Source organism: Aedes albopictus, chromosome 3 (assembly GCF_035046485.1).
Source record: "Aedes albopictus strain Foshan chromosome 3, AalbF5, whole genome shotgun sequence".
In the NCBI taxonomy this organism is placed as follows: Eukaryota; Metazoa; Arthropoda; class Insecta; order Diptera; family Culicidae; genus Aedes; species Aedes albopictus.
The window spans coordinates 124,219,744-124,363,922 of NC_085138.1; the positions used below are offsets into that span (position 1 = coordinate 124,219,744).

General features: G+C 39.8%; 2 protein-coding genes across 4 annotated transcripts; one reads left to right on the forward strand and one right to left on the reverse strand.

Annotated features, from left to right (window-relative positions):
- Positions 1-12,688: 12,688 nt before the first annotated feature.
- LOC109413914 (uncharacterized) lies at positions 12,689-77,644 on the forward strand. The gene is made up of 3 exons (XM_062861302.1): positions 12,689-12,812; positions 68,500-68,801; positions 75,044-77,644. The coding sequence occupies exons 1-3, from the start codon at positions 12,743-12,745 to the stop codon at positions 76,559-76,561; spliced, it is 1,890 nt and encodes a 629-aa protein (XP_062717286.1). The 5' UTR covers positions 12,689-12,742; the 3' UTR covers positions 76,562-77,644.
- LOC134291476 (craniofacial development protein 2-like) lies at positions 49,474-51,275 on the reverse strand. 3 transcript variants are annotated; one of them, XM_062859242.1, is made up of 3 exons: positions 51,062-51,275; positions 50,916-50,986; positions 49,474-50,846 (listed from the first exon to the last, which is right to left on the reverse strand). In XM_062859242.1, the coding sequence occupies exon 3, from the start codon at positions 50,156-50,158 to the stop codon at positions 49,661-49,663; it is 498 nt and encodes a 165-aa protein (XP_062715226.1). In that variant the 5' UTR covers positions 50,159-50,846; positions 50,916-50,986; positions 51,062-51,275; the 3' UTR covers positions 49,474-49,660. The 3 variants fall into 3 exon arrangements, with proteins under 3 accessions (XP_062715226.1, XP_062715224.1, XP_062715225.1); XM_062859240.1 differs by having other exon boundaries at positions 49,474-50,986; XM_062859241.1 differs by having other exon boundaries at positions 50,916-51,275.
- Positions 77,645-144,179: the final 66,535 nt, after the last annotated feature.

The window sequence follows — 144,179 nt, forward strand, 5'->3', positions numbered from 1 at the left end:
ATGCAAATGCATTTGAAATGCTATGCAACATCTGTCATATTTTAAGTAGTAATTCAGTTGCTAATTTAAGTTTTCTATGAACTTAAACATATTAAAATATGGCTTAGCACTGACATGACATGCACCACCCGTTTAATCAAGGTGCATCGCGACAGCGAACCAAGCCCCGACGGCTTGATTTAGAGGAGTGCCCCAGAGAGTATGCACCCTACTGACTCCGCGTTCACTGCCCAACCAACCCATCCAAAGAACAACACGACCAGCAACAACTTTACAACGTAATCATTTTCCGGGAACTGTTGTTGCTGTCGTCGTGGTCTACATCGAGCTCGCAGCCTGGCACGCGATGACCAACTTTTACCCTGATCTTCCTGATCGCTACGGCAGCATTTTCAGGGAGCGCCACCGCCACTCCCAGAGTCCCAGCTGATTGCTGCTCGGATTATTGGACACAGATTGTTGGAAGGCACCAGCACCACACAGGTTCGGCCGGTTTCCGTCGAAAAAAGTAGATCAATTGAACTAGCTCAAATCGATTTATGTTGCTGCAGCAACATACCCGTCCGTCCGTCGTCGCGTCCCGTCCTTGTTCCAAGAGTATGCACACATCTCGCAGTCGCAAATCCAATGCGCGGGGATTGGAGGACCAGGCAGCCAGCCAACCAGCCAGCAGCAGAAATCGCATCGGCAGAATGCAGGTCAGAGCAGCACCAGGAATGTTAATGATGCGTTCGAACATGATGGTGGGTACCCTGCCTCCTGGCAGCAGCCAGCGCAGCAGCGCGCGGCTTGGTACTTTCGGGTAGATAGGGAGATGTTAGTTTCAAGACTCATTAACCGCAACTGCGGCCGATCTGGATCCGCCCTAATGGATTGTAGATGGGTTTCGCGAATTACCCGCCGCACTCTCGGATTTAATTTAGATAAAACAATAGTTTGGCAGCTAGTAGTAAAAAGTCATGAGCCTGAATGAGATGAATGTAGTACACACTCATGGTAGGAAATTAAATGGGCTTCGAAAACCGAGTGCTAATTAAAGCTTTATCGAAGCGCAAAAACGCACAGTTCGGGAGGTTAATTTGACCATACATACGAGAAGAGGTGGTTCCGTTATGCGGTGGGCATAAGTGAAACATGTGCGGCGCTGAACAAAACTAAATGCTGCCTTTGTGCACATGTTGGCAGATTTAAATCGCGGCTACCATTTCGGCACGAGTGAAGTAAAAAAAGTTAAAAGGTAGGTAATTCCCATCACCATTGGGAGCAGCATGGCATATGTGCCGAAGATAAAGTGCGAGTGGGGTATAGGTTATGATGGATTGTTTATCTTCGTTTCGGGGTTACGATCCAGTTTTGGTAGGTTAGTGGGATGGAAACAGGTCGATGCATTTCGGGTGATGATTGATGAATTATGAGTTTCCAGTTGTGTAGGTCAAAGTCATAAACACTATGAGCTGCCTTCGGCAATACTTTAGACAGTTCATGAGACTACGTTAAGAACATGTGGAAATTTTATCTAATTTCCGTCTATCTAAGCACCGACCAATAATGAGCGAATTTATTTTGCATCTCGCCTAACACCTCATGGACAATTTGGTATCAATTTCTAATTTATTAATTAGCTTCCATATCATGTAAAAAATGTAAATTATTATTTAAGATTGAATAATTGTCCTCGAATTCTGTTTCCGTCTTGTTCCCGCCTATTTTGGGCACAACCTGTATTCAATTGGGTTTTAAAATTAAGAAAAATGTATTGGTTTTTTTGATTTTATACGTAAGAGTACCTTTTGCTGAACCACCATGATTTTTTCAGATGTTTAGAACTTCATTTTGGTACCTAAAATCGATTTCGAAGAGATTTTTCAAAATCACCTTTTGACAGCTGGCCAACTGCTTGACAGCTCCGCCCAGTACAAAATGCGACGAGGGGTGATTCGACAAATCGCTCCCATACAAACTTCAAATTGATTTTTAAATAGGTTCCCGGGCACCAAAATTCATGAAAATTTGGATTTCGGCTCAGTTTTGCATGCAGATTCTGAATATGGAATTATCTCAACACCGCTAAAGAAGCCAATTCCCGGCACACCTTCTACGTGACATTCAGGTACATGCGGATGGCAAAAAATATGATTTGAACATGGAGTTTATTTGAAAAGCCGGTCAAATTTTTCGCTATCCATATTAAATTATGTGGTCAAAGAACGATTGAGCAGAAAGTTTTAAATTGAAATGGATGTATCTATAGAACAACGACCCAAATACTTCAATTAATATTTTTGCCCACCAAACCAGAAATCTTTCTCAGTATGGTTGTGAAATACGATGTTTCGTATACAGAAGTGAATTGAACAACAATGAAGAACAATTCAGCTGTTGCTGCTTTGGTGCGGTTGTCTTCGTCGTACGCAAAATGAGAACAATTTTCAACTCACAAGTAGGGTGAAATTGAAACGCGAAATTTCGCGTAATTATTCGATTTCCAGTACTATAGGGACTGGTTATTGACAGTCTATAATGTCCTGCTTCCATCTGATGCGTCATTGTCAAAGGTAAACCCGCTCAAAATGAACGATTGAAGTGTTGTTTTGTTTTGTTTTTTAGAGTGGTTTTTGACTGGTAGATTCTGATATTCGGAGTTTTTTTGTATTTTTTGTTAGAAGCGAGTACACATGCAGCATTAAATCTACATTCCACATGATTGCTGGTCTAGTATAGCAGTGCGACCGCTAAATTGTCCTAAATTAGAATTCCTACTCAAAATCTGACAGCTGTTGCGTAGCATTTCAAATCCACATTTTTATGGTTTTTGAGGGTCTTCTAGTAGAGAAATACTGTTCACCACATTCGAACTTGCCTAAATTACCTCTTTTTTGGAAAGAAGAGTGAGAAAAAGAGCAAAGGAGAGACACAAAAAAGGCAGCGCGGAAGAAGTGTGGAATTCTATGGAAATTACAGTTTCCATTTTCAATAGAGATGCATTAAATCAACTGTAACCTGAATTCAAGCAGCACTTAAGCCACATATTCGGTTGATTTTCATTGATCATTTAATAATCTGCTGTAACTGCTTATTGGTTACTGGAGAATAGTGTTTGCAAATTCCAGAATGGAACGTACCAGAGCACAGTACAGTGACTTCAAGCACAGTGGGTCTCTGAATCCTTGGCTCATCTTAAGAACAAAACCAAGTTGCTTGTTTGCTCTCGTCAATGTCGTTATAATGCACGTTGAATGTCAGCTCTTCGTCTAGCAGAACACCCAGATCACGGACACATTGCATTCGTTCTAGTGTGGCTCCGCACAGTGTATATGGGAAACGAATTGGATGTCGCTTCCTACTGAACGATATAACATGGCACTTCTCGACACTCAACGTCAAACAGTTTCTTGAGCACCACGATTCGAAGGTGTTTAGTAACACCTGCAGGCAATGACAATCGTCCAATCCACTAACAACGATGTATACTTTGGCTAGAAAGTCACAGAAAAAACGAAAAATTCGAAAAATGCCAAAGATATTCACGGTGAATATCATTTAGTTATGACGAAATGAATTTTTCAGCACTGATACTGATACGTGGGTTTTAATATACCGTACATTGTATGGTACATGTATAGCTTAAAATAATAAAATGTACTGTAAATATATTGTTTTAAATTGTAATTTCACTACTGGCTATACATTTAATCAAATGGTTTTGGAATGGTTCTCTTTTGTTATGGTGTATTATTTTACATTACATAATCCATATAATGTTATATTATGTTGTCATTTCCCTCTTGTTTATGGCATCTTAGGCTTTCTAGCCAAACTAACCTAAACTCGTCTAAGTCTGAGTAGCCTCTGATTGCATTAACAGTTGAAGCATAGGCTCCCATGTCCCACCAGCCAGATAACTGGGTTTTGCAAACTAAGCATTATTTTTGGCAACACTTTGAGCGGCATGATGGAACTATGCCGAGCGCGCTAAGTGTTATTAGACCACTAATGTAGTTGCATGAAGTGAGTGACGAGGTACATAAGTATCATTACAGCGTGCTTAACCGTTATTCCAATATTGAGACTCCAGTTTGACTAAAGTAAATACATAACAACTCATGAGAAAACTGTCTAGTTCGATTCAAATATAAGTTAGGTTAAAAATCCAACCCGCAGCCGAACTTATATCAGAAGTCGTTTCAGTGTCCAATCCAGTCCATATGTTAAAGATGGCTCTACGTCAAAGATAAATCGCGTTTGATTCGGTTGTGGTAGTAGGCAAGTTCACATGAGAGAAGTGGAGAATTAAAACTCCCTAAAATGCAAATACAGAAAGAATAGTGTTGAACTCATCCACTGATTTACGGTAATCTGACCTGCGTCTTTCCGGGTTGACCTACATTCATATTTCTCTCATCGCACTCTACATACCTAGCCCGTCATATCTCTTGGATCTGCAGTCCTGAGGACACCTGGTTTACCACCTATTTAAACAATTTATTGGCTTTAAATAGATGTTTCAACTGATTCACTTTTTTCTCTTTCCTTTTCTTTGGAACAAAAACGTCACGAACATCAACAAAAAAAAAAGGACGGAAAAATCTTAAAACCTTATAAATAATTAAAAATGCACGGAAAAATAATATTTCGGAATAGTGAATGGTTCAAACGTAAAAAAAAACAGTATAATATATTGTTACATAAAGATCGGATGTAAATGTATAGTAGCTACAATGTGCACAGCTTTTGGCGATCCATTTAATTACAATACACTTTATTGTAGCTGGTACACTGTATGGTACATGAATGGTTTTCACCGAATATCCTATGGTCAGTTTTTATCCGGGTGGAAATCCTTCCAGCAGTTGCTCCGTAATTACTTTCAGAAGCTGCTTCGAAAGTTTCTCTGGGAATTCTCAAAAAATGGTTTTCAAGGAATTTTTCCGGAAGTACCTTCGGAAATCTATCCGAAATTTGCTGCACCAGTTCTTCCAGAAGATTTTCAAAAGTTTCCTTTGGAAATTCTTCCCAAAGCTCCTCCGGGAATTCTTCTCGAAGTTTTCTCAATTATTCAAGAACTCTTCCGAAAGTTTTTCGGTAAATCTTCAGGGAATTCGCTCCAAAGTTCCTCCGGAAAATCTTCAGCAAAATCCCCTGACAAAGCTTCTGCAAGTTCCCATGAGAGTTTTGCTGGGGGTCTTCAGTTAGCCTAGTGATTAAGGCTATGGATCGCCAATCCGGAGACGACGGGTTCGATTCCCGTTCTGGGCGGAAAAATTTTCTCGACTCCCTGGGCATAGTGTATCATTGTGCTTGCCTCACAATATACAAATTCATGCAATGGCAGGCAAAGATAGCCCTTCAATTAATAACTGTGGGAGTGCTCAAAGAACACTAAGTTGAATCGAGGCAGGCCAAGTCTCAGTGGGGACGTAGAGCCACAATTAGAAGAAGGATATGAAGAAGAAGGAGAAGAAGAAGAAGAAGAAGAAGAAGAAGAGTTTTGCTTGAAGTTCCTAAAAGAACTCTTCAGGATGTTACTTTAGAAAATCTACCGAAAGTTTTCGTGGAATTTTAAGTTAAAGCTCTCTTCCTCGATTTTTCAGTAGATCCTTTAGAATTTCTGCTGAAACCTTTTCGTGAAATTCTTTTGCAACTTCTTTCGAAATTTCTTCCGAAAAATCTTGAGCAAAATCTTCTGGCAAACCTGCAGGACGTTAACAAAATTATGGAAGTTCCAGTAATTGATCTAGAAGATCTTCAAAAGTTTCTTTGGAAATGCTTCCAAGCCTTCCTCCGATAGTTTAACTGGAACTTTTCTTAACCTTTCAAAACGCGCGCCATCGAGCAGCTGAAACTGCACCGCGTTCGTTCTGTATACGACGAGCGAGGTTTTTTGATAGTGTTGTACTTTTTACAACGGCGCGCGTCCCGAAGGGTTAATTCTTCGAGAACTGTTCCAAAAGTGTTCCGGAAAACCTTTAGGAAATTCTTTAAGATCCTCCGGGAAACCTTTTCCAAAACCCACTGGAAAAGCTTTTGCAAGTTTCCAGAATAGTTGTTTCGGAAGATCCTCAAAAAAAAACTGCAGAAGTTCCTTCAGGAAATCTACCGAAAGTTATCCAAGAATTTTAAGTAAAGATTCATCTGATTTTTGTTTTTCAAGATAACTTCTGGAATTTCCAGTTGATCCTTGACTATTTATTCTGAAAGTTTTCTGTTATATTCTTCCGCGACTTCCTCCGAAATTTCCCCTGGAAATTCTTGAGAAAAATCTACTGCCAAATCTTCTGGAAGTTCCCCAAAAAAATTGTCTGGAAATTCCTCCGCAAATGCCTAAAATCTTAGGACAATATATTTGAAATTTGCGGGAGCATCTCTTCTAGGAGAACTTCAAAAGTTCCTTTTGAAATTCTACCTTGAGTTGCTACAGGATTTTCTCAGAACTTTTATGAATTCTACAAGAACTCTCAAAGAAGTTTCCCAGATAATTTTCCAGGAACTCTTTCGAAATTTCCTTCGAGAAATCTTCTGCGAAATTCACTGGCAAATCTTTCGGAAGTTTTCAGAAGAGTTCTACCAAAAGTTCCTCCGTAAATTCTTCAGAATGTTCCGTCCTTTAGATTTTTTTTTCTAATTGTTTCCGTGAATCCGCTACCGAAAGTTCGTCCGGGATATTTTGAGCAAAATCCGCTTGCAAATCTTCGTGAAGTTGATGGGATGACGACCTTTTTTGTGATAAGTGCGATTCCCGGCGTGTTTTCGGTCCTCAGTTTACTTATAAAACAACTGTTTCAATTATAGCCGATGTTTCGTGCATTTATTCAGTGATCTTCAGGGCAAACTACAATTTACATACAAACAGTTGTTTTATAAGAAACCCGGGGACTGAAAACGCACCAGCTATCGCTAAAAATATTTCCATACTAATGAAGCTTCCAGAATGTTTTTTCTGGAAGTTTCTCCGGGAAATCTATCGGAAATTTTCTGGAAATTTGATCTGGAAGCTCTTAAGGAGTTATTTTTTCAAAATTTCCTCGGGATTTTTCTGAAAAGTGGCTCCGAGATTTTTATGATCCTTCAGGATGTCTTTTGGACAGTTTTCGTGAAATTCTACAGCGAACTCCTCCTATGATTTCTATACATTTTTTTTTAGGAAGACTTCCTAGGAATTCTTCCCAGGAGTTTTTTTTTCGAAAGTCTCTTCAAGTAAATCGTTCAGCATTTAAACATAAAAATAATAAAAAAATCATGGGCACTCTACCTGATTTTTTTTAGAAGTTCTTTAAGGAATTCTTCTAGATGTCTATCGAGGAATTCTTCTAGAAGAGCCTCCAAAATTCTTGCAGAATTTTCGTCGAAGATTCTTTTGGAATCCCTTCCGAAAATCGTTCCACAAGTCCCACAGGAAATTCTGCCAGATATTTCTTTGGGAATAATACAAAAGCTCCTCCATGAACTTCCATCAAGGTTTCTGCCGAGAGGTCTTCCAGAAATTTTTCAATGAACTCTTCCTCAAGAGTTTTTACTTTTCTCCTGAGGTTCTTTAAGGAATGGTTTCTTGCAGTTTCTTCGAGAATATTTTAGGATTTCCTCCGGGTAGTTATAGGTAGTTTATGCCTGGAATTATTTTAGAAGTTGCTGAAATTTCACTTAAGATTCGTCCTGGTATCTTTCTAAGAAATCTGTCTGGGATTTCTTCCGAAATGACTCCTACACGCAAAAAAATCCGTTCCGATATACGTGAACTCCCAATCACGGCAACGGGAACAAACGGGAACTATGCATATAGCAACGATAACAACAATAAGAAATGTACACCGTGAACTAGATTTCACGTTTTCTAGAATGCCCATATTGACAGCTGGAACTAGTTCCAGTTCACGGTGTATATTTGCTTGTTCTCATATTTGCGTTTGTTTGTTCACGTTTATCAGAACGGTTTTCTGAGCGTGTACAATGTGGATAAATTTTACGAAATAATATATGAGGACCGTGGTAAAAGGAATTTTCCAATACATTCCATAAGATTTTTTTGGTTCTCATGTGAGCTTATAAAATAATTGAAAGACAAGATCTTTTGTTATTTACGCCAAAACTTTGAAAAGTGTTCCTCGGGAAGTGCTTTTAAGTTTTTTCCATGCTTGATCAGAATTATTCTTGAACAAGTTTTGAACAAAGAAACATGGTGTATACCGGATGAATAATATTAAATTTTTTGGGAAAATTCTTCAGGATTTCCCTACATATTTTTCAAAGAATTACTATGCATTTTTGTGAAGGCCGGAACAAATTACCGGAGGAACATTGGAAGTAATTTCCAGAGGAACACAAGAAAGGGTTTAAAGAAGAAACTTCTGAAATATTTTCCAAAGAAAATTTTCAAGCATTTTTTCGCAAACTCTTGAAAAAAAAACGCTTGACGAATTCCCGAATGAAATCTTTAAAAAATGTATACAAAAACATTACTTTCGCAATGAAATAGCCAAAGAAATTCTTGAAAGAACTTTCTAGAGAACTTGTACGAAATTAACTCTCAGAGAAATCGTCGAATGAAGATTTGCCGAACTCACAGATATGTCACAAATATTTCTCGTGGAATTGCTCATGAATTTCTCATAGGAACTGCTGCATCAATTTTCAAAAGATACACCGGAGGGATTTTTTGAAATTATTCCGAAATTATTTCTCGCAGATATTCCCAAAGAAGTTGCCGAAAGTCCTATCTAATTGATTGACAATGGAATTTCCAAAATATTTTTTGAAGAAATTCCCAAAGCAGTTTCCAGCACAATCATTTCTTAAAGGAATTACCGAAGCAATTTCCAGGAAAAATAGCCGAAGGAAGTTCCATGGGAATTGCCGATGGAATTCCCAAAGAAATTACAGAAGAAATTCTAAAACAAAAAGCCAAAGCAAATTCTGTCGCAAGAATTTTTTTCAGAAATTTTTGGAAGAGTTCACATTTGAGTTGGCATTTGTATCCAACAGACCCATAGGACCCATATAGCCGAGGCGGTAAACGCACGGGTATTCAGCATGACCATGCTGAGGGTGACGGGTTCGATTCCCGGTCGGTCCAGGATCTTTTTGTAAGGGAAATTTTCTTGACTTCCTTGGGCATAGAGTATCTTCGTGCCTGCTTATAGAACACTAAGCTGAGAAGCAGGCTTTGTCCACATGAGGACGTTACGCCAAGAATAGAGAGAGAGAGATCCAACAGAATTTCCAAAAGAATCATGAAATTACAAAAAAAATCAGGAGAGGACAAAAATACTGAAGGAATTCCGGACGAAATTCCTGAAATAATTGCATAAGGAAATTTTTAAAGAAATTACTGAAGTAATTTCATAAGAAGAGCCGATGAAATATCCTAAGGAATTTCGAATGTGCTTAAGGGATTGCTAAAATATAAAAGACAATTCACACCGTCTTCAGCCAGAAGCTGCACAGACTGAACACATTACTTACACTAGACAACGGACAACATAAGGACTGTTCAATTTATAAAACGGACAACTTTATAAGGCTATAAAAAGAAGACGCGTAGTTCAAATTTAACCACGCTTGCTTCGTTTTTCAGAACATCATCTCTCATTATAGTAATCATTTTTGAATCGAATAAAAATAGTTTTATTTTATAGAAAATCGGCCAGATGTTAAATTAGGTGAATTTTTCGATTGCTGAAAATTGAAAATATATAAAAAAATACTGTTCACATATGGTATATCGTTTTTAATACCAGAAAAGTATGTGCCATTCTCCAGCAGCATGAGTAATAAACATTCTGGCAAAATTTAAACTCAATTGGAATATTTAGAGTTGAGATATTAAAGTTTCAAGTTAGATTCGATTTTTTGAATAAAATTTAATTGTGAAGCAAAAAGGTCATGAAAATATTAAATAATCAATATTTTTATGCATCCAGTCGAAAATGAGAATAATGTGGTTTCAAATGCAGAAAATTGCTTCTTAATAGCATTGCTGGTTTGGTTACTGTGCGCCATTACAGACACAGTAATCAAAACAGTTTCGTTCTTTGATGGTTCTTCCAAATAACAATGCCACCTAATGCAAATTTTGCATAACAATGATGTTGAAAATAAAAACTTTGCATCCGATTATTATTAAATAAGGTGTACAATAACATAGGGCCAACTTAGTTGGAAATATTTAATAACAAGATTTGCTAGAGTCGAAAATCTGCATCAATGGAGCAAAAAGCATGAATTTTTTTAATATGGCCATCTTTATGGAATAAATTTTTGATGAAAAATTCAATTAAAAGTAAATTTTTCTTCTGTACCTTTCAGAGAGCAATATTCTACTACTCTGGACAATTTTTTAGCCGAATCCGTGATGCTATTGTAACACAGGACTTAAATGAACATTTTTAAATAATTTCTATGAAAACAAGGCAACTCACTATATCAAGCTGGAGCCTGCTTGGGGCATTATTACTGATCAACTATTGAGCTTTACCTTTAGTAGAATAGTATAAGCTTCCAATTCATTTTAAACTTCATGAAAATGTGCATGTTAAGTATGTGGAAAGTTATGTCGAATTTTGAGAAATTTTGGTTTTTATTGATGTTTTACGAAAATCGCTTCAGTTACACAATAAAGGACATTTTGCTTAATGTTATATTTTTCCTACATTTCAGAATAGCTGTAGAAAGTTACGCAATAAATTGATAATGATTTTATTGAAAAATAAAAAAAGATATCGCACAAGCAAGTTGTCCGTTTTATAAATTGAACAGTCCTTATGTTTTTAATTAAATTGACGAAGGAGTTCTCAAAGCAATTAACGTTGGAACTTTTGCAAAATTACCAAAATAACTCCCGTGATGATTTACGATTACAAAGAAGTTTTCCCAGTTTCAATTCGATTTGTTTCAGGAATTTTGAAAGTAATTGTCCGCCAACTTCGGAATAAATCTCCGGATAAAATCTTCAAAGAATTAATGAAAAAACATTACTTTTGCATTGAAGCTCTAAAAGGAATTTTCTAAGAAATTTCCCAAATAATCAACAAATCAGTTTTCAGACAAACTCCCGAAGGAAGGAATGCCGGAGCAAAGACAATATATGCAGAATTACCCAAAGAAATGTAGACTGGAATCGATTATGTATATCTTAAATGAACTGCTGAAGCAATAATTTTCAAAAGAAACACCAAAAGAATTGCCAAAATTATTTTGAAAGCAGCTGCCAAAAAAAAAATCATAAAAAGAAAATTTTGTAATTTTCAATATATTTTTCGAAGAAGTTATTTAAGCAATTTCAAATCGAATAGCTGAGTTATTTTTCAAAGGAATTACCAAAGCTATTCCCAGAAGAAATGACCAGAGGAACTTCAACATGAATGGCCGAGAAAATTCTCAAAGAAATTACTGAAAGAATTCTCAAAGTAATTGTCGGAAAAAAAATCCTAATAAACTTTTGGAAGAGGTCGCAAAGCAAACGGAATTTCCAAACAAATTCTCAACTTAATTACAAAATAAATTAAAGAATGAAAAAAAAAATCTGGAGGAATTCAGGAAAAACCCTAAAGAATTTCAGAAGGAATAAAAAAATTTTCAAAAAAATTTCCGAAGAAAATTCTAAAAGAAACGCGAAAAATTAACGGAACTTTGGCATAAATTAACGAAATAATCTCGATGGGAATTTCCAAAGGATTTCTCTGAGTATTAATTCGATTTATATTGATTATACTGCATTAGATGCAACTTTGTACTTTCTACAATTGATGCTTTTTACAACAGTACAGCAAATTCATTTCTACGTATTTGATAGAGCTATTTTTCATCATTCATCTCAAAGAGTTCTCAAAAGAAATCATTTAGAAGTTTCTTGAGAAATATTCAAAGCAATGCCTTCGGAGGATTTGATTTGAATATTTTGAGACGTTTCACGTTATCTCAGTTAGACTAAGATGAAAAAATCCATGAATCTCGCTTGAAATATCCTTCAAATCTCGTATTGCTGATAAACTGCTGAATATCATGTTATTGGCTTTCGATGTTCCGTCAGGTTGATAACCCGACTTCCCGCTAATTTGATGGATTTGAAATTCGAAGCATGGGAAGTCGTAAACACTGTTCGATGCATCACTGCCCCGCCCCCAAACAACGGACGTTCGGGAAGCTTCATCAGCCCGTTAAGACCTGCCAGCCAGCACCAGCGGCAGCGGGACGGCAATGACAACGACGTACCAAGTTGCTCGCACGTTTCGAATTTCAACACCACATTCATACCTATATATCCCCCGCACCGTAGAAACCTGCACAGACAGTGCACACATGAAGATATAAATTGGGCGATATATTTTACACGCTAACTGTCATTGCACGTGGCTGCCGGTGCGGTGCGGCGGCGGCGGTCTCCCGTCCATTTCGAGGCGCATCGTGAACTGGATCTGATTGGGCTGTTTATCGTTTATGATTTGGCGTGCTCAAATAGCAGCGTTGGACGGTGTCGGTCAGCACCAGCAGCAACTCACGATTCGGGGTAGACTTTATGGCGTACAAAGCGAGCTACTGCTTGCCGTCGCCGTTCTTCAGGATGGCAGATGCATGCGGTGCAGTACCGCCTATGCCAGCGCTAGCCAGTAGTGTAATGCAATCGACCGATTAGTCTTGAATGCGTGATTTATTGCTATATTGTTTTGCGTTGCGTTTGCGATGACTATTTATTAATAGAGGCGTCATTTTCACTTTTTTTTTCTCTGTTTCTCTCTCTCGTTACAGGTAAATGACAACCGCACTTGGTTTGGCAAGTTGTAAGAAGTTGATGAGCAATTTGATATGGCCGGGAATGGGTGGTAAGTTTGGTGCAATTCACTATCGTTGCAAATTATGGTGGCGAAATCGAAAGTCGGAGCTTGCTGTTTGGCATTCCGGAATTTTATGGGGATCATTTATCAATTGTGGCATTGCAGCGAAAACAGAGCGGTACTATGATCCGATGGTTACATGTTTGGTTGATAGTGAAAGTAACTACCGTTTGTTTTAATTTTTGAATTCAATTTCCAAGTTTATTGCACGAAGTGACGAAGGACACGAATTAATCAGCAATTGGTTGTTTAGTTCAAAATCAACATTTTTCAAACCTAAAAAAATCATAAAATCATAACTTTTGAATCACCTTCTTTTTTTTTGTTTGAAAGCTGTTTATTGTAATTTATTTCAAAGAGTTTACTGAAACTATTCAACCTTATCCGAGCAGGAGAAAATAGCTGAAGAATACCAAACTCAGGTATGGAAAACCGAATACCTACAACCTGAATGAGGTATTAAGAAGCCCTGCAGAAGATTTTTTTTTTAGTTTTTATTAATGTGTATTTTAACTTAAATGCTAATTCTACACTCCTTGCGTAAGAGGTAAAATACCTATAATAATAACTGGTGTGTATTCTGTGCATAACACGTGAATAATGACATGAGGTATGGCAATACCTAAATAATAATTGCCGATTTTTCCATAGAAATGATGATTTTTCCATAACTGAATAAGAACTCAAGCAGTCCTCAACACCAAACCAATAACTCGTCGAGGTATTTCATAAATACCTACAGTAAGGTGGCCCACACTTATATGAAAAACAAAAATTTCGAAAAATGCAAAATCTTACCTTCTCAATCAGTTGTTTTGGACTCCAAGAAGCTACGTTCAAAATTTGAGCCAAATCGGTTGAGCCTAAGGGGGCGCTCAAAACGCTTGAAGTTTGTATGGGAAAACTTGACAAAATGTATGCAGAAATTTCAAGTTTTCGAATTTTGCCGCTAGGTGGCGCTGTAAGCGTTCAATAATCAAACCCTTTGGTATTATTGTAGGTGACTATATGCCAAACAACTTTGTCGAAGACCGCAAAGCGATCCAACGTCTGTGAAAAAAGTTATACCCTAGGGAAAGTGAGGATAAACTTTATTGTTATTTTTCCAATACCTGTAAAGGAATAATATCAATAATAAAATCTCAGTACTTTGCCTCACTTTGCCTTGGGTATAACTTTTTTCACAGCCGTCGGATCACTTCGCGGTCTTCGACAAAGTTCTCTTACATATAGTCACCTACAATTATACCAAAGGGTTTGATTATTGAACGCTTACAGCGCCACCTAGCGGCAACATTCGAAAACTTAAAATTTCTGCATACATTTGGCCAAGATTTCCCATACAAACTTCAAGCGTTTTGAGCGCCCCCTTGGGCTCAACCGATTTTGCTCAAATTTTGAACGTAGCTTCTGGGAGTCAAAAACAACTGATTCAGGAGGTAAGACTAGGTATTTTTCGAAATTTTTGTTTTTCATATAAGTGTGGGCCACCCTAACCTACAGGGTGCGTGCGGCATTTTTGCACTAACCTTTAAGGTGAAACATCAAGACATCTGACGAAAGAAGCATCAAGCTAAGCCGCACTTGTTAATCCTGGCTTTGCTCACTTGCAAAAAGAGGCAGCTTTTCCAAATCGAGCGCATTTGTTTACGAATTTTCAAGATTGGTGCTCTTGAAAACGCGAGTAGGGGACCAAGTCGGCCATTGTGGCAGCCATGTTTGTGTTCTTTGAAGTTTCTCCTTAAACAGGAATATTTCATCAAAGGGTTGCAATAAATATATATATCCCACATCATCAAATGCACCATATTTCTAGTGAATTGTGTAAAATATTAAACCATTAATAATCAAAAACGTGGTGGTATGAGAAAATATTTTCAGATCCTATGTTTTACACTAGCGTGCCCAATAACATTTCGGATTATACTACTTGTTGTGTAAATAAGACGAAATCAGTAGAATCTCTCTCTCTCTTCTTGGCGTAACGTCCTCACTGGGACAAAGCCTGCTTCTCAGCTTAGTGTTCTATGAGCACTTCCACAGTTATTAACTGAGAGCTTCCTCTGCCAATGACCATTTTGCATGTGTATATCGTGTGGCAGGCACGAAGATACTCTATGCCCAAGGAAGTCAAGGGAATTTCCTTTACGAAAAGAACCTGGACCGACCGGGAATCGAACCCGTCACCCTCAGCATGGTCATGCTGAATACCCGTGCGTTTACCGCCTCGACTATATGGGCCCTAAATCAGTAGAATGTAATGTGTAAAAGCCCGATAACACAGCGCAACATTTTTTTGTCTCAAGAGCAAACTTATGTGTCTCCGAAGGATTTTGGGCCGCTGAATCCGAATCTGGGCTCAGATTTGCTCTAACACGTCACAATTTTGAGCTATACCTCAATTTATAGGGCAAAATATGCGATTTTGGGCTTTTTTGACTGCAAGCCATTATGCTTGGAAATATTTTTCTTAAGCAATCAAAAGGTTAATTGGTCAATTAATATCTAAATTAACGACTCATGCAAAATATTTTGTTTTACCTAATCAAATTTGATAGATTTAAGCATTTTATGTTAGTATGAAAACTTGCATGCAACTTTTGGAGGATGACTTGTATGGGAAATATCGAACCTAACATAAATCATTGATAGTTTTAATCAAATTCGATTTGTTAAAACGAAATATTTTGCACGAGTCGTTAATTTAGATGTTAATTGACCAATTAATCTTTTGATTGCTTAAAAAAAATATTTCCTTGCTTAATGGCTTGCAGTCAAAAATGCCCAAAATCGCACATTTTGCCCTATAAATTGAGGTATAGCTCAAAATTGTGACGTGTTAGAGCAAATCTGAGCCCGGATTCGGATTCAGCGGCCCAAAATCCTTCGGAGACACATAAGTTTGCTCTTGAGACAGACAAAAAGTTAATTTTTGTTACGCTGTGTAATGATACACGAGACGTAATGATATGCTTCAAAAATTATAATTTAAATAGTTTTGACGTGGTGATTTTAACACATTATCGAATAGCATCAATAAAAACTGGTTGTTTTTTCGATACACTAAGTCTAGGGTACAACTTTTTTAAAGGAAGCATCGGATCACTTAGCGGTCTTCAACAAAGATGTTCCGCATAGAATTCCCTATAATAATACTAAAAATAGGGGTTAGTGAACGCTTCCAGTGCCATCTAGTGGCAGAAAACTAAAACTATGCCATTCCTGCACATATTTGTACCAGTTTTACCATATAAACTTCAGACTAGTCGAGCGATACCTAAGAACTTATCAATTCAGCTCAAATTTGTGCTGTAGCTTATGGGAGTCTAAAACAGCAAATTGAGGTGGTCAGACTTGGGATATTTTAGTTTAAAATTTTCTCATAAATGTTTGAGCAGCCCTAGTAGAATACCATTGCTCAAATTAGAATTTCCGACTTCTTCCAGTTATTTCTCCGCTATCTTCCATTCCAGCGATGTAGTCTTTTGTAGGTAACAAGCCTATGGAATCCCCCAACTACACTGAAAAAATCAGCTTGACAGCTGAGAAAATACAGATAGTATGCAGCTGCTCCATATATTTATACTCAAGTTCTTCGCATTTTCGTCTTCTAGAAACCTCTTTTTCAAATTTATGGGATATTTTTTGAACGGCACACATAACGATGATACCATTGGAGCTCCTCGTACACAAAATTATTCTAGTTTTACCTAAAATAACACAATTGTTGACCAAAGCTTAGAGAACAACACTAAAACGGACTTGCAGCGGTTCTCAGGATTGTTCAAAAAAGGTTATCGATATTAGAACCACTTTTTTCTTCCTAAATCATTGAAATAATCACAATTGTTCGCGAAAAAAACATTTAGTATAGATCTATTGTCGAATTATTTTTAAAACGTGTTTTATGATTACGATATGATTTAGTGCAAAAATATTGCACGTACCCTGTAGATCACTACTCTCGAAAAATGACATCTAATTTGGTTACTATCATCCATCAGTAAACTTATTTTAAATGGAAAGATTTCTATCAATTCAATGACACTGGTATTTGTTTGGCAAAATTTCGTTTGGCCGAACGTAATTTAGCCGAATGCCATCTGGCCGAAAGGGTCCTTTTACCGAATGCCGTTTGGCCGAATTACGTTCAAAAGAATTTGGAGGCGCCGTCAAAATCTGGGTAAATTATTAGCTGCCAATGTAATCATCAGAAATATTTCCTCCTTTTAATAATAGGCTATTCTATCTTGTTTAATAACTTAGATTAATGGTCATTTAATTACTTCAATCTTCAGATTTCAAGCTTCTAAGAACTTTTTTAGGTTTATTTCTACGATGATTAAAAAATGCCAAGAAATCGGAGAAAATTGGGTCCATTTTGATACTTTTTTTTTAGTTTTTATTAATGTGTATTTTAACTTAAATGCTAATTCTACACTCATTTTGATACTTCATATATTCTGTATGGCAAGGATCGGTATATTCGCCTCACTCCATTCATATTCACTCCCCTTTGCTGAAGCGAATCGAGAAAGATGCAGCAAACGGATCGTCGTGATCAAACACGCACCCCATCACCAGTGGGAAGCGATAAGCCAGCTGCTTGACATGAATATTCGTTGCCATTCGTCGCAGTTTGGATCGCAAGTGAATGAATGAATGGCGAATGGTGAAGAATGCCGGTGAGCGTTCGAAGCGGCTATTATCATAAGTAGAAGAGAATTTCTGCATGTAATGCATACATTTTTACTGTATTGTTGCTGAAATGCTAGATTAGCAAAGTAAATAATTCGAAAACATCAAAAATTCGTATGCACAATATCAATCGCATCACTCACGAATCGCATTCGCTTGCGATGCGAATATGGACGAATGAGTAATTTCCAAGTGTGGCTTCCCACCGTTCGCCGGAGTTTGCTGTCGTCGCTGACAAGCATACACACGAACTAAAGCGACAACCGTTCGCTGCTGACTGTCTTCGAATGTGGAAGAAGATGAAAAGTGGAAATCAGGAACCCTGCTGTATGGTACGAAAATTTGGTGACAAACTTTGAACTTCATTTACTCGAAAGTGGGTTTTTGTCACTTACACCCCTTTGCTTCTAATCCCCTCAACAATAATACTCAAATGACTCATTTATAAACAATGTACGTGTTGAAACTATAATTTTTTTGCCAGCGACTTTCCTTCTTTGAATCATATACCTGCTCTTTCGAGTTATGCTAATATGGCCAAATGACTCTTTTGGCAAAATGCGGTTCGACCAAACGGCATTCGGTCAAATAACCCGAAACCGCATATTATGTGGCAGGCACAAAGATACCGTATGCCCAAGGAAGTCAAGATAATTGTTTTCACGAAAAGATCCTTGACTGACCGGGAATGGAACCGGCCACCCTCAGCATGATCTTGCTGAATTTCCGCGAACGTACTGCTTCGGCTATATGAGCCACGCATAGCATTTGGCAAGTTTGGCTGCGACATCGATTTTTGTGAATCGATTCGAATCGGACCAGCAGAATCGATTCACCTATTTAATCGAATGCTTTGAATCAATGTTTTCACATCGAATAGATATTATAAAATGTTGCAAAACCATAAGATGGTCTGTTTGCAGCATGGAGTACAAGTTCATGGGATGATTTATTTTATATCAAAAATTGAGATTGTACATGTGGAATTGTGTGGAGGAATTCCTGAAGAAATACCTGGATGAATTCCTGCACGGGTACCCGAAGAAAACCCTGAAAGAATCCCTGGAGGAATTCCAGGAGATTTTCTTAGAGGATTCGCAGGAGAAATTCTTGGATGAATGCCTGGAACATATTCTGGAAGAAATCTTGAAGGAATCCCTTGATGAATTCCTGGAGGAATCCCTGGAGGAAATTTGGGAGAAGAAACAACTTGAGGAATTCCTGAAAGAATCCCTAGATAAATTGCTGGAAAAAAATCTTGGAAGAAATCCTAAAGGACTTTTTTACAATGCCTGGAGGATCTTTTGGACATATTTCTGGTGGAATCCCAGGTGGAACTCCTGGAGAATTCCCTAGAGGGTTTCTTGAAGAAATCCCTGAATGAATCTTTGAAGGAATTCTGGGAGAAATTCTTGAAGAAATTTCTGAAAAAAATCCCAGAGGAATTCCCGAGAATCATTTCTGAAGAAATTCCTAGAGGAGGTCCCAGAAGAATTTCTGGAGGAAACCCTGAGAGAAATCCCGGAGGAATCCCTGGAAAATTCTTAGACGAATTCTTGTATAAATTCCAGCAAGAATTTATGAGGGATTGCATGGAGGATTCCGTGAAGAAATTCCTGGAGGAATTGTCGTAAACATTTCCGAAGGAATTCCTGAAGGAATTCCTGCAAGATTTCCTGGAGGAAATCCTGAAGGAATTCCTGGAGGAATTCCTGGAGGAATTTCTGGAGGAATTCCTGGAGAAACACCTGGGGTAATCCCTGGAGAAAGTCTTGATGGAATTCCCGGAGGAGTCCTAGGAGAAATGCCTGGATGAAATTCTGAAGGAATGCTTGGAGGAATACCTGGAATAATTCCTGAATAAATCCCTGAAGGGGTATTTCTGAACGAATCCCTGGAGGGTTTTTTGGATAAATTTCTGGAAAAATTGCCGTATGTATTGTGGAGGTATTCCTAAAGGAATTCTTGGAGGGATGCAAACCAAAGAAGAATTCCTGAAGGAATGCTTGGAGGAACCACTGGAGAAATTCCTGGAGACATGCGGGTAAAGAAATTTCTGGAGGAATCCCTGTATACATTCCATGGGGAATCCATGGAGAAATCCTTATAGAAGTCCCTCTCGGAATTCCTGGACGATTTCCTTGAAGAACTACTGGAACAGGAGGAATTCCTGGAGGAATCTCTAGAGGAATTCCTTGAGGTATCTTAAGAGGATCTGTAGGAATCTCTGGAGGAATACCTTCCTAGAGGAATCTCTATAGAAATTGCTACAGAATTCCCGGATGAATCCCTGTAAGAATTTTTAGAGAAATGCATGTAGGTATTACCAGAGGAATTCTGGAGAAATTTCTGGAGGAATCCCTTGAGGAATTCTTGGAGGAATCCCAGGAAGAATTCCTGAAGAAATCCAAGGATCAATTTCTGTAGGACTTATAAGAGGAGTTTCGGAAGAAATCCCAGGAGGAAGTACTGAAAACATCGCTGAAATTCCAAAGGAAATCCTAAAGGAATCCCAAAAAGACTACGCAGAGGACTTCCTGAAGGAATCCCTGGGAGAGTTCCTGAAGAAACCCCAGGAGGAAGCTTGAAAGCAATCCCTAGAGGAATTTGGAGAAATCCATGTCTGAAGTAATTTCTGGAGGAATTCTTTAAGGAATATATGTAGAAATTCTGGATGAAATCTCTGATGGAATATCTGCAGATATACCTTAAAGGATATCTGGAGAAATTCCTGAAGGAAACCCTAAAAACAGCACTAGAAATATCATTGGAGGAACCTTTAAAGATATCCCAGGACAAATACCCGAAGAATTGTCTGGTGAAATCCCTAGATGAATTCTTAAAGGAATCTGTGGAGGAATTCAAGATGGTATCACTGCAGCAAGCTATGGAAACAAATTTGAAGGAATTGTCCATACTCATATATAGTTTACGAAACTAGAAACAGATCTAAAACAGTCATTTTGACCCTTGAGCCAGATTATGGTCATTTTCTACAAATTGTTTTAAGTTCAAAGCTTTATTTTTGACAAATTAAAATTGCCCTCTCGTCGATCAATTTCACCCGAAATCACGGTAGTCTAAAATCAACAACTTTTCTGAAGGCATCATTCTTGTAGATGTTCTGGTTTAAGAGATATCAAAGTGAGTGAAGGTGATGCATTATTGTTGCAATACTTGTTAACGGGTAGTGTAAATGTACACTTTTATTTTACAACAACGCATAACGACAAACTTGTAAAACATAGACTCAAACAAATCACCCACTTCAATAACGGTGAAAGTTCGCTCCAATCGAACAAACGTTTGGCACGTGATTACATTTTTCTAACAGTTGTTCCAATTTGTGACAACCCTTCCGGGAAAGGATAGCCCGACGACGAGCGCAAGCCGGCAAATGACTGCACGTCCACTCCGGTGATTACCATTATGACCCATTATTGCGGTTTGGCATCGGATTGGTTGCGGACGGATTGATATTAAGTACCGCCCTCCGTCCCGTCCGTCAACGAAACTATAAGGCGTGATAGCTGCTGCGCTGCTTCGACAATGGCAACCTCTAGACAATATGGAATGGAACGGACCCATTCAACCGGCGCAGAAAACTGAAAGACAGATGTAAATCAATTCCGCGGAGTTGTTGTAGGAACTACGTTGCAGGGAAACTGTCAACCGTTCCACCGCGCACCGTCGTCATCGATGTAGAGCGATAGTTTCGCGCACTACGTAGTACATTTTGACGGATGAACTCATTTCAGCGAACGAACGAACGAACGAAAGTCAGCACCACCATTCAAATCAGGGTCTACAAAACAAATTATTATTTATGCGCGGCATCTGAATGACTAATGAAGCGCGTCAATAAGGTGAACTGAGAGAAAACCCGGCAACAAGAATGTCACGCTGCAGAAAGCGCGACTAGGTATTGTCTGTGTGCAAGAGCAGACACCAAATTATTCATGGCACAATTGTCGGGGGCTAATTAAAGTGGCACAAAAAGTGGGTAAGGAAATGCAAATATGTTGCGTCCGGAAGGAGGAGATGTTATCTGATGGTGGTGTCGAGTGAATATTTGACCAAGTGTTTTTGTTTATATGGAAAAAGCTGTTGACTTTGGTGATGACATTGTCATTTGAATGTGTTTTTGCGTTGTTAAAAGTTCCTTTGAAATACTTACTTTCAATCCTTAGCACCCACGGAGGTGCAGAGTGCCGAATTGAAAGATCTCCATCGTGAGCGATTGCCCGTCATCCCCTTGACCTTGACAAATTTCTGTGGACTTGCTTTATTTCGTTGTTGTGGCTGCGCCGCTATGAACTGCGTCTTCCTCTCCTGCGATGTCCTGCTGGGTTCCAATCTAACGCTTGCTTGCAGATTTCGTTTCCGCCCCTGCATAGATTGGCCGACCCACCTCCACTTTTACTCCCGAATTTCTGTCGACATCGGCTTTGGATAACATCGCAGGCATCTATTAATGAAGACCTGCAACTGCTGAGTGTTCTCCACTGATACACACCAAGTTTCACTGTCGTACAACAGCACAGATTTTACGTTCGAGTTGAAAATTCGGATTTTTGTGCGTCGACTAATCTTTTTGTTTTTCCATACATTTCTTAAACTCGCAAAAGCAGCCCTCGCCTTTTTGATCCGTGGACCTATGTCGATCTTGGTACCGCCATTGGCCGCCATTTGGCTACCAAGATATTAGAAGCTTTCAACGTTCTCCACTGATTACCCAGCTACCGTAAAGCTGGAAGGGTTGACCGTGTTTACATCCAACGATTTGGTCTTGTTGACGTTGATGGTACGACCTGCCGCCGAGGAGCGATCGACAAGATCATCGAGCCTGCTCTGCATATCAGAGTGCCGTTGAGCTAAGATAGCAACGTTATCAGCCAGTTCGAAGTCATTTAGGTACTCCACGGTAATGGGCTGTCACAGCAACCCATGATTTGGGTCACGATCAATCACACCTACCAGGATCTCGTCGATTACGATGAGGAACAGTAGCGATGATCAAGACACACCGTTGTGCAGTACTCTGCACGAAAATGCCTCGTACTCTGCTTCAATGAGGCCGATGATTTTCTCAGGGACACCCTTGCGCCTGAGGGCTTCTCACATGTTTCCGTGATTGAGACGGTTGAAAGTGTTTTCGTAATCAATGAACACCAGGTAGAGAGACTCTTGGAATTCATTGATTTACTCCAGAATGATACGGAGCGTGACAATATGGTCCACACAGGATCGTCCGGCACGGAATCCTGCTTGCTGCTGTCGAAGAGTTGCGTCAATCTTCTCATGTATCTGGTTAAGAATCACTTTTCAGAGGACTTTGAGAACGATACACAGTAACATGATGCGCCGCCAATTATCGCATACAGTCAGGACACCCTATTTGGGTACTTTTACTAAGACGCCTTGCATCCAGTCGGCCGGAAATGTCGCGGTTTCCCATGTGTTGCAGAATAATTGATGCAGTAGTTGTGCGTATACTACGGGGTCAGCTTTGAGCATCTCAGCTGATATGCGATCGACCCCTGGGGGCCTGTTTGATTTCATGCTACGGATGGCTGTTTCTATCTCCTGCACTGATGGAGCTTTCGTGTTGACACGGGTAATGCGAATCTTGCTGAGGTGTTGATGGCGTGGCCGACACTTGAAAAAGGTTTCCAAAGTGCTCGAACCAGCGTTTCAACTGGTCAGCCGGGTCCGTCAGTAACTGTCCAGACGTGTCTTTCACGGGCATCGTAGCATTCATCTTGGTCCCACTAAGGCGACGTGAGACATCGTAGAGGAGACGGATGTCGCCGGTAATTGCGGCTTTCTCGCCTTCGTCGGCTAGGGAGTCCGCCCACGCTCTTTTGTCCAGTCTACATGAGCGAATTAGTTCCTTCTCGAGAGTTGAATAGCGCTGACGGGCTACAGCTTTGGCTCCTCGTATTTTCGCTCGGTCTATCGCGGCTTTGGCGTTCCTTCGCTCCTCTATCTTCCTCCAGGTATCATCTATGATCCTCTACTTTCTTCGGGTGCGTAGCTCACCCAAATTATTCTCACTGGTGGCGATGAAGGCGTTCTTGATGGCGCTCCATTGATCTTCTACGCTTCCACCTTCTGGAATATTCGCAGCACGGTTCTCTAGCTCCCCGACGAAGGACCTTTTCACAGCAGCGTCTGCCAGTCGAAGTGTGTTGAACCGGCGCCCGATTTTCTCCTCCTGTCGATGGATCCTAGCAAGGCGCAATCGTATCTCGCCGATTAGGATATGATGATCGGACGCAATGTGGGTGCTTCGTTTGTTCCACGCATCAAGAAGGCGTCATCTCCATTTACGGCTGATGCAGATGTGGTCGATTTGATTTTCCGTTACGCCATCACTGGAAACCCATGTCACTTTGTGCACCAGTCGATGAGGAAAGAGCGATCCCCCAATCACCATGTCATTGTTGCCACAAAACTCTGCAAACAGCTCTCCGTTTCCGCTCGTTTCTCCGAGACCATGGCGTCCTATGACGTGCTTATAGTCCGAGTTGTCGGAACCAACCTTCTCGTTGAAGTCGCCCATGTGGATCTTGATATCACCTTTCGGAATCTTGTCCACGACAGCATACAGTTGACTGTAAAAGTTCTCTTTGTCTTGCGATTCGGCAGCATCGGTTGGCGTGTAACATTGGATCAGGTAAGGTTTCGAACCCGTGTCCTGAATCTGGCTACAATTATCCTCTCATTAATAGGTCCTCATTTCATGAGCGCAGCGGGGGCGTGAACGCTGAGCAGGAAACCAGCTCCACGATGGCGAGGAGCGTGTTCGCCTCGTAGGCCACAGTATAGCAGAATTTGATCCAATGCCAATCTGTGTTCTCCACAGTTCGGCCAACGGACTTCGCTCAGTTCTAGGATCTCAAGCTTCATACGGCATGCCTCACTCGCTAGTTGTGCCAGTTAACCCTCCTGAGTTAGGGTTAAAACAGTCCAATTTCCAATTCTTGTCCGTTGTTTCACGCTAGAAGTAGTTGCCGTTGAATCAGGTCGTAATCTTTCATTTTCGGTTTCTGTAACGGTTTTTGGGTTTCGAGAACAGCAGGTTGTTGGCCTAAGGTTCCCTATCCGTCGTGGTAGGTATAGCTTCTCCGGCGGAATAACAGACGCTCGGTACGTACCTCCTCAATCTAGCTGAAGTTAGAAGGACAACAGTGCCCAGACTGCACTATCAGCTAAGCACAAAACCCTTAGCTGGCGGTCTTTGGCATCGGTTGACCCGTGGAAGCCTGAGGTAGGGACTTGTGAGGACTCTCCGTATCAACTCACCGTTTTGCAGTTCTTAAACAGGAAATTTTGCTATGAAATAAAAATGGAGCCTTGTAGCCGTGCGGTTAGAGTCATGATGCATGATCCGTGTGTCCGTTGTCTAGTGTGAAGTTTCGTTCAGTCTGTCTAACTGAAGACGGTGTACATGTCTAAAAAAAATCATTGGAAACCCTAATTCAACTCCAATTAGGTTTAAACCACACATTTAGGTTTAATAGGTGGAAACTGTGGGATCCATTTGGGTCCCAGATATTCAATGGGGGGTTAACACTTCGAAGAATAAATGAACATTCCTACTAGACGCTTAAGAAATTCCTCCACGAATTATTCTAGAAATCTCTCCGGAGATTCTTTCAGAAAACCATCCACGGATTGCAGGTATTCTGACGGCGATTTTTTTAGAATTCTTTTAGAAACTTCTTAACGGATTTCTTCAAAAAGTTTTCCAAATATCACTTCAGAAATAATTTTCTGGGATGCTTTATGCTCCTCCATATTTTTTCCAAAGAAATTGTATGGATGGCCTTCATAAGTGGATCCATTGATGCCTTAGGAATTATAAAGTCACACAAAAATAGTTCTTTCTAAACTCTCGTCGCCCATATGGCACACTTTTTGTATGAGACTTCTGAAATAGTTTATGGAAGTTCTTCCTTTATAAATATTCTTTTAGGAGGTTCTCCATCGGTTCCTTCAGTAATTGTTTCAGGAATACCTCGATAAATTTCTTCATGGAACGTCTCCAAGTATTCCTCACGCATATCTTTCATGATTCCAGCAGCTATTCCTTCGGAGTACTTCATCAAAAATTCCTCCAGGATCTCTTCCAAGGATTTTTTACTACGACTCTTTATAAAATTTAGAAATTTCTTTATAAATAATTTACTAGGAATTAAGTGTTCTCTGAGAATTCCTTTAAAATACCTTTACGAATTCCTCCGGGAATTCTAACAGGAAATTGGTTGAAAAAAGTCAATTTTTGCGTGCCATAATTTGTGTATCACCCCTAAGGTTGGCAAAAGTTGTAGTTTTGATACAGAAAACAAATTATTCCAGCAGAAGCAGAATAAAAATAAAAGGGCCCATATAGCCGAGGCGGTAAACGCACGGGTATTCAGCATGACCATGCTGAGGGTGACGGGTTCGATTCCCGGTCGGTCCAGGATCTTTTCGTAAAGGAAATTTCCTTGACTTCCTTGGGCATAGAGTATCTTCGTGCCTGCCACACGATATACACATGCAAAATGGTCATTGGCAGAGGAAGCTCTCAGTTAATAACTGTGGAAGTGCTCATAGAACACTAAGCTGAGAAGCAGGCTTTGTCCCAGTGAGGACGTTACGCCAAGAAGAGAGGAGAGGAGCAGAATAAAAAAGAAGGCGCCGCTGCCTCAAATTACTATATACGCCGCCGCCTGTGAAATGTGCTTCGGCTCACACGTCTAATTCCTACATAATTTTGGAATATAACAACAGATCACTAGGCTCCAGTTATTCACGCAATTGTAGACAAAGAAAGGATAGATCATGGGATTGTACCGTTGAAAGAAAAAGACAAATGATAATTATTGAAATGTATATTGTTTTTTCCCCTACTTGCTAAATACTTGCCATAATATTTTATTAACCATAAAATACCACGAGTTTACCATAAATTGACAATAGTAACGTGTGCAATCGCACACCTTAGTTTAGTAAGTGTTGACTGAAGCTGTTAACACCTTTCAGGGCTACGACAAAAAGGAATGCTCAGTCCAGTGAATGAAAAACGCGATTTTAACTGGTTGACTATACGCGGAAATGATTTACTGAAGAACAAGTAAACAGCTGGTGGCAATTGCCAGGGTGGCTTTCGCGTTTAAGAATCTCAACCTCATTAGCATTCGACACATTCTTCTTTTTGTAGGTGTGAGGAATAAAATTTAAATCGAAAAACGAAACAATCAACCTGCATACATAGTCAATCCAACATGATTGAAAAAACCTTCAGCACCACTCGTGACAAACTGACCAAATAACACAGAGGAAGTTTGTATCCGATGCAATCGCGAACTTTTGTTCAAGCGATCGTTAAAGCGGCATATCTTCTGCTCAATCAGTCATCGTTTATATACACTTGCTGTCAACGTTCACAGCACGGTTTCAGGGTCAAAAACATTCAAATCTAGCGCAAACATTTCGTCTCCTTCTCGATCCCCAACGCAAACAGTCAGTGTCACCGACCACTGACCATTTGGTATGGATATATTGTGACCGTACGGCGCGTCGAGGTGGTTTGCGAATAGCCAAACGTACGGACCTGGTGTTTAATTTTCGCAACCATTCGAACTGACAACTTTTTATGGATCTGCCTTATGAGCGCGCGCTTATGAAACTTGTTTTCCCATAACTTGACTCCGCTACGTTGGTCAGTGTGGTTACCCTGCTAGTGCTTGGCGTAGCCAAGCTCTAGCCGTGCACCATCGTCGTCGTCGTTGTTGTCGGTTGGATCTTGGTGGCTCATCTACCAAACCAAACCACCCATATGAACTTAATGCCACTGCACGCACGCACTGACCGTGTGCAGACACGGCTGCGATGGACCTGCTCTACCACACCATTCCATAAAGAGACTCGCCAAATCGTTGGCAATAAACCTGCACTTGGGGCTCCGGCCGGTGGTACTTGTTCACCTAGAAACGCCACCAGACCGTTGTTCCATCCTTTGTGCAGCAGTGCCAGCCAGCGGTTTGCAATGGCTATGTTCCTAGGCTTTTCGGTTGAGAAGTAGTGGTATCCCCATTGTAGTGGTATCCCCCATGCTGTGGTGAACCACGAAGTATGAGGCGTTTAAAAGTACACATAATATTTATATTCCTGCTGTCGTAAATTGATACTTAGCGAGTTGGTGATAACTTTCTGTTTAAGCACAACTTTTCCGCAAAATTTGTGTAGGTTTTGGTATATTCTTGTAATATTTTTTAAGATTTTTTGTGAGTAAGGTTTTTATCTACACCCACAAAGATATGTATACTATAACCAGAAAAACGATAACAAATCTCTACTGTTCCGGAAATCGAATTAGCAATCTCTGAATTGACGGTCCAACGTCTGTTCCACTGACTGGACACAATTTGGAGACCCTTGAAAAAAAACGAACAAGTGCCAAATAGCCTGTACTTCGCTGAGATTTTTTTTTTATTCTTCAAGGAGTTTCATCTGGAATCCACGCATATGTTTCTTCTTGAATTTCTCTACGGGTATTTTCTGAAAAGCTCCACTGAGAATTTCTGCTTGGGATTCTTCTGAGATTCCTCTCTGAATCCTTCTTTGATTCCTATTATTCTGAGATTCCTTATAGGATTCTTCTATATGAACTCTAATTACTCTTCCAGAAGATCTTTTGGGATTTTCGTTGGATTTCGTTAGATTAGGCCTTTTTAAATTCTTAACCCATTTTCGCCCAGTGATCTATTTATAGATCAGAAACATTTGCGATTACCGTGGAGAAATGAAGCATGTTGGAAGACTAGTGTCTTCAGCAAACTTGTTGAGGAAGTCAGGGACTCTACGATGGTACGTAATTTAGTACATATTTGCTCCAGTAGGTGGCGCTAATGATCATGAAACATTCTATTTTAATAGGCTTTGTGGCAGCAGCTATTGCCAGTATCGTCGCGCTCGTGTTGTGAATATCTAGCGTGGTTTTGCAATGCGTAGTTTAACTAGCATACATAAGTTGAAACCATTCTTAGGTTAAGTGAGTCTCCGACAAAGTTGATCAAGGCATCAAGAGCTATTCGATAGTGAACTAGTTTATTATAGGTTTATCCGCTAGGTGGTGCTAGTAAGTCTTAGAAATCCACAACTGCTGTTATTCGAGAACCATACCACATAGAAGAATTTCGTCTTTGGCAAGGTTGATCAGCACATCAAGAACTGTCCGATAGTGAACTAGTTGATAAGATTTAACCGCCAGGTGGCGCTAGTTAGAGAGTCTAAGAAAATCTAAACTGTTGTCTCTCGAGAACCAGACCACTTAGAATAATTTCGTGGGAACACTTCTCAAAGTGCCAAGTGTTGCGACTCGAATGGTTAAGCGTACCACCCACCCACCATCTCAACCAAGGTGCTGGTTGGTCCAATGCTACAAGTGCGGTGCTCAACCCCAATGAAAACGACAATCCTCTGTGTGATCAACACGATCTTCACAAGTTGATTCATATCGAGCTCTAATGAAGATCCCAACCACAGGATCGAAACGTAGGCAATGATTTGAAAAAATCAACGCTTTTTCTGTGACTGAAAGCCGAAAAAAAGCCGAAAAAAGTTTCAAATATTCATTCAGATTTTTTTCCAGGGATTTCTTTAGTTTCTAAATTATTCTTCCAGAAATTCGCCAAAGAATCCTTCAGGTATTTCTTCAGAAATTTCTTCAGCGATTCCTTCAGTTACTGGAAATTGGAAATTGAAATATCTTCCAGGGAATTTTAAGAAATTCTGCCATGAAATGCTTCGCAGATTTCTCTGACAAAACTTCAGAAATACTTCTATTGATTGAATTTTCTTCAAAGTTTTTTTAGAGATTACCCCAGAAATTAATCTAAGAACTTTTTTTAAAAAACTTTTCCTCAATTTCTTCCGATATTGATCCATGGATTCCATTGGAAAATTCTCCAGGAATATCTTCCGGAAAGTCTTCCACGGATTTCTTTTGAAAGTTCTTTAGAACATCTTCCATTGATCGCCACAGAATTTCCTCTAGAATTTTCTTTCAGAATTTTCGTGGGTGATCTTTCAGAACTTTCTCTAGATAAGCTGCCATGGGTTTCCTTGAAAAAAACTTTCTCAGGAATCCGTACGAGAGTTTTTCACAAATTGTTCATCTGAAGGAATCAGATAACTTCAGATTTTTTTTCAGGAATTCTTTCAGGAATTTCGCTGACGATTCCTTTAAACATTTCTTATGCGATTCCTCCATAAATATATCTAAGAATTCCAAGTCCTAAGTCTCCCAAAATAATCCATTGATTCTTTCAGAAGCTAGTCCAGGAAGTCGGTCTTAAAATCAATATTTGTTTCTCTCCGGCGTTTTTTTTTTTCGATTTTTTTCCAGGAATTTAAGAGATTTCTCCTGGTGTCAGATATTATAAGTTTCTCAAGAAATTTCTCCAAGAATTATTTTAAGTAGATCTGTGTGGGTTGCTTCTGAGATTCCACTAGGAATTTATTTAGAAATTATTGTAAGATTCGTTCAAAAAAAAAAATCAATGAAAATTTCTCCATAGATTCCTTTAGATTTTTTTTATGGATTTCTTTAGAAATTCTGCCAAAGAATCTTTAATAAATTGCCGAGATAAACTAGCCTAGAGCTAAAAATCTCGTTAATACAGATAAAAAAAATATAAATTCTTCCAGTCTTTTTTTTTAATAAAAATGACCAAATATTTTTTAAGAAATTTGTACAGGTATTTCTTCAGTCCATCAGAGACTTGTGCAGGAATTGCTCTGGTGATTCCATTGGAAATTCAATTGTTCAGAAATTTCTTCATGGATTCATGGATCCAGACAATCTTGTTAAAATTTCTCCAGAGATTCTTGCATCACTACTTTCAATAGTTCTAGCAGAAACTCCTCCAGAGATTCCTGTAGAAGTTCTTACAGAGATTCCTTCAGGACTTTATCCAGATATGTTGAACTTTCTTAGATATACGAATGTGATAGTTGATTTGGGGTTATGGGTTCCAGTCTCTTTCAATTAAAAACGGGTTCTTATTTTTTCATTCGACGTTTCGGACACATTTATTGTGCCTTCTTCTTGGGATTAACAATGTGAAAGTGGCGCGAAACAGACTGCACCTCTTTTCTGCGAGCCGGATCGATTTCCGAAAAATCAGCCCATCCAGCCCACGGCCAAAACAAAGTGGGTGAATTGTCGGAGCATAAACCGTTGACAAAGGTGCCTATGCTGCAGGCCCTTAACGACAAAACGGAACATTGTTAATCCCAAGAAGAAGGTACAATAAATGTGTCCGAAACGTCGGATGAAAACATAAGAATCCGTTTTTAATTGAAAGAGACTGGAAGCCATTACCCCGAATTTATCCGGATATTCCTCCATGTACTACCCCAGAAATTTATCCTCTCATTTCCAGAATTCCCTCTGTTGGCGTAACTTCTAGGGGCGAAGACAGTTTTTGCAGTTGTCGAACTGACAGCTTCAAAGCTGAAAATTTATTTCAAATTATAACGTTTCTTATTCAAATTAAATATACCTTACATTTCTGTATTCTTCCTATAACATCAACTTCCCATATATCATTGGATTCCCTTTAGATAAACTGCGAACTGCCTACAGAACTTTATCAACTGTCGTCACTTACTACGTGACTGAAACTGATTTATCATTGAAATACACAGATTGATTTTCTTTTGTTTGGCTGAAACAGCTATTGTATATGAAATGCGCGCAAAGATGAGCCGGTTGCTTCACAAGCGAATCGACAGCCCAACTACACAGTGGTTGCGGCAACACCCTCCACGGATGCTTTAAGAAAATAATTAAAAAAATATTTCCTTGGAATTTCTACGGGATTTTTAAAAACATAACTCACTAGTTTTTTTCTAGAGGTGTTTGCAGACGCTTGTCTACGTGCTTTTTCTAGTATTCTTAAAGGCTTTTTTTCGTGCTGAAAGTCTCTCGTTCGTTTTTTTCTTTCGTACTGAAAGTCTCTCAAATAAAGACAAATCAATCTATCAGTTTAAATTCATCCACAGGTTTCTCCAGAAAATCCCCCAAGAGTTTTATTACATAATTGATTTCTCCAGAAATTCCACCAAGGGTTTTCCGAAAAGTTTCTCCTGATTTTTTTTCTGGAAGTTCTTAAGGATATCCTTCCAGAGATTCAGTAAAAAGTTCTTCCAAAGATTTCTACTGGGATTCTATTGAAGTTTTTTTCAGAAATTTTTCATGGTTTCTTTTAGCAATTCCTGCTTCAAAATTTTAGAGATTTCTTCTGGAATTTCAGCAAGGGATTACTTTAAAATTTATACGCGGAGTTTTTCAAAAATTATTCTGAAAAAGTCTGAACAAATCCTACAAGAATTGCCGAGCAAATTCTTCCCAGTGTTTCTCCAAGAATTCTATGGCAAATTCCTTCAGTGATTTTGGCAGAAACTCCCACCAGATTTTTGTTTTAGAAATTGCTCTTGCTATTCCATTAAAAATATTTCCTCAGATGTCTGTAGAGATACCTGCAGAATTTGTTCTTTTATCTTCCTAGCATTTCTCAGGAGTTCTCCCAGAAATTCAACAAAACATACTGGCGAATTCTTGAAGGAAGCACTGATGGATTTTCTAAGAAATCCCTGGAGGATTGCTTGAAGAAATCCCTTAAGGCGAAACTGGATCCATTTCCTCACTTTTTGGTTTTTGATTTTTTATAAAATAACGAAGCAATATTTTCAAAATCGGTTTTCGTGCACATGTAGAGTATGAATCAAGGTATCTCCTGATTTTTTTTTTCAGATGGAAAATGTTTTTAGTTTCTGCAGGAACCATTTTTAAACAAAATTTCACAAAAAAATGGTTTCTGCAAAAACGAAAAACATTTTCTACCTGGAAAAAATTCTGGAGATACATTGATCCATACTCTACATGCAGTGTTGAGAATACTCACTTGCAAGAGTGATACTCACTTGCTTCTATCTCAGTCCAGAAGCATGCTATCAAAAAATGATGTTTGAAGGGCTTTTAGATTGTAGTTCAATCTAAAAGTTTGCCGAATAAAGTGAAGATCGCAGACGCATACCAAAGTTGTGAGAGAGCTGTGAGTACGAGGTGAGTAAAATTCGTGTAATTCATACTCACCTTGTTCTCACATCTCTCTGACGGTTTTTGTATGCATCTGGGACCTTTAGTTTATTCGGAAAACTTTTAGATTAAACTACAATCTAAAAGTCCTTAAAACATCATTTTTTGATAGCATGCTTCTGGACTGAGATAGAAGCAAGTGAGTATAATTTTTCCCTAGTGAGTATTCGTAACACTGTCTACATGTGCACGAAAACCGATTATGAAAATATTGCTTCGTTATTTTATGAAAAATAAAAAACCAAAATAATGAGAAAATGCTTCCAGTTTCGCCTTAAACCTCCAATATCCAACCCTTTCTTTAGACGGGGTATTGTTTTGCATTTTTTTTTTCTTCCTGGCAAATCAAAACTTTTATATTTTTGACTGATATTTATGACTGTTCTATACATCTCAAAATGGTTTTTGAAAGGTTTTATTTACCTTAAAATGGGGTACCTTAAAATAGGGACGGAAAAAAATGTCGGCCCCATTAAATCGTGGGTTCTATTTCTTAAAACTTACAGGAAAATCAGTCCGATCATTGTCTTGCTGCATGCTACGCATATAGATTACAAAAAATGATGATTTTTTGGAGAAATTGAAGATATTTAACAAAATGTGCGATTTTTTCGAAAATATGAAAATGGGGTGCCAAGGAACGGAAGGGAATAAATGTAAAAGTTCTTATATTTCAAAGAGAGATATAAATTGATTAATTATAAACAGAATCACAGTCCTGAAGGTGCTGGAACAGTTTCATTGTCATTTACCTTTGTATATGAGTTTTTTTCTTCGTTAAAACCTCGAAATCTGAAAAAAAAAAAATTATCTCAATTGTACCTGAGTGGCTTCAATTCTTAACAAACACATTATTCACACTATTTAAAGTGACTATTTAAAGTGACCGACAGGCTAATCAACAGATTGTAAACTAAGGATGTGTATTGACAGTTTTTTGTTTACCTTAAAAACTCAATAACATTGAAAGGTTTTATATCCAAGAAATAAGCATCATTAGATGGCCCAGAGTGTAAACTGTGTATCCAATGCTTATAATTCTACTCTGGAGCATCATTGATGGGTCGTATTTTAGCTGTTGAGATGTTTTAGCAGCAATGTTGGATAAACAAGGTTAAGCAAATAATTCTTGCAAGAAGTTTGATATATCTTTTTTGTCGTTGTGACATGCGATTTGTATTTTCTGTTTGTTTGTGGTTTTCGTTAAAGATAAGTTTTTGAATGATTTACTTATTGCTATGCGTCTTCTTCATAAATAGGGTCTTGTACTATTTGAGCAGGTGTACCTATTTTAAGCACTTGCCGCTATAACTAAGTCAATTTCCAAACGATTGGTTTGAAATTTTGTATAGAGTTAGGCACGTACAGTATCTAACTCTGTACAAAAATTCAAATCAATCAGTTTGAAATTGACTTAGTTATAGCGGCAAGTGCCCAAAATAGGTACACCTGCCCAAATGGTACAATACCCTACTTGCTTTAGCAAGAGTTAGTGACAGTCAAGTGAGAATATTCCACATTTTCAAAAAGCTTTGGAGGCCACGTTTTAGCGCCATTCATTGATAATATTTAAAAAGAAAACAGATGGGAAATTTATTTTGAAGAATACGCCTTCGTTAAAACATAACAAAACACCTGAAGAACACAAACTTCTCTAAAGAGGAGACTACTGCAGTAGTCATTGCATGCGGCATTGAGTATAAACAATTGACCAATTTTCTAATTACATGTATCAATCTTACACTTGTTTCTAAAGATCTATATTGTATTAGTTGAATTTATCATCCATAGCAACTGTTGGAATGTTTATGACCCAAAATGGAGTCCAGGGTTTCTGATTTCCACTTTTCATCTTCTTCCACATTCTAATACAGTCAGCAGCGAACGGTTGTCGCTTTAGTTTGTGTGTTTGCTTGTCAGCGACGACAGCAAACACCGGCGAACGGTGGGAAGCCACACATGGAATTTAAACATTCGTCCACATTCGCATCGCAAGCGATCGAGCGGTTATGTGATTCGTGAGTGATATTGCGCGTACGAATACTTGAAGATTTCAAACAATGTTTATTATTTTCTTTGCTAATCTAGCATTTCAACAACAATACACTAAAAATGCATGCATTACATGCATTACTCCATTGGAGTCCGTAATACGTTATTAAAAATTGTTACTATTATACAATGAATCAATCGCCTCAAAACTTCATGATACAAATAAAAAAGTTATTTGAGAAAATGCATCCCTTAACACCTCACCAGTTTATGAAACTAGTCTTTTCTCGCAAAAATTGTCGGTGTTCGAAAACCACCTTAGTATTATCAAATATTTTACCCTAGTTTCGTTTGAAATTAGTTGTAGAACACCTTACGATAACTCACATATTTTTCCTAATAATATTTCTGACCTTACAAATGAATGTTTCAATGGTAGTGAAATTGAGAAAAAGCAATGCCATTTTGTATATTATGTCTAGTGTCCAGTTGAAAAAGTATTTTCATGAGTGGTAATTCTTATAGTAGGGTGCGGGCACCGGTTTTGGCCAGTCTAAGGGAAATCATTTTTATAAAAATAACCAATAATCCAATGAAAACTACCAACGTGTTAAATGAAAGCTTTCGATCTATACTTTATTAGAAAAATACAAAAATCAAGCTAATACTTGATTTTTTTATTAAAAGTGGCACTGGCCAAAATAGAAGCCTTGCCGCAGTTTTGGCCATATTCTCAGTTTTGATTTCTATTTTGGCCAATCACGTGTAGGGTAGAAGCTTCAGTTTTGGCCAGCCCGGAGTTTTGGCCATAGTGCGGTATTCAGCCTGTTACGAAATAAATCGGCATAAATTTATTTTTTACGAGTAGATTCTAGTATAATAATGTGATTGCAGCTGTTAAAACCATACATTTTGATTAAAAACTGGAAGAAAAAAATTATTTTCCTTAAAAAATCAGCTCCCATATATCTATTTTGGCCACTCCCATAAGAAATACACGTGATTGGCCAAAATAGAAACCAAAGCTGAGAATATGGCCAAAACTGCGGCAATGCTTCTATTTTGGCCAGTGCCACTTTTAATACAAAAATCAAGTATTAGCTTGATTTCTGCATTTTTCCAATAAAGTATACATCGAAACCTTTCATTTAACGCATTGGTAGTTTTCATTGGATTATTGGTTATTTTTATAAAAATGATTTCCCTTAGACTGGCCAAAACCGGCGCCCGCACCCTATTTTTTATGGGAGTGGCCAAATTAGAAGCACCCTGGCCAAAATAGATATATGGGAGCTGATTTTTTAAGGAAAATTATTTTTTTCTTTCAGTTTTTAATCAAAATGTATGGTTTTAAGAGCTGCAATCATATTATCATACTAAAATCTACTAGTAAAAAATAAATTTATGCCAATTTAGATCGTTACAGGCTGAATATCGCACTATGGCCAAAACTCCGGGCTGGCCAAAACTGAAGCTTCTACCCTATGCCTTAATTTTCAACTCACATTTGAAGCGAATTTGGAATTTGTAAATCCATTTTTCAAAGTAGAATGTAAAGATGAATCCCTTAACGCCTCATGAGTTCTTAACATCCCATTTTACGGTACATTTTTAAAAATCATTGAAAAATTGCTGATTTTGTCATTTTTCAAATAAAGTTTTTCCTTTTGTATCGAAAAAATAATCAAAGTTTAAATTTTTCTTCAATTTTTCAATGGTAATAAAAGCGTTCAATAGATTTGAATACATTCTAAAATTGTTTTCCCCAAAGTTACACAGAACATATTTTACAATTATTACAGAATCCCAAAATATTTTCGTCCTAAGAAATCGATATCCCGAATAGAATTTCAGATAAAATATAAAAATGTAGGGATAAAAAAAATAGAAAAATCAGAAAGCGAAATTCGTTAAGTGGCGATTTAAAAAGAATCATTACCTTCCAAAACATGTTTAAATCAATTTCAGATGACGAAAAATGATATTTAGTTCAAATTCGAAAATTTAGGTTAAGTGTTGAGTTTGAGAATCAATAGTATTTTTTTTTTTCAATCCTAAAGTAAAGTGAAAGTAGAAGCAATAGCGTTTTGCTGCTCGCTTCCTAACGCGCATGTAGTGTACAAGTACTTGAAACTTTGATCACTAAAATGCAGCAAATCAGGTGTCATTCATGGGGTAGGTTATAATTTATTATTCACCTACCTACAACATATTAAACCATCATTCTAAATTGACACACCTTCACTAGCACAAGTGTCATTCCTGGAGGTCAATCAGCAGTTTTTGCACATGTTCTTGCCACTTGAACCTTACTACTACACATCGCCAGTCGCCATAAGGGCCTCTTGTTGAACGCCAAAACGATTTCACTAGTATAGCTAGAGCTACATTCTGCCGTTAAACTATGCGAGGGACGAACTTGGCTGCACAGGTGCCCCCAGCCATTATTGCATTGGCATAATTATTGTGGCGCTGAACTGCCACCGCCACACTAGGCACCGCTTTATTGATGAGGTGCCGGTCGTCGGTGGGCTGATGCAAGCAGTGACGTTCTGCTATCCACAACGACGTCGCCATCGACGGATGGATGGTGATTTCGAAACCACCATGCGGTGGCTTGATCGGCAACAACAACCGGTAATTACCAAAGGGCTCCACAGCCAATAAGGCTAATTATGAGTGGGAGTTTCCAATGTATGCAATTGAACACGTTTTATTGGTGCGAATGCGGAGGGGGTGGCTTTCTTCTGATGTGTTGTGATTGGATAGTGTTGGTTGGACTATCCAATCAACCAACTTGTGGCAAATTTTAGTGGCGGCGCGGTTCAAGGACTCTGCAGACCTCGCGTCTATAATTATGATTTCTTTTTATTCACGATTGGCACGTGTCAATAAATTGATTTGATCCATGTGACTTTTGTATTGCAACATGGCGAGGTATGTCTAGTTGTTTGTAACTAGTCTCGCAGAAGATATGTTTGCAATATGGAAGAATGTTGCCTCTTAACATATCATCTAAGTGCAAGAATGGTAACTTTACTTGATCGATTTCGATTTGATGCGATAAACCAATTGGAGATATACAACTCCGTGCGGCTTCCAATATAGCACCCAAATTTGGATACCTTTATGCAGCACGTTGTCAAAAGCACCTACGTTGAAAAATGACATGGTGTGATAGCATTTCAGAAAAAGATGAATTAACATGAGTTTTTCTATGAGTAAATTTTGAACGTAGCCATGCAATTAATAAATCATATTTTTAGCTTGAAGCTTAATTCACAAAATTGGCGAGTTTGTCTGCGAGTTTGTTTGCTAAAATCCGTCCAGTTACAAGGGATCAGTCCCAACCTTTGAGTTCTCGTCGTCTCAATACTATTCGTGAAATGTCACCTAACAACCAGAAACACACATATCAAAGTGCTTGTTTAACACGCTTTGTGAACATACTCAATTCATCAAGCTTAAGATAGAGAGATCGACAAACAAATACATACGCAACCTCCGAAGAAGTCAAATATTAAAACACTCAGAACTCGAAATTCCAACTCCACCTACCCGTTGTTGATCAAATCGAGGCGTGTGCTGCTTTGGAAGCTTTTATTTGTACATGAGCCCTCTACTATAGGATCACTCTATGTGCTCACACAATCATCATCCAATATTTGGCATGCTATATCAATAGATCATGGAATAGTGTGATTTGGGAGCTAATCTATGGGACACCTGTTAATCCAATCTTGTTTACACATTCTTCTATCGAACAATGATTCATACTAATCGATCAGTGATAACGTTACTTTGCATTATTACTCCACTCTTGTGGATGACATCTTGATTCGTGAGGGTATCACAAATCCAACCTTCGCTGCATGCATAACATCTCTTGAGCGATCATTATCACGAAAGTTTTCCTCGCTTTCGCTTTTTATCAAATTACCGACTAAAGAGTGCATAGCATGAGCGAGCAGCAAAAAGCGCGAACTTCTCATTAGCCGCCGATAGCTGCCCCGCGGAGTTCGGGTTCAGTGCGCTTCTGCTGCGTGAGTACTTATGGTAGCACCGCGGCGTTTGTTTCGAAAACAATCATAATTACTGCAGAAAAAGCAGCAACAACGGCTGCGGAAACAACAACAACAGCCGTAAAGCCGCACCACCCAGAAGCTAGGAGCAATCAGTGAGTACTTTTTCTCACTTTTCGAAAAAAAAGGCAGCGTACCTAGCCTACCCTACACCTTTGAAGTTTTTGCTTCGGGGAAGGTTAAGCACCTTCAGAAAGACGGCGAGCCACAAAGTGCTGCAGGCATACTTGACTTTCCCGACCGGGCTCAACTTGAGCCGCCTTTTCGAAGTCCACTCTCCGAACCGGTAGGCAAATTTGAACAACAAATTCCATAATGTACCCCCTACACAGTTTACGGTTGCTTTCTCGACGAAACAGAAGAAGCATAAAAATAACCTCCGAACCACACCGGACCCTGATTCGTTCAACCCCATCAAAATCATGCCGAGCAATTGACACAATTGGATACCGGGTCTAAAAATAGCTCCGGTCAAGAAGTGATAAAATTCAATAAAACAAAACAGTCTGCTCATCCGACTGACTGACTGACGAGACCAAGACCGAGACCGCAACCCAACCGTCATTATGGGTCCAATTTGAGCCCCATTATCTGCGGCGACTGGTCCAAAGAGCATGATGCTGGGCTGTAGAAGATGATATGTTGCGATGTGAACCAGTCACACTGACTGTGGGGATGCGTGAAAGAGTCACATCCTCTCTTGGTGAAGACTGTTGTTCGGTCACAGAGCTTTGTTTGGTGCAGTACCATATCCAATTAGGAACCGGTTTTCTCTCGGTCATCTTGTGCCCGGTAAAATTTAGTTTTAACTTGTTTCAACCAATCATACCTTTGAGTTCTATGTTGTATGTGGGGTGAGGTGAGGAAGATGCATGACAATCGGGCATCAACGACAAATGGAAACTTAGGAACGTGTCCAAGATGATGGAAGCTATTCTTGCCGTATTGCATCGATAACCTTGGCCTAGAATGCGCTTTGATTACATCTTTGTTGACGAGCTCTTGGTGGTCTAACCAAGTACATGGAGAATTAATAATTTTAAACAATTTAGAATGAGAGAAACATCGTAATTATTAATATTATTATTATTATTATTATAGAGTTTTGGCACTTCTCAGCAAAAATTGCTGGAAAATTTCACCTACCCCGGGCAATCGGATTGCCAAAGGGGATTAGGCTCTGAGGATCTCATTAGTAGGTGTTATGCTTATCCTAATGGGTCTGCTTCGGATTTCAGTTGTGGTGATTCAGGAACCGCCTCACTGTACTACAGGTTCCAAGAATCACCGCTTTCAGGATGCTGTTCAGGTCCTTCTTCAGTTCCAGCTCGTCTAGGGACCTTAGGAGAGATTTAGGGACAACTACGGTTGCCGAGAGGACAACCGGAACTATACGGACGTCCTCCAAGTGCCACATCTGCTTCAACTCCTCCGCTAGGTCGTGGTACTTGGTTATCTTGCCGGAGAATGTTGATTGGACATTACGGTACAGCGATGTCGATGAGGGTTACCCGCTTCATCCTTTTGTCGTAAAGCACAATGAACAGCCTGCAACGACACGCAGTTCAGCTGGTAATCCTCCTGCGCCAGATGCAGGGCGCTGTAACCGTGGTCAGCTTCACATACAGTGCAACAAGGTTGCGACCATTCATTTGCAAAGATTTACATTCATTTGCAATTATCTCAGTTCAGAAACATGCTATAGAAAAACAATGTATGGATGAATTGCAGCCCAATTTCTTGTATACCTGGTAGCCTCACGTATATCCTGGGCGGTTACTACGACCGCGGTCATGTCTCCAACTTTATTACATTGTCACTCTTTTTCTGCTAACCATATCCCATCGTCGCTGTGCTGGACACCCGAGCAAAGGCGGAAAACAAAATGATAACAAGTTTTGTTATTTGGTTATCATTCGTTTGATAATTGAGTTTGTTATCATTTAGGTTGAATTAAGAGCCAACATAACAAAAATGATAACTCAAATTTACTTCTCGAATACCAAAATGATAAGAAGTTAAGTTATCATTGAGTTCAAATTGATAACTAATTGTGTTATACAATATTTTGTTCAACATTACATTTAGTTATCAACATGTAAAAATACAGCTGATTGATAACTGGTTTTGTTATCAATAAGTTATCATTCAGAGCTATTTTATCGACCAAAATAGCAAAAAATCTACTTTACCGACATCGTCAGCAATTGAAAAAAGTTTCTAATAATTTACAACCAATGTTTACAACTATTGCGCGCCCAGGCGGGTCTCGAACCCTGATCGAGCGACTGTCGGTCGCAACCGATAGCCCCTATACCAACGGGACTCAGTGAGAGCAAGATGAATTGGAGGCTACACTTTCGTACTACAGTCGCATTGAAGATGGAAAGCAGAATCTATTTTTAGATTTGAGGTTCATCAGACTCTCAATTTTGGGAAAGCTTTGAAATATGCGTTTGGAAACAGATAACATATTTTGTTATCTTTCAGTATTTTTATGTTATCGCGAAAGACCAAAATTATCGATAACTAAATTTTTTATCATCTGGTTATCATCAATTGGAAAGATGATAACAAAAATAACAAAATGATAACACCGATATCATAGTTTGTTATCAAAGTGATATCACTTTGTTATCCGCCTTTGCTCGGGCAGGGTTCTCCCATAGATTGGCCCAGAACTGTGTGACGTCGCCAATCTCCGGAAGGCCCTGTTCATAATCAGGCTTGTCGTTTCGGATGCAGTTGTAGAACTTCCTTTCTTATCTTATGGTTGTTTTGATCACCGTTTACGTTATCCTTTTCTATTACGATTGGTGTTTTTCGGTGACGATTGAAAACTCCTTCTTTATTCTTCTTTACGTTTCAACCTACTTTATTAACTTTCGGTCATCTTCAGAACTGTCAAATAACATAATACAAAAAAAAATCACAATTACAATCATTACAAACATTCAAATTCACATTACAAAACACTTACGATCAGGCATGGGAATGAGACTTTTTTCTGTTTACCGTTCATCGATACTGGCAGTAAAATAAAAACAAATACACGGCAGCACCAATACCATCAGACGCCGCGCCGACGGCAGTCGAGCAGACGCTTGACGGTTTTCGCTTCCCCACGAAAATTTTTATGAGCAGTCATGCTGAGGCGGGTGATTGCGAAAAATGTCAAATATTTTCAACTGCTAATAACTCCCTTGTTTTAATAAATAACTTAATTCGATTTGCACAAATAGCTAGAGCACACTCCTAGTCTTGTGATGCATGTAAAGAAGTTTGTCTAGAAGCGGTTTGAAACGCAGAAAAATGCGAAAATGGGAAAGACAGAAATTTCTGTCGTCGTTGTGCTCGAGTACTGGCGCTCTCGCACTTGGAAACCGTTTCGAGGAAGCAGGCTGCAGGAAAAAAAATGTTATGACATTTATTTTTCGAACAGTTTGAGTTTGGCTGGGCCTGTGATGTTCGTGTGGAAAAATGTCAAATGTACAGCCGGTAACCGTTTTTTTCAGTACATTTCTCATCCCTGCTTACGATTCCAGAAACTCTATACGCACCAACGCTTCAGCTACGGGACTCACGCAACACGCGGTAGACAACGGGCACCACTTTGACTTCTCTCGAACTCGGATCCTAGAGAGAATCAATAATGATGCAAGCAAATTGGCTGCTGAAGTGGTCCACATAAAAATCAACAACGAAACGACGGTTAACTTACAGCGTGACGTAGACGGATTTACTAACACTTACAACAATTTGATTAACAAGCTTAAAGACGAACAACGACGAACACGACGACAGCAAGAGAGACGAGGACATAACGATAACAAACGAACGTCCGGCGTTCGAACGTGTTTTGTAATGTGAATTTGAATGTTTGTAATGATTGTAATTGTGATTTTTTTTTGTATTATGTTATTTGACAGTTCTGAAGATGACCGAAAGTTAATAAAGTAGGTTGAAACGTAAAGAAGAATAAAGAAGGAGTTTTCAATCGACACCGAAAAACACCAATCGTAATAGAAAAGGAGAACTTCCTTTCGTTAATGTTGAACATCCGGTTTTATTCTTTCCGCTTCGAACATTCTCCATAACGCCGGAATCGTTTCGCAAGAGCGCTCAACCGCTGTACATGGGTGTCGAGGATCTCCGTAATGTTGACTTCTGTGAGATCTCGGAGTTCTGCGGGCTTCACAATTTCAGCAACATAACGAACTAGCCTCGTTGATCGATTCCCCTGCTTGTACTGTGTTAATCGACCAATCTTGGTCCGCAATGTAGCAATCCGGTTCTCCAAACGTCGCATCCACGCGGTTTTTTGTGTGCTGGGGCGTGTGCGACCTTCACCGTCTCCTTGCGGGCGCGTTCGTAATCCCAGCGTTTTGACAACAGCCACCGCAGCTGAATACACCGTGAACTGCAGATCCTCGAGGTTCTGTACGGCCTCCAAGTACTGTGGCAAAATATCCTGTTTTAGGATGCTTACTGCACTTGTTAACCGATAGAAATTCCGCAGCTTTGGTATTCGGTGCCGGGACATGGGGTCTGTCCCACGGAACTGCGTGACTGCTGTGGCCATGTGGAGCGCTAATTCGTCTCGTAGTTGCTGTCGTTGTATATCCGCTGTTGATCCTGGAGCAGTGGGTGCAGTCGAATCACGACTCTCACTCGCGTTCGATGCATCCAGCCCATCAGAACTCCTTCTCGACGTATCGCTCGATCTTGTCCTCTCCTCTCCCAATTTCCTCTGCGCTTCCAGCTTGATGCACTCCACTTCTGCAGCTGTGAATCTCTCGTTGAACATTTCCAGAATCCCTGATCTGCCGGACATGTCCGTCTCCATCCTCGTGCGGACAGAATAGCAGCGAATCACGTACATATTCATCTCCCTCGTCCACATGATCCGCTGCCGTCGGCCGCCTGCTAACGTGAGTGACTGACGTCAATCCAGGAAATATGCTTGAAAAATTCCTGAAAAAAAAATCCGTTAAGAAATTTTTTGAGGAACCCTTGACAAATTTATAAGAAATCGTTAAAAAAATCCTTGAGGAAATGCTTGTTTCTTGAAAGAATCTTCGAGAGAATTCCTGGATAAATTTTTAATGGAATCTTCCAGCACGTCCTTCAGTACATTCTTTCGGACATTTGCTCGGGGATTTCTCCAGCAACTTCTCCTTAGATTATTCAAAAAACTTATCGTACGATTCCTTCAGTAATCCCGTCGATAATGGCCCCGAGAATTCCTCTTAGGATTCTTGGAAGAGTTCTCAAAAGAATTTTTGGAGCAATGCAAAAGTTCGGATTACCGAAGTTCAGCACAGTTTTACCGTTCGGCTATTTTTTTACCGGATGTTCGGTAAACATTACCGATGATTCAGTAGAGTTTACCGATCTTTCGGTAATTGTTAGACGGTCTACGGTAATATGTAACTGGATATTCGGTAATCTGAACTTTTATCGAAAATAGAACAGCTGAATACGGCACTTTATTTTAAGTGTGTTTGCAGAGATTAATGAGGAATATGTCAGAGATTTTGGCCAGAAATCCTGGAGATTCTGTTGGAGGAATTCTTGATAGGATCGTTAGAGAGATTCTTGGGAGCATTTCTTAAATAATCCATTCAGAATTCCTTAAAATTATTCCTTGTGAAGAGTTCCTTCAGGGCTTTTGATACAACTTCTTTATAAATCTTTGAGGCAACCCATCGAGCGTTTGGTGAAGAAATCTTCAAAAGAGTTTTTGGAAGAACCCATGTATAAATACAGGAAATCTGGTTAAACTATTGGAGGAATTTCTCAGGCAATGATCCTCGTTAAATTAAGTATTTGCAAACATATCTAGAGAAATTCCTTAAAGAACTCTTGATAAAATCCTGGAAAAATATTGCTTCGTGGCTGTGCGGCTAGAGGTGTCAGTCATCTAGGCGTTTCGTAAGCCTCGGAGTGTGGGTTCGATTCCCGCTCCTGTCGGGGAAAACTTTTCTTCAAACAGAAAATTCTCCACTGGGCCACTGGGTGTTATGTGTGTTGTCCTTTGTCATATGTTAGTGCTTGTTTAGTCTGTACAACCTCTAGTTGAAGACGGTGTAGTGTCTTTTAAAAATATTGGAGGGGTTTATATTTTTTTTGAGGAATATTGAATAACCTTTGTATGAATTCCTGGAAAAAAATTCAACAGAGTTCTTTTGTAATAATTTATAGAGATAAGTTTATGTAGATATTTGTAGATTTTTTTTGGAGAGGTTTATGCAGAAATTTTAGATAAGGCTCTGCAATAATCCTAGAGGAATCTTCGAATGAATTTCTGGTGAAATTTATGGAAGACTCCTTGGCAAAATTGCTGGAAGAATCGTTAGTACAATCCTTGGAAGATTCTCTTGACGAATTCAGGAAAAGTTCCTGCCTTGCGCAACTGGGTGCATTTCCATATTTTCCCAAATCGGTTTCCATACATAGTTAGAGGAAGGCTCAATGTATCTCCTGATTTTTTTCCGTGGTGGAAAATGTTCCCCAGTTTTCCAAAAGGAATTTTTCCAGCCAACACGAAGTCATATATGATGTAGAGTAGGATAAGTGGATCGCGTGTGAAACATAAAAAAACCCTATTCAACAGCATATGCTGCAATCGTATGTTGGCTGTTTTTGCGAAATTTCAATAGGACATAATCGGTGAAGTAATAGAATTGAAGTAATGAGCTGAATTTTTGTATGATGAGAAGGTCAATTCTCCGTTTCTGCAATAAAATGGTACAAAAAGCTTAAGTATTATCATTTCTTGCCTAATTTGATGCTGTTTGAGCAAAACTTTGGGTCTGTGTTGTTGTTTACTCCATGTCTTGCAACATAAACAACACAGCTACCCAAAGTTTTGCTCAAACAGCATCAAATTAGGCAAGAAATGATAATACTTAAGCTTTTTGTACCATTTTATTGCAGAAACGGAGAATTGACCTTCTCACCATACAAAAATTCAGCTCATTACTCCAATTCTAGTACTCATCACGAGCACCACTAGGCCAGTTCCTTTCATTACTGGGTATCATATACATGCTACGTTGTTATTGAGTTTATCGTCAATCTCATCCTCGTTGTCTCCATCAGGCTTGATGATCCTCCTCGAAATCAAAAGAGTTTTGCAACATGCTCTAGAGCGGTGTTTTGCTTTTGCCTCGTCGCGAGGGAGCGAACGAACCCCAAACAGAGAGGCAATAAAAACTGAGTGAGGAAGAGGGGAACGAAAAAAGAGCCGATGATTATTTCTGGTTTTTGAGTGCGATTGGGGACTACGAAGGTTGATGAGCCGGGAAACACTCTTTCTTCCTACGGGGTTTCTTATGGGAGTATAAGTGAAAAAAAGCAAAAAATCTTCCCTCCTTCACTTTCTCACAGAAAACTGCAAACAAAATCATCACCTTCGTAGTCCCCAATTTTCGCCTCGAGAGTTTTTCTTTGTATGGGAGTGGAACTCGCGAGAGCTTTTTGAGTGTGAGTGGACGTGAGAAACACAACAAGCAATTATGAGTGTTGGACGAACTCCTCGCTGCGCGGCAAGCTCGCGCTCGGTGCTGTTGAGGATTTGCGTTGTGATTTCTGAGTTTTATTTTCACTCCTCAAAAAATCGCCAAAATCGCTTCCTCATTTTCTCGCGAGTGAGTTTCTGGCAAGCCTGGTCTCCATCTTCAGAGGAGATTACAGTACGCTGCACGAGGATCATATGCGATCTTGTGATGACAGTGTCATTTCTTTGTATTCCAGATCTTCCAATCACTCCTTCGAGAGCAATGTTGAACAGTTAATTTAAAACTGCATCACGCCACTTCAATCCATCCAAGGTCACACACGAAGTAGACACTTTGACACCGATCTGAACTCTTAATTTTGATCTATCCAGAGTTGCGTGTATCAGACTAACTAGTTCCGCCGAAAAACCACGTTCTGGTGTATTATTTGCCAGAGCTGATTTCATTTCACTGAATCATGCACTGCTTTAAAATTAGTGAACAGATGGTGAATCTGCAAATCATATTCCCGAAATTTATCTGGGTTAAACACTTGATCCGTCGTAAATCAGCCCTCACGAAAACCAGTCTGGTATTCGTCAACGAAGGGCTCCTCAATAAATCTTAGTTTCTAGAACAGGACGCGCGACAGTATCTTGTTTGCCGAATTCAAAAGGGTAATTTTTGTGCAATTAGCATATTCTGGTATGCTCCCTTTATTGTAGATTGAGGTGCCATACGTTTTTGATTTTCGAAATTCGCTATAACTCAAGTATGGTTATATGTAGGCAAAATAATGTACTGTGTTTCATTGAATCTTGCTCATAGAATCTGTTTTCGATATAAAACATTAAAAAAAAAGGTTTCGTTTTGTTATGGAGATATTGGATTTCTCAGTCGGCTTTACAGCTTTACCCTTGCGAAAGGCCAAATAAATCAGGCCGAAATATCGGGCAATGCAGATTTAGTCGTTTGGTTCGCCCGTGTAATTTTGTGTCATTTTAAATTTAAAGCCATGGCATGTGACTGAAAATTGAAAGCTTTTCAGTAAAAAGGCGCTGGTTTCCATTACTAAATTATAGTAGAATTAAAAATGGATCAATTTCTAAATTAAGTCACAATAAATTGTGTCCATTTATGCGATTGCGTCAGCATTAAAATAGAGATTTTTTTAGTGTGTAGCCTTGACCTGTGGCCAGGTCAAATTTTTGTCGACTTGCTTTCGTTGTTGAAGCTTCGCCGGCATGCGCCTCTGAGTCTGCCTCTGCTGCGATGATGGGTTCCAATCTAACGCTTGCTTGTAGATTTTATTTCCGCCCTTGCGTAGAGGGTGACTGACCCACCTCCACTTTCGCTCCCGAATTTCTGTCGCTATCGGGCTTTGATGACATCGACGATGGAACTTCACGTTGAAGATCCAAAAGCCAGGCCACCATGCACGAATTATATACCGTAGACATCTATTGATGAAGACCTGCAGCCGTTGAGTGTTCTCCATTGATACACACCAGGTATCAATGGCGTACAACAGCGCAGATTTTACGTTCGAGTGTAAAATTCGGATTTTGTTGCGTCGACTAATCTGATTGTTTTTTCATATATTTCCTGAACTCGCAACGGCAGGCTTCGCCTTCTGGATCCGAGCACCTACGACGATCTTGATGCCACCATCGGCCGCCATTTGGCTACCAAAATAATGGAAGCTTTCATCATTCTCCACTGCTTACCCAGCTACCGTAAAGCTGGAAGAGTTGACCGTGTTTACATCTAACGATTTGGTCTTGTTCACGTTGATGGTAAGACCTGCCACAGAGAAGCGATTGACAAGATCGTAGAGCTTGCTCTACATATCAGAGCACCGTTGAGCTAGGAGAGCAACATCATCAGCCAATTCAATGTTATTTAGGTGCTCCATAGTAATGGGCTGCCACAGCAGCCCACGATCAATCGAACCTACAAGGATCTCATCGATTACGATGAGGAACAGTAGCGGTGATAGGATACATCCTTGCCTCACTCCAGCAATGACCCGGATGGGATAGGACAAGACATCGTTGTGTACTGTGCAGTACTCTACACGAAAATGCCGCGTACTGTGCTTCAATGAGGCCTATGATGCTCTCAGGGACACCCTTACGCCTGAGGGCTTCCTACATATATTCGTGATTGAGAGCGTTTTCGTAATCAATGAACACCAACTAGTGAGACTCTTGGAATTCATTGATTTGCTCCAAGATGATACGGAGCGTGACAAAATGGTTCACACAGGATCGTCCGGCACGAAATTCTGCTTGCTGCCATCGGAGAGTTGCGTCAATCTTCTCCTGTATCTGGTAATAGATCACTCTGCAGAGCACTTTGAAGACAATAGTAACACGATATCCTACAAATTTACGCATACAGTCAGGCGATCCTCTTTTCCAAGAAATGTCGCGGTTTACCATATGCAGATTGTGCAGATGTATACTACGGGGTCAGCTTTTAACATCTCAGCTGATATGCAATCGACCCTCTGTTCGATTTCATGCTACGGATAGCTGTTTCTATCTCCTGCACTGATGGAGCTTTGGTGTTGGCACGAGTATTGCGTTTACCCTTGGCAGATCATGCACAGGTGTTGATGGCGTGAAATACAAAAAAAAAATCAAAGTACTCGAATCAGCGTTGCAGCTGATTAGCCGGGTAGATCAATAACTATCCAGACCAGTGAAGAGAATTGTCAGACAAAAGAGGCACAAAACAAGCAACAAAGAAGACGCGACAATTACTCTTTATCCCAACTGGTAACAGATAATGACATGATCTCGAAAATTTTTGTTGCAGACAAAACGGAAGCTGAATTTGTTGCGTACTTTTCAACTCGTGAATAATCAATTATTATCAACCCAAAATCGAAACTTTTTGATGATACATCTTCAGCAGCATTGCAGTGTTTACCGACTCGAAGTTACCGCTCGAAAATCACAATGCAAGCTTTAAAAATCTTTAAACTCGTGGTGCACGATCTTTGTTCTTTTCTGTTCAAGTTGGGACAAACCTATGTCGCATTGGGTAGAATGTCGCAACAAATTCAGGTTGCGACATTGTCGTTATTGTTGCGCGACGGTTGAATTTTGATTCACTGATCCAGACGTGTCTTTCACGGGCATCGTAGTCAACATCTTAGTCACACTAAGACGACATGAAACATCGTAGAGGAAACGGATGTCGCCGGTTTTTGCGGCTTTCTCGCCTTGTGGCTAGGGAGTCCGCCCATGATCTTTTATCCTGTCTACATGAGTGTTTCACTTACTTCTCGTGAATAGCGCTGACGGGATACGGTTTTGGCACCTCGTGTATTCACTCGCTCTATCGCGGTTTTGGCGTTCTTCGCTCCTCTTTCTTCATCCAGGAATTATCTGTGATTCACTGCTTTCTTCGGGTGCGTAGCACACCCAAATTTTTCTCGCCGGTGGCGATGAAGGCGTTCTTGATGGTGCTCCATTGATCTTCTATGCTTCCACCTTCTGGAATATTCGTAGCACGGTTCTCTAGCTCCTCGACGAAGGACCTTTTCACCGCAACGTCTTCCAGTCGGCGTGTGTGGAACCGGCGCCCGATTTTCTCCTCCTGTCGTTGGATCCTGGCAATGCGCAGTCGGATCTCGCCGATTAGGAGATGATGGTCGGACGCAATGTCGGCGCTTCGTTTGTTCCGCACATCAAGAAGGCTCCGTCTCCATTTCCAGCTGATGCAGATGTGGTCGATTTGATTTTCCGTGCCGCCATCACGGGAAAACGATGTCACTTTGTGCACTGATCGATGAGGAAAGAGCGATCCCCCAATTACCATATCATTGTTGCCACAAAACTCTGTAAACAGCCCTCCGTTTTCGCTCATTTCTCCGAGATCATGGTGTCCCATGATGTACTAGATCGAGTTATCGGAACCAACCTTCGCATTGAAGTCGCCCGTGAGGATATTGATATTACCTTTCGGAATCTTGTCCACGACAACATTCAATTGGCTGTAAAAGTTCTCTTTGTCTTGCAATTCGGCAGCATCGGTTAGCTATCTAATTGGTTGTGGGTGTCAAATAGGATCTACATGAAGCCATTTATTCATGAAACCCCCTAGCTGCGCCAAATAATGAATGTCAGTGCATGGTTCCTATATATGCATCAAAAAGAAATCTTAAAAATAGATCTTATTGATAACACTAACATATGTGGTGAATGACCGATCTAATGCAACTAGGTTTGACGATCCAAACCAGTGTGAAGGTGTCAAATTTGATAAATTATCACCGAATGTGGAGTGGTAATACTAAACTAAAATCCGTTATGAGCGTTGTCGCTCATGTTGTACATGTTATTTCCATAGATTGTAGATACTAAGTAGTTGGTCACGCAACAAGATGCATGTCATGCTACTGAGGATACAATAATAGACATGAAACATAGTGTTTATTGTCAGATAACAGTATGTTCTTAGAGATACGACTGTGATAGTTGATTCGGGGTAATGGCTTCCAGTCTCTTTTAATTAAAAACGGATTCTTATGCTTTCATCCGACGTTTCGGACACATTTATTGTGCCTTCTTCTTGGGATCTGATGGACAACAAACAAATTATGTGTTATGTATTATGCTGTGTCTGTGTAGTGTTGATGTGTACTTACTAACAATGTTCCGTTTTATCGTTAAGGGCCTGCAGCATAGGCACCTTTGTCAACGGTTTATGCTCCGACAACTACAGAACAAGAAAACTGGCATTAACAGGAGCACTCGCTTCGCAGGAGGTATTTTTACCGATTCCGATACTCACTTCACCCACTTTGTTCTGGCCGTGGGCTGGATGGGCTGATTTTTCAGAAATCGATCCGGCTCGCAGAAAAGAGGTGCAGTCTGCTTCGCGCCACTTTCACACTTGTTCTGTAGAAGCGTGTGTTTGCTGCTCGGCTCTACTATTGTTTCGTAATGTGTGTAGGATGCCGGCGTACGTACTGCTGAGGTTGTCAGTGTCTGTACGCTTATTGACTGTGTTGACATGTTTCGAGTGTAGGTAGATTCTGTTTCTTACGACTAGAGTCTAACAGTTGTGTGTTGTCGAAATTAAAAGTATGATGGTGGCTGATGGAATGGTCCAGCAGCGCCGTTCGTTCCCTGAGTGTGGCTATTTCTTCATCCTCCGCTGTCTTTCCCCGTTCCCACAAGCTTCGTAGTCTGTTGGAACAGGAGCGGTGACTGGCTAGCCGTGTTCGCAGTTGGTTCGACGTCATGCCTACGTAGCAAGCCGAACAGTCTTCGCATGGGATCCTGTATATAACATTCGAACGGTTGAGTTTTTCTACTGGATCCTTCACCTGAGGCAGCATGTTTTTTATGATCTTCTCGTTCTTGGAACTGATGATCACGTTCGGATAATCCTTCTTCAGACTCCTTTGGATCTTGTTGGTCAGATAACAGTATGAACGATTAGTGAAAATAGACTGTAACTCGTACGAAATTAAAATCAACACAGATTGATGGTTCTATTCGCCTCCAGGCAACGGGCATCCTTTAGATACTGCTCAACTCCAAGCTAATCAATTTAGCATACTAAATGGCAAACCCCTTTTTAATAATTCATGGGAAATCAATTAGACCCGTGTTGGCGGCTCCGCACCACTCGCCTTTTTCCGCATCGCTTTGAGCAAACACACGAAAGCTGTGGAAAGGATCCCTAACGTGACATCCAAAGCCAACCAGGTTCGAAGTTAATCCTCAAGCTGGCTTAGAGGGGATATTCCGTTTTTACCTTCACTCTATCTCTGCTCTATTTGGTTATTTAGGATCTATAAAGGGTCTATGTAAATGTATAGTCATTGTTGGCTACATTGAAAAATCACGATAAGATTTGTTTCGAAGCATTTGTAAATGCTCTGAATGTATCCTCGGCGTTTTTTTCCTGGGTTTCAAAGAATGAGTGTAAGCTGCTATGCCTTTTCTTTAAATAATCCAAAACAATCTACCGAATCGTTTTCCCAACTGTCCATCGTGGTGATGCATTGTTAGTAGTGCTAATTGGAGATTGCCTATTAGCTATGTCTCTACAATCTCATTAGCGTCTCACTCGAACAGGTTGAATCCGAACGAAATAAAAATTTGATAATTGAGCCTAATAAGTGAATGAGTTGCAATTTGGATCCGACAGTTGTCGGCTTGGCGCCTTACGAAGAATCTGAGATGATCATTCCACACCAGCCAGCCATATGATTAAATCACTATTATCGTTGATGACCAGACAGGCCTTATTCCTAGGTGACCGGCTTGGTTTCCAACGATTTTATGAGACCAGTTTTGCTTTTTGGAAACATTGGGTAAATTCCATTCGTGCGATCCCAAACTCGACCATCGCCGGTGGCGGCGGCGACATCATTCTTTCGGCATTCAGTCATAAACAAACCGAATCAATTAATTTTCACCAGCACACTTTCAACCCCATGCCGCAGCATAAATCGCCAGCCTTTCTCGGTCAACCGCTAATCGCGTCGCGATTCGTCAACAGCTGCAAAATAATTCACCATAGCGCGCCGGCAAGCCAGGTACCAATACCTAGACCTACCTAAATGAAATTTCCCAACAAAGACCACGAGCGCGCGCGCCCGGGATCGACCGCGATTTTGTTTTTACTGGGTCCATTTACAACAAGCTTACCTCTCCCATCTCGCATCTCGTGGACCTTTATTGGGCGGTTTGCCCACCTCGCGGTTCCGCTTGGCGCTTGCTCGCGGTTTGCATCCATCTTTCGCTCTCCCCAGCCAGCGTAGCCGCATCGTCAACACGCACCCGACGACGACGATGCGGCCAGCCAGCGCGGGGATGCTGCCGCCGAGCTGAGTCGGGTCGAGCGGATGCAACCATAACAACAACAACGATGGTAACGATGAGATGCGGCGAGCGGTGAGACGGACGACGGTCGAGATGAAAGGAAAATTGCGATTTAATGCTAATAGCGAATTAAATAGACTAACCCGGCTCCATTACAAATTATTTTTTTGCCGCCCTGTGCCACCGCACTTGCACAAAGCGCGCGCGGGGTCCTCATGGTGCGGTCTGTACGGCGATGAGACAGACGAGCCAGAGCAGGGGTATCAATCGGTATCGCACACCGGTATTGTCACACGTGTGCGTAAGGGTATGCGATATTTATACAGCCATTCCATAGAAAATCGATTGTAGTGGATCTCAGAGTGTCGTGATACTTGGTGTTATCGAAAATACCTAAGATGCCAGTACACAGGGTCAAATATTTGACCAACAAGAAACCAATGCTCAAACATTTTCTTGATTGATTCGATCAAATGCCCATGTATTGAAAATCAACCAAACTGGTTCGAAAGTTATAATATAATGAAAGTTGTATGTTTTATAAAATCCTGATTCTGTGGACCATCTTATCTTAAAATTGGTCGTCTTAGTAACGAATTAAAAAGCAGCTTTATCGATGAACTGCAAACCCCTCAAGTGTCACGGTCAGTGAATCAAAATTCATCCATCGCGCAACAAGAACGACAATGTCGCAGCTTGAATTTGTTGCGACATTCTACCCGATGCGACATAGGTTTGTCCCAACTTGAAAAAAAATAGGATAGAGATCATGCAGCACGAATTTAGAGATTTTTAAGCCTTGCATTGTGATTTTCGAACGGTAACTTCGAGTCGGTAAACACTGCAACGCTGCTGAACATGTATCATAATAAAGGTTCGATTTTGGGTTGGTAATAATTGATTATTCACGAGTTGAAAAGTACGCAACAAATTCAGCTTCGTTTTTGTCTGCAACAAAAAATTTCGGGATCATGTCATTATCTATTACCATTTGGGACAAAGAGTAATCGCTGTGCCTTCTTTGTTGCTTGTTTTGTGCCTCTTTTGTCTGACAATTCTCTTCACTGGTCACGGTATGTTGAGAATCACTATATCGACTTTCTGGTCCAACGTATCTAAATACCCAGGTAAGAGATTCCGGCAAATGTCAATAACAAGTCCCACCACTACATTTGCGTTAGTTATGAAAAGTTGGTGTTTTTACTCTTCTACAAAGCTTGTGAAGTTTTATGAGTTTGAAAGTTTCTACTTTATTCTGTAAAACTAAGTTTAGAATCAATGTTTGCCTTTCTCGTACACTAAGTGTACTGGAAAGGCTATATGTTCACTCCAAAAATGACTTTGCGATAGAAGGCCCGGAGGGTCGAGTCACATATACCAATCAACTTAGCTCAACGAATTGAGGTGATGTCTGTGTGTGTATGTGTGTGTATGTGTGTGTACTAATAACTCACATCACTTTTTGGCAGTAAACCTCAACCGATTTTGATGACCGATGGTTCATTCGACGAGGAATCTGGTCCCATTGTTTCCTTTTGAAAATGGTTCGCATCAGTCTAGCCGTTCCGGAGTTATGGCAATTTAGGTGTTCAAGACCGGTACCCCTAGAAGGGGCCAGACATGAAAATGCGACCCATCAAATCACGATATTTTCAATTATCCGATGAACAGTATGTAGGAAAATAGTCTGAGACCATTTCTGAACCGATAGTGTTCCGGAACCGGCTCCGGGTGTCCCGCCGGAAGTGGCCAAATATAAAAGTAGACATAACTCATTCATGCGACACATCAAACAGCTGCATTTTATGTAAGCCGATGAACGGTTAGCAGGAAAATAGTATCAAACCATATCTGAACCGGTAGTGTTCCGGAACCGGTTCCGGATGTCCCGCTGGAAGTGGCCAAATATAATAGTTAAGCAAATCCATGCATACGACACATCAAATAGCGGCGTTTTCTGATGAACGGTTAGCGGGAAAATAGTATCAGATCATATCTGAAACAGGTGTGTTCCGGAACTGCTTCCGGGTGTCCCGACGGAAGTGGCCAATTATAAAAGGGAACCAAACCTATGCATGCGATACATCAAATCACAGCTTTTCCAAAAACCTGCTGACCGGTTATTAAGGAAATAGGCTCAGACCACATTGGGGACTGCCGGTTGAATTCCGAAACCAGTTCCGGGTAACTCGCCGGAAATGGTCATATATGAAAGTGAACCAAACCCATACATACGACACATCAGAGCGCGGCTTTTTTGATAACCTAATAAAAGGTTAGCAAGAAACTAGTCTCCGACCATATCTGAACCAGTAGTGTTCCGAAACCGGTTCTGGATGTCCCACTGGAAGTGGTCAAATATAATAGTGAACCAAACCCATGCAAGTATGACAAGCAATGTATTAAGTATTGGAAAACCCCGTATAAAAAGGGTGGGAGGGGGGTGGGGGCGAAAATTCTCAATTTTAGCGTAACATAGACATCTACTTAATGGATGATCCCCATGTACCGTCGTGCGGGGCTTCTTTATACACTTTTTGATGGTTTTTCAACTTTATGACATTATAACTCCCAGAGTAGTGAATGTATTTCCACAATTTTTACACATAATAATTGTGAGTATGTATGTAGGATGCATGCAAAATTTGAACTAAATCCATCCATAAACAAAAAAGTTGTCCATACATCAATCGGAGACATATCATATAGAACCAGAGGGGGGCTACTTTGGACATTCATAATTAAAACAAAACTGCAGTTAAAATTCCGGGTTTATTTAGAATACTACTTTGTACCAATACTGTTGTATACTATATCATACATTATTTCAATAAATATATGCGTTTTTAGGTGGTTCTGTGCTACCTTTGGTTTTATGAGCAGCGTGATATTTTAATATAGACTAAAAGGCTGTCTGGGGGCCATCATTCCATTATTTAGGTGAAACGGTCATTTATATTGTGTATCCATACAAATATTCGATTGTATATGCTACGTCGATACTTCTTGCACGAATTGAGCAACCCTTTGAAATTTATGAACTGCAGAAACAATGCTTACAGAGCAAATGTTCTGATTCGTTATGTATATTTTTATGATTCATTCGATGTTTTTTCGCCTCCTGACAAGCAATAAAGAGTTTGTTTGAAATACAATTTCAACCAAATGAAGGGGAAAATATTGCGTCATAATAGTCCCAAAGACATCAAACAGATTTGAACGATATTTCAAATTCAAAAAATCCATATTCAAAAGTGTCCAAAGTAGCCCCGTATTTCAAAAGTAGCCCCGCACGACGGTAACTGATCAATTCGCGGCTTTTTAGGCAGCCTGATGAACAGTTGACAAGAAAATAGCCACAGACAATATTTAGGACAACCAGTAATGTCATGGAATCGGTTCCACGTGTCCGCCACAAGTGGTCAAACGTCAAATAAGGCAATTCATGGCGACTTTTCGCGATGGGGGTGATAGCTTAAAGTGTAAAAACAGTGTGAGTCCAACTTAAAAAAGTTTCGTCAAGTGTCGTTGGTGCTTAACAAATTCCTTTGTGTCCAACTGTCACCCCGATCATCGGATGTCAAAAATACATGGTAAACAAAGAAAATCAGCTGATCGCATCTGTCTCATGGATTGCCTTTGTGAACCAAACCCATGCATGTGGCACATCAAATAGTGGACTTATGAAATTGAACAAAACCAATGTTGGCGATAAATCAAATCGTGGCTTTTTTGATAACATGGTAAACGTTGGGTATGATTAAAAGTGGAGAAATGGTCGAAGTATTCGTATATGCAAGAAAACATAATTGTGACCAAAGCAAACTCATCAAATCACACCATTTGAAATTCCTGCGATGCACAATGGTCGGAAAAAGATAAAGTTCGGCCAAAACTCTTTTTATGTATTTAATCGAAGTTATAGGTTGTCTAGATATGTTATATAGTATTTTTAGTGTTTAAAAAGGGGTATTCAAAAATTACGTAACTCCAATAATTTCAAAAACGGTATAAATCAGTAAACCCCACATTTTTTGCGGTTTTTGATAGAAAATCAATTTGAATTTAATGATCATATCTTTCGATCAAATCCAATCAAATTTGTTCAAAACGTGTGAAAAATGTGGGAAGGTAAATTTTATTTCAGTCGAAAATGGAAAAATAACGTAAAATATATGAAAATATGACTTTTTTAAATAGCTCTAATTTGAAAAAGTGCAAATTTCTGCAAAATAATGTTTAAGATGTACTATTCGAAATTGCGGCGACACGTGACGACACGAACCGTTTCTTAACTTCAAAATTACCAAAATTCCAAAGGAACAATATATGAAAATTTGAAAAGTTTTGTGACATATTAATTTTGCACCATGCGTGCATTCAAACAGTCCAATAACAAGCTTTCATATGCTGGATAACATAAAACATATATTCCATTCTCAAAATATTATTATTTTACTTTTTTCGAATAATTCCTTTTTCAATTTTATGACTTAGGCCACTTTGGCAGTGAAAATGTCATTGAAATACAAAAGCTGGTATGCTTTTAATTAAGAATCATAAAACTACAATACATTATCCTTGTTATAAGGTGAAATAAAGTTTAAAAATATCAATTTCGTTTTTTGAGAATTTTGGCCGCCCCTTTGTATGGAGCCCGACCAATGTGCGGTGTTGATATAAAGTAGGATGGATCAACGTGTTATGGAAAAATTATAATATGATCGCATCAACATCGAATTAGTAGTTTAGTAGTGCAAGTCGTACATTTATCCAACGAGGCTAGTCGTGTTGAATAATTACGACGAGTGCTGTAAAAATCGAGTTTTGCACTGAGTTGTGTACAACGTTTTTTTGCAATTTCATAAATTCGCTTGAGGATAGTTTTTAGCAAAACTTTTCCTGCAAACTGCATACTGATATTCATAGCCACGTTAAAGAAAGTCTGATCATAGCAGGTTATACTGTGCAGTTGTCACATTTTTTCAAAACTACATCCAAGAAGTATCAAGAAGTTGATCAAACCTAAAAACAGTACTGTAATGAACCATTACAGCACTGATAATTTGATGTGGGTAAAACGCCTTTTTCAGGCAGATTTAAATGAGGTAAAACAGCCTATTACGATGAGAAATTGCTAAAAAAGTTTTTCCAATCTCCTTTTGCGTCTAAAATTATTGTGCACAATTTGGGTGCGGCTGGTTGAGCCCTCGCTCTTCTCATTGCGGTTGAAAATTGAATGGAACATTTCGTTTTTCTGCATTTTTTTATAAGGAGGACACAATTTACATGAATTGTATTAAGCGTATAAGTGTTCTCAGGATCGGCTAACGTCGACGGAAAGATCATAAGTACATATTCGACGAGAAAGGCACTATCACCACTAGGTGAATTCATCTGGTTTTTTTTTATTTTTTTTTCAATTTTCTGTAACTTAAGTATAGTTGGATGTGAAAAAAAAATATGCATGTTTTTTCATTGGAACTTGTACGTAGAATCGACATTTGGTTAAAAAAAAATCCAAAATTGGTTTCCTTTTGCCCATTTTTGTCCGATGAAAAATAAGCATTCGAGAAAAATAGTTAACATCATTTGACCATTCAGGGCTACATGGCATATTTTGAGGCTAGAAGTCAGCTTTCCACAAAAAAATAAAAATAAAATGGTAAGGTCTAGGGTAAGGTTTTTGAAAATTGAAATTTTATGACATTTTACTCAGTCCGCGATGAATATTACTCTTAGTGTATTTCTAAAAGTCCTTCAAATATCCATCTTCGAAGACATAATTCCAACAAACCGTTTTCGAATCATATATTTTTAAAAATGATTATTAGGTTTTTTACATGCCCTTTTCAAAAGATAGGCGAAGAATATTGCTAACAAATAACATGAAAAACATTTTCAGATAAGATGCTCAAACATGGCAAAAATATCACGACTACGCGATTCGTGCGTTGAATTGAAAATGCTCTATAGATCAAATGCTATGGTAACAATAAATAACGTTCTTGTTAGGAACCTGGACTGTTCGCTTTGGGTGGAAATTTGAATTAGGTTTTTTAGTTCATGATTTTGGGAAATCATTCACGCAGAAAAATGACGCTTGTTTAAATCAATAAAACGCATGGTTGATTGTCAAACTGGGAATTTTCTTACTCCAAGTTATATTTCTTTGTTCTTACTTAGTGTTTATAGATAAAAACAACCAATTACCATCATTCCATATAACGTTAGAAACTTCATTTGTTTCTACAGAATGGGGACCACAAACATGGCCCGGACGCACTCACACAACTTTGAAACTCTTACCCAAACTTCGACACAACGAGGAAGATCTAGAAAATCTATCACCGCAACTTCCAAGTGCAGTTTTGGCCGTGATGGATAACGAGCAGGTACTCACGACAGTATCCACAAAAAGTTGATCGGTTTCGCCTTTTTTGTCATTTTTTTTAGTCGTTCTCCTCCCCATCCGCTTGCCGAGTGTCTAAAAATAGATTTCTGAGCTGCCGCAGGAGCTGCAGTCACCAACACAATCACATTCCGGCTTTGTTAGCGGTAAAAGGGCAGTCGTTTAAAACAATCTGTTGAAACTGCCAAATCCTAGTTTGTTCTAACAAACTGTCAAAAATGTCGACAAATGAAAATATTTGTATTATCAAACAATGGAACAGTTCAATTTAAACTAGAAATTAGTTTGTAGCAAACTGAAAATTCGGTTGATTTGAACTACAATTTAATTGTGTTTACAATTTATTTTTCTGCGTGTTATAGAATAAAGTGTCGCATACCCTTACTCGTGTGTCTCTCTGTGTTTTGGTAAACCACCACCCGACCATGCCTGCCAGCTATCACATTTTCCTTAGACACCTATTTAGCTCGACGGTGAACCAAACAGAACAGAACGAAAGTGAAAGTAGGATTTTCTTCTAAGCCAGCTTTGGGACTGATTGTTAACCTAACCTAGCTTGCTAGATGCCACAATGGGGATCCTTTTCCCGAGCTTTCATGTTTTTGTTTGAAGCGATACGGAACACAGCGGTACCTACGTCGCGTCGTCGCTGCTAATACGGGTCTAATTGATTTCCCATGAATTATTAAAAAGGGGTTTGTCATTTAGTATGCTGAATTGTTTAGCTTGAAGCTGCATTGAACCGAAAAATACTGTGTGTGTTGCTTCAGAGCAGTTATTATTTGTTCTCCTATCATCTTGAAACTCGTGCATTTCTAATCACTGCAGAAAATATATGATTGTGATCGTGATCTTTTTATGCGTTCCGATTGAGGATAGATAACATGCTTATTTTTGTGTGATCAATTACTTAACATCTAAAATCTATCGAAATATCTTGTCATAACATGAGCGAAGCCGATCATGATGACGACTGCGTTTGCAATACTATTGCTCAGTCCTCCAGATAGAACTATGAATTCCACAACGTGGTGTGGCCGTATCGAATTTCACACCTTCATACCAGATTAGATTCGGTGCCACGGGCGGTGAAACCAAACAGCATGTTAGATTGATTATCTCAATAAAGAATCACTGAACAATGGGTCCAGAGTCGTATTCACAAAGGTACTATTTGTGCCTAAATTATATAGAAAAATAATATTTTTGAGAAATTCTCGGACGAATCATTAAAGCAGTCCCCGAGGGAATTCCAAGGAGAAATACCTGGATTAGTCCAGAAGGAACCCGTGTAATAATTTTGGAGGGTATTCCAGGAGAAATACATAACAACATCTTAAGAAGAGTCCCTGGGGGAATCCCAAAACGAGTCTCTGAAGAGATTTCAAGAAAAACCAATGAAGAGATCTCAGAAGGAATTCTGGAAGATTTTCTTGAATCTATCCTGGGAAGAAACTTTGAATTAATCTTGGGAGGAATCTTTAGAGAAAACCTAGTAGGAAGAAATGAAGGAGTTTTGAAAGAAAATGCCAACGGAATTCCAGAAAAAATTCCTGTCGGAATCTTTGACAGAATCTAGCAGAAATCCCTGATTAAAACCCGGGAAAGATCAATGAAAAAATTCCGGAAAGAATCTTGACTGCAATCGCTGAAATATGCTGAAATAGAATGCCGATAGAAATTCATTAGAGCATCTCGGAAGGAATTAATTAAGAAATTCCTGAAAAAATCCCTGAAGAAATCAAAGAGAGAACCCCGATGAAAACCCTAGAGCCTAGAGTAATCTTTAACGGAAACTCAAGATAAATATCTTAATAAGTCCCGAGGGAAACCCTCAAAGGAATCATAAAACAATTCAATTCTTCCGGGTTTGAAGGAATCCCTGAAACTATTCAGAAGAAATTCTTAAATGACTCACTTGTGAAATTTCTAAGAGAAAGCCGGAAGGATTCACGGGAGAAATTCCGAAGAGTCTCGGAAGAAATCAATGCAACAAAGTCGGAAGGAATCCCAGAAAAAATCTGTAAATAAATCCCCGAAAGAAGCCTTGAAAGAATCCCAAAATGAATCTTGTAAAATGATGTAAAATTTTCAAGATGTGGTTTTTCTCCGTTCCTGAGTTATGACCAGTTTTGTGGAAATGGTCCAGATGTTGGTTGATTTTCGACCGTCCTGATTATTATTTTGCACAAAATTGGTCATAACTCAGGAACGGAGGGAAACCACATATTGAAAATTTTACAGAATATAGCTTATGTAATTCCCTTTAAAAAAATAGAATTTTTACGGGCTTCGAAAATAGTTTTTTCGACTTTTCCAACCGATTTTCCTCAACAGTGGAAAATTTTGTGGAAAACAATTTTCATTTTGTATTTTTTTTTTGCTCAAAAAAATGCTAACGATTTCACAAAAAAATATTGTGTCTGCGATGCTTCGTTCTTAAGTTATGATTTTTCAAAAAATAAAAATAAAAACGACCCATATAGCACATCTGGAAAATTTACACAGAATTGGTCATAACTCGGGAATGGAGAAAAACCACATCCTAAAAATTTCACAGAATAAAGCTTATGTAATGCCCTTCCAAAAAATATATTTTTTAGAATTTTTTCGAAGTGCGAAAATAGTTTTTCCGAGTTTTCCAACCGATTTTTCTCAACAGTGGAAAATTTTGTAAAACAATATTAATTTTGTATTTTTTTTTCAATTGCTGAGAAAATTTGCTTATGATTTAAAAAAAAAAAACATTGTGTCTACGATGCTTCGTTCTTGAGTTATGATTTTCCAAAGTAGGTGGTGTCTGTGGAATATGATGGATTTCCACTGGAGTTTTCCGGAAAATTAGGCGATCCTGACTTGAACCTTGGTACCAATATGTGTACGATAATAAAAAAATCACCAAATGCCAGTAGTGGGCATTAGGGTCTGGGACCATTTGGGCAGGAGGACCTATTTTGGGCACTTGCTGTCATAACTCTGTCAATTTTTAGTCGATTGACTTGATTTTTGGGACAAGATTAGATTGGTACAGTATCTAGCCATGATCAAAAATTCAAGTCGATCGGATTGAAATTGACTGAGTTATAGCAGCAAGTGCCCAAAATAGGTCCCACTGCCCAAATGGTCCCAGACCCTATATATGATTTTACCACCTGTACTGAGTTGAGATGTTAGCAACAGTAGTTTGTACATTACATTTCATACGTTACATACATACATACATTACCCGAGCAAAGTCTGATAGCAAATTTTGATGTTATGATATTGCAATTTTTTATAACTCAGGTTGTTGTCGGTTTGGTCGTTTTAACGGTTAAAACATCAAAAATGAGAGCAGAAAAATGTTCCTGTGACAGAAATTGAAAACAATTCCTGCTATCGATGATAGCAAACTGATAACTGTTTTTGTTATCAGCGCAAGAAAAATGAAAAATCGTAAAATGTAGAGTTTTTCGGTTGATATCAGATCATACATACAATAGTATAATTGCACTAATGATATATCCCTAGAATTACTTTACATAGTTTTCTTAAAATAGTTAAAACTATTCTAACACTTAACATTTGCATTTATTTAAAACTAGCTGTCCCGGCAAACTTTGTCTTGCCGTCTTGTGGTGGTTTGAGAACTGTGGCTCAAAAAAGCACCGCACTCTAGATTGGTTTCATTTTTGATCGTGTTGATTTCCTTCCCAGCTCATACATAATCAGTACTTTATCAATTTTCCTACTTTTCTAGTTGATTTTCGTAACTTTTTGTACATATAAACACAGCCACCACGAATACGAACCGAACCGTGCAAGATTCATTCTGATCGGTTCAGCCGTTCGTGACTTTTGTTGCCTCAAAGGGAAGTCAAACTCATTTTTATATATATAGATAGATGACAGCAAACTGAAAACAAAATTTGAAATCGAATTTAGGCCGTTCGCAATGCTGTTTTATTTTGTATGGCGAGTTTTAAAAATTTTAAAACTCGCCATATAAAATAAAACAGCATTGCGAACGGTCTAAGTAAAGATGAACTGATATCAAAATGTGATATCAATTTGTTGCTGAATACAAAACATGTTTTCGATTTGCTGTAATTTTGTTGTTGGACTTTGCTCGGGTACCTGACCAAATTTGCCCTGATATACATATTTGCAGAAAACACCAAAATTGCAAGTTTTTGTTAGGTTCAGACTTGGGTTGAGATATTATCCATCAAAACACTTATCCTACACCACCATTTAATGAGATTATGAGATTATCACCTGTTCCCGAGCAGGAACGAATAACTGACACATAACTGCAGCATACTAAAGTCAGGTATCATACCAAGATGAGGTATTGGTCGGTTAGCCTGGTATTAAAAATAACTAATTTTGGTATTGTGTAGGTATTTAGAAAATACCTCAACGAGTTATTGGTTTGGTGTTGAGGACTGTTTGAGGTATTATTTAGTTATGGAAAAATCACTATTTGTATGGAAAAATCGTCGATTATTATTTAGGTATTGCCATACCTGATGTCATTATTCACGAGTTATGCACAGAATACACGCCAGTTATTATTTAAGGTATTTTACCTCTTATGCAGGGCTACTTAATACCTCATTCAGGTTGTAGGTATTCGGTTTTCCATACCTGAGTTTGGTATTCTTCAGCTATTTTATCCTGCCCGGGTTTACCTGCTTACTTCTCACTCACTTCTTATCCCTCACTCTTCATTCCTCACTTTCCACTCCTCAGTTCTTCTTATTTCTGATTTTCATTCATTTTCCACTCCTTCACTGCATATTCCTTACAGTTCACTTCTCACTCTTCACTGCTTACTCATTACTCTTCACGGTTAATTTCTCACTGCTTCACGCTGCTGATTGATCATTCTTCACTGCTTATTTCTTACTCCCCACTTTATACTGTTCACTGTTACACTTCTGACTTTTCACTGCTCACTTATCTCTACTCCCTTCCCACTACTGATTATTCGTTGCTCACTCCTTATACCAAAATGCTCACAACTCAATCCTCGCTCTTCACTGTCCAATGATTAGTAACCACTACTGACCCCTCATTAATCACAGCGTACTCTTCACTTATCACTCCAAACTCCTCACATTCTGTACTCTTTACAGCTTACTACTCACAGTTTACTCAAATGTATCATTGAACAGTATTACTCACTTGTATTTCATTTTTTGTGGTATTGCTTTGATATGCGTATAAACTTAATAAAAAATAACTGTTGAGAAAATAAAAAAAATGAACATGGATCAGCTTATGATGACAAAACTGATCATGGAACAAATTGATTTGATGTTGTTTTCAGTTTCCGAACAAAGTAGGAATACTAACCGAGAGTGTTTTTTAAAGTATACGAGAAAACAGACCATTTTGCGATAAAAAAGTAAAATTCGTCTACTATGCTGCACACGGTAATATGTACTGCCGTAATTCTGCAAAGTGACGTAAGCGACATTGATACTTTTTGCTCATTTTTTGGTTATTATGCAGAAATCTTTGGTTTATCCTCTAAGTTTATTTCCATAGATGATAGATTACGACTAGATCTTTCATTCTAATATAGCAGACATACCACAGTGATATTTTTACACCAGATATTAAATATAATATACCAAAAAATATCGACATTTTGAATGGCGCTTACGTCACTTTGCAGAATTACGGCAGTGTAGGGTATATGTACCATTCCTTGGCCTAACTTGTAAGCCGCCTTGACAATTTCGACCAAAACTCATGAATTAATAGCACTAGAAATAATATGTTAACCATATTGCACACTCTATGCAATGCTTGCTTCACCAATTGGATGTAAACTAACGTAAATATTCAAGAATTTACTTAATTAAGTTGAAAATATTCGATGCGATGGTATGCAATGTTGGTCTATGGTACAAAACTTGGCCTATTAGTGGATACAACGTTGGCCTATTGCTTTCCATGCACTAGAACCACTTATTATCTCATTTTTTCAATATTTCTACTGAAGTATTATCTCTGTTTGTTCACCAATCTTACTTATAATTTTCATTTTCGGAGCCAAATTTTTTGTTCAGTTTTGTTCAGTTATTGAAAAGTCGATTCGAAATGTTCCAGAATCATGCCAATAATGATCATGTGTATAGACTACCTACTAAGCCGAAGAATCATGGCGTCTACGAAACATAAACAAAGTGACGTTTTCATTCAATTTCAACACTCCAAAGTGCTAAAATTGAAACGAAATGTTACAGTTGTTTGGCGCATAGCTTTTCCGATATCCAGTTATGCGTGTTTGTTTGAGTTTTTGGTTTACGTTGAGATAGGCCAAACGTGGGAACTATGCCAACGAAGCATCCCGATACCCTATAATGTAACAAATCATGTTTTGAATAAATAAAACAAGTTTTGTTATAATTTTGTTACTAAATATAATAAATACTATTATAATTTTGTCATGGATATTCAGATAGAAAAATCCTTACAACAACATTATATCGTCGGTTTCCTGCAATAGGGGCACAACTCAAAATATGTGAATTGTCAGAATGAGCGTTTGAATATTGGCAATCTTGAAGCACTTCCTGCAAGTTCACTTATTTCTCTCATCATTTGAAAAAAGTAAACGAATTTTGATTGTTGTATCATGGAGAGGGACTGAAGAACTATCTGTTTCATGAAGTTTCGGTTACTATTTTTCAACGACTATTGAAAAAAATAACTGATTTTGAGTTGTGCCTTTATTGCGGAAAATTTATAAAAATGCATAATTCTCGCGTTTCTTAACGAATTTCGGAACGGGTCTTTGTGAGATGAAAGTTTACGTAGTTTTTAGTCATTTGCCATCAAAATCTCAAAAATGACAAATTTTGAGTTGTGCCCCTATTGCAGGAAACCGACGATATCTGCTTTTGTTACTTCTCGCATCAGTTGCTTAATTTTGTTATGTGCTTCTGGTCGGAGACAGTATGCTGAAGTATTGTATACTTCTCAAGATATTCGTCTCAAAAGTACTGGGAGTGTGGGACTGTTACAGAGCGCTTCAAGGAGAAGATGTGTCTTTCAGTGGGATTTTAAGGCGTTTCAGGGAGCTTCCGAGGGGTTCTCGAAGGTTTCTGGAGGGATGTACGAAAGTTTCTGAGAGTTTCAAAAGATTTTGAAGCGTTTCAGAGATTTTTGTTGGACTCCAAGGAAGCTTCCTGGTTTCAGGTGGGCATAGGCTTCCACGAGTTACAAAGAAGTTTTTGGGGTTCTCAGGAGTAGGGGGACTTTAAATGCATTCGAATGGGTTAGATAGGGTTCCAGGGGTCTCCTATGCTTCCAGGAGATTTTGGGAAAGTTCCTGGGGCTTTTTATGTGGATTCTAAGGTATTGGAGGGGTTTCTGAGCGTTTAATATTTCAGGAAACTTCAGAGGGCTCAGGAGAAAGGGAGTTCCGAGGGTTTAGGTGAATTTCTGGGGAGAATCAGGGGTTTTATAGGAGCTTACAGGTATTTCAGATAGTTCAAGTGGGGTTCAGGATAGTTAGAAGAAATTCACAGGATCTTAGGGAAGCTTCAGAAGGGGTTGAAAAGGATTTCAAGGCATTTCAAGATATTTCAAGCGGCTCTAGCAGCCTTGAGGAGAGTTTGAGAATATTGGGTATCTCAAAAGGTTCAAAAGTGTCTCAAGATGTTTCGGGGAGTTTAAGAGCACTTCAGTGGAGTTTCAGAGGGTTTCAGGCGGCCTCAAGTAATTTTAAACGAGTTTACGGGGGTCTTAGGATGGGTTTCAGTAACTTCAATGGAATTTGTTAAATGTTTATTATATGTATGAAGCTATGTGATTATTTATCTTATTAGAAATACTGGATACTATTACTGGTTATGCCTGTAGATTTGATGACCCATACTCAAGAGAGATCTTGGATACTCTAAGCAGTAATTGTGTTCACCACCTGACCGATCATATTTGCATGAGACTGGGTGAGCATGAACTTTGTTCGTAGGGCTTCAAACTACCACGAGTTATGTTTGCCTTTGCCTCTTCGTGGGGTACTTTATGCATGTCCAGTAAATTGACCTCGTACAGCCTAAGATGGTCAACGACGCTCGGACTGGTTGGAAGGGTGGGAACCCCTACATTACACAAGAAAGACAATCGACAGAGAAATGTGCAATTTGGTGACATTATCGTAGCTGACTCTTCGCCCCAACTGCCATTGTTCCTAAACACTTACCAAGGCTAATAAAAATCTCGGAAATAAAACCAAACTTGGTACACTTGCTGGCACGCAACCGACGACACCAAAATACCGCCGCAACTGGATCATTAGGTAACAGACGTTTTGTCGCTGTTTGGTGCTTCCTTGGAAGTGCTCCGCTTCATGAATGCTCTTTGCATACTTCTCCCATCGTAGATGAGTACCATTTGCATTGCAGCTGATGCTTGGTAGGTACCTACCTATATCTTGGTATGCAAAAAAAGCGCGGTGACTGACGACGACTGATGGTTTCGACGATTTCGACGTCCGTCGCTTTGGTTGGTTTGATGGATGAAATAGATAGGTGTTCGGCTCTGTACAGACGCCGCCTGACTGCATCATGTTTGGTCGATTACGCGACCGAGCGAGGGTGGAGAATAAGTAGCATGGTCTCGTATCGGATCACGGATACAGAGCTCAACCGCGTGACGGCGACGACGACGACGAATGGGTAATTTTGATTATTGGGTGGGCAAGGAGTCGGGGGTTAAGAAACGATTTAAGGAAATTGATGAAAAGAAATGAAACAATATAATCGAGGGTTGAAATGGAACTCAAATCTGCGGAGCGAAAGAAAGGCGCGCGCCTTTCTTGAATCCTAAGTAGAGCCCGGCTCGAGTGACATAATCGTTCGGAATGATATGATTTGTGTAATTTGCTTTTATCTCCCGCTATGACCCCACAATTGTTACGGCAACAACAACGTTCGCTTACTGAAATTGGTGTTTTGTTTTTCTTTCGCCCTTCTTTGCAGGTGAAGGTTGTGTAGAGAAGCCGTTGGCCACGCTCTGGAGGAACTATACTCAAAACAGCAAACCGGACGTGCTGATGAAGCTGTGCTTGTGCCCTTCCGGACTGAAGGCCACCACTCGGCAGCACGGTCTCACGGAGTACTGGTCCCATCGGATAACGTACTGTACGGCACCAAAGAACTACCCGAGGGTCTTCTGCTGGATCTACAGGCATGAGGGTCGAAAGCTGAAGCATGAGTTCCGTTGTCATGCGGTCATCTGTACCAAAGAATCCGTTGCGAAGGATATCAGTTCTACACTGAAGGTAAGTTATGGGGGAGTATGTAGTAATCTTGTTTGCAGGACGCATACCACATCATTATTGATATCGAAAGTTTGACATGGATATAAAGATGTATGGGATATGGATTCTTGGTTTACTGGTTTCTAATTTGTAACTTCAGATGAAACTGTTTGGCGTACACAGACAACACAATTAGTCTCATGCGAATTTGAAAACCTAATATGGCAAATCAGATAATTAGATGGCGACCGTAACATGATTTGAATCGTCATCGTCTTGACCTGTGGTCTGGTTAATTTTCAGTAGACTTCCCTTACTGCTTTGTTGAGGCTGCGCCGCCAAGACCCTGTGGCCCTCCCTATGCTGCAATGGCCTGCTGCAGTACGCTTGCTTGCAGATTTCGTTTCCACCCCTGTGTAGAGTGTGGCCGTCCTTCCTCCCAGCCCTTACTGGGGACCCCTTTCCAACCGCGGGCTCGGATCCAACCCAGAAGATCGACGCCACGACAGCAGCGCTACCATGACTTCCTCTCCGCGGCCACTTAATCGCTGTTAGGGTCTATCTCGAGCCGATTTCGAACCCCTGGATCACCTCTTGTACCGCATTTGAACTAGCCATTTTCCGAGTCCACGCGCCACCTCCTTTGTAGCTCCCAGACGATGTGGGTGATAGCCGTTGAAACGGCATTCCGGCCAAACTCATCCCTACACATCCTCTGGACAAGATTGTCCGGAGTTGTGTCCTCTCGGCATGTGCAAACATAAGGTCACGCATTGTGCGAAAACGCGGTCACGCGCCGCCGTTTCCTCCAAACCAGCACAAACAGAGTATTCGAGAGAATCCGTGTGCCCGAAACGGTGTAGATACTGTTGGAAGCAACCATGGCCTGAGAGGACATGTGTCAGGTGGAATGTTACTTCCTCATGGCGCCTAATTCAACTATTTACCCTCGGTATCAACCTATGGGTCCACCTTCCTTTGGTGGAACTGTCCCACGCGCGCTGCCATTTGACCATGGAGGCCATCCTGGTAGTCCTGCGTATGCCTCTTGTGCCGTGCATTTCGAAGCAATCCATGTTCTCTCTGATAAGGATGTCCATAGGCACCATTCCAGTGGAGACGCAGAGCGCATCACGTCGTATGACATGGTACGGTACGCGCTCGCAACCCTCAGGCACATCAGCCTGTAAGTACTTTCCAGCTTACCATGGTAGTTTTCGGTACTTAGCGCAGTGCCCCACGGCGGGCCGCCATACCTTTGTATGGACGTAGCAACACTAGCTTGCGCTTACTGGTGTACACCGCAGAGCTATTGGACATCATCCGGGACAGTGCCGCAATAGCTGTGGAGGCTCTTTTACAGGCATAGTCGACGTGGCTATCGAAGGTAAGCTTATCGTCGATCATCACGCCCAAGTGTTTGACGGAGCGCTTTGACAGGATAGTGCACTCACCTACACTGATATCCCCCTGCTGTTCCGACTTCCGGTTGTTAACAACCTTCACCTCAGTCTTGTGGTGAGCCAGCTCCAGTTTCCTGGACCTCATGCACGCCTCCACAACCTTGATCGAGTGGTCGGTAGTCAATTTCACCTCCTCGATCGTTTCACCGTAGACTTTGGGCGTAATGTCGTCGGCAAATCCGACAATCTCCACTCCCACTGGGTACTCTAACCTTAACACCTCGTCGTACGTGACATTCCATAACACCGGATAGAACAGGATAACGGGATAGAACCTTGCGAGACACCTGAGGTTATGTGAAAGCACTTCCGACCAACCTCCGTGTCGTAAACTAGTACTCGATTCTGGAAGTAACTTTCGAGAATCTTGTACAGGTACCCCGGTATCCCCAGACGCACCGAGACGCAAGTGCGCATCGGCAATAGTAGACCAGCTGGCGCTATTAAACGCATTCCTAACATCCAGAGTCACTACCACACAGAAGTGAATTCCCCTCCTCTTAGGCTCGAGTGCTTTCTCGGCGGTTTTTGTAACCGACATGATAAAGTCTACGGTGGACCTCCCCTTCCGGTAGCCGTACTTGTTGCTCGAAAGACCATTTTCGCCCTCCGTGAACCTCAACATTCTATTGAGGATGATCTTTTCGAGCACCTTCCCCGCCGTGTCAATCAAGCATATTGTTCTGTATGCCGACGGGTCTCCGGGTGGTTTCCCTGCCTTTGGCAATAGTACCAGGCCCTGCCTCTTCCAAGCTTCTGGGAAAACTCCCTCGTCCAGGCATTTCTGCATAGCAGACCTGAACATCTCGGGAGCCTCTGCCATAGCTACTTTAAGGGCATGTTCGGAACTCCGTCCGGACCTGGGGCCTTACCTACGCTAAGGGACTTTTCTATCCCCGTAAGTTCCACATCGGTGACCCACTCCTTATCGTCAGCCCCAGTCCCCGGCTGTCCTACGAAAGAAGGCCAAGGACTAGGATCATGACGCGAAAAAAGCCCTTCGATGACCCCCTCCAACATCTCTGGAGATTGATCTGTAGTAGCCATTACACCTCTCGTCTTGGCCATAACGATCCTTTAGGCATCGTCCGACGGGTTCGCATTGGCACTCTGACAGAGACCCTCAAAGCAGGCCTTTTTGCTTGCTCTTATCTCGGTCCTAAGCGCAGCTTTTGCAGCGGCGACTACCAACCGCCGTTCGTTTCGCTCTTCCTCTGATCGTGCTCGCTGCATCCGCCGCCTAGCCCGTAGGCAGGCGCGGCGCAGGTCCGCAATCGCGTCGGTCCACCAGTAAGCCGGTGGCCTCCCATTTCTAGAGTGGACTCGCCTAGGCATGGTCGCATCGCACGCACGCGAGAGCACCGCTACCAGCTCGTCGCCGTCTAAACCAAGTAAGTTTCGCTCACGGCAGAGCGTCTCCCTAAGGGGCTGTCCATAAACCACGTGGTCATGAGGGGGGGTTGGCCAATGACCATTTTGTATGGATAAATAAAAAAATTTGTATGGACTAATGACCACGCGGGGGGGAGGGTTTGAGAAGTCCCAAAAAAATGACCACGTGGTTTATGGACAGCCCCAGTACCCCTTCGTCGAAGTATGATGTCTTCCACCTGCGAGAGCTTGGTCTTGGCCCAGCCGCCTCTTCCTCTACCCGCTGCCTGCTGTTGTTGTAGTCGATACTGTAGCAAATCGCCAGGTGATCGCTGTGAGTGTAACTATTGTCTACTGTCCAGTTCAAACTACTTGTTAGGCTATAAAAGGTCACGTCAATAATCGACTCCGCACCGTTTGGACTAAAGGTACTCTTGGTACCGACATTAGCCAAGTCGACATCTAATATGGCCAGTGTCTCTAACAAGACCTGACCCCGCTGGTTCGTGAAGTGGTTTCCCCATTCCACGGCCTAGGCATTAAAGTCGCCCTGTTAGCACGGTCGTCATGCGGTCCAGCATTTGCGTGAACTGCTCGATCGGCCACCGCGGAGGCGCATAACAGCTACAGAAGAAGACCCCGTTTACTTTGGCGACCACGAAGCCCTCATAGGTAGTAGACACCAACTCCTGGACGGGGTATTTACCCGTCGTCCATATCGCCCCCATTTTCTGGACCCATCCGCGACCCAATTGCCGTAACCAGCGGGTACTCGGTATGGGTCCGCTATGATGGCCATATCCCTCCACTCAAAAACCGCCTGATAAAGCAGTTGCTGAGCTACGTCAGTGTTCAGGCTCAGCTGCGTTACCGGCACTGTGATTTGTTCACTGCGGCTTTCTTGAAGGCCGGGTACCTTGGACCACCCTTTGGATGCCTATTATTCGTGGATTTCCCGGTACAGATCATACAAATGGGTGGACTCGTGCAGCCTTGTTCCTGAAGGCCTTCAGCACCGCATCTCCTGCACAACTCGTGCCTGTCAGGGCCTTTGCAAGTCCATGACTTGTGTCCTGGTTCCAGACACCTAAAGCAAACCTCCGGTGGCTCGTGGAACGTCAGGTGACATATGCACCAGCCAACCTTAATTCTCCCTACTTTAACGAACTTTTTGATGTTTGCCAGCAGGTATCATTTCCCTGCTGGCCCCTTCCGTAACCTAACGGTTGCAGCGGCCACCTGCACCTCGCACTGTTGCGCAGTGCCGTGACGAGCTCTTCCACTTCGGTGACCTCGTCTAGATCTTTGATCTTCAGGGTCGCCTCTTGTATGAGAGCCCTCACCTCTACTCCTTCGCCAAGGACCTCTTCTGTCAACCTCTGGTAGGCGGCGCCCTTGCGTTCCTGAAGCGCCCAGTATCATCTCGCCCATGCGAGTACGTCTAATACCGCGCACGTCAGCTCCCAGACCCTCGAGCTTGGCGTCGCTTCGCATCGCTTTCAACGTCCGAGTACTTCGACTGTTTCGTCTTGATGACGAACTCATCGCCTTTCTCGCGCTTGGCACTCTCTTACGCCTTGGTTTGGCGTTCCTCACTTCTACCTGCGGCTTTGACTTCTTCTTCATTCGCTCTACCTTAGTCAAAAGGTAGGGGGCGGGGGGCGATGGGCACTCCCCTTGGTTCGCCCTACTCTGTGGCTGCTGAGGGCCTACCAACGGTCGAATCCCTCTGTTCCCATCCTTCCGGGACGGGCCAGCCTTTTCAGGCCCACCCTTTCCAGCTTTCCGAGAACCCTGGCTGGGGTCCGACTTACCGGCATTGCTGCCGGGTAAGTATATGCCTGGACTTGCGGGCACCGCCGGACAGCTCTTCGCCTGACGGCTGCCTCGCCCGCTTAAACGAGTGATTCTCACGAGCATTCGCATCCGCCACACCTCTTGGACTACCTACGAAAGCGAAGGCTTCCGTTTGGGTAAACTTCGACTCTTTTTCCTTCACAGGTTCCGCCGCTGCTGCAGTCATTATCGCGAGTATCGCGTGTTCCTGCTTGGCCTCGTACATCGACGTACGAAGTCGAAACAAGACCATTTTCAGATCCTTGCTAATGTTGGAATTCGTGGACGCAAAGTCGATGATCTTGCCAAGCTGCTGCTCATCCACCTCAATTGTGGGCAGTCCTTTTTTGTTGTGGTTGACGGCCCTTTAGCAACCACGCTCCATCCATTATCTCCACCGGCTGGCTTGTCGGGGTGTGGACCGGAGCTCCCACGCTCGAGCTTCCTGCGCCTAACTTCTCACTTCTCCTTACCGGAGACCTTGCAACCAGAGATGGAAACACTCTCATCGTGAATCAACTCGCGAGTGTAAAAGCAACAAACGGTTTACTCACGGTGCCGAGAGTAAGCCGTGTGTGAGTTTATTCGCACCCGCTTGCTTCACGAGTATGAAGCAAAACAAAAACAAAAACACTCATGAATTTTTATTCGCGAAGAACAAGTGGAGATGCGGGAATTGCATTTTAGTGCGATTTTAATAGCAAAACAAGTAATTATTCATCAGATAGTAGTGTTTTGTGCTTTATTGTTCCTGAAAAGTTAATCTGTCGGCCGTGTAAATTCGTTTTTTCACAAAATTGAAAAATGTTCAGAGCTGCTTCGCGAATCAATCACGAGTGCGACCAGCTTCGTTAGCTCGCGAGTGAAGGAAGTGCGAATATATTCTGGCTTCTGTTGTTCACGAGTAGGATAGCTTTGCGTTTGTGTCTACTCAGCTGCATTCCTCACTGTTTTCCATCACTGCTTGCAACCCACTCCTTGTGTAGGGGTTGATGTCACCACTACCGCATCACCCGCTTTCTGATTTTTCTGATTATTTTGTTTCATGTGTGAATCCCACGAATCGCATGGGACAAGGTCCACCACGCCAGAGACCTGTATTAACGCGATAAGGGTTGAAAGGGGGGGGAGGTTCGTCAGGCCCCGGGGTTATAATCCCTGTTGCTCCAAAAGTAGTCCTCGCATTTTTGATCCGTGCACCTATGTCGCTCTTGGTACCGCCATCGGCCGCCATTTGACTACCAAGATATTGAAAGCTGAATCAGCATTCTCCACTGCTTGCTCAGCTACCGTAAAGCTTGAAGGGTTGACCGTGTTTACATCCAACGATTTGGTCTTGTTGATGGTAAGACCCGCCGGCAAAAAGTGTCGGCAATATCATCGCACTTACTCTGCATATCAGAGCGCCGTTGAGCTAGAAGATGCCAGTTCAAAATCACACGATTTTCTATACTATAAATAATAACCTGATATGCCATTTTTTAGACTTTTAGTACATAGATATTCTTTAGCGTCCCACATGAGAGAAATACTGTATACACATTACACATATGATAATGTTCAACGATACTCATAGTCTTCTTTTATTTTTAGGAAAATCTAGCCAAAGCTCTGCAGGAGTTCAAACGGGACAAGCTGAACCGGCAAAATGCCCGCCTGAGTTTGGCCAACAGCGTGTACGACAACCCGAGCATGCCCCGGCGGAAAATCATGCTGAGCGTCGGTGCCAACAACTACCGACCACCGCTGGAGCGATCCAAATCCGCTCCAAAACTGATGGCCATCGAGGAGATGATTGCCGAGGAGGACGAAGAGGAAGATGAATCCGCCGGTAGACCGGTAAGCAAGAGTCAGGGAGAAGAGCTGCGGGCGTGCTGTAAGGAGGATTCACTGTTTCCGTCAACGACCCTGGGCAGACGGAGATGTCGCCGAGGTCATTCCATACGCAGGAGCAGACTGAGAAATTCGTTCAAGTCACCCAAAGCAGTTGAAGCCAAAGTACCTTTGAAGAATGAGAATGTCGTGCAGGATAATCCCATGAACAAGTCGGTTGATTCGATCTTGGATACCATTAAACAGGAAGAAGAGGAAGATCAGTTGGCAGAAACGGAAGAATGCACGGATGACAGTCAAATTGTGGTGCGACCGTCTCATCATTCGGATTCCTCAGAGGATGACTTCGAAGCATTCCTTTTGAACTATAACTATAATTCCAAAGAACCTCTAACGTCGGAGCTAATCTCGTACTTGGACATGAAGCTGAGCCCCAAAGTGACCGCAAGCATGCATGATCTGAGCAGTAACCTGCGCGAAGGAGAATCTGATCAAAGAAGGCGGTTAGAAGATGCACGGCTAGCGCTTAGCTTGGATGATTTGGATAACTACGAAGAAGGCCATGACAATGAAGATACCGAAGACGACGTATTCTTCAATCAGAATGATGTTCTCGAAATACTTCGAAGTACGACCAAATGCGGTGAGAAATCCGACCTCATGACATGTAGTGGAGATGATACTGCTCCCCCGTCGCTACTATGTGTAACGAACAAGATCAATGGAAACTCGGACAGCGACGAGGGATCCATCTCCAGTGGCTGTGAAACCTCCAGTACAGTTACCACCAATACGGACGAATCCGCTGCAGCCATCCTCATCAAACCGTGCTCCGTTCTGGAGCGAGTTCGAAGCTTCGAGCAACTCGCCGAACATCCAGTCATCCATGAGCCAATTGGCGAAAAGACTCCTCTCGGAAAACATAACCTCGACACGACCATCTTCAAACGGAGCATCACCTTCCCTGCTCCGGGCGTGAAAACAAGCTTCCTCCTCCCGGTCTCCTCATCCATCGTCCCCGAAGAGGAACCCCTCTCGGAAACACCGTTGGATTCGCTCACTCCCTCACCCACTCCTTCCTCAACGAAACCCTCAACGTCTGCCAACGGAGCCATCCCCTCGGCTCGACGCCTCAAATCCACGGTGGCCGCCGTCAACACCGAACTGATAAACCACCTCCAGGCAATCGACTCCGATTCGGACCTCAGCGATGAATCCGGCTATGTGGAATTTCAGGATCATCACCATCAGCCTACCATAAAGTCCGTGAAGGCCTGAGATGGCGCCACGAGGAAGTGAGTCGCCTACTCTGCTCCTCGTGTGAATCAATTCACGGCCTACTACGGGTCAGGAACGCAATCTTAGCGGTGTCCGCAGTGACACGCCTGGCAAACGGGTTCGGGTGCAAAGATCTAGTGATTTAGCTTTATATCTGTTATATAACTTACTGCATCTAGATTTGTAAGCAGAGAGAAGCATCACAAAAAAAAATCGTTAGGTTGCATTATTGTTTTCGGTCGCTCTTGAATTGAAGAATCTCACGTGTCGCACTACCTGTTGGGCGACACGTTGCAGCGAGAGCGTAACCCACATACCAAATAATTTATTACTGTAGTCGTACATGTTTCGAAAATAAGTACATTTCGCAATGAGAGATGACCAGCTGGTTACTTTAGTTAGAAGCGAGAACTAGAAGAGGGATTATAAATTGAAATTTAGTTCTAGTAGGAACCAAGTGATTAGGTGTCACATCACAAATGTGGGAAGGGATTATATTTATCTAAGGAATTTACAGGTACCTTTTTACCTAAATCTAACCGATTCCAACTACTATTGCAAGCAAACAATCACAAAACTTCCACACAACACAATCACAAACACAGACCTACAAACAAACTCACACATTCACGTACAAGTTGTCTTATCTGATAGAAACTAACCCAAGCATATGTACCAAAACTGATTCTAAAGTAGAGTTGTTAGGGAAACCTCACACAAACAAGCGCGCACCAGAAACAGATGTCTTCAATGTTGTCTACAAACAATAATGATGTTAACAAATTGGATGAAAGGAAAAATCAATTCGAGAATATAATCTCCATACCGATTAAATCAGTCGAATCAAAACGAGAAAGGACTTAAAAATCAGTAAACTGTGAAATTATACTAACAAACGAGATGATTATAACTATTATTAGAAGTGGTTTATGTACCAAGGTGGTACATACGCACGCAGAGATAGAGAGAGAGAATAAATATGGATGACTATATTTATTGCGATACAAGCAGATGATATTATTATAAATGTTTCCAAATTTATGGCAAAAAGCTGCAAAATAAACTATTGGATGAAAATATGGACCGGTGTGACGTGATGTTATTTCTGATGACTTTCCGACATTTGTATTGCTGTCTGGAGCTGATTCATAAGTTGAAGATTTCACTTTCTATAGCCGCACCCTTAGGTGCTGGCTATAGAGACGGAGAACTCGCAAATAATGGAACTTGGAGAACTCGGAAACATCCTGGAATGCATCTGATGGAATTCCTGGATGAATCACTGCTAAGTGTTCAAAATTCCCGAGGAAAGTCTAACTGCAAAATGATAGCAAAATGAAAACTATCACATTTTTATATCAGTTTGTTTTGACTGAATTACAAATTTTGATTTCGTTTTGCTGTCACTTCTACCTATTATACATATTAAGTTTTTATGTTATTTCAAAGCTTCCAAGCAACCTCGTATAGCAGCACTAAGAATGTACCATTAGCGCAATTATCTTATTGCATTGAGGATCAATCAAAAAACCCTAATATTTAACGATATTTCCTTTTTTATTGTTCTGATAGTAAAACACTTATCAATTTGTTATCACTGATAGCAGGAATTGTTTCCAACTTGCTGTTACGAGAACATTTTTCTGCTTTCATTTTTAATCTTTTAATCGTTAAAATGACCAAAACGAATACAACTTGAGTATTATCATTTGCAATATCACAACATCATAATTTGTTTTCAATTTGCTGTCAGACTTTGCTCGGCCTGGTGCATTTTCAAGAGAAACTGCGAAGAAATCCCTACTCAAAACTCAGAAGGAGATTTCTTATAAAATACTTTAAAGAATCCAAGAATAAGTCCTAAAACAATCGTTGGAGGAAACCCTAGAGGTATTCCCAAGGTAATTGCTGAAGAATTCCTGGAAGACTTTCTAGAGGAACAATCTCTAAACATCCATGGAAAAACTCTTAGAGGACTGTCTAGAAGAGTTCTTGAAGAAATCAATGAATAACTTCTTGGAGGATTTTTTTGAAAGAAAGGAATCTCAGGATGTATTCCTGAAAAATACGCAGGAGGAATTATTTGCAGAAGCTTCAAGGTGTATTTTTGAAGAAATTCATGGATGGATTCCTGAAAAAATCCGAGAATGAACTCCTAAAAATTTCTTGGAGATAATTATGAAAGAATTCTTGGATAAATCTTGGAAAATTTCCTGGCATCCATCTAAATCTACAATCTACAGGTAATGCTGGAGAAATTCTTTGTTGCATCCTTGGAAAAGATGATGGAAGGATTTCTGAAAAATCGCTGTCAAAATTCCTGGAAATCCAGTAGGAAACCCTGAAACAATTCCTTGAGAAATCTCTCGAAGAATTCTGGAAGAAATCCCTAGAGCAATCTTTTGAGCAATTCCTGGAGAAAATTCTGGAAGATTTTTTGGAGGATATCCTGGAGGAATCCCTGAAGCAATTCTTGGAGGAATCTCTGAAGAAAATCCTAGAGAAATGTCTGCAGGAGCTTCTAAACAAACTTCTGGAGAAATTCGTAGAAAAATCTTTAGAAGAATTACTGGAACAATCCGTAAAGCTATGCCTGGAACAATCTCAGGAGGAATTCTTAAAGGAATGTCAGGAGCAATTTCTGAAGGAATGTTTAGAGGAATGCCTAGAGGAATTCGTGGAGGATTCTTTGGAGAAATACCTAGAGAAATCTTCGGAGGAGTTCCTTGAAGAATAACTGGAACAAATCCAGGAGGAATTCTCGGGAAAAACCTAGAGGAATTTCTGGAGGAGTTCCTGGAGAAATGATTCTAAAATAAATCCTTGTGGGAGTATCTGTTGGAATCTATGAAGAAAAATAAACATTAAAGGAATCCGAACAAGACATTTTGAAAAAAAAAAATCCCTGAAGGAATTTCTGAAAATATCTCTAGTAGGAATCCTGTATATATCTCAGAGGATGTACTCTGGAATGAATTTCCTGTGAAATATCTGTAAAAATCCTAGGCAAATTCTTGAAGGAATCCTAGGAGGAATTAGGCAGAAGTTCCTGGTGAAACTTCACGAGAAAACATTGGTGGAATTTATGTAAATGTTTATTGGGGGATTTTTAGGAAAACTCTTGGAGAAATTCCGGATTTAAAAAAAATCTAAAAAAGGCTGTATGATGAAGTTCTTAAATAAATTCCAGGAATACTCCATAGAAAATTTTGAAAAAAAATTCTAAGGGAAATTATGAGTTTTCTGAAAGAATGCAGAAGGAATTCCCAGTGAAATCTCCGAAGGCATTCCTTGCAAAATTTCGTAAAAAATCCCTGGAAGATGTCAGTTGGGATCGCCGGAGGAGTTTCTTAGGACCTGGAGATATTTCTACTGGAACCCATGGAGAATTTAATGGATGGTTTTCTAAATAAATCATTCGAAAATTCTTGGAGGAATCTCTCAGAGAATGTCTGATGGAACAGACAGAGCTTGAGTTTGAGCTTGATCGACGGCTCGTAGATGCTACTCCAGTATCGCCAGAACAGCTACACTCACACAAGGAACTAGCAGGCATCTTCAGTGTGTGAGTGTTGGTGATCTTCTATTATAGGCGACAATGGCGCCTGCCACGTCAGGTTGAAGGTCAATGTGGGGTAGGGGAAGGAAGTGATGATTGCAATCATTTGTATCCACATCAGACCGAATATACCTCTGCGTCTGCACAAATTCATGCGGATGTCGGAGTGTTGGTGGGATATGGTTGGCAGAGGGTTCACACATTGGTGTATAGATGCCAGGCATAAGGTGATAGAATTGTGTGTTTCTGAAGATGTGCGGCACAGTTCGCATGGTTGCATAACTTGCAGGCGTTATCTGATAGATACTGTGGTAGGCAAGTTGGAAGGAAGGGAAACCCGTACTGTTTCTGCAAAGCTATGATCAAACATATGAATGTACATGAGTTGTATATGTAGAGAGGAGGGAGAAAGTACAAAGAAAGATACAAAGTAGAACGAAAGGGACGGGTCAGGGATTGAACCCAGGCTCTTCTACATACGAATCAGAAGCGGTAGCCACAAGAGCACCAAGCCCTTCTTTATTTTTCTATATTTGACAGAGCAAAAGAAAAATGTCCAATATCATAAGAAAGATTGTTCATGCAGAGATCGAAAATTATCAGACAGCGGTGCCGGCACCTCTCAAATGTCAAATTTTCTGTGAGAGTAAGCAGGCCAGCATAAATTTGTATAGTGGACTATTGGTTCTATATTCTGGCATACTTCCATGAATTCTTTGCATTGATTACATTCAACAGAGCTTACAGAGCATATGAGTAGACATAATGTATTGAAAACCTTAAGGTGACTCAAGTTTATTGGACGTGTTCATCGAAGTAAATCGGACTCGAAACGTCACCAAAATGGGAGAGGTTGCGGGGAGTGTACATTAGTACATCTTATATCACAAGTATTTCCCTTGACGTACCCAATTTCAGCTTAACCCTCGAGTGATCGCGCTGTTGTATTTTGTACAACACGGTAAAAAAAAGCTCGCTTGATGTACACAGCACGCAGCGCGGTGCTGTGGGAGGTAGCCAACCACGCGAGTTACGGAAGGATAAAAGCTTAAAAACCACTGCGATCTCGATTTTTGGAAAATTTCAAACTGTCCTACAATTTTAAGGGTTCAAATTTCACCGAAATCAGTAAATTAATTCAAAAATGGTATACATCATTGAACCTGATTCATTTCTTGATTACTTCCTCCATGTCGCTTGAAAAGCTCATCATGATTTAAACATTATGATTTAAAGGCTTATCCCGAATAACGATCGCAATTCACAAACAAGCATGCATACTGAGTTATTGCTTTAAAATAGTAATGATAGCTGAACTTGTATTAAGCTTTACATATTGCTGTACAAATGCTTTTTCAATTAAAAATGTAGCCAATGTTTACTCTTTCGGTACTAACAACGATAATTTAAAACACTTTACAAGAGTTTAAAAAGATTTTTATGCAATTCAGTATCATAATTCCCTCAAATGAGTTGCATTATGTAAAAAATCATTGCATAAAATGTTGTATGGAACTCGTTGCAAAACTTGATTTTTCAGCATTCTTCGTATTTATCCAACTCGGCAAGCCTCGTCGGATAAATGTAAGACTCGTGCTGATAAAATCAACTTTTTGCAACTCGTTACATAAATAACTATTGTTCAACTTGCTGTAATTCCTTTACGCAAAGAGTTAAAACTCTTACAACTAGTGAATTTAACACTTAAAATTCGAAATTTCTCCTTAAACGGCTAAAGTTAGGCATTTTTTTTTAAATGAGTTATTTCTATAACAATAAACGACTATTTAATCACAAAATGAACGTTTTCTAAATTATTCATGTTCAGAACAGCTACATAACATCGCAACCAAGGCTCCACAAAAACGTTAAAAAAATAATTACAATGTTGTACCCGAATGATCAACCCAAGTAACAATGAATGCTGAACGGTCAGAGTATTAGCTGAGCATTGGGTGGTTTATGGTGTCTGTGACTAAAAACAATGACAGCCGTTTTTTAATTTTTAATCACAATAAATAAATTTAATTGATTACCGATTAAGCGTATATTAAGCCTTAAATCAGCCTTTCAAAGAACCATAAATCAGCTTAAAGTTGAATAAAATCACCAAAATTAGATGTTTAGGAGCTGAGTAAAGGATTGTACGTCTTGTGCTTAGCTTTTGTTCAAATGAAGGCTGCTTTAAAATAGTTGGAGAAACGGTTTTCAGTACATGAAAATAGGAGAGCGATCCATAAAATAAAGAAAATTATCCATATAAATCCATAAAATTTAGGAAATGATCCAAAAATCAACAGTGTAAATTTGAAGAAAAAATCGTCCATTGTTTTATTGGGTCCACATTTCTTTTCCCAATATTATCGATCAATTAAAAAAATATATGGATCGTTCCTAAAATTTTATGGATCGTTCTCCAATCTGCTATGGATCACCTAGCCAACACACGATCGCATATGCTGTCGAATAGGATGCTAAAGTGAAGGTGATATGCGTACACTTTACACGTGCTTGAATGGAAATATGTAGGGGAATTGTGGGTAAAATGAACAGGGTGGTGTTTTACAGCAATTTGCGTATTTCTGCATTATTATTATTATTATTATTAGCCTTATTAGGGAGATTTTCAGCCCGAGGCTGGTTCATCTCCATATTTCTGCATGTTTTAACGATTGCATTCTGTGTGATAGCGTAAATCATTATACTTCTGCAAATTTTGAACATTAAAATTGAATAAACCACTTAACTATAACGAAAAGTTCAAAAGCCACGTGAAAAACATGCTATGATGTAAAATTGAACTTAACTGAATTAAGGTCCATTCGTATATTTTTCGCAGAATATGATATATGTAATGTCATATTCCAATAATGTACTCCCAAAAGACAATATTCAGTTGAAAAAAATAATTAGGTTATGCTTTCAATACAGTTTTAGGACAGCTTTAAAACCAGCACGACTTGGGGGTAAAATGAACAGCTGGTTCAAACTTTATCCAATTTTTACAAAATTTTGTGCAATCTCGGTATATTGAGATCTAGAACACATATTATGACACAACTAGAGCAAAAAGTTAAGAAAAATATATTTTACGCTTATAAAATAAGATTTTTATCCTTAAAACCGCTTATTTTAGTACATTTTTTACAAATAATGATTTGTAAATGTGTGAATTGTCTTTTGTCTTTTATAAAGTTTACATTGAATTTGGTGACCTATACTTGAATATATCGAAATTAAACATTAAAGCTAGTTTTTGAAGACATGTTCATTTTACCACCATCGATTGTTCATTTTACCCACACTGTTTTTCATGACTCTGTTTTCTTGCATTTTTTTGCAATCGAAAATAATGTAAGAAAATTGTACTTTTTATCAATATTTTCTTCCAGAACTCTTAGAGTATATTAGAGTGGGTCAACGTTGTATGGAGAAACTTTAATTTTGATCGTATCAACCCGGAACAAAGCTTTTTAAATCCATATTAGCGCCCAAAACAACTGTGCAAAATTTGGGAGCGATTGGTTGCGTCCCCGTATTCCGCATTGCGATTGAAATTTGTATGGAAATTAGTATGGGAAAACGTACTTTTTTGCATTTTACTCATAAATTGAAATTTTTCTTCTAAAACAATCTAACCAATGACGGTAAAGTATAGCCTAGGATATGCCGAAAAACTTTGCCGAAGACCGCAAAGTGATCCGACGCTTGTGAAAAAAGTTATTCGCCTGGTAACTTAGGCCAAAAATTGAGATTTTATTATTGATGTTATTCCTTTACATGTTAAATGTTAAGCACCACCGGGCAATCTGTACGTTATAACTTTTTTCACAAGTGTCGGATCACTTTGCGGTCTTCGGCAAAGTTTTTTGGCATATCCTAGGCTATACTTTACCGTCATTGGTTAGATTGTTTTAGAAGAAAAATTTCAATTTATGAGAAAAATGCAAAAAATCACGTTTTCCCATACAAAATTCCATACAAATTTCAATCGCAATGCGGAATACGGGGAAGCAACCAATCGCTCCCAAATTTTGTACAGTTACTTTGTACGCTAAAATGAATCGAAAAAGCTTTGTTCCAAAAAATCGACTTTGTTGACCCAGTCTAGTATATATTACCATCTACGATGTAACAGGGTAAAAAAGAAAGATTTTGTCATATTTATATTGGAAAAGACGACAAACGCTTAGGGTGTTCATATTACCCCCAATTCCCCTACGCATATTCTACATCATACAGTGATAGACATTCGTTTAGCCGAGTTCGAAAAATTTTCAAAAAAGTGTCAGAAAACTCATTCAAAAGATTTTAGGATAAAACTTTTTTATCATAGTGATAGTATATCTAGTACTGTTTTATAAAAATGTGATACATCACACTTACATATACACTGCAACAAAAACGAGGGTAAACACCCTTCAAATGTCATTTTTTGCCTAGACATTCGTTTAGCCGAGGTAAATGAAAAAATGGTTTTCAATAGATTTTTTGTAATTTCGTGAGTGTATTTCGAGGATATACCCCAAGGCATTTAGGTTATGAGTCATAACTTATGACGTGTTAGCAAAATACTTGACATTAAAAGTTTATTTATTTGTGAAATTCAGAGAAATATTATAAAAAAATGTCCCGATAAGGAGAAGCGATGATAAACTAATTTATTTAGGATAATTTTTTTCTGTTAACACTCAAACGTAAGCTAGATTAGCAGTTTTGAAAATATGGCACAGAATAATTGTTAGAAATGTTCAAATTATTACATAAAATGTCATGAAAAAATTAAGTATATTGGTTTTTGGTTGGTCAAACCTTAAAATGGGATTGATAAAAGTTAAAATAAATAGTTCTGCGTTGAAATAAAGACGTGACCTAATGCCTGTGGAGTATACCTGTTTGATACTAGCATTACTAAATGAGTTAGAAGACTACTAAGTGAAAGAATTGCAAGAAGTGTCAGAATTTGTGTACCCTGTTTATTTAAAAGCAGATGTTCATACAAAAATGCATGACATGGCCAAAACATTGGCTTATTTCATTCAATCTGAAGAAATATATTATAAATGAGTCTAAGATTTGAACCACATTCGTTTTTAACATGATTTATCTGAAAAGAACGTCTAAATTATAAAACAAGTAGTTCATGCTGGAAATTGAAATACTTTCGGTGTTATTTCTCCAAAATGTGAGCCGTCCAATGAATTTTATTTCATCCAGAATACAGTCTAGAAGATATTGGGAGCTTGGGCAGCCCGAGAATTTTATTCTGGTGTCGTAAGCCCCATTCAAAACTACCCTAACCTTCTTTTTGTCTCGTCGGAGCATCTTGGCCTTCAATGGGTGATTAGATGCCACCCGTTGTTGGTCCGGCTCTGCCTCGTTCGAAAAAATCACTCCCACTTACAATTTACCGATCAATAATGCTATAAAATTGGAATACGAGATGAAAAACGCTCTGGAAGCTCCCGCTAGTAATTAACTGACAGTTTATCTTTTGTAAAGACGGCTCGTACCAGAAACTAGATGTAAGTAGAACTAAGTAAACTTATATTCTTCGAATCCGTTATAAACCTTGTAGTCTGCTGACGCCTTTAAGACATCTCCAGATTTTTCCTATTCATTTGGAGATGAACCAGCCTCGGGCTGAAAACCTCCTTAATAAAGCTAATAATAATATTAGGAGCTATTAGAAGACGTAGTAGTAGTAAACGATGTGATTTATGCAAGTGATACCATCATATTTCATCAAAACAATACATAAATAGGGTGTCTGTACCAATCATGGCACTATCTAAGAAAAACTATTTGTACAAAAGTAACGAGAAGACGAACGAATGTTATCAATATGATAAAAGATAGCTTAGTTTCCATACTTTACAGGAAAAATATAGTAACGGAGTCAAAACTGCTTTTAGTATTTATTGCAGCGTGTGCCAATGATAGGAACCCTGTACCAGTTATGGATACATTTTTTAACTTTGGTTCCTTTTCGCACTATTTGCATGCATTCCTAATGGGGTTAGCCATAACTGGTACACTATGACAAAAAAGGGTGCAAGGAAGCCGAAACCATCTTTTGAGAACGTGATCTATTGATCACATCTTTTTGCCTTTCTCGTACACTAAGTGGCCGGGGTTCTGCTAAACCGAACTAAGCGCCAAAAACTTTATTCCGAGATAATTAAGCTTAAAGTTCAACCACTCACAAATAAACAACAGCGAAGATTTTTTTAAACTTTTCCACACACATGTAACTTACAAGCCTTTATTAACCATCAGAGACGAATAATACATGTAAATTATTTGAAATCATTGATATAATTACATTTAATTTTTCAGTACTTTGCACTCAGTTCACTCTGGCAGAACAAAAACATTGGAATATGGTTTATAGTTCAGTGTGGCTGACTGTGTTTCTTTGTTTCATAGAAAACCATTCGAATTGTGAAAAAAAACTCAGTTTTTCATCGTCTATGAATTTGTAATCGATATCAATCACAATCCTTTACATCAATCAGAGAGAAAGCGGTATGGTAGCACGGAGGTTTCAAAATAGTTTTAAATATGCACGGCGGAAGCCTTCCCAGCTCAGCCCTTCCCACCTATGTTTTTTCATAGGCGGTGCATGTGCAGGCACAGAGCAAAAGTGATTATGTCAAATGATGTCCTTGCATGTCCTGAGGTCCTGAGATGTGAAAGTGGAGCAATTTGTGTACTTCAAATTTATACTGGTCGAAGAAAACCATGAAAATGATCTGCCAAAGTGAACTAAGACAAAAAAAATTCGAAAACATTAAAGAGATTCGAACTTGGATCCTTTAAGTGATAACCAAGCACGTTACCTCTAGGCCATTTTACCTAGCTGAAGGTCAGTCGTTAAGTCTCAATCAAGTTCCAAACATTCTTCTTTAGCATGGTTTTCGTGAAAATGCCATTTTTCTATCAGCCAAAGCGAACCAAGTGTTTGATTTTTTTTTCAAGCTTCATTATTCTTATTAGCCTTGTTGTTCAATGACGGCTTCTGTGTTAAATTAGCAGTATGAGGTGTGTCGACATAACGCAGGTATTTTAAACCAGTTGATTTTTGTATTGTTGAGAATAAATAGATTTTAAAATGCAGTGGATTTGGTTCGGTCTGGCTGAATGTGGTTTGGAAAAATGGCGATCAGTGCCATCGAAACAGAATTGTATCCTCCAACATCCGTATTTCTAATAACGTGTTTAATTCTCTCACAGATTGTTACTATGAGTCGGTTGGAAGTTAGAAATTTGACGGCGATGAGCAGAACTTAAAGTGTTCTTCATCTGGACCAATACTAAAACATTTCGCTGATTCTATGGACTGGTTCACAGTTCACTCTGGTTGGATGCAATTTTATTTTTTGTATGTTCTGCCAAACAGAAATTTTGGATTTACTCCACGAAGAGCAGTCAGAATTACTGCATTTTCACATGGAAGGAGGATCATCAATTTCTTCATCCAATGGTAAAGAAAACTCAATTTTTCAAAAAATGGTCTTTGGTTCGGTTTAGCAGAACCCCGACCAAGTGTACTGGAAAGGCTATATGTTCACTCCAAAAACGACTTTTTGATAGAAAGCTCGGAGTGTTGAATCACATATACCAATCAACTCAGTTCGATGAATTTAGCAAATGTCTGTATGTGTGTATGTATGTGTATGTGTGTATGTGTGTGTATGTGTGTATGTATGTCTGTGTACAAAAAAGGTCACATCACTTTTTTGAACTAAACCTCAACCGATTTTAATGACCGATGGTTCATTCGACGCGGAATGTGGTCCCATTGTTTCCTATTGAAAATGGTTCGGATCGGTCCAGCCGTTCCGGAGTTATGGCCATTTAGGTGTTCCGGACCGGTACCCCAGGAAGGGGCTAGATATGAAAACGCTACAAACCAATCCATGCGACACATCAAACTACGGCATTTTCGATAACTTGATGAACGGCAAGCAGAAAAATGGTCTCAGACCATATCTGAACCGGTAGTGTCCCGGAGCCGGTTCCGGGTGCCCCGCCGGAAGTTGCCAAACATAAAAGTGCACTAAACCCATGCATGCGGCATATCAAACCGCGGCTTTTTCGATACCCTGATGAACAGTAAGAAAGGTTACATTCTCAGACCATATCGGAACCGGTAGTATTCCGGAACCGGTTCCAGATGTCCCGCTGGTGGTGGCCAAGTATAAAAGTTAACCAAACCCATGCATGCGACATATCAAATAGTGGCTTTTTTGACATCCTGATGAAAGGTAAGCAGGAAAACATTCTCAGACCATATTTAACCGGTTGTGTTCCGGAACCGGTTCCGGGTGTCCCGCCGGAAGTGGCCAAATATAAAATTGAACTAAAACCATGCATGTGACATATCAAACCGCAGCTTATTCGATAACCTAATGAACAGTGTGCAGGAAAGCATTCTCAGAACATATCGGAACCAGTAGTGTTCCGAAACCGGTTCCAGATGTCCCGCCAGAGGTGGCCAAGTTTCAAAGTTAACCAAACCCATACATGCGACATATCAAATAGTGGCTTTTTTGATATCCTGATGAACAGTCAGCAGGAAAATATTCTCAGACCATATGTATCTGAACCGGTGATTCGGAACCGGTTCCGGGTGTCCCACCGGGAATGGCCAAACAAAAAAGTGAACCAAACCCATGCGACAAATCAAATCGCGGATTTTTAGGTATCTTGATTTGGCAAAAAAAAAGTTTCCGGCCATATTTGGAACAACCGGTAGTATTCCTCACCGGTTAAGAGTGCCCCATCGGAAGTGGTCAAATGTAAGGGAGAACCAACCCCATAAATAGCTGTTTTGGTAACCTGATGAACGGTTAACAAGAGAAACAAACATAGACCATTCTTTGGAAAACCAATACTGTGCCTAAACCGGTTCCAGGTGCTCCGCCGGAAGTGGTCAAATGTAGAACGGAGCCAAACGCATGCACACCGCGCATTAAATATCGGCTTTTTAGATGACGCGTAGAACGGTAGCAAGAAAAGTCTCAGGCCACTTTAAGACTACCGGTAGTGAACCGGAACCACTTTCTAGTGTCTTGCCGGAACTGGCGAAATGCACAAATAAGTGTTTGACAGTACATCAAATAGCAGCTTTTTTGAATACACGATGATCGATTCGTAAGAACATAGCCTCAGACCTAGGGGCGGGACCAGTGTTGGGAATACTCACTAGGGAAAAATTATACTCACTTGCTTCTATCTCAGTCCAGAAGCATGCAATCAAAAAATGATGTTTAAAGGACTTTTAGATTGTAGTTTAATCTAAAAGTTTGCCGAATAAAGTTATGGTCGCAGATGCATACCAAAACCGTCAGAGAGCTGTGAGCACAAGGTGAGTATGAATTTCACGAATTTAACTCACCTCGTACTCACAGCTCTCTCACAACTTTGGTATGCGTCTGTGATCTTTACTTGGTTCGGCAAACTTTTAGATTAAACTACAATCTAAAAGCCCTTCAAACATAATTTTTTGATAGCATGCTTCTGGACTGAGATAGAAGTAAGTGAGTATCACTCTTGCAAGTGAGTATTCTCAACACTGGGCGGGACAGCTCCTAATACCAGTGCTAATACTGCCTAATAAATATTAGTTTCTTAATCTTCACCATCTACCACAACATTTTTTGTGTAGTATGTCATGGAATTTCATACAACAATAAACTGTCACAAAGACGAGAGGAGAAAATACGGTTGGTTGGTGAAGTGTCTTCAATTGACGAAATCTTTAATTTCTTCTAATTATATATTTTAGTTTGGCTTCAATCTTCAGCAGCGAGGATGTGGATCTCGGAAATCCATGGCGCAGTGTTTAATGAATTTAAAATAGACGAAATAAACAAGCTCAGGTCCTTGTTTCATCACGATGCTCCTGGATAAACAGTTACATATTTAAATTGTATGTAGACGTCCATGCCCAATAAAAATGAATATTCTGAATTTAGAAACAGACATCTTTTCTCGTATGATGGTTAGAATTTTTATTATTTCACTGAGGCTACCGCGCAAGCTGATAAAATCTTCGTGAGCGCGGTGTCCCTTAAGGTGGTCAAAGACAAGACTACTCGAGGATTAATGCCGTTTTGAGTTTGGATGCTACTGTTTGTAATAGATTGTTGAGTCTAAAACTTTTGAATATTGAACAACGAATGAACTGTGTGTCCAACACACATTACATTGCATTATAATGTGTGTCCTATTGTACACATGCAATATTTGAACAAATACGAAAACGTAAAGATACTACAGCTAAAAGCGGTCGTGTTCGCTAGCATGTACTAAAGTGAGAAGGACGATATGGAACCGATTTTCATCGATCTTGTCCTAATTAGTTCTTATCCTGATTATAAATATCCACCGTAAAGCACTGAAGCACGACTATCTCTTGTCATATCTCTTTGTTGTTATTGAAAATGGCGTGGCTTACTTGGTTAAAATATGCCACGGCTTTGGGATTATTATTTTCTAATACTGCTAATATTGCTAATCAATATTAGATCTGTCCCGCCCCTAGCCTCAGACCATATTTTAGACAACCGGTAGTGTCCCGAAACCAGTTCTGGGTGTCCCACTGGAAGTGGTCAAATGTAAAAGTGATCTATACCCACCCATGCATGAGATAAATCAAATCGTGTTTTTTTTTGGGTAACCTAATGAACGTTAGCAATGAAATAGTCTCAGACTATACTTGGGAGACCCGGTGTGCTCCGGAACCTGCACATTACAGACTACCGGTAGGGTTGCACAACCAGCGTTTGGTGCTTCGCCGGAACTATGTGCGAAAGTAAATGAAACCAATGCAAGCGATAAATATGTGTAAGAGAACAAAATCTTACAAATTAAATCCACATACAAACAGACGTCGCACTATACTCACTACCTATCGCTCTTGTTTTCAACGGTCAATAAGATACAGCCCAAATGATCAGAAAAAAAAAAATTGTGATCTGTGATTGTGTAAAGAATTATAGCTTAGCTTGTTAGTATCGTCTTGATATTGATCAGCCTCCAGTGTTATTGAAGGTGCTCAACAAAGTGCTCAAGCAGTCAACTGAGAAGTCTGATATTTTTCAGCCCTGCTTATACGTTGAACATAATGTCGGACTATGTGCAATCAATAAGTTTTAAGTCAATTCAAAGATGTCTGATAAAATGCTTGCTTTTCTATAAAAATATTCGGATTCAGAAACACTTTGACTTACGTTGCCGGAAAGATGGTGAGAACATGTTCGACGAGAAAGGCACTATCACCACTAGGTGGATTAATTTGGGGTTTTCTTATTGATTTGCATCGTTAAAGGGTGAGAATCAACTATAGCGAATAATTGGTACTATAGCCATAATTGGTACACTTACCCTACGTGATTTTTTGATGGTTTGCGTAATTTTTTTCTGTTAAAAACTTTGTTTATCGTAGATTTTCAACCTGCACTCTTCATGAAACTTTCATTTGATTCTTTTGAAACACTTCCGATAAAAATAACTACATCAAATGACAATTTGGAAACATTTATAATATTATGACATATTTATATGAGATGCATGTAAAATTAATATGGCAATACTTCCAAAAACGATCTAATTCATAATGTACAAGTCGATCTATAATACAGGTCACCATACAAAATGATTTTGTTGGATATTTTTCGAAATTTGTTAGTTTTTTATTATGGAATTCCAGAAAATGTACAATTCGGCTAAACGAATGTATAGGCAAAAATGACATTTAAAGGGTTTGTACCCTCGTTTTTGTTTCAGTGTATATGTGAGTGTGATGTATCACATTTTTATAAAACAGTACTAGTTATGCTATCACTACGATAAAAAAGTTTTATCATAAAATCTTTTGTATGAGTTTCCTAACACTTTTTTGAAATTTTTTTGGCCTCGGCTGAACGAATGTCTATCACTATATACGACTTCGTGTTGGCTGGGCATTTTTCATATTTAATGGATCGCTTTCATATTTTTCATGGCGATACTCATGGAATTCTGGATTTTTTTTATTGCTAAAGTTTACAAAAAGAAGGGAGCATTCGTCAAAGTTTCATGGAACCTAATGACTGCTTCATGGTTTTCTGATGTACTTCTATGGAATATTGAAAAGTTACCAATGGATCATTTGGCAGTTTATTATGGACCATTCGTGGCTTTTTATATGCGAAAGAATATTTTCCTTTTATTTGTCGAACGCTTTTAACAACAACAGTTCAGTTGGTCCATAACAATATGATTTATAATTTCTCCAAATTTGTGTGAACCAAACCCGAACAATGGTCGTACCTGAAAATTATCCAAATATTATTCAGCATCATGCTGAATTTATTCGCTGAATTAATTCACCGTAAAGGTGCTTGTTAAATGAGTGATTGTTAGGTGGGATGCTTTTTAGCAGTTAAATGAATACCTACACACTTATTTCGGATTTACGAGTTCGGTAATTTTATGTACTGGGTTCGATTTGTAAACAACAAAATTGGCGACAAATCAGTATTTCCATCTATAAGAAAGCGAACTTCAGTTAAATGTTCTGAATTTTACTGAGTTCGGTAATGTTTCATACTATTTTCTCAGTAAAAGTCAAGCATCACCAAAATCGAGAATAAGTCAGTAGACGCAGGTACCGACTTTCGGTAATTATTGCAATTTTACTGAGCTTTCGCCATTATAAAATCAAAACAACCAGCTGCCCTCGGAAGCAGCTGTCAAACAAAATCATCGTTTCTCGGATACTTTTTCAAAACGACGTATAATACACGCAAATCCTATGTTGATACGTCGTTTTGAATAAGTATCCGAGGTTTCGTTTTTCGGCAGCTGCAGGAGCAGCGAGATGCTGGAAAATTCCAGACAATTATTACAACAAAATGCGTTCTAATCGGACAGGAGACTCGAGTTTTCTGTGACCCCGCCAACTTTCAGGTAAGTAATAGATAAATTTGTAAAAACAGTGATTTTACTGAATGTGGCACTACCGAGATTGGCAATGATGCTGACAATGCTTCTTCCGCCGGATTCTTCTGATTCGTACGAATTTGCTACTATCGAGCTCCAGACTCCAGTCAATACCAACGCCGATGAGATTTCGTGCCATGTAATCACTGTCTTTACGAATTTCTCTACTACTCAACCAAAAGTTGGCTTGGCGGGGACACAAAAGGTCAATCATTCTGTGGCAGTCCGAAATGAAAAAAAAATCGAGATGCGGCATGCGAGAAACCATTGAATCAACTGAAAAACTCAGTAATTTGAGGTTATTGAACAATTTACCGAAAATCAGTAATATCTTCTCACAAAAATTACTGACTAAGTCGGTAGTTTTTTGACAGATGATCAATTTACCAATTTACTGACTTTTAAGTAATGGTAACATTACCGAGCAGTCAGCAGTTCAAAAACCCAGTAAAATTTTACCGAAGTCGGTAATCTAAATTCACTGTGTATATTCAACAGAAATGGATTGATGTGAAAGTCAGAAACATTTGCAGATTGGTACTTCACTACTTATACACCGTAGGTACCAGATTGTATAACAGAAAATGTATGGCGAGAGCGTTTCATTTGGAAAGCTTTTCGCTCCACACTGAGAGCTTTCAAAGCAAGACAAAGAAAAACTTTTGAAATCTTTTTTTTTCGCTTCAAGCGCAACCTTGTAAAAGTTTCTATCTGAGCTTTTGCTTTGGTACTGTTATGGGTTGAATCCATGTGTGAAGTAAAATGGTAACACAACGTAACGGTTCGAGATGAGTGATAAATATACCATGCGTCTCCATTGCACTCCCACGCTGAGATGTTCGTAATAAGAGAAGAGTAGCAGGTACATCATTGTTCTATTTGATGAACTGCTTATATTTTCCATTTTTTTTGCAAAAGATTTGTTAGTTGTAAATGTTGTTGGCTAAACTTATGAAACAATTATTTTTACTCTGTTTGGTATGATTACTTATGTATATACTAGTTATTTATGTAACGAGTTGCAAAAAGTTGTTTTTTTTTCAGTACGCGTTGTAGTGTAGTTGTACGAAGAGTGCTAGAAAAATCGAGTTTTGCAACGAGTTCCATACAAAATTTTATGCAATGATTTTTCTTTATTGCAACCCATTTGAGTTGCATAATGTTCATAATGCAACTCAAATGAGTTGCATTAAGACCATTATACAACTATTTTTCATTATGCAACTCATTTCAGTTGCATAATAAATCAGTTCGGAAAAATTAGCCGCCGTGACTCTTCGGTGACAAGTGTGTTACTTGGGTAAGCGCCTTCAAAATTTTCACCACGATCGTGCGTAAATGATTGATCGTCGGTACTCTATCCAACTAGTGAAAGATGAACGATTCGTCTATGTAAGTAATCATCTTTAGTCACTAATCACTGTTTATGTTGCTACTGTTGAGGGTGTAGCTGGTGCTACCGGTGTAATTAAAGATCTAGAGCGTGTAGGTTGTAAGATTGGGTATCCCTTGCATGAAAATATGGAGGAGTGCTCTCAGAGAAAAAGAGAGAGATAGGTGCCCGTTCCAATGGGTAGACCTTATGTTTCATATGCTCCGATCGACTGCGGCGTGCATTGGCATAGATCGTTGATGTTGATGCGTTCGGTGTCGCTTTTATTGACGCGTTTCGTGCGTGCTATGGCGGAGATATGTGGTACGAGCTTTGCTTGCATATCTCTACCACCCCATATGTTTTGGGGTGTGAAGGAGCTTGGTTTAAATTTAGCTGTAGTAAATAGGTCAACCGAGCCGTAAATATGCGCTCATAAGGTTGGTTACTAGCTTGAGTGGGAATTTGTATGTTTTGAACTACCGTGGAACTTTGCACATTTTGTTGATTCATTTTTATCTTGAATTTGATGTAATACTAAATGAATGGAAAAATGAATATCAGTACTATCCGTTCAACAATTGGCAAATCACCCTAGCACATGCTTTTTTATTATTTGAGCGCCATGCAAAAAAAAAACTATTCAATCAAAGAAGCTGCACATTACAAAGCAAAAAAGAAGGCTTAATTTCGCAAGTGCATTCGACTTTGTGCTTTGTACCGTTGAAACCTCACATCCCGAAATCAATTCCTAATTAAATTACCAACGGTTGTGATCCCAGATACATAAAACAGCAAGCATAAAAATTGATGAACGTATAAAATTATCATCAGCGAAATGATCCACACCGGGCAGCCATTGAAGTGCCCACGGGCCAGTAACGAAACAATACTAAAAATGGGTCAGCCAAAGTTATATCGAAACGGTACAAACCTACGGCACGGCACGAGAAGAAAGGAAATGGAAATGGAGGAGTAGGCATCCGAAGGTGTGAGGAGAATGCGTTTATTGCTCTGCTAAAGTACCGCCAATAGGTAGGTAGGTACGCACCAACGACCTCAATGTGCGCATAAGGTTGACCAGCGCAATACCGACGACCGACCAACCAGCATGGCCAAGACCAGCCAGCGCCTCGCCGGCCACAGCCTTCGCGAAGGTGAATAAGAGAAATGGACGAGACCGCGAAGATAGCATCGTTGGATGGACGGTGTCTACACCGAGTCGGTGTGGCTCGGGGCGGTCCTGGTGTGCGGTGGTGATCCGCGGTGAATTCGGCTAGTCTTCGAGGTACAAGATCAATGACAAACGTACGGAACGTGTTTTGAAAGACAGCACGATAAGGCCGAAGGTGTGGGGGTGCTTTCGTTGATTTTGAAGGTTAAATGATGAAAACTAGATGAGTTGATAGTGAACTTGATAAAACAATTGCAATGTGTAGCGATTATAAGATATTGTCAACAAGTTTGCGCTTTGTCATCAAAATATACCACATATCGTGGTGAATTGCCCAGCAATTCCTATCGCTGCCTCCGTGTGGCACCGGACGGACTGCGAGCAACCCTAGGGAAGATTGTGTGTAATCAACCCCGGTGAACAAAAGGGATCTCAACATCTACACCGATCTAATAACTGGACACTGCCCCTGCAGATACCATCTACAAAAGATCGGAGCAATCCAAACCTCAAATTGCCGCTTCTGTGACGAGGAGAGGGAAACATCAGAACACATCCTCTGCTATTGCAGTGCACTCACTCAACGTAGGTTCAAAGTTATCAGCAAGCCCTTTTAGGGCCTGCTGACATATGGATCTTACCTCCCAAGGACGTGGTTGGCTTCATAAAGCTAGTCTCGCCAGAATGGGGGAGTCACATACTGTAACTCAGGATCTCTATTCATCAATAATAGATGGTCTTGAGTTCAGTCGATACCAAGGTATCTCAGTGACAAATATGTTACTGAGATCACTTGCGCACCTCACAGCAAAAGGGTATATCACAATAGTTCTAAAATCTGGACGCAGTGATCTTCACTCGACAAACGAGAGAGAACCTTCGTGTCGAAGTGAAGTGGTTGTGGTGGTATTGCTTTTGATATCTACACAGAAAAAAATTCTGAAAATTACGCCCGACGTAAAATAAATTGCATGTAAATTTCAATTTTATTTCACTGAAATGAACATTGAAGAATTTCTTGTATGGTATGTTGAACACAAGCTTCATACTGAGAGCAAGCTGTAAATTTATAAACAAATGAAAAAATGTGTGCGATATGACGGAGTCCTTTTGTTACAGATGATATGCTGTAACATTTTTGAACGGTGTAGGAAGAGCGGCTCACAACAGCTTCTGATCCCCATGTTAGGGGTGGCTGATCGAAATCCGAATACCAGGGAAGGACTCCTACCTGAACTGTGCACTAGGATGGTTCTCTGGATAGTAGGGGGCTCGTGCCCGGCCATGCGAGCCAGCCGTAAAAAAGAATTGCACCGGAAAATCAGCAACAGAATAATACGAACCGAGACCAACGATAACAACCCCAGCGAACTAAAAGAGCTTGCAATTGGAAACTCGAGACGTGGAACTGCCCATCTTTCATCTACATTAGGAGCATCAGTAGATCGGATCCAGAGGCATCACGCTAACGCCGCTCAGCACAAAAGTGCATAATTTCCAGACTACACCAAAAATGTGTAACCCTTGCACATTCACAAAATCAGCTCCTGTGTCCGCAAAATCGTTAAATTCGCAAAATTTTGTGTACAGCAATCAAGCGATGTTTACTAGTGACCTTGGAAAACAAAAAAAATATCGACATTTCGCATCTAGACGAGTGTACGAGCTGTTTTTGAAAATGTGTAACTGTAACACATTTTTGTGTGATCTGGAAATTATGCACTTATGAGTAGGACTTACACATTTTAGTGCTGAGCAGTTTTACTGTGATGTTGGGAGCATACTCTCCGATCTACTGAAGGATCACGGGTTCGGCATCGCACTATGGGGCGGCTCCTTACAACCAGGTGGCCAAAAATATTTTCGTGTCAATTTTATAATGTCTTGCTCCTATTCGTAGGATTGATAACTTAAATATATGGAAAGCATGTTGTACAGATTGTTGCAACACGACAGTTTCAAACAGCATGAAATAGCAAGGACATTGCATAATTTAGGCGTTTATCTGTGTATAACGATCTCTGTCCCTATTTACATAATGGATAACAATTAATAAAAACACGCTTTTCTAAGAGATCCAAGACCAGATTTAGACTCACTATGATTGATCTACCGAGAAAAGCGGCCATGACGACCAAATGTTTCCTCAGAGGTATTTAATGGCCAATAGGGTGATTTTATTTTGCAATATCTCAATCATCGCCGACAGCTTGAATTGCACAATTGCAGCTAGTGGCAGCCAAATTTGATTTCAATGTTTCCCAGCAGTCCTAAACAAATACATAGAAATAGTCCTGAAGCGAAACTTTGCGATTTTTTTGTATGTATAGGGATTAGCAAACTAAGTAATATTCTAGGGTTTACTGTTCCAAGTGGTCTACTTGCAATTACTGAACCTACATCCAGGGATGGGAACACTCACTTGCAAAGAGTTACACTCACTTGCTTTTTTCTCAGCTCAGAAGCTTGTAATCAAGAAACGATGTATGGACGACTTTTGCTTTGTGGTTTTGTCTAAAAGTTAGCCGAATAGAGTTGGGGTCGCACACGCATGTCAAAGTCGTGACGGAGCTGTGAAAGCGACTCTTCACGAGGTGAGTGTAATTTACATACACCTCGTGGAGAGTTGCCATCGCAGCTCGCCAGAGATGTAGGCAAATTGAATAGTCGATTTTCGATTTTTGGCCACCCGAATCCCCTTAGTGCATCGTAGCGCTGCAAGAGCCATGTTGTACAAGATCCAAACGTTTAAAGGTAATCATAGCTTAAAACGGGATGTCATTGATCAGCGGGGTATCATTGATCGGCTTGGCCGACCTCATGAAATGTTCCAACAAGCATTTTATATTGAATCAGTTTCCGCTATCCAATGGAGTATCGGTATCTGCTATTATTTAGCTATTAAATGACAAGTAATTTACGAAAATTTAATTTCATTAACATTGAAATAAATCGATTTTCCATAACTGTGTTTCGTAACGCAATGAGATACATTGATAAACATTCATGCATGGCATGAATACTACATACAATATAAAGTTCGAAATCACTGTATTACTTCAATATGATATCCTAGAGTTGGATTTAATAACCGAAACTTCTATTAAAATGCTACTTGTCAATAATATATACGATTTATTGAAAGTAGGCTATCAATTCCTTAAACCATTGCCTACCTTTAGGCGTTATTCGCGATTTGGAAGATTTTAATCCTGAAATATCTCAAAAAGTACATAACTTGTAAGATTTTGGACAACATATTCGAAATCAGCGACCCCGAATATAGTAAGAAAGGGTATTTTCAACACAAACGAACATTGATCACTGACATGATCAAAGTTACCCCAAATCAACAAAATCAAAAAATAGATTTAAAAAACTATTTAAACATGTTTTAAGGACAAGGTATTTGGAGTACATTGCTCAAAATTTCTATAGCACCGTTTTTTAGAACCGTTGAACGGATTTGGATTAAAATGCATCACGCTGTTGACAACCACTCAACAATTAGCGTGTTGCATTTTCATCCAAATCCGTTCAACGGTTCTAAAAAAACGATGCTCTAGAAATTTTGAGCTATGTACTCCAAATACCTTGTCCTTAAAGTTTTGCAATAGGGGCTGTCCATAAACCACGTGGTCATTTTTTTGGAACTTTTCAACCCCCCTCATGACCACGTGGTTTATGGACAGCCCCATACTTTTTCGAGTAGCTTAACACATACTCAGGGGCCAGTACTTGTTTTAAAAATATAAAACATGTAACATCCCGAGCAGAAGAGAATAGCAAAATAATAACTACTTAATAACATAACGTGTTTTTATATCTTGTTTTGTTATTATTAACTTATCAAGGAATTACTTTTCCATAACATGTTTTGTTTGACAATCTTATTTTGTTATTATCCAGCTATTGATATGCACCCATTAAACATTATTTAAATAACATGTTTTGTTATGGAGCAAACTAAGTTATTGTTGTGATATTGAGAGTGTACAAATATTTGATGAACAATATCACAACAATAACAAGTTTTTAAATTGCTACTACAACATTGAAGATTAAAGTTCTTCACAGCATTCCGTACATATTACCTAATAATTCTAATTATTATTCTTGTCAGCTTATTATTTGATGAACACTTCGAAAATTATGTCCTGTTTTTTTTTTATTATTTTTTTGTATCCAATTACGTATAGTCGTATCCATGCCATATAAAATCTCAGAATGTTGGTGGATTGACACAAACAAAACATGTTATTAAATTGGTTTTCCAGGAACATTTGTTTGTTATGATATTTGTTATTTTGCCGCTTATGACACTCATGTTTATAAAAGAATATGTTATGTTAATAACATTAAAATAACTGATTTCATTATTCAGTTATTTTACCAAAATAACGCATTTTGTTATGCGGCTGTTATTTTCTTCTGCTCGGGATTTGCTTAAACAAGAAAATTATTCAAGAAAGATCGAAAATTCTGATCAATGTTACCTCGGATTACGGTGCTCGTAGTTCTGAACAACTTTGCCGAAGATCGTACCTTCCTATCTGGCTTCAATCTCGTGCTATGTCCCACCGAAGTTGTACCGGAAGTAACTATTTATTTATTTATTTATTTATTTGTTTATTTATTTATTTCTTGGTCTTCGTTAAACATCGTACAGACTGTTTCTTAACCTATATTCTTAATCCTACTTACAAACATATTCTTTCTTACATCAAAGTCAAACAGATAAAAAACTGAATTAAATGCACGAATACAAACATTAAAAGGACTGTAGAACCCATAATCCGTCCTGTGAACTGGTAGAACAAGCGCATCATAATTTCGAAGAATTCGTGGTGGAACGTGGACGTTTATGTTTTGAAGTAGTGCAGAGCAATCTATGCGATTCGTGAGTAAATCAAATATAAACACACGCTTTATATTTGTTCAGAATTTGCGTAACATGATGAGGTGCTCAGACTGGTGCGGCATATTCAAGTATGCTACGAACCAGACTGCAGTAGAGAGCCTTTAAAACGTAGATGTCAGTGATGAATGTTGCGTGGCGACGAATAAAACCTAGCACTGACCGTGCCTTGGCTGCTGTCAGCTCGACGTGCTCATTGAACCTCAACTGACTGTCCATAATCACTCCTAGGTCGCAAATGGAATCAACCCGTTCGAGTAAATCAGTGCCAATTTTGTAGGAGTATCGAATTGGCGATTGACTGCGGGTAAAGGTGATCACTTTGCATTTTGTTATGTTAACACGCATCCCGTTTTCGTCACACCAGATTAAAAGTTGATCGATATCATTCTGCAACTCGCCACAGTCTAAAACGGATGCTATTATTCGGAACATTTTTAGATCGTCGGCGAAAAATAGTTTTCCAGATGATAATCGGTCTGCTAGCTCGTTGATGAAAAGGATCAATAGAAGAGGTCCAAGAACACTTCCTTGTGGAACCCCGGATGTAATCATGAAATTAGCAGAAACCTCATGACCAATTTGAACGAATGCTCTACGATTAGTGAGATACGACTTCAGCCAGATGACAATCCAACTCGGGAAACCCAGTTGTTTTTTTTTTTCGATTATACGACTATGCGGAACTAAATCGAAGGCCTTCGAAAAATTTACGTACACTGAGTCTACTTGGGTTCGGGATTCCATTGCAGGAAAGAGCGTGCTGACGTAAACCATCAAATTTGAGGTTGTGGAGCGGTGTTCAACAAATCCGTGCTAAAATTCGTTGATGATTGGTTTCGCAGCATTGTACAAGACACGATGGACAGTGTAATATGCGTCCGCTCGTATCTCTCGCTGGCTAACTATCTGTCAAAACCATCCAAGGTGTTTCATGACATCAGGTATACACCCCTTTAGATCAAGGTTTATCAATGCTTGTCAGGTAGGCTTGTCTAATACACTACAATCCCTCCTTTGAAATAAAAATGCAAATTAGTTTACAAAGTTTGGTTTTATTGCGATAGTCTTCATCTTCAATCTATGAACATCAATATGGCACGTAGTCTTGATATTTCATCGGTGCATTTCGCGTTCGCTTCATTGCTGATGATCTGCGTGAAGTTGTAGGCTGATCTGTTGAGTCTTGCGATTCTGCTTCAGGTTCAGCTTCACACTGGGTTATCGTAGGCCTAGGATCTGGAACATCTGGCGAATCCATAACATCGTCTGGATTATCTTGAACGGGTTCGGGTTCTGCAATCCTTTTCAGATGAGCTGCGCTGCGTCTGTATTGTTTACCGGTGAGCTTCGACTGGATAACAGTATCCGTTCCTTCTTTACGCTTAACAACAAACTCCTCGTTAGCAAAATCCGTATCCAATTTGTTTGCCTTGCGCATCCGTTTAGCGAGCACGGTATCACCTAGCTGTATCTCACTTTCCTTAGCATGCCGTCTTTTATCGCTGTACTCTTTCCCCTTTTCTTTGATGGCAGCATCTCTATCACGAACTCCATCATCTTCCAAAAAATTCGAAATTGTTGGGAGCTTGCTTTTAAGTTGGCGACCAAACATTAACTCTCCTGGAGCTTTGCCCGTGGTTGGATGCTTCGAAGAATGATATGTTAGTAGGTACAGTCGTAGTTCATTCCTCCAATCTTTTCCGAGCTCCTGTGAAATGCGTAATCGCTTCAAGATCGAGCGATTTTGGCGTTCAACCTCTCCGTTGGATTGAGGCCAGTACGGGATGGTATTCAGCAGCTTAATGCCATTAGTTGAGCAGAACTCCCGAAATTCTTCACATTCCGAGCTTATCTGCGGTGCATTGTCAGCTTTCAAGAAAGAGGGAATCCCGTACCGACTGAACATGATCATCAACTCTCGTGTAACATCTTTCGTGGTTGTTGTTTGCATTTCAACGACCTCCATATAGCGACTATAGCAATCAACTACGACTAACAGATGTTGCCCTTCTGGCAGAGGCCCTAAGAAGTCAAGTGCTAGTGTTTGCCAGGGGGATGAAGGAAGACGACTACGGTTCATTGGCTCTGGGGGTTCAGGTGCAGCAACTAAAGTGCAACCTCTACAACGTCTGACGAACCTTTCCACTGCCTGATCCATCTTAGGCCACCACACATTGTATCTCAGATGACCTTTCATCATCACAATACCAGGATGACCCTCATGAGCTGTATTTAGAACCTTCTCTCTCAATTTTACGGGTATGACGATTCGATCGCCGCGAAGTAATACGCCCTGGAAATCACATAACTCATTCGCAACTACCCTGTACTCTATTGGCAAGTTTTTCACATCGTTGTCCTTCAAAACTTCTAGCACCTTAAGAATCTCATCGTCTACTTCTGAAGCTTGTACTATTTCCTTCCAAGTCAGTGCTGTACAGTTTGCAGCCTGCATGACCACTTCTCGAACAAATATTTCCTCAGAAGGGTCGAACGCCTTTGGTTCCTGGACGGATAAGCGAGAAAAAGTGTCGGCAATGTTTTCATTACCTGGGACGTGTACGATATTATAATCGAAAGTTTGCAATCGCAAAACCCACCGTTCAATGCGTGCACAGGGTTTTGACCGCTTAGAAAACAGGAGTTCAAGAACTTTACAGTCAGTTAGAATATCGAATCGCCTGCCGAAAAGATAATACTGGAACCTTTCCACACTCCAAACAACAGCTAACGCCTCCTTCTCGGTTTGGCAGTAACGTCGTTCGGTTTCAGTCAACGATTTAGAAGCGAAACAGATAACACGCTGTCTGTTCTCCTTATCGAATTGGATGAGTATTGCTCCTAGGCCGGAGGGGCTGGCATCAGCTATAACAGCAGTACGGTCCTCCAAACTATAGAATCCAAGGTTACTCACTTTACTCAATGCAGTTTTGATAGCTTGAAAAGAGTCTGACTCTGTACTTGTCCATTCAAACTTAGTACCCTTGTTCAAAAGTCTGCGCAGTGGTTCATCAAGAGTAGCAAGATGCGGAATGAATTTGTTCAGATAATTGGCGAGCCCGAGAAAGCTACGTACCTCCGCTTCATTCCGAGGTTCTCGGAAAGACATCAAAGCTGCCACTTTCGACTCCGAAGGACATATCCCCTTTTCCGAGATTTGGTGCCCCAAGAACTCTAGCTCAGCCACACGAAGTTCACATTTCTCCCATCTGAGCTCGACTCCCCTGTCCTTCAATATTGCCAGAACCTGAAAACATAATGAGAAACAAACTCACTACTTAGCTTTATTTCTTCGTGCATAATTTCAAATTAAGTTTCGTTTTAGGTTCTGTTCAGTAAATTCAGTTTATTTGTGTAAAACAGAAACAAAAAAAAACAGTCAATCATTATAAATTTAGAGTACCTTTTCAAGGCGTTTGTCGTGCTCTTCAACGTCCTTTCCCTCGACAATTATATCGTCGAGGTACCAGTAGGTACCCGTGCATCCCGCCAACATCTCATCCATAGCTTTTTGGAAAAGCTCAGGTGCGGTTACTAACCGAAAGGCAATCGCTTGAAGCGAAACAGCCCACGGTTTGTCATGAAGGTCGTAACGTCTCGGGATTCCTCCGCTAACTCAATCTGCAGGAACGCTTCGCGAATGTCTAATTTACTCCAAATTGTTCCTCTTCCCAATCGCGCCATGTAGTCTTCCACCACCGGCATCGGATGATGTTCACGGAGGACTGCTTCGTTCACCCGCCGAAGATCGAGGCATAATCGCGGCTCACCGTTTGCCTTCCCTACGACGACCAGCGGTGACACCCAGCTAGTGGGGCCTGTTTTATGTTCGATGATGTCACGCTGCAATAGTTCGTTGATTTTGTTCGCAACTGCTTCCTCCAACGGCAACGGAATACGGCGCATCGGTTGGAAAATTGGACTAGCATCAGGGTCCATACGAATATGTGCCACAATTCCTTTTATTTTACTGAACGGCTGTAGAGGGCTCTCGACACGATTGATGTGCAAGCCAACCTGCAAAACTCCCAGTCGTTTTGCTGTCTGGTCTCCAAGGAGGCAACGTTGCCCACCCTTGACAACGAGGAACTCAGCTTGAGTGGTCTTTACTCCGGCGGTAATGTCAGCAACGAAGGATCCCAGAATGGTCAACGGATTATTGCTGCCATACGCCATCAGTACACGGTTACTCCCTTTGGTCGACGACTTCACCGAAACTTGACTATCCTTCATTTTGATCCACGCTGTCTCGCTGATCAAATTGGCATCCGCGCCCGAATCCACCAGCATCTCTGTTGGAATACCACCGACAATACAGGTGAGTGTGTTGGATTCGTTTCCCGAGTAAAAGGCATAATACACCTTGTCGGGTGCCGCAGTTTCTTCGCATTTGGTCGCTTTTTCGATGGCTTCGTGGTTGACACTCTCGATCACTCGAATCTGCTTCTTCTCCGATGCTTCTGTACGTGCTGGCTTTCGTTTGCGACACAGCTTCTCGAAATGCCCGTAGCTTTTACAGCTGTGGCATTGCTTCCCACGTGCCGGGCACGCCAACGAACTTGATAGATGTCCTTGTCGACCGCAATTGAAGCATGTCTTCGTCAATCTCATCTTGCTTGAAGTGGTTTTTACCGCAGCGAACCGATCCCGACTTTGTGAGGCACTGTAAACGTTTCCCGTTGAACGAGGTTCCGATTGGGTGGTCGTTATCTCCACCAACTGCTGATCCACGCCTTCTTGAGCAATTCCGAGAGCTTCGATGTCCGCAAACGACAAATCCATCAACAATATCATCCTGCGCACATCGTTCGAAGAACACCCCTCGACAACGGCATCCGTCAAATGAATGGATTTCAAAACCTGCTCGATTTCTGCACCATATTTTTCGAACCCGCACTCGGCCACTTGCTGCTTCAGACGGATGACGAAATCTGCAAATCGCTCACCGGGGTTCTGCTTCATTTGCCGGAGCTTCTTTCGTTCGGAAGTACTTTGATGTCTTGGCTCGAAGAATGCGTCAAGTTTTTCGATCGCCGCATCATACCATCGAGGAATCAAAGTGACCAGCGGGACGTGATCGTGATCTTCCAGGTTTTTGAAAACCGTCTGCAGTGCCGAACCACCTAAGTGCAACATCTTTGCACGCATAACTTTTTGGTCCGTTACGCCGTAGGCCGCAAAATAGCACTCTAATCCTTCCTTCCACGCTTTCCATTCTCGAGCCAGCTTGCTGGCCTCGATTCTATCGCACCGGAAAGTTGGAACAGCCCGCGAATCATCCATCTGAAATACAACAATACAGATACAAAGACGTTCAGTATCAACAATTTCGTACTGTTCAAATATCAACTGGCTGTTTTAGTAGTAGAACACTGATTTGTAAACAAAACCGTATCAATATCGCCTACTTCTGCGACTACAAACACCGACCTAACCTCACTTGTTTGGCCATGAAGCTTCATGACGCCAACTGCTCTACTACTTCGTCTTCACATAACCTATTTCGTGAAACCCAGTTTTCACCTAAATCAGAATACATCCGATTTTCAGGATGCATGATCATTCCGGGAAATCCCAAGGATTTCCGCCTACTCCTGGAGAATGCTTCCATTCTCCCAAACTTTGCCCCCAGGAGAATTCTAAAAATTCTCGCTAATTTAACAGGGGAAGTCCTTCCGACTTCCGCCTACGCCAGAGAATCGCCCGCATTCTCGCAAAGTTTGTCACGGAGAATTCAGCCCAATTCTCGCGTCTGCTAGATCATGCCCAATCCTCCACTTGAAACTCCACCGCAAGTGTGGTTTAGTGCGAAAAACGTTCGTGCCCCAACTTTTTCCGACATGAAAAAGTTTTCTCATATTTACCTTCAGTTTCCAATTTATCTTCGCCGCCAATTGTAATATGCGTCCGCTCGTATCTCTCGCTGGCTAACTATCTGTCAAAACCATCCAAGGTGTTTCATGACATCAGGTATACACCCCTTTAGATCAAGGTGTATCAATGCTTGTCAGGTAGGCTTGTCTAATACACTACAGACAGCGGTTTAGAAGACTTTTCCGAGGCAGCACAGTATCGATATTCCACGATAATTTTCCACGTTGTTAATAGCTCCTGCTTTGTGGATCGGTATCATTCTGGCGGTTTTCCATATGGTCGGAAATGTGCTTTCAGCAAGGGAACGATTGAACATTATAGTTATTGGATTAACCAACTCGATAGCGCCACTTTTGATTACTGAAGGTGGCAGTCCGTCAACACCAGAGCCTTTTGAGGCATCAAGGCCTTGCAAAAGCACTAATACTTCTCTGGTGGAAAATCGGAAATTCGGCAAATTCATGTCATACGATGGGAGAGCCGTGGATCTGTTACTGGTGAAAGAGGTGGTAGAATAGACGCTTCTGAAGAAATCGGCAAAAAGGGTTGCAGTTTCTATGGTCGAGTTCGTTGTTCGCCCCTTGTATTGAACATTACAAGGATTACGTTTTGACGATTTCAGTGATCTGACGAATGCCCAAAATGAAGACGGATTTTGCTTTATGTTGGACTGGAGCCTGTTTACATAGCCCTCGTAGATCGATAAAAGTAAATCGTTATAATCACTTTCGATTAGACGAAGCACGTTCCTATTCTCGTCGGACCGTTCGCAAAAGAATCGGTTCCTCGCTTTCCGGAGCTTGTTGCGCATACGGCGAAGTTCGGCTGTCCACCATGGTTTACGAGTGACGCCATCCGGAATATTCCTTCGGCGAGGCACGCATTCTTCAAAAAAACCTTGCAACGTGTCATAAAAAACGGCAACAGTCTCATCTACCGTTGAACGGTTTAGGTGTTGATTCCAATCGATAGTTGATATTTTATTACGAAGTAGACTAACATCGCACCTTCGCAAGTCAAATTCCATTACATCCTTCGGCTCGTCAGTATCATTGTAAGGAGGAGTAGGGTATTGTACCATTTGGGCAGGTGTACCTATTTTGGGCACTTGCCGCTATAACTAAGTCAATTTCAAACCGATTGATTTGAATATTTGTACAGAGTTAGATACTGTACGTGCCTTACTCTATACAAAATTTCAAATCAATCGGTTTGAAATGGACTTAGTTATAGCGGCAAGTGCCCAAAATAGGTGCACCTGCCCAAATGGTACAAGACCCTAATAAACCGAGAATCTAGCCTGAGAATAAATGGTTTATGATGTTCATGTATTCTTAAAAGTGGTAGGGATGGATCAATAAGCTCCGTACAATCAGTAGTGTTCACGAATGCCAGATCAAGAATTCTGCTATTGTGATTACTGATAGAATTCATTTGAACGAGACCGCAAGTGGAAATCACCTCAGTTAGAGCGTCCGGGAAGAGGATGCGTTTTGTTCAAGAAAGTGATAGATTGTGTAAATGAGCGATTCGAGAAGTTAATTGGTTGTTGTTGAGGGAGATGAGGACTATAGTTTACATTGATCAGTGATAGGCAATTATCGATTGGAATCAAGATGGATATTCCTGGTTATGTTGAATATTCACCGTGTACAGGAATGCAGAATATTTGCAATTTATTATCGCAATATGTAGATAATTTGAACCGTACGTTGTACATCGCCGCACATCAAATAACTGAAATGCGTTCTAACATCGTAGCAATGAAAACCAGTACTAGCGACACAGTGATATCACTGCTTTCATATCGGGAAACAATAAATACATCGATAGGCTCCGAGCACATAACATAAGTGGAACTCAATGGTCAGAGCGAAGGAAAAAGTTGTATCCTTTTCCAGCATGTGAAACTGTTATATCTTTCATAAAAGGCGTCGAACTGTCATTCATTTTGGTAAACAAAAAACATCTGATCCAACCAGTATTCCAGTTTTGGCAAAGAATACAGGAACGAAGATTGGCAGCTGAGATATGCGCAAAACAAGCTGCTGGAAATCCACTTATTCATTTTGTCATAAATTCATTGAAATCTTCGAAATAACAAATAAACGTTTCACATATCGATCTCCCTTATATTTAAAGCCGTAAAACGTATTTTTGACTTGAGTTTACAAAGTTTTATTACAATTTATGTCCTATTATAGTTCTCCACGTGCTGCCAATCTAGATCTATGAGGTCTTTGTTTTTCTTCACAGCAATGAAAAATGGTATACATGCTGAAAAATAGTATGGCAATAATGTTATAATGCATTTGACATTTCGATGCCCTGTATACCAGCGTACGAACTCGGAAAGGCATCAACATTTTGAGCCAGAGTTCCACTTATGTTATGTGCTCCGAGGGATGCAACTGTGAACAATGAAACGAGACGGATAAAGCGTTTGGGGCAACGTCTGATGCAGAGAAGTGCGAAACCGGTGAAACCGTGCAAAACACATCGAGGAGTACCGATAGTGTTCAACTAGGGTAAACAGGTATAATATGCCCCCCATAAGCAGAAATGGCAATATATCTAAAACTGGCGCCTTATTCCATCTATTGTCCACTGCAAGTCGTTGTTCCTTAAGTCTGTGAAGTGTTGCATGAAAACTATGCCTTTGGAGGGGCGGCTATGGGAGCTTTGAAACGTTTTTCGAAAACGTTCAAAAATTTGCCTTATCAAAACAAACGGGGCAATACGCCCCACCAAAAGAAAAACGTCCAGCCCCGTGATAAAACTGTCTCAGGGAATAATTCCACTACATGCTTATCCTAGGAGGGTCTTTTAACAAGTGTATAACTGCATAAAAGTTGCAAAATAACACAAGCGAACAGAGCTAGCTTCGTTTACAATGAAGTCAGTTTACAAGAGGTAAAATATTACGCCAAAAGCCTCGATTTCAGACTTTTTGATATTTTTGTGGCTTTTCTGTACCAATTAACTAATGGATCAGCTTGATGGCAATTATTCTTCAATATTCAAGATTTCTAATCGATCACGCAAAAAGCAAAAATCATGCAAAAAGCGCTTGAATCGCTAGAAAATGAAGGGGGGCGTTTTGCCCCGGTGGGGCGCATTATACCCTTTTACCCTACCTGTTTACGATGATGGGAGATGGTTTATTGTGATGGATTTGCGAGGATCATTCTCTAGCCGGTCAAAACATCGTAGCGAAACTTGTTCAACACCGGTGGTGCAAGGCGTAGTCCTTCCAAGGGATAATGATTGGTGTGGCGTTAAGAAAATAAAGTGGTTTTCGGCGCGTTTAACTTGGATGCATAAACCAAAACGACGAAGTTGGAAACGAAGGAGGATGAAGCAGCGTATACGATACAATTTTGTGAATCAGTTTCATCCGGGACGGATGAACGTCAGCATGGCCAAATATTGGAATGGAAATTATTGTGAATTGGAACATCCCTATTTAAGTTGTTCGTATGGACTTGCTATGTCATAATTGAAATAAAAGCGACTGTTTTAACCCGCCTTTGATCGAGAACGGTCGATCATGTGAACTATAAGTCGATGGATGTAGCTCTCTTTACAAATCTAATCCGAACTATTTTTGAACCCAACAACACTAGTGCCACGTGGTGGTGAAATTCGTAACTATGCTCTTCATGACCTGGAAGTACTCGAAGCCCTGAACAGCTTTGCTCAACATCGTACCTTACTATCTGGCTTCAATCTCGTGTCATATCCCATGAAATCGTACCGGAAGCAACTATGTACACTAGCGCCACGTGGTGGGAAAATTCGGAGCCATGGAATCCATCACCATGAAATAGCAGTTGTTCTGAACAACTTTGCCGAAGACAGAATGTTTCTATCTTGTCGAGGTTCCGAGAGAATTTGCCTCAAATACATGATACTTATAACCAATCTGGGAACAAAACGGAACCGGAGGAAGTTAAATATGTGGCTCTTCTTCTTCTTCTTTATGGCTCTACGCAGGGGACTTGGCCTGCCTCACTTCAACTTAGTGTTCTTTCAGCTCTTCCATATTTATTAATTGAAGGGCTTTCTTTGCCTGCCATTGCATGAATTCGTATATTGTGAGGCAAGCACAATGATACATTATGCCCAGGAAGTCGAGAAAATACACCAGAAGCTGTAGAAAATTCCAATAGGCTTTTACTATACCATCTTTTTTGTTATTCCGATCGTTCAAGGACAGCAGAAGGTCCTGTAGTAACGGATTTGTTTTGGGTTTGCGCTTTCAATTGAGCCGTTGGATTGTAATCGTCGTCACGAAAAGCCTCTTTAAAGTAAACACGTTAGACAGAAATTGTATTAACTTCGGTAATTAGTACTATTTTTTCATGCCCTTAAGCTGATTTTACACATTGAAAAGTGTTCTATGTAAAACGTAAAAAAAGATTTTTTTTTAAGATGTCTTCATACTTTGACAAAAGTTTAGACTTTTCCTTATTTTCATGCACCTTAACACATGTAGTTCCCTAAGGCCTTTTCGTACCCTACATACTGAAAACAAAATTACAGGCAATCTTCCCTCTATATCCCTCTCTAAGTATGCAATTAAATTCGAAACCTATAAATTTCAAATGAGTTCAATTTTAAATAATCATTATCAACCCAGTTCAACAGCAGGTGCATGACCCATATCGAAAACCCAGTGCCCCATATTAGAAAAGTATCCTATCAGTGTTGCGTCGGCTCGGAAATTAAATCATTCTCAATTACATGCAGCGATTTCCATAAATTACGAAATCCATCTCCCATATCCGTCCGCTTCTGATCGGTGGTCGGTCGTGTGATCGCGAACGGCAACCATATGGTTCCGAAATTTCCAACCCAAGATCATCGCTTGGCCATGGGGCGCTCGCTACCCGAACGCGGCCACGATCTTGAGACCTCTCATCTCCATCGCCGCCGGCTTCGCATCTCTCCACGCTCGCTCACCTGAATCGTTCCGTTCCATAGAGCACACCGACTGATTGACTGGGCCTTTCTCGCCCATCTCTCAGTTCAGCTTCGGGGAGCGTTGCGCCCATCATGGCTCGAAGCGATCGGTGAACTATTTTGAATGGTCGTAATGATTGAGCGGTGTCCAGAAAATTAAGGTCACCAGCATTGGTTTTTCGGCACATCGGATCCGCCGAAAGAAATAATAACCTACGATAAAAATATGCATTGTCGTGCCGTCGTCGTGAGGGCAGGTCTATTACGACACGCCTGGAGAGAGGGGAATTTCACCAATATCTGATAGATCCCATACAAAAAAAGTGATATAGGGAGGAGGAACGGTTGGAAATTTTTAGGGAACGCCCGAAAATTACGTCACGAAAACAATGTTCATTTTTACCCCCTTCCCCCGTGTCACTCTTTTGTATGAGCCCTTTGATGTTTTGGAGTTCTATTTCTTCGGGCAAAATGTAATAGTAATCGGAATAATAATTTCAAGCTCAAACGAATGATTAATCGTTTGCACTTCTCTATAACATCACCATAAAACAATCAACCAATTGAACTAGACTTTCTCTTCCAAGGTCATAAACAAAAAAAAAACTCCCAAGTATCTATGCCACCGTAAAATGAGTTCACCGTGAGGCATGTCATAGCAATTGTTTTATTACAGACCACCTATCATCAAACGACGTCGACGACGGCCACGGCAGTACGATGGCAAGCATTTGAAGCTCCCGACACGACACAATCAATCACGACGCAAACCGGGACATCTGGTCTGTCTGGTTACTTCCCTGAGCGCTCGCTGTGCCAGACAGACATAGACTCCATCACTAACCAGCACAGCGAAGCCGCCGTGATGGCATGTGAAGTTGAAGTGAGCCGGGGCTGGCTGACCGGCTTGATCCACTTGTACCGATGTGCCGATGATGTATGGGTTTTAGGTTCCTTCGGGAGGGTGCGGTAGTGACCGAATGGCGGCGCAAAATTTGAAAACTACAGTTCGTGGGCCCACATAGCGGGCCCCATCCAGCCGGCACTAATCAAGTTCAACCAGCAAAACAATCGAACATTCGTGACCAGAATCTCATTATCGAACGGTACCGGTGTAGTGTAGAAAGTGCTACTTCGCCGAAACTGGACAGGGATTCCAGCATGAGAGTCATGGACGTTGAGTAAGTTGGCATCACTGCAACAGGGAAACCCCTCTATATCGTTTCTCGTAGCCATCCAGCCTTGGCCATCTTCTAGGTACTGGGTTAGCCGTAAAGTGCAGCGACCTTGTGGTTTATCCGGTCGTCGCTACAACCGTTCTGCTGCACCCCGCAAAAGATCATCCTTAGCACTCGTCACTCGAACAGTTCAAGTGCTTACAAATCCTTATCGAGCAAGGAATGTCATGTCCGTAGAGGTCCACCCCTATGTACATAAAAACTATTTACAAAACGCTGAATAGGACCGGTAATTCTCTATGGGTACGAAGCATGGACTCTACGTGCAGAGAACCTACGCAACCTTGGAGTTTTCGAACGGAAGGTGTTGCGAACCATCTATGGCGAAGTGCAGATAGAAGACGGCACTTGGAGAAAGCGAATGAACCACGAACTGCCTTAGCTGCTGAGAGAACCAACCATCTTCTACACCGCGAAAATCGGGAGGCTACGATGGGTGGGTCACGTCATCAGGATGTCGGATAGCAACCCGACTAAAATGGTTCTCGAGAGTCACCCGACCGGTAAGAAGTCGTGGTGCGCAATGAGCTAGGCGGGTCGATCAAGTGGAGGACGATCTCCGGACCCTTCGCAGAGTGCGGAACTGGAGACACACAGCCATGGACCAAGGGGGCTGTCCATAAACCACGTGGTCATTTTTTTGGGACTTTTCAACCCCCCCCGCCACCCCCCGTGGTCTTTAGACCATACATTTATTTTTATTTGTCCATACAAAATGGTCATTGGCCGACCCCCCCCCCCCCTCATGACCACGTGGTTTATGGACAGTTCCAAGTAGATTGGAGACGACTCCTATGTACAGCAGAGGACACTTAGGCCTTAGTCTGATCGGTAAGGTAAGGTAAGGAGACCACCCCTCGGGGCAACAGGGACGGTAGTCTAAAGGCTTGACATCTACCCCTTATGCGAGTCAGCCTTGTAGTTGCCGACTAAGAATGGGACTACCAACAACAATTCAAGGTTTCAAGCGACCCGTGCAACGATTTCAAGCATGTCTTTATTAGACTTTGGAAGTCAATTGTGGTGGCCAGGCAGAGCTATGGCCACTGAGGCAGCGACTGAACCCGCGAAGTCAAAGGTTCCTTTGTCTACCCAGACGGAGGCCTTTGCTTTCGCGGGAAGCCCAAAAAATCTGGCGGATGCTATTGCTTACGACAAGCAATCGCAGAAGCGTGTGAGGCAGCCGTCAGGCGAGGAGCTACCAGACAGCGTCCGCAATTGGGGCAGCTGGGACTATAGTCCTGGGCATGACGAACGAAGGGCTTTTTCCGCGTCATGATCCTAGTCCTTGGCTTCCTTTCGTAGGGCAGCCGGAGACTGGGGCTGGCGATGAGGAGAGGGTCACCGATGTGGAACTTGCGGGGACAGCTCAGTCCCTTAGCGTAGGTAAGGCCCCAGACGGAGTTCCGAACCTGGCCTTAAAAGTAGCTATTGCAGAGGCTCCCGAGATGTTCAGGTCTGCTATGCAGAAATGCCTGGACGAGGGAGTTTTCCTAGATGTATGGAAGAGGCAGAGCCTGGTACTATTGCCGAAGTCGGGGAAAACAACCGGAGACACGTCGGCATATAGACCAATATGCTTGATTGACACGGCGGGGAAGGTGCTCGGAATCGAAGGTGCATCCTCATAGAATGTTGCGGTTCACCGAGGGCGAAAATGGTCTTTCGAGCAACCAGTACGGCTTCCGGAAGGGAAGGTCAACCGTAGATGCTATCTTGTCGGTTATAAAAACCGCCGAGAAAGCACTCGAGTCTAAGAGGAGGGGAATTCGTTTCTGTGCGGTAGTGACTCTGGATGTAAGGAATACGTTAAATAGCGCCAGCTGGTCTGCGATGCGCACTTGCGTCTGGGGATACCGGGGTACCTCCCAAGTAACAATTATACTTTTGTGGCAATCCTGTAGTAATTTCTAAGATTGAATAATAAAACTTAACAATAAAGCTCTTTGTTCTGCAAATCCGAGATTAAATAGGCATAAAATATCCAAAAGACTAATCTGGCCCACTCTTCAGGAGATCTTCATGGCTGCTTTTGAAGACTGCATTGAAACTAGTTGTTTTTATGTACTCACACTGATGATTGATTATAAGAACTTCATAAAACTTTAACAAGAATAGCTTGAGGCATGTTGATCTTTTAGCTGTCTTTCTCAAAAGTGCTAATAGTGCATAATAAATGAAATCGCATTATGCAGATGCGAACTAGTTTTGTTTCATGGTTGAAATGTTAAATGAACTGCGGATTAATTTTCATCAAATTGAAATGGCTAAAGCATTAATATTGCCTGACAGATCATTGATGACAGGGAATCAAAAATTTCCGTGCCATACCCACTTTGTCGTTGATATGCCACCCAAAACATACGAAAATAGCAAAGCGCCTAAAAAATAATATCATTTATTAATATACGAAGACCTAAATTTCCTATAAAAACAAAAGTCTGCGCCACATTTTCAATTCATTCTAAACATGGCTGCCGTTCCAAGCGAACAAAACTCATGCAGCCGCCATCAATTGTAATTACCTTTAATCCAAACCACCTCAAAACAATGATGGAACCAAGTCGCCTTGCATGAAATCTACAACATTTATTGAAGATTGTTTTTACTAGTGATAATCTTAAGGTAGATTTGTTCGTCTTAAATGAAACTTATTCGTTTTATTCAAGAGTAACAGCCTTTGACAATCGTTTGTTTACCTTTTTGGAGCTAGAAAGTTGTTTCTGTACATTTTGCGTCAGGAAATGCCAATTATATTATAGTTTCGTGTATTTAATTAGTGCATTACTAAAATTTACTAGTATTACACTATTTAGCATGAGCATGCGAAGAGTCACAGTAAGTACCCATTTCATTTTTGATTCAAGTTGCTGTGGGCTGTGTGAGTAACTGGCTGAAGGTTGGACGACAGCAGCAAGTTACTCGCATTTTTGATTGGCTATAAAATGAATATTTCGTCGATATGATTACTTTTGAGCACCAAAACGGCTAAATTAACAGTGAGCAAAAATGTTTGAGTTTTTATATTTGCATAAGAAAGCCAATTTATCGCATAATTTATTATTTATAATTCGTTGTTTTATTATTCCGCTTAGTTCTTGTTCCAGGGTAGAGGCTCTAGCTCAAGAATTGAAAGCTTTAAGAAGTTTTTAAAGAAGAACAACTCAGATGAATTGTACTTGAATAAACGAAGCATAAACTTTTAATAAAATTGTTGATGTTATGTGTTGAAAATAACTTCAAATACGTCTTAAAACTTATTATAAGATTAAATGCCTTAGTAAATCAAGTTGATTTATGCGCGATTTTCATAATTAACTTGAAGAAAACTTGAAAACCGCATACGAACGGAGATTATTTTCTCTTGATAAAAACAACTATAAATGTTTCATGAATTCTTCATGCTATGATAAAGCTTCCATAAAAATAAGCAAATCTAAAAGGAATTTAAATTGTTACTTGGGCTGTACAAGATTCTCGAAAGCTACTTTCAGAATCGTATACTAGTTTACGACACGGAGGTGGGTAGGAAGTGCTTTCACATATCCTCAGGAGTCCCGCAAGGTTCCATCCTGGGTCCGGTGTTATGGAATGTCATGTACGACGAGGTGTTGAGGTTAGAGTACCCAGTGGGAGTGGAGATTGTCAGATTTGCCGACGACATTACGCTCAAAGTCTACGGTGAAACGACCGAGGAGGTGAAGTTGACTAGCGACCACTCGATCAAGGTTGTGAAGGCGTGGATGCGGTCCAGGAAACTGGAGCTGGCTCACCACAAGACTGAGGTGATGGTTGTTAACAATCGTAAGTCGGAGCAGCAGACGGAGATCAGTGTAGGCGAGTACCGTAATCCGGGGTCAAATTGATCACTTTAAAACAACTTTTGCTGATAACATCAGTGCCTGTTCAAATATTGCCAGAAGAATTTCTGTAAAACCAGTACCCAGTGGATCTCCATGGAACCATGTGACAGAATTTTGTTCAACAAATTTAAACTTTAAGTTAAATAACTTCAAATATCAAAATATTGGAAATGTCACTTTGGGGCGAAATTGATCAGTATACAATTAAGCATCGGTTGGAAAGGAAAATTTCCTTCGCCGCTTAATTTTGCTCTTCTAAAACCGAATAACGCGTCTAAAATCTTACAACTAGTGCATTTATTACTTTAAATGCAAAATTAAATTTTGAAATTTCCCCTTAAACGCCTAAAGGTAGGCAATTTTATTTAAAATAAGTGATTTCTATCACAAAAACTGACTATTTCTTCTTAAAATCAACTTTTTATAACTATTTAATTTTATGATTAGCTGCATTACATCCCTACCAAGGCTCTACAAAAATGTTAAAACAGAGAATTCACAGGAAGTCTTATTAGCAATTGATTGTTTAGTAGCAATGATTTCAGCTAAATGAGAAATACAATGCAAATTCCTTTAAAAAATAAGGTAAAACTAACTTCTTTCTAAAAAATTTAAAGTCTAGACTCATCTCTAGACATCTACGAATCAGATGACGTAAAAAGTTCAAGATCATTACGACGCTTAAGAGTTCCAAGTATGGAATTACAATGTAGTACCCGAGTGATCAATTTCACCCCGGTGATCAATTTGACCCCGGTTTACGGTACACTATCCTGTCAAAGCGCTCCGTCAAACACTTGGGCGTGATGATCGACAATAAGCTTACTTTCGGTAGCCAGGTCTATTATGCCTGTAAAAGAGCCTCCACAGCTACAATGGCACTGACCCGGATGATATCTACTAAGGTATGGCAGGCCGGCGTGGGTCACTGCCTTAAGTACCGAAAGCTACCGTGGTAAGCTGGAAAGTACTTATAAGGTATGTATCCGCAATAATTCGGACACAGAAACACGGCTGCAACTCTGTAATGGATCGATAAAATTGGCCAAATTTTTCACTGGAAATTCTTTGGTGTATGTTTATTATTTGAGCAAAATTTGATGAAGATCGGTGCGATACTTTTAATTGTAGCTCAAAAACAAAAAGAGGTACATTCAAGCATTTTGTACAATCATGACAATTTTTACCTGCATGACTGATGGTTCTTTTCCACTGCAGTCCAAAGTACAGTTAGGATAATGATGAAATTTCGTGAGCAGTTATGGTATACATTCATACTATTTCTTGCAAAATTCCATCAATTTTAATCAACTGGTTGGAAAGATATCACTGCTGATGTGGGTGAGTATTTGCGAATATTTTCCGTATTTTTCATATGCTATATATGCCTATTCATAACTATCGAATACTTCTGCCAATTTTTATGAAATTTTCACAGAAGTTAGTTAATCATGTATATATTATGCCCGCAAAAATTCATGATTATTGAAATAGTTCTTTCTTCAGTACAATCGGAACAATAAGAGGTGCTCACTAATTGCTGTCGAAAGGGCTAAAACCACGGTTAGTCCCACTACGTGTTTTGACTATAAAATTGTTGATAGTGCATCGATTTTTTCGAAATTTTGCCGATGCAGTAGATGTATATTGAAAGGTTTGTGCTCAAAGTTTCAGCCATTTCCTTTGCCAATTTCAAAAGTTACAGCGCTGACATGCTAAACCAGGTGCTGTACAACATTCATTTGCACACGTTTTACTGTTACATTGCTACAACAAAAAGTATCGCACTGATCTTCATCAAATTTAGCTCAAATAATAAACATACACCAAAGAGTTTCCAGTGAAAATTTTGGCCAATTTTATTGATCCATTGCAGAGTTACTGCCGTGTTTCTGTGTCCAGATTATTGCGGATACAGACCTTAAGCTGATGTCACACGATGCACTCTGCGTCATCACTGGAATCGCAGGTCTGCCAGATTGGCCACCATTGTCAAATTACAGCAAGCGTGGGAGTTCCACCAAAGGAAAGTGGACCCATAGGTTGATCCCGACGGTAGATTAACAGACGGCAGGAGGAAGTAACATTCCACCGTGTCGGTCATGCGGTTTCTGCCGAATGTCCGATTTGTGCTGGTTTAGAAGAAACGGCGGAACACGTTTTGTACGTGTGCCCGAGTTTTCGCACAATGCGTAACCGCCTGCTTGCCACATGCGGGGAGGACTCATCTCTGGACAATCTTGCCCAGAGGATGTGTTGTGTAGGGATGAGTTTGGCTGAAATGTCGTTCCAACGCCTTGGCGCTACAGAGAAGGTGGCTGGGGGAACTGCTAGTGCAGACGCTTTACAAGAGGTGGTCCAAGAGTTCTGAGTCGGCTTCGTAGGTCATACCGGTGCCCTGCGCTCGAGAACGATCTTTTACAGCGATTAAGTGGCCGCGAGAAGAACATCCTGGTGGTAGCGTTGTTGACGTGGCGTCGATCGACCCAAGTCCGAACCGGCGGTTGGAAAGGGTTCCACGGCAAAGTTGTATGCTGGATGTGCTGGATAACAGGGTCTTACTTGCGGGAAGGTTAAATAGCCGTGCTCCCAAGTATCATTTCTTGATACCTGCACTAGCCCCTCTCTGAACCAATGCCTTCTTGGTGGTTCTGGAGATACGGAGGGTTTGACGGCCATAGGAATGTGGTGTCAGTGAGTCGAGGAATGAGTAGTCCTGACTTCTACTTTTGTTGTAGAAGACGGTCCTTTACCCCATACTACCTGAAACACCCTGTTCAGGTGATACAGGTGTTGACCAGATTATATCTCCATGGTCTAGAAAAAAAATGCCGGCAGCTACACGGGCACAAAAAGCTGCTCAGAAATGCCTAAAAAGTCAGTTTTTTTAATTTACATTTGTCAAAAAAAAAACTTGCCTGATGTTTAGTGACAAGTAGCCTTGAAGCTTTGTAATTTAAAACCAGATGATTCATAAACAGTGGATGATTCGTCGGTGTAGGGTCAAATAAAGTTTTTGCATTTATGAGTAGGTCCAACTCTACTGACCAATGCTTGAACCCATTGTATTGTTGTACCTAAGCATCTTGAGGCATGGCTTGCCAACTGACAGCGCCACTGAGGAATTCCACGGTGTCATGTCAGTCGATCCTGAGCGACCATTTCAAAAATATCTGAAACTTTGCACAGTTTTTTAATTTCATATAAATCGCCATTTTTTGATATTAAACCTTCATATTCACTCACGACTAACTTTTCAAAAGGGTGTATGCGAAAATAGTTCTAAAATATTCTAAAAGCTGTACAGCAAAAACGGATTGTTCGATTGTTATAAATTTTTCAGCAAAGTTAGATAACTAAATGATGATTCCTTAGAAAATATACACTGTAAAAAATTTCTTTTTCTACTTTGAAAATATATGATCTTTGTCACAAAAACTCAAATATCTCAAAACCCTATCTTTTTACCAACTTCAATTTTTTAGGGGAAATGGCCCATTATATCAGCTATCTACCATAAAATTTTGGTGATGGTAAACTGATAAACAAAAAAGTTATGACATTTCAAACATTTCACAATTTTTACATTTAGTAACAAAAAAAATTTTTTTCTGTGTAAATTATTTCGAGAATTATATTTTGATGCTGATTTTATTGTAAAGGCTACCGCCTGAATTAAACAAGTTGTTTTCATGATACTTTAGTTTGATTATTCGTAATTACTATAGTATCTATTTGAAACTTAGACGCGATCCAGTGTTGTGATCAAAAATATTGAGATTGTCATACTTTTTATTGTACGTGACTGGTGAAAAAATCCCTTGATAGTGTTGAAAAGCTGTTGATTATAAGAAAAATGGAATTGAATTTATTTTTGAGACAAAAGCTGTATAATAAAAGTTTTATATACGCGTATACGTCTAGTTTATCCGCAAAAAAAAATCCCTCTTACACACTTATTTCTAAATTGCCTGTTCGGTACTTTTTCGACGAGATTATAACAGCAGTACGATCTCGGTAGTTTCGGTAATCGATTTTACTGAGGCTCAGTAAAACAACTGTTAAAATCGTATGGAAAAGGTAAACAATGCATTTTTGCTGAACGAGTTCGGTGGTCAGCAGTTTTAATCTCGTCAAAAAATTACCGAACTCGGTAATCAAAATTAAGTGTGTAGAGAACAGACTTTATGATCGGAAGAATGCGAGTAACTTCAACAACAACAAATGCATAAGAGGTACATACCACAGACAAACAGACGAAACGCCTAGAACAATTTTAGTGAAAATTCATCGCCCAGTTCACACTATCACCAGCTGGTGGAAATGTTTCACGAAACACTGCGTTGTGCAATATCGTCATCAGAAGGCGCTAGTGTGAAACGTCAAACGCAAAGAAAAACGATGGGCGCTCTTCTTGTTATGAAAGCCACAACCAAGATTCAAAATGATCGTTGAAGGCGTGGTCAATGAAAATTTCGCCAGTGTTACGTTTGTTTGTCTGTATACATACCTGACAATGCTCCCGAAAAAAACAAAAAAATACTACCGCTATGAATATTAAAAATTGTATAGTAATTTTTTTCTTCAGCCACCAACACCAAACAAGTAAGTTAAAATTAATAAGTGATTTTGTTTATTATAATCTAACGAACAAGATGAACAGTCGCTTTCTCAAAGGTCTTCAACTCAACGCTCTCTTGTAGACCGTTTGATGAAAAAAAATGTTCAAAAGAGTTACGAAATCTCACCGAAAGCACCATAGATAAACTGAAAGAGACTGGTTATGCCCAAATGTCCACATTGTGTACAAAATTACGCAATTGCACGTCCTGCCGTCTAGAATTTGACAAACGAGCCATGTGTATATCATCGGTAAAGCAGGGCGCAGGAAGTTCGAAAACGACAACAACTGAGAAATTGCCATCAGCGACATCTGTTTAAACAATTTAATTACGCCCCTTTTCAAAAATGCCCTGTAATATTCTTCAACATCTATACCCATTTCAATATTTTTAACGTTGCAAAACACGCTTTCAACATTCATCTTGAAGAAGAGGGAAAACACTTGTCCTCAAATGTAACAGCAAATTAATGAATAAACGACTAATGCGCGGAGGGCGTGATAAAATCGGAACATTACTGTACATAGTATATTATATGTATATATAATATATAATAAAAACAACTTGTTTTACTCACGCAAGGCCATTAACAATAAAATCAGCATCAAACTTCAATTTCCGGCCGAAATAATTTACACTAAAAAAAATATTACTAAATGTGAAAATTGTGAAATGTTTGAATTGTCATAACTTTTTTGTTTATTTTCATGGTAGATTGCTAATACAATGGACCGTTTTCTCTAAAAAATTACGTTGGTAAAAAGATAGGGTTTTGAGATATTTGAGTTTTTGTGACAAAAATGATATTTTTTAATGTTAAAAAGATTTTTTTCACAGTGTATATTTTCTTAGGAATCGCCATTTAGTTATCTAACTTTGCTGAACAATAAAATCAGCATCAAATCGCGATTCCCGGCCGAAATAATTTACACAGAAAAATTTTTTTTACTAAATGTAAAAATTGTGAAATTTTTGAAATGTTATAACTTTTTTGTTTATTAGTTTACCATCACCAAATTTTTATGGTAGATTGCTAATACAATGGACCGTTTTCCCTAAAAAATTCAAGTTGGTAAAAAGATAGGGTTTTGAGATATTTGAGTTTTTGTGACAAAAATGATGTTTTTCAATGATAAAATAGATTTTTTTTCACAGTGTATATTTTCTTAGAAATCACCATTTAGCTATCTAACTTTGCTGAAAAATTCATAACAATCGAACAATCCGTTTTTGCTGTGCATATTTTTGAATATTTTTGAACCATTTTCACATACACCCTTTTGAAAAGTTAGTCGTGGCTCTAAATAAAAATTTGATATCGAAAAATGGCGATTTAGATGGAACTGAAAAACTGTGCAAAGTTTCAGTTCAATAGAAAATCATGAATTAAAAATTTTCCTTAATTTTGATGCTGTTGCTTGGAATCGCTCCACTACAAGAAGCCCCGCTACGTCGCCGCGCCGTGATGATTCACCTAAATTCGAAAAGAAAGTGAATTGATTTAGGCCCCAAACTGGTCGGTCTGACGATGATCGACGGCTGCGCGGCGGTGGCGGCGACGTGGATTGAATATAGTCGGGACCGGGCAGCCATAAAGGTAGAAGCTAACGGTACCTTCACGAATTTTAGCGCGCACGCTGGGCTGGGAGTCGGGAACACGATCGTCAAGTCTCTCAAGAGCTCGCAACGCAACCACCACAGCACCTACAGTTGATTTGGAATGGTGCGGATAGTTGCTGGGTGCGTGGCGGGAGCTCGCCAGACTTTGATGGGGCCTCTTCTCTCGCGGGGGAATTTTCAACGTAGGTAGGTACGAACGCAATATAGGGTGCTGGTGGTGTGGTACACGTGTGTGTTGTAGTGTCGGTCAACGGGACGTGTTGAGTCAGGTTATAGACATGCCCAATCAGCAATTCGACATGTGGTCAGAAAATTAGCGAATTGGCGTGAATTGAGTCCAAATTTGGGCAACTGAGCCGAGCGAAGGAACAGTTTGGCGCGTTTAGTGATGACGCGCGCGGGAATCGCAATTGCCATCAGCATCAGCGGGGAAAGAAGGTTGTGCGTTGGACCTTGTTGGAAATCGGTCGTTGGGGGATGTAAAAGCAAAAAATCCAAGAACTTTCTTCGACGGCTGGCGCGTCTGGAGCATCCCGCTATTTTGAAGTCGTTTGTACACTCATAAGATGTAACATTTTTTTCTTTTCAACCCTAAAAGACGCACATTGTTCCATTTCATACAATGGAGCACAAGCTTGGTAGCTCGTGCAAAGTGGCACAAGTCCTCAATTATCACCAACAACGTTTGGAATCCGTTTTTTAAATAACATCAACGTTGTTAAGATACAACTGAAAAGAATGAAAGTCAATGGAATCAACAGATATATTTCATGGCTTAGATCCAAGGATACCCCCTGAGGTTTACACGTGTAATCAACAATGGATAGAACTTTTATATTCATTGCCTCAGTATCATTATAATTATAATCTTTAAATTGACTCTTGCGATCCAACAAGATCTCAAGTTGATCATATAATTTGAAGTTAGGGATTGGGAGGTATCTTAGACCCAGTTAGGAACTGGGTGAATAGTTTTGCGAAAAAGAACCATTTTGTTATACACCAGTGGTGTCATCGAGGTTACTCCAAGCTACTCTCTGAGTAACTAGCTCCCCGAGCAAAGGCGGATAACAAAATGATAACAAGTTCTGTTATCTGATTATCATTCGTTTGATAATTGAGTTTGTTATCATTTAGCTTGAATTAAGAGCCAACATAACAAAAACGATAACTCAAATTTACTCCACAAATACCAAAATGATAAGAAGTTAAGTTATCATTGAGTTCAAGTTGATAACTAATTGTGTTATACAATATCTTATTCAATATTACATTTAGTTATCAACATGAAAAAATTCAGCTGATTGATAACAGGTTTTGTTATCATTCAGTTATCATTTCGAGCTATTTTATCGACAAAAATAGTAAAAATCTACTTTACCGACATGGTTAGCAGTTGAAAAAAGTTTCTTATAACTATAACCCATGTTTTCAGCTATTGCGCCCAGTGGGTCTCGAACCCTGATCGAATGATTATCGGTCGCAGCCGATAGCCGCTATACTAACGGGACTCAGCGAGAGGGAGAGTGGTTGAAGGCTACGCTTTCGTACTGCAGTCGCATTGAAGAATTTGTTATTATTAAGTATTTTTATGTTATCGTGATAGACCAAAATTATTGATAACTAAATTTGTTATCATCTGACTATAACAAGATGATAATACCGATAACATAGTTTATTATCAAAGTGATATCACTTAGTTATCCGCCTTTGCTCGGGTCTTGAGATCCAGGAAAATGTTTTAATTCCCACTATGAGCGCCCTTGAAAGAAAACATAAGAAAATGACTTATGTAGTTTTTATTTTTTTTTTATTTTTTGCGCATCCATTCGTATTAGAAACATGGCGGTTTTTCGATATTTTTGCGCTCTCATAAATATGTGTGAGAAAAAAAATAGTTTTCCTATTGTTCGCGCTCTTATGTGTATTAAAAATCGCTTTGTTCATTTGAATTTGAAAAAAAAATCCTTTTTGAACAGTCTAACTTTTTGCGCTTATAGACGATTAAGGAAGGTCTCATTTATAATATTGGAAACTGCACTTTTCCATCCTAAATATAAGTACCTAAATCGCCAAAATAGTTATTACCAAGTTTTTACGCCATCATATGCATAAAAGTTACTGTAATATTGGGTGTTTTTCTAACGCTCTAAAAAATATAAGTTAATTTTGCTTTTTTTTCAAAGATTTGTGCTTCCCCATATTAACTTGAACTTTTGTCCAGGAATTAGGAATTCAGTTTCCAGATATTTTTTCAAAGTTTCCCAAAATATTATTTTAGAAAATCTTTCCTGTATGAATTTCTTCAGAAATCCTTGAAAGATTTAGAAGTTCATCGAAGGATTCGTTTTGAAAACCATCCATGCGACATTCTACCCAATGCGACATAGGTTTGTCCCAACTTGAAAAAAATGGGATAGAGATCATGCAGCACGAGTTTAGAGATATTTAAGCCTTGCACTGTAATTTTTGAGCGGTAACTTCGAGTCGATAAACACGGCAACGCTGCTGACTTCCTAGATATTTCCTAAAGAACTACTACAGAAATTTCTCCAAGAATCCTTTAAGGTAGTTTTCCATGGGGTTCTCCTGAAATTCCGTCAGAGATTACATAAGAAAATCTACCAGGGATTCGCTCAGATTATTTTTTTCGGAAATTTTTATATATTTTCTTAAAAATAAGTAAAACTCATCGGATTTGTTAAGAAATTTCTGCAAAAATGAGACCAAAATCAGCACAAGTCCTCTAAATCAGAACGGATGGAAACCTTACCAGGGATTCCTCCAGATTTTTCTACACGCATTCCTTCAGAAGTTCTTAAAAAAATCTTCCAAAAATTCTTTCAGTGGATTCTGTCAGGAAATCTTCGAGGGTTTCCTTCAGAAATTCGTACACGTACTTCTTAAAAAAGTGCATCAAAGATGAGTACAGGAATATGTCTGAGGAATCCATTGAAAATTCTCACAGCAATGTGTTAAGGAATTTCTTCCGTGATTCATCCAGAAAACCCTACCCGAATCCTTCTAGAATTTTTTGCGAAATAAATTTCGGTGGTTTGGGCAAGAATGCATCTGTATGTAGAGTTATCTACAGGAGTTCATACAGCGTTTTCTTCAGGATTTCCTACAGATATTGCTTTATGTACTCTGTTAGAAACTTATCCGGCACTTTCAGTAAGGATGACTACAAGAATTTCTTTAGGTATTCTTTAAGGAATTTAAGCATAAATATTTCCTAGGAAATTCCACAGGAGGTCATTTTGAAATATCACATATTTTTTTCCTTTTTTAGGGATCTTTATCAAAAGATTATTGTGTCTTTGGAAGTACGTCCACAGATTGTTCCAGCAAATTTCCCGCAAAATCCTTCCAAAAATTTAGAATTTCTCCAGGAATTCTCCTTGAACTTTCTCAACATTGTTATCTACAAAGGATTTGTCGAATAGTTTTTACAACTATTTATCTACCGGGGCCTGTGGCGTAGTTGGTTCGCTTCATATGCGGATGGTCATGGGTTTGATTCCCAGCCCCGGCACTCACCATTTTTCGTCAGTTGCTTTTCCTCCGAGAGCAACTGACACTGACCCTCTTCTGAGCCCCATGGCCCAAACGGACCCGGATACCTGGACATCGGCGAACTGCTACTCATAATGGACCCCCAATCGGACTGGAAATGAACAACGGCCATCCATCATCATCCTTGTGCTCATCATTCTACTAGGTATAAAGTAGAAAAAGTGAAAGCAGCAGAAAGGCAGCCAGTTTGATAAAGTACAATAGAATCTAGGCGCTGTATAAAAATGTAAGTGCAGCTGTCAATTGAAATTGCTCACGTAGTGCCCCAGTGGACAATAGAGCTGTAAATTAGGTTAAGTGATTAAGAATAAAAAAAAAACTATTTATCCGAGAAGTTCTATAGAAATTCCTTCAGGGATTCAAGATTTCCCTAGAATTGCAAGTGTACTTTCTGAGATTCCACAGGGATTCAACTAAAAATTTCTTCAAAAAATCTTTCAGTGATTCTCTACCCGAGCAGAGGAGAATAGGAAATTGATAACAACAGAATCACATAGCCTGTTTTTATATCATAATTTGTTATTGTTAACTTATCAAAATATATCTTTTTAATAACATGTTTTGTTGGGCAATGTTATTTTGTTATATTCAAGTTTTTGGGATATATCCACAAGATAACATTTCAATAATATATTTTGTTGTAGAACATGTTTAGTTATTATTCTGCTATAGAGAATGTACAAATATGTGATAAAGAATAACACAACAGTAACAAGTTCACAAATTTCCTGTTATTAAATTGTAATTGATCTAACAAAACATGTTATTGAATTATTCTTCTAGGAACATTTTTTTGTTATGATATTTGTTATTTTGCCGCTTATGACAAACAAGTTTATAACATAATATGTTATGCTAATAACATAAAAATTACTGCTTGTGGAGCGGACCTGGTGTGATGGTTAGAACACTTGACTATCATGCCGAGGACCTGGGATCGAATCCCACTCCCGACAAACTCGCAAAAATGTGAGTTCTTCCTTCGGAAGGGAAGTAAAGCGTGGGTCCCGAGATGAACTAGCCTAGGGCTAAAAATCTCGTTAATACTGATTTAAAAAAAAAAAAAAATTTACTGATTCCATTATACAGTTATTACGCCAAAATAACATATTTTATTATGCTGCTGATATTTTCTTCTGCTCGGGTAAGACAATCCTACTCGGATGCCTTCTGAAATTCCTTCAGAGCTTCCTTCAGAAGTATCTCCAGGGGCTTCTTTAGAACTTCAGAGATATTGTCAAGAATTTCACCCAGGGATTTCCTCAAAACAATTTTCATTCAGTTTTTCAGAAACTCTTCTGAAAATGTTTTTAAAATTCGGGCACAGATTCGTTTGAACATTCTTCTAATGGTACCTCCAAGAATTCCTTGAGTTATTTTTTTTAGTGATTCCTGCCGAAATCCTTACAAAGGCTTTGCAGGAAATGCTTCTGTGGTTTCGTTTGAATTATTTCAGATATTCCCTGAGGATTTTTTTTTCAGAAATTCACCTAGGATTTTTCTTAACAAATGGAAGAATTTGTGAAACAAATCTCTAAAGGAATTTCTACAGAAATCCCTGGAAAATTGTCCGAAGGAATCCCTCAGAAAGCTTCTGATGACACCTTTAGAAATTCCCAGAAGATTTTTTTAACATTTTCTGGGGGGATTCCTGTATTAAATTCCTGAAGCAATTCTAAAGGTATTTGTGGATGAATTTCTGGATAAATGCCTGGGCGAATATATAACAGAAATCCTTAAACCTTCAGGGGTGGAGGTGTCATATACAGGGGGTGGCCAAAATGTTTGGGATAGGCAACTTTTTTTCTCCCAAAAAAATTCAACATGCTGTAACTTTTCATAGCGTGCATCAAAAAATCTCAAATTTTGACTGTTTATCAACCTATTATATGTGCATCCTTGGTACAAATTTGGACTCGATTGAATAATTTTTCGCGAAGTTAGAACCGTTCGGGTAAGACATTATTTTTTAGACAACTCACTTTTTTTATCTGTCATATCTCGGAAACTAGTGAACAGAATTGAATGAATTTTTTAACGTTTATCAACAATATATTGATACTTAATACAACGTTATAAAAAGAAATATTTTCTCACGGTGAATTAAGTTATACCGGGTTGAAATGTTTATCCATATAGAGGAAAATAAGTGAATTTTACAATACCACACAAAAATAACTAAATGTGTTCTTCCTTCAATCTAAATAGGCTCTAATATATCTGATTAAAGATAACTTGAGAACAGAAGTGGAAAACCTTTGGACATCAACACTAAAATTTATTGACGTTGACGTAAAAAATACATTTTTTCGAGAAAAATCCAAAAAGTGTCAATCCATGATAACTTTTTTCAACGTTCAAAAAGTATCTATGTTTTAATAGTTTGAGAAGCATTTATATGTTGTTAGTGTAAGAACAAAATTTCATCCAATTCGGTTCACTGGTTTCCGAGATATGACACCTCAAAAATGAGTTGTTTAAAAAAGTGTTTTACCCGAACGGTTCTAACTTTGCGAAAGATTAATCAATCGAGCCCAAATTTGTACCAATGATGCACATATAATAGATTTACAAACAGTCAAAATTTGAGATTTTTTTATGCACTCTATGAAAAGTTATAGCATGTTGAACTTTTTTTTGATAGAAAAAAAAAGTTGCCTATCCCAAACATTTTGGCCATCCCCTGTATGAAGCCAGCAACGAAACTGAGCATGTACCAGTCGTGTTTAAAGCCAGCGAGGTTGCAACATCAGCAGCGAAACAATCCGGATTAACAAGGTTAAGGTACTTTATCCATTCCTGGAAGAAAGGAAAAGGACAAAATTGCTTGAAAAAATCCTGAAGAGATTCCTGGAGAAATCTTCAATATAATTTTTAAGGAAACTGCGAAAAAATGTCTGCAGAAATTGCAGACAAAGCTACTGATGGAGTTTGTAAAAATATCCTTCAATAAATTGCGGACTAATCGCTGCAGTAATTTCAGAAAGAATCCTCGGAAGAACTCTTGAGCATATCTCTGGAGGAAATTCTCGGAGAAATTCTTATAAAATTTCTGAAAAAAATCCTGCAGAAACAAAAATAATCCTATTTTTTTTTTCAGAAAACCACCACAAAATGAAATTCTCAAGCTCTGAAAGAATGCTTGGAATAACTGGAAAACTCTTTGCAGGTGTTAATGGAAGAATTCCTGGGAAAGTACTTTGAAAATAAAATTCAAAATTCTAAATTGGGTTTCTAAATAAATATCTGAGAGTATCTCTGATAACATGAAAAAAATACCTCAAGGAACATTTGGAGCAATTCCAGCGATAATTTTTAACCTTCCAGGACGCGCGCCATCGAACAACCGAAACTGCACCGCGCGCACGTTGTATACAACAAGCGAGGCTTTTTGGTGGCGCACGCTGAAGGGTTAAAAGAGCTTGTGAATTTCTGAAGGGGAATCTTAGATAAATTCCTTGATAGATTTCCAGAAAAAATCCTGAGAAAATTCCAAAAAAAAACTCCTGGAACAATTGAAAAACATTTTAAAAATATTTAAAGAAATACACATCATATATAATGTAAAGGAATACACGAATATGAACCTCAATAGCAATCTTTAAAAGCATTTGCTTTAGAATACCTTAAAGAATTCCAGAAGAATTTTTTGAAGAAATTTCTGAATCTTTTGAAAAGTTTTTTGAAAAAAATCGTTTAGTAGACGAAGAGAAAATTCGTGGAGAAATTCCTGCAAGAATCTCGACGTTTCGGTCCGTATGGGACCTTTTTCGCAAAACCATCTTGACTAGGAAACCTTGATTGAGTGGTAATTTGTTAACCTAACTAATTGTTAAAAATTTTGTAATAATAGTTAAATAATTATATTTTTTGCAATTTCTCATCGTAATAGGCTGTTTTACCTCACGCAAATCTGACAGGAAAAGGCCTACTTTCCCACACCAAATTATCAGTGCTGTAATGGTTCATTACAGCACTGATTTGCGTTGCGTAATGAACCATTACAGCACTGTTTTCAGTTTTGATCAATTTCTTGATGCTTTCTGGATGCAGGTTTGAAAAATTGTGACAACTGCACAGTATAACCTGCTATGATCAGACTTTCTTAAACATGGCTATGAACATCAGTGTGCAGTTCGATGTAAAGTTTTGTTAAAAACTATCCTCAAGTGGTAATTTATGAAATTGCAAAAAACGTTGTACGCATCTCGGTGCAGAACTCGATTTTTACAGCACGAGTTGTACACTTATCCAACGAGGCTGCACCTTGTTGCGTAAACTACTATTAGAACCCTCGAAAAAGGTCCCATGTGGACCGAAACGTCTGGAAAAATCATAAACTATTGTTTTCGATTCTCCAAAAGACTGTAGAGCCAATATTCCGAAGCAAAATAAAAAAAAATCTAAAAAAGTACATTCCAAAAGAATTTTCGGTGGAATGTTTAGGAAAATCTTGCTTTGCTGTACTCATGAAAAGAATTCTAGCATGAGTGCCCCTTCTGTGATAACTACAGGAAAAACTCGTAAAAAAAATGATGGAGAAATTATTTTTGATTAGGCGTCATTCTCATGGGAACGTTCCAGTAAATAGGGCGCTGAAGTTTAGAAACCTTGAGTAACCAGCTCTGATTTTACCATGACAACACTGACCATGGATATCTTCAGTATATAGATCAACATGTTATCAATCGAAAGGAGTCAAACAGAACACAACACAAACAGGAAATATCAAAACTTCTGGAAGATCTCTGGTTTCTATTTTGAACCAACTGATTTTATTTATGGACCACAAAGTGAACGTATTTGTTGCTATAACATTTTCCGGAATATCATTACCCCGAAAACCGATTCCTCGAATGGTTCAGTTCCCCGAGCTCCAATACTTCAAATGCAATTGCTCTGAATTGTCAAATCCCCGTATACCATTTCTCTTAATAAATCAATACTCTGACAAAAAAAAAGTCATTGTCATAGAGAACTTATATCTGCGAAAAGTGGTCAACCTATAACCACAGACAAACAGACGTAACACTTGCGAAATTTCCATCGACCACGCTTTTAACGATCTTTTCAAATTTTCATAGTTGTTGCTTTCACAACCAGAGGCGCGCGCATCATTTTTCTATGCGTTTGACGTTTCACACTAGCGCCTTCTGTTGATGATATTGCACAACACAGTGATTCGTGCAACTTTTCCACCAGGTGATGGTAGTGTGAACTGGGCGATGGATTTCCACGAAAATCGTCCAAGGTGTTACGTCTGTTTGTCTGTGCTATAACGTTATATTTATTAAAACAAATTTGTGTGCTGCTCGAAACTGAGCGACTTGTTTTGGTAATTCACAAAACAGCATCATTAATATTAATCGTTGATCAGTGCCCGCCCCGAACTGGTACCGTTAATTTGATATCCTACATTTTCCGAGCCTCCCTCGAACAATTTATTGTATCTGTCGGTGAGTTTTTCGATGAGCATTATCTTCATCATGATCACCGCCGCGCCGTTGCCATCCAGCGATGTACCTAGCCTGAATCTTCTTCGACAGAAAAGCAACAAATTATTAAATACTTTTTAGTTATTTATGAAATTCGTTTCCGAAAAATAAGCGATAAATTTCCGCGCGGATGCACGTCGCCTCTAGTCAGTCAGTCAGCCAGTGTGGTTCTGTACACACTCGAATAACCAGGCATCTTGAAACAGTTCCACCAACAACAGGCACAGTTGACCTCAATTTCTGACCAACGATGATGCCTGGGGGCAATGGGCAGGTCCATCCTCGGTCCCCCTCCATCCATTGAGGATTTTTTTTTTATTTCGAAGATGGACCAGAGTCAGTGAAGAACCGTAACCAAAGATTGCAACGTACAGCTAAAATTATGATAAATTACATTATCGGGAACGACCTGCGACTCCGGCGGGGTCCTTCGCATCCATGGCTTTTTAGCCTCTAGGATCCCACCAATCAGGAGATGGGGGTTCGGTACCCGCTTCATTCAAAAGCTTCATGTCTCTTAGATTCTAGAAGTTGCAATCTTTCACCGTTGTCATAAAATTGTCGATTGCTGGCAAAGAGTGACTTGATAATCAATCAACAGAAAAGCAAACATATAACAGCGATTTTGCCGAAACATGGGGGAGATATTGTACGTCCGAGACATCGAAATCCTATTTCATCCAACTATTGAATGCTGTAATTGACTACAATAGCGGGCATTTGAACTGATTTTGGTTATTTGTAGTAAATGGTAAACATTTATTTGCCACAAATACTGTAAAAACCTATGGATTTGAATTATAAATTCAATTCACGATAACTTTTGATTTCGTAGATAAAATATTCTCAAATTTTCAGTAAGAATACTCGGATACCTTACGTTTCGAATGTTGAATTTCAAATTTATGAGGAACAGATCGATGGCCACGATCGTGCTACAACCACGATTGAATATTAATAGTTCAAAGAGAATTTCATTGAAAAACGCCCTAACATTTCAAATCGCTCAATATCAAACATTTCCAAAATTTCAAAGATACCGCTTCGATGGGAATTTTATTTTGTTCATAACGGTTTTAGACACATCGTGGTCACAATATCTGTAAATCTTAGGATATTTTTATTGTAGCGAATGCTCGCGCAATAGTATCTACCCTACTCTTAGAGCCTCAGAGTGCAACCCTGATAACTTAACAACATTCATTTGGTGATCTAGGTAATCCAAACTATTCTGAAACTAAAACCTTCAAGCTCTACAAGCTTTACTCTTGTATCTCTTTACTTTATCGATGTAATTCTTCCACGATTACCTCTGTTGTATCTCATGATATTTTGAGTATTTCTTTGTATTACTTGTGCATCCACTGACATACAAATGATCTTAATGGTATTTTGAAGTGTCGGAAATTACACAAGATTACCTCCAGTCGTTCCTCGGAAATTCCTCCAGGAGTCCCTCAGAAATTCATCGTGATGTTCTCTGAGAATACCTCCACGAGTTCCTAGGGAATGCCTCAGGACTTCCCATGAAATTCTTCAGGAGCTTCCCAGCAGTTTCTCGAAAATTTCTTCAGGAGCTATGCTGAAATTCCTTCAGGAATTCCTCAGGAATTACTTTAAGAACCTTTCGAATAATCCCACAGGAGTTCCTCGAGAATTCCTACGGAAGTTCCCCAGAAATTCTTGCGGAATTTCCCAGAACATTCCACGGGAGTTCCCCAAGGTTTTCTCCAGGCCTTCCCATAAAATCACTCAAGGAAATTTTCCCAAAAGTTCCTCCAGAAATTTCTCCTGGGATTCTTCCAGGAGTTTTCCAGGGATTGCTCCAGGATTTTTTCTAGGAATTTTTCCCGGGGATTTCTTCGCGAATTCCTCAATGGATTCCTCCATGGACTCATCCAGGAATTCATTCAGGTATTCCTCCAGAAATTCCTCAAGAGCTCCTTCAGAAATTCATCCAAGATTTCCAGAAACTAATCCAGGGATTTCTTCAGGATTCAAGGGATTCTTCTAGAAATTCCTCTAGAGTTTCCTCCAGGAATTCTTCCAGGGATTACTCCAGAAATTCTTCCAGGGATTACTCCAGGAATTCCTCCAGGGAATTTCTTCGGGTAATTTTTCCGGATCATTTCTCCAGGGCAGGAATTCCCTCAATCCAATTCTCGTTTTGCATACGACGACGGCAACCGCACCAAAGCAGTAGTTAGTCGAGTTAATCTTCAACATCGTTCAATTTACACTTCACCAGATGCATTTGTTGAACAAACCTTCAATTTACACCCCACAAAAACTCTGCAGCACTTCAACGTTGGATTTCACTGCTGCAGAATGCAGCAAAAGCTGTTCAATTAATCAAATAAATCAATTTTTCCCCGTCGATAAAATGTAAACAATCTTCAATCGTCTTCTAGGGAGGATGCATGCAAAAGTGTGTGTGGATTTTCTGCATACGAAACATCGTTTTTCACAAGGGGCTGTTCATAAACCACGGAGACCAAATTTTGGCCATCCAGATCCCCCTCCCCCCTCGTAGACTTTTGTCCATACAAAAATGTTGAAATTTGTATGGAGCGTAGACTTTTGCCAGACCCCCCCCCTCACCCCAAAAAGACTACGTGGTTTATGAACGGCCCCCACCGCGTTGTACGCGTTGCACTGTGTTGGCGTATAATGATCTGGTGGGCAAAACTATTGATTGAAATATTGTGGTCGTTTTTATAATACATTCATCTCAATTTAAAAGCTTTCTGCTTAATCATATTTTGAACATATGACTTGATTTGGTATGCAAATAATTTGATCGCCTTTTTGAATAATTTTTGGCCATCCTATATACCATAGTGTCACGTAGAAAGTGTGCCGGGAATTTAATTCAGGTTGTGTAGGAAATAAACGTGGATAAGACGGAAACATAATTCGACGAACAAATAGTCAATCTTTTTTTTACGCTGTGTTGTTAAGAACACATTTAGTGATAGTTTTGCATTGTAAACAAACATTTATAACGCACCTACGCTGAAAATGAGCCTTTATTATTTTATTTTATTTTTTTTTATTTTTTTATTTATTTCCATCTTCGACTATGTCGCACAGACTACTATTGCTTAAAATCCAATTATGTACAGACTACAGCGCAAGCACTACTTCACAAAAATCGTTACGAACAATACACAATACAGTACAATTTGCTGAAAACTAACAGTGAAACAGAAATAGTAGCGAAACAGCACATCATATTACAAAGGTTCAACATCAAGCGATTGTTAGAATACTAGGGTATTGGTTCCCTTATTAAGCATGTGGCTCCCATTTTCATCCTACGAAAAACAAAGGATTGAAGCGCTGTTTGTTTTGTTTCTTATTTTTGTATTTTTTGTTAGAAGTGAGCACCCATGAAAACACAAAGAACGGAATCAATCGGTGCCGTAATCGCTTGTTTTCGAATAGGATGAATATGGGAGCGTGAGATTACTGATGGCACACATACCCTATTTGGTCGTCTTGAAGGTCTCCATATTAGTTTACGGCGCTCTCGAAATTCACGACATCGCACACCGCTGGGCCAGATGGAAGAGTGCAAAGCAGAATAATTTGCGGTGCTTTTCATCAACAACAAATTTGAAGGATTTGAACTCATACCTACGTCGAAAGATCTTTCCCCGGTGATATCAAACATTTCACTTCTGATACTCGTTCGGCGCCTATTGTTTCGCAAACCATCGTTCTGATTTCGTTCTCCGTGACGTAGTTCGCTATATTCGATATGAACAATTGTACAACAGAGCCAATCAAAGCATCAGGGTGTTGGTCGGTTATTTTTGTTGAGGATAGTGGCGAAGAAGTCGGAACTGCTGTACTCGTAGCATTAGGATGTGGCACGTATTCATCAGATGTCGCCGATAGTGAAACATTCAGTGTCAACTGAGATACGATCTTGCTGATACGTTCTACCTCAGTCTTCAAACAACTTACGTCATTTTTCGTTGCTAAATCGTCTGAATGCAATTCATGTTGAGGTCTTCTATAGCATCCGTATTCGATCGAGTGCTTACAAGAATCACACACCCATAAAATATTGCTATATAAGCATGCGCAACCCTCATCATATGGCAATCCAACGCATCTTGCATGGAATCGGTGTCGATCTTCGCAGAATACATCACATGACACTACGATATCCTCCACACGAAATTCTGCCTTGCACGCGTAACAATGATCTATTCTCATGTAATTTGGCGCACCCTATAAGTTGCGATTATCAACTGTACACCAGAAACCACACTGCAAAGAACAAAGGATGGCGACGACAACTGAGCGGATTGATAGTTCGTTGATGGGAGGTGTTGTTTGCATGAAAAACTAAGGCTTCAAAGACACTTTTATGATCTGATTCATATGCTATGCGTAAAAACTTCACACAACGTAACAGGAACGATGTAAAACGGATTTAATAATGCAAGTTTATCAAAAAACATGCAGCATATTCAGAACCGAACCGAACAGAGCAGACACGCACACGAGCCATATCATTTATTTGCGTCGGAGTCTACAGTGTATCAAACAATTGTCCGTACAGCAAATTTTTTGTCAAAATATTTTTTCATTCAAATGTTTACCATTTTTTTTATGCGTCAATCAAAACCCCTGAAATTTTGACCAATCATGAATCATATATTAAAGCTCCATTGGTAAAATTTTGAGCGAGATCGACTAAGTTTTCTGAAAGTTAGAACTTTCAGTAAAACTTATAAGATTTTTGAACACATTTTTTTAAACATTATATCTCAATATGTACTCGATGATTTTTTGTTGTGTTTCGTCTTATACCTAAGGCTTTTATATGCAGCTAAGTTTGAGATTTTATATTCATTACAACAAATATGAAAAATGTGCTTATGTTGTTGACGATGTTTAAAAATTTACCATATTTTGCACATATAATCTGCCAAACGTTTTCCACCAATAAAAGTGCATTAACTGAACGAAAAATTCATAGGACCTACTTTTCATATATAGTTTAGTAGGTCCTGTATAAAAATATTACATTAGGAGGGTTTAAAAAAGTTGAAAACACTTGGCTCTTTTATTGATCTAAATATGATAAATTTCCAAATGACACTCCGAACATATACAGATTTTTCATATTTTTTGTAGTGAATATAAAACCTCAAACGAAGCTACATATGAAAGCCTTAGTGTTGGGACAGTTTCCTTCGGAATAAAACACTTATTGACAGCAGATCCTTTTCGATCAGCTTCAATGCTGGAATATATTATTCTTCGATCAACGATCAATTCTGATTATACATGTCAATGGTTGCTCCTCCGTGATTGATCTGAACTGGTACCAGTTGCACTGTGATCCAACTGAATAAGGGGCTGGGACATTCCACTTATTCTCAAAGTGCAATTTTTAGCAGCTCATGCATATTTGATCAATAACGGCGCCGGCCAAGAATTTTAGAGTGTACTGGTTGTTGCTACTAGAGACCGAGAGCACTCCCACAACCCGCACGGACTGGAGAGTCACCGTTGGGTCGGTGATGCGATCCATGGATAGGGTTATTTATAGTATTCGTGATAGATTGTGTGGTGAATAGAATAAGGTGAATAAGGTCAAGCGGCACAGCACGCTTTGGTTGCATAACTTATAGGCGTTATATATACACTGTGCTGAGAGTGGAAGTTGGAAGGGAGGGAAACGACTTTTTTCAATTCGTTTCTGGTTCTAGCGATGGCTATGAACATATGAATATACATGAGTTGTATATGTAGAGAAGAGAGAGTGAGAGAAAGTGGATAGAAAGATACAAAGTAGGATGAAAAGGACTGGCCAGGGATTGAACCCATGACCTTCTGCATACGAATCAGAAGCGGTAGCCACTAGACCACCAAGCCCGTCTTTCAATGCTGGAATATATTATTCTTAATTATAAACTACAACTAATTACTATTTACAAACTTACATCCTAGTATTTTATATAATTCCCGAAGAAGCAGCTTTCCAACACATCGTTCGCCTTGAGCACTTTCTCCACTGAATCTATTATTGAACTCAAATAGTAGAGAACCTAATATATATCCACCGGAATATTATTTTCAGTGTTGCCGATTTCAATACAACTATTTGTGAGACGAAAACCGTCACAACACTTAGGTTTAAGCTGTAAATACAAAAAAAAATTGAAAAAGTTTTATCAAGTACATATTGAGTAATAATGTTTTACAAATGTGTTCAAAAATCTTACAAGTTTTACTAAAAGTTCTATAACTTTCAGAAAACTTATTCGATCTCGCTCAAAATTTTACCAATGGAGCTTTTATATATGGGTTACAATTTGTCAAAATTCCAGCGTTTTGATTGACGTATAAAAAAGTTATAAACATTTGAATAAAAAATTATTTTCACCAAAAAGTTACTGTACGGACAATTGTTTGATACACTGTATAAATCTTCACAACGGGCAATAGTTCCTTCTCAATACCTTTTTACATGATATGGAAGTCAATATTAGGCCAAACATTTCAATAGGTCCTATCTGCATTTGAGAGGCTCTCTTTGTTTACTTTTTCTTTCAATTTTTGCAATGTAATGGTACATTTTTCAACTGTTTTTGCAGAACAAATCAAAAGACGATTGTTTTGACCATCGTTCAATGCAAGGAGGCAATCAAAATATAAATAAACAGCTAAGATATTAACTAAAGAGAGAGAAACCAAAGAAAGCATCTCATCTGCAGATTGGACCTTAAGACATGTTTGGCCTGAATTTATAAATTAGTGAATGATACCAAATTGGCCATGAGGCATTAGGTTTAGCTCATCATAGAGGTGAGTTGCAAGAATAAACACGACCATTATTGGTCGGTGCTCAGGAATCGTTAGTGTGTTCGACCGTAGTGTGGGAATCAATGTTTTGTGGCTTTTCAGTTTTGACAAATTCAAAACGCTGATATTTTATTTTGTACGACGTTTCGGTCCGTTTGGGACCTTCTTCAGGGTATGTAGAGAAGCCACAAAACATTAGGTGCTTAGGAAGACGAAAATTAGATAAACACCCTTTCACCATCGAAGAATGGATCTCAACTAGGAATCGTCGATATATGAACTTAAATGTGCATGGCTACAAGCATACATGGAATTTGGGACTCGTAATGATTGTTGGCTCGATGAAAGCTGAGAAGTGCATCACACTATTGGAAAAGAAGCTACGGCTTATCTCTTTCCGGGGACATCGTTGCTGCTACGCAGTAAAACCGCTCAGCACTAAAATGTGTAAGACCTACTCATAAATGCATAATTTCCAATTTCCTGGGACCGACCCTACATATCGAACCCATCAACACATAGGCTGGGACCTACGGCTTTATTTCCTATTCGAGAAAATATTTGATCACGGATTTTATGTCTCAGAATATCCCATCGGCGTCGACGGGAATTGAACCTCGGCCAAATGTAGCGAGAGGCAACCACGCTTACCTCTACACCACCGATGCCGATAGCATTGAATTGCAGGTTCTGATGATTCGGATGATTCGAATCGTTCTTCTGATGATGACAGTGACTTTGAGGCATTTTCACTTCAAAAAACAAAAACGTACAATTGCGACCAGATTATCTGCCCACGATTAAGAAAAATCCGAACGGCCGCGAATTTTTTTCGGAAATCATCAGTCAGGAACGATGACGTACTTCAGAAATACACCAAAGAAGAGTTCAATAAGGAGCTCAGCTTGGTTTCGGATAGCAATACAAGGTGGAATATGCTCAAGAGGTTTGAGAAACGCATAAGTTGCATACACACTCACATAGGCCCATACATCTTTGTTTTGTCAATGACTTTCTGAGGGTCTCTACAATTCCCCCCTTGAGTATAGGTCCCCGAATCTACGAGTATATCAAATGTTCTCAGTGTTCTTTTTTTCGATTGTACCTTGCAAATGGCTTCTAACACCATTAGCAAGCTACCGATCACTTGCATTGGTCAATGAACGATTCAATGTAATTCAATCAACCCAAAGCCATCGGTTCAAGATCAAATGGTAAGTTCCATCACAAGAGCCGCCGATGCCTGAGTAGCCTTCAACAATTGCACCATCCAACATCCGGTCGTCCCCGGCGGCGGGGTCCTATGCTATTGCTATGTGCTAGATATAATTCGTTCGAACAACGCCCCCGTCTAGAGCTGACGTTTCTAACGCGCATCCATCGCACTAGCCGCTGCAGCACTCATACGCGAAGGCAACAAAGGAGTTTCCAAACAAGCAACATTGCACAAATTTCGAAAACAGCAACAACAACCAACCAACGGCACGCATCGCGCTCATTGACTGTGGATACGCTTCAATTAGTTTTACTCCGACGACGACCGTCGCCGTCGTCCATGCGCCGGCACTTTGCAGCAACATCCGTCGGCTCTTAGGTAGCGTGCGAGCCTGTCGATATCCGTTTTCCGACGGAGTGAGAGGACCAGTGCTGAAAAATTCATTTCGTCATATCTAAATTCAACCACCTACAGCTCATTTTAGAAGGTGAACCTGAGAATATGATATATGAAAAACTTGTGCGGCTAGACCAGTTCTGCAAGAAAGTCACGAAAAAAACGACATTTTTCAAATATTTAAGGTAAATGTCACGGACTTTCTTCGAAAAATGCAAATGATATTCACGGTGAATATCATTTGGCATTTTTCAAATGTATTCCGTGACATTTACCTTAAATACTAAAAAAATAGCGGTTTTTCCGTGACTTTCTTGCAGAACTGGTCTAGCCGCACAAGTTTTTTATATGTCATATTCTCAAGTTCAGCTTCTAAAATGAGCTGTAGGTGATTGAATTTAGGTATGACGAAATGAAATTTTCAGCACTGGAGAGGACCATCACTTTTTGCGGTGTTCTTCGAAGGTGACAACGTGTTGGCGAACACGAGTGGCCAAATGGATGGATTCGTCGCTTTGCGGATTGCGCATTCCTTGCAAGGTCGCGAAGGGTAGAAGGTATATGCGATGCGCATGGTTTTCGCTTGGATGCATCGCTGAACAGAACTATTTACATTCTGCCAGGTGAGGGGAACTTACGAGCGGTGCACTCATGTAACAAGTGTTTTCCAACTGGTAGAACAAATTGCTCGCACAGAGGTTATTCACCGGATCAAGGTCAATATTCTAATAAACCATTCCAACCAGTTGATTTCCAATTCGGCGGGTACGCCTTCTTATATAACCCAAACTAGTAGGATGAAGGGAGATGAGATCGACGAAATTCTGTTTTCTTCCTTCTATCTGGCTGACTGACTGCAAGGTAAAGGGCATCATGCGATCGGGATGAGCGAGCATAAACTATCTCATCGCCGCCGTATGAATGCTGCTCGGCTCGGACATCCACCGCACTGCCGCCGTTCCGATGATTACGCTCTGGCTGCCGCCAATGACTGGTCTAAAACTGCATCGTAAATCCTTCGTTCTTGTTTTGGATCCCTGAATGCCGCTCCCAAAAGAACAAAAAATAATGTCTAACTCCACGGGAGCCGGGATGAGCACACGGAACTGCGTCTATCCAACTATTAGGGATTCTAATCTTATTTGTTTTTATTTTTCCAGACATATCTTACGGAAAACCTTGCAGGGATTTTTTTTTGAAAGTTCTTTAGATCATTTTCCATGGATCGCTTCAGAATTTCGTCGAGAGGTTCTTAACATTTTTGATTAAAGATCCCACAGCTTATTTTCCAAAGAATCCTGTAGAAAGCTTCCCTAAGAATTCTTACATCGTTTTAATAAAAAAAAAACTCGGTTTAAAAATTATTTCCTGAAATCAACTACGAATTCCTTCCGATATGCATCCAGCATTTCTTTAGGAAAATCAAAGGTTCTCCAATAAATTTCTTCTAGTTTTTTTTAATCTTTCACAGACTCCTTCAGAAGAAGAATACAAAGATTGCTTAAAAAATTCTTCCAAAATATTTTATATTCCATGGATTTTTCCAGAAATTTCTTCAAGAATTCTTTTAGATTGATTTCTATGGGTTCTCTGAAACTCAGAAATCAGGATTTAATTAGAAATTATTGTTCAGATTCATTAAAAAAAACGGAAATTTCTCCAGGGATTCCTCTAGAATTGTCTACTTCATTTTTTACTATTTTTTTCAACGATCCATTAATAAATTCTTCCAGTGGTTTCTTCAGAAAACTATATTTATCGAGAAATTCGTTCAGGTCCCAAAGATTTGTTCAAGAATTGCTCTAAGAATTTCATTGTAACTCCAACATGCATGTGCCCAGAACTTTCTCCAGGGATTCATCTGGAAAATCCTGCAGTAATTTCTCCAGTGATTGTTGCATTACAATGTTCAGAGATTCAGGTAGGAATTGATACAGAGATTCCTTCAGGATTTCTTAATGCTATTCGTTCTTGTATTACCTCAGAAAAATATGCTTTGAATTCTCTCTAAGGATAACTCCAATAATTCCTCTACAAATTGTTTAAGAAATTTATTCAAAATAATTCATAACAAATTTCCACGAAAGTGCCCTTTTAAATATCTCAAGAGTTTTTTTTTCTTTTAGGAATCTTTGCAGTTGTTTATCTATACGTTTCTTCAGGTATACTTTCAGAAAATCTTCCAAGAATTTTGTTAATGGATTTTTCTACGAATTTTCCTACAAATCCTTCAATAGTGTTTCCCAAGAAGTTTCTGCAGGCATTTCTACAGGAAGTTCTTAAAAAAATCATCCTAGCATTCCTTCAAGAATTTCCCTGGGATTCATTGCTAAATCCTTCTAGAGATTCAGCAAAAAGTGCTTCCTTAGATTTCTACAGTGATTCAACCGAATATTTTTACAAAAAAAAAATCCTTGAAAATTGTAAAGATTTTTTTCAAGAATTTCAGCAAGAGATTTCTTCAAAAGTTCTTGCATTCAGGAATTGAAAAAAAAAATACAATTCAAAAAGAGTGAAGGGGGACGGGCCAATTACCTTGGGTTTAGCTCAGCAGTGGATAGTTGGGTTGATTCCAGCCCCCAACATCGGATGATGAAATTTTCTCCAATCACACAGAAAGTCCGTGCACCATAGTGTCTTCAATTGGGTGGTTTCTTCGAATTGGTAGGTTTTATCATTTGCACTACAACTCGCGGCGGTTGGTTTAAAAAAACTACATTTATTTTAAAACATTCGGCACCATGCAAAAACCGGTTTATTTGACTTAGACACTACTTTAATTTGGACTTAACATTACGCACTAACACAACTTAAAAACTAACGAATTAAAAATGACCGTGGGTCTACCGCCCATGCTGTCCGGTTGTCTGGTTGATCTGCACTGAAGTTCGGTCCGGCTCGTTCAGCCAGTCTGCCCTCCGGAGATGAGATGCGATGTTGTCGCTGGCAAGAGAACTCTCACCGCTCTTATCAGGCTTATGTTGCCTCCTTATCACTCCCGTTGCACAGGAGCCTCCGATGATGGTGATGATGATGACGATGACCACCGATGGCGCTTGACCTGCAGTTTCGTATGGCTGAGAGCAGGTAGCTGGTTTGCGGTTCTCCGAGCCGGTAGATAGCCGATCGTATCACCACCGTTGACCATTGGAAGTGTGATAAATGCTGGGTTTACTTGAGCTGCGCTTCGATTGCTTGCGAGGGTAACAGGGTTGTAGTTCGTGGGGTTGTGGTGCTCTCAAACAAAGAGATTGCTTCGGGAATTTTTCCCCAGGTTTCTCAAAGAGTTCTTCAAAACATCCTTCAGTTAGTTAGTCAAAATTCATTTAATTTTAAACGTTTTTGATTTTACAATATTTTTTACATTTTAAATGATTAAGCCTTGTGGCTCTTTATTTTTGGGGTTCTGTTTATACAATTAAGTTACTGAGGCTAGTTTTGAAACAATTTTAAATTGCATAACGGCTCTCTAAAAGCTCTGGTATTAAAAAAAAGAAACACAATTTGATAACCTAACTGCTATTTACAAATCTACTATTTACAAAATTTGAAAACCTAATTGTGGGGTACAATGTCCCGGATGATCTGTTGATCTGAACGGAGGTAACTTGGCTTGTACCTAAAGATAGACTCTCCAAATCTTTAATCTAGGGTTTTGATTCCGGCCAGACGGTAGACCTCGGATGTTCTCATTCTTGAAGGGGTTGTTCACAATCATCCTCAGGAATTCGTTCTGAACTCGTTGCAGTTTTAGCTGGTGGGTTCTGGCGCAACTGTCCCAGATTGGCATTCCATATTCATTGACTCCCGTATGATTTTTGTGTAAAAGCTTATTCTTCTGAGACAGCGTTGATTTCCGGTTGATCTGTGAATTTAGCAACTTAAACAGTACGTTGCACTTACTGA

Excerpts from the sequence above, each read along its gene's own strand:
- LOC134291476 (XM_062859242.1), bottom strand. The coding sequence starts at position 50,158 with ATGGGACACCATGATCTCGGAGAAATGAGCGAAAACGGAGGGCTGTTT.
- LOC109413914 (XM_062861302.1), top strand. The coding sequence starts at position 12,743 with ATGACAACCGCACTTGGTTTGGCAAGTTGTAAGAAGTTGATGAGCAAT. Across the intron at positions 12,813-68,499 it reads GATATGGCCGGGAATGGGTG|GTGAAGGTTGTGTAGAGAAG; the intron begins GTAAGTTTGGTG and ends CCTTCTTTGCAG. Across the intron at positions 68,802-75,043 it reads ATATCAGTTCTACACTGAAG|GAAAATCTAGCCAAAGCTCT; the intron begins GTAAGTTATGGG and ends TTTTATTTTTAG.